Source organism: Budorcas taxicolor, chromosome 7 (genome assembly GCF_023091745.1).
Source record: "Budorcas taxicolor isolate Tak-1 chromosome 7, Takin1.1, whole genome shotgun sequence".
Taxonomy (NCBI): domain Eukaryota; kingdom Metazoa; phylum Chordata; class Mammalia; order Artiodactyla; family Bovidae; genus Budorcas; species Budorcas taxicolor.
The window spans coordinates 34233954-34378132 of record NC_068916.1 but is presented as its reverse complement, the minus strand read 5'-3'; the positions used below and the strand labels follow the sequence as shown (position 1 = coordinate 34378132).

Here is a 144179-nt window from a genome sequence, read left to right as displayed (position 1 = left end):
AGCCCAAAGGTAGAATGTTTGGGTGTAAATTGCAGAACTGGTGGCTAATAACTTGTAACGAATATTTTCAGGGTATGACAATGGAAGGCAATCGCCAAAGCTGACTGGACAAAAACGTCACTGGAAGTGAAGGCATTAAGTAGCTAGGCAGGGGGTGCTGGAGTCTCCAAGCACAATGAAAGGAGATGAAGTAAAGAGTCACACATCAAAACATAAGCCATGTGATGAACGAGAGGTTGTGAACAGGGAGGAGGAAGATTGAAACAGTGAGATGCGACAGTGTATAGTAAGTCCCAATTGGCTCAGCTGTCATCGGAGTAGGTGCTGGAGATAAGCCAGGTTTCTTCTAAAAAACATTTCATCAGGTCATTCTACAAAGAAAGATGAAAATTGGCAGTAGCTCACTATATACTAAAAATGGTTTTCATAGTTTAGACAATGCCTAGAATTATCCGTTGCTTCGTACTGGAAGAAGCCAGCCAAGTTCTTACTCTTTTTCTTTTTTTCAAATGAAGTATGCTGAAGCTGAAGCTCCAGTATTTTGGCCATCTGATGAGAATAGCTGACTTGCTGGGAAAGACTGAGGGCAGAAGGAGAAGAGGGCATCAGAGGATGACATGGCTGAATGGCATCACCTATGCAAAGGTCATGAAACTGGGCAAACTTTGGGAAATGGTGAGGGGCCGAGAGGCCTGGCATGTTGCAGTCCATGGGGTTGCAAACAGTTGGACACAACTAGGCGACTGAACAACAACAATACAACAGTAGTTAACTTACAATCTTGTGTTAGTTTCGGGTACATAGCAAAGTGATTCAGTTACTCATTATCTTTCCTGTTTCAGATTCTGTTCCATTATATGTTATTACAGTATATTGTATATTGTTCTATACAGTAAGTCCTTATTGTTTATTTTATGTAGAGCAGTGTGTATCTGTTAATCTCAAATCCTAATTTATGTGCCTCTCATCCCCTTTGGTAACCATAAGTTTGTCTTCTATGTCTGTGAGTCTATTTTTATTTTGTAAATAAGTTCACTTATCGAGTTCTTACTTCCTATTTGGGTTTTCTTAGCCTCACAATCAGCTTTACTTATCTTGCCTCTTCTCAGTCTTACCAACTTCTCCCTAAGACATTCTGCTCGCTACATAATACACATGATAGCCTGTGGTTTCGCTAAGGGAGATACACATGCTGTAATTCAGTTTGTGTCTGAAGTAGAGTTCACAAGTTCCACAAATATGTGTTTAATTCAGAGCGATGCAACTGCCTGTAACTGAGTAGGTTTTGAAGGTACACAACACATATGGGATTTTATGGAGCTCAAATTATTTTTAAAAGTTATTCATTTGTATAATAACAAAAGTAGCTTTTCAGGTAAAAGACAGGTAAAGCCAGATCATTGTCACGACGACCCTTGATCGTTGCCATGGTCTCAAACCATGCCCAGAATTAATCACTTAATCAGGTGGTATGATCTCAAGGGCTTTTTTCCCCACACATTTACACTCTTTTAAATGTACAGTGGGGACTGTGTAGTTTTGCACAGGGGATCATTTTACTCCCCTGCTTCTGAAGTGCTCCCCATTCTAACTAGAATAAAATCCATACTCCCCACTGCGGCCTCCAAGGCTCCACACAAACAGGTCTCTGCCTCTCTGGGTGACCTCCTCTAGTGCTGGGAGGTATGAGGGTGCTCTTCGCACAGGGTCTTCTTCGCGTGAGCCGTTCATGCTGCTTGGAGAGCTCTGTTCCAGTCCTTGCTTGACTGTTTCTTCTCAGTTTTCAAATCTCAGCTCTAAATTCAGCTCCTGGTAAGCCTTTCCTAGATGCTCTCTCTAAATCAGTGCCTCCCTCTTTTGAATTCTGTTACCTGTTTCATTCCGGAAGCAGAGCTCTACCTCTGGGCTTCCAATCCTCTCTTCACTACATGCTTGCTAAATTACTTCACCTTTTTGTGCTTTATGTTTCTCATCTAAAAAATGAGGATAATTATGTACCTACGTTTTAGGTTGTTATGACTTAATATTTGTAAAACACTAACAGTGCTTCGAACGTATTGAGCTCTGTTTGATAAATTGATAGCAGTTTTTCTTTAGCACTTGCAATGATAGGAAATTACTTACGTGTTGTTTATCCTCTTTCTTCTCTAGAACATAAGATCTACTAAGTGCAGGGAACCTGTCCGTTCTGTTCTTAGGCCAAGAACAGTGCCTGACTCATGCACCCTTAATAAGACTGAATGCATGAATGTTCAGATCTTACCTCCCACATAGGGTTCTGAGTGTATGAGAGATAAGTTTAAAATGGAAATCAGGGTCCTGCTTTTATTAAAAACTTTTAACTTTTATACGCTGACCACTGTAAAGTGTGATCACCATATCTTGCTCTGTTATACTAGAAATGGATGTAACTCCTCTAAACTCCACAGTAGGCTTAACCCAACTGCAATTCTCTCCTGTGTCTTACTTTTCCAAAGGGCGCAACAGAACAAAGACTGCCACCGTGTCCTGCCTGCTGTCCTTTGCACATGGTGGCGTGTCGCTCCAGGACCTTGCTTTACATGTGTAAGATACCCCATCATTGAACCATTGATGTCTTTGTTGCTGAAAAACAAACAAACAAACAAAAAAAAAAAAAACAAATAACAAAGAGTACAGCCTACAAAAAGTTAGTGTAGCAGCAGCCTTGCCCCCATGATGTTTAGGAAAACACTTGCAGCAGTCATCACAAGCAAAACTGACATTCCCAGATTCCAACAATTCCAGTCCAAACCTTTATTGCAATTGCCAGCCAACTTATTTAAGATTATCTGCAGGGTGGAAGAAAGAGAAGAGCTTCTTGTCGGAGCTTGTCAGGTTACCAGTCATACTGTCCTGGCTGGCCAGGGTCTGTGAACCTAAACTCTGTTGGGAGAAATCTTCTATAGAGAGGTTGAAAAGTGAAAGTTGTTCAATTGTGTCTGACTCTTTGCGACCCCACGGACTGTAGCCCACCAGGCTCCCCTCTCCAAGGGATTCTCCAGGCAAGAATACTGGAGTGGGTTGCCATGCCCTCCTCCAGGGGATCTTCCCAACCTGGTTAGTTGTGCTTTCATGTGCTTCTTTAGCAGAAACCCAAGTTTTCTCCCATTGTGCTGCAGAGACCATGCTTCACAGGTACAGGAAGGCCACATGGACATAAACTTTCCTACTCTGAAAGATGCATTGAAAAAAATATTTCTTTCCTGTAGGTATTCTCTCTTTTTTCCCTTGAAATTATTTTCTTGCTGCATTAGGTCCACATTGGATCATCTACCCAAAAGTAGGAAACAAGGTAAAAGAAAAAAAAAATTTGCAAAAAATCCATTCAGTTCAGTTGCTCAGTCATGTCCAACTCACTGCGACCCCGTGAATCGCAGCACTCCAGGCCTCCCTGTCCATCACCAACTCTCGGAGTTCACTCAAACTCATCTCTATCAAGTCGATGATGCCATCCAGCCATCTCATCCTCTGTCGTCCCCTTCTCCTCCTGCCCCCAATCCCTCCCAGCATCAGAGTCTTTTCCAATGAGTCAACTCTTCGCATGAGGTGGCCAAAGTACTGGACTTTCAGCTTTAGCATCATTCCTTCCAAAGAACACCCAGGGCTGATCTCCTTCAGAATGGATTGGTTGGATCTCCTTGCAATCCATTAGATTGCTACATACTAAGTTGAACTTGAGAAAAAGCCAGGTCTGAGGTGCTTTGTTCCTGGTGTTATTAATGGGTCTTTATTAAAAAAAAAACAACTATAATTGATTTACAATGTTGGATTAGTTTCAGGTGTACAACAAAGTGATTCAATTATACAGCTATATATATATATATATATATATATATATATATATATATATTTTTTTTTTTTTTTAAGATTCTTTTCCCTTATGGGTTATTACAGAATACTGAGTATAGTTCTCTGTGCTATATAGCAGTTTCTTGTTGGGTATCTATTTTATAAATAATAGTGTGTACAGGATAAATCAATGGGTCTTAAGTTCATGCACATTAAGGCTGACTTTATAGTTTAGGGTCCCCTAGAGAACTTGTGATTCCAGGGGGAAAAAAAGTCTATCTCCATCCAAGACTTGATCTTGACTTACACAGTCTGAGTTCCTGGAAAGCCTGTGTTGGTTCCCAAATGAATCTATTTTCATATTAAACTTGGCTACTGTGGTCTCTCAGTGTTAAATCACCCTGCACAGCTGCAGTCTCAAACCAGCTGCAACTCTGTGACAGCTGACCAAATCTCCAGGAGGGCTAGCCAGTGAGGTCAAGGGCTCTGCAGCCAGGAGCTGTGTCCCGAGTGGTCTAGGGAAGATCCCATTTTCCTTGCAGATATTAGATGCCATCACTCACCCCTCTGATACCACTGCCATTGAACCTTGCCCACTGCTGCTAGAAGTAATACCAGTGCTGTTTCTACCACTTCTCACCAGAATGGAGTCTGTAGAGTTTGCCATTCTCTCCATCCCAATTCAAAGCCTTGGGAGGAAGTATCTGATTGGCAGAACTTAGAATATGTGCTATGCCTGCTTGCAAGGGAGGATGGGAAGGTATCTCTTATATTCAGCCTCTGAGGTGGGAAATGAGTGGAGGCATTCTCCAACAACAGGAAGCAGGTTCAGAGATTCAGCAGCAAAAGAGAGAAAAATACTGTTTCCCTATCTCTTCATGATCTTCCAGCTCTCCACACACCATCAGGACTAAGTTACAAAGCTTAATGTCTCCCTTGTAAGACTGAAAGTGTTAGTTGCTCAGTCGTGTCCTATCTTTGCGACCCCATGGATTGTAGCCTGCCAGGTTCCTCTGTCCATGGGATTCTCCAGGCAAGAATACTGGGGTGGGTTACCATGCTCTTCTCTGGGGGGGAATAGAAACTGGGTCTTCTGCATTGCAGGCAGATTCTTTAGCATTTGAGCCACCAGGGAAGCCCCTTTAGAAGAGTAATCCCTTAGAAAAGAGACAAATTTAGGAGGAGTTTGGACTCCTCTTAAGAAAAGACTAAGTAGAATTCTCACTGGGAAAGGGAGAAAGATTAAGAGGGTAGATAATAGGGGGTGTGGTTGGTGTGGGGTTTTCAGGTACCCAACACCCTTCCCTGCCCAGGGCCTGAAGAGATCGGGGAGTGAAGAGGTTAGACACACCAGACAGATATTGACTCTGAGAAGACACTGCTGTGCAAGTGACTCTGAATAATCAAGAAGTGACTATGCCAGAAGGTTAATTGCCTTGTTGATTTATTCAGTAGTGAGCTTAAGGTCCTATTCCTGTTTCCCTTGGCTCCTGGCTAGCACAGAAGAGATTCATTTTTGTTTGCTTTAAACATTTATTTGAATATTTAAAACATTTGAAATAATTTTAGACTCACATAGAAGTTGCTAAAATAATTTCAAGAGGAAGAGATAATGCACAGCAGATTCTAGGAATACCTGAACACATGCCCTGATGTAAACAGGATTCAGAGGCTGCATAGACTGGAGCTGGGACTAAGTGCAGGTAGGCTGAGGATCACTGAGACTCCTTTGTTTTGTTGAAGGAACTTTTATCTGCCACATGCTTTCTCAGTAGCTTGGGGGAGCAGCAGAGGCCAGCAGGACTTTAAGCACCACTCCTGCCCCTGCCAAACCTTTCTTGTATGATGTGACCTTTAGTCTAGAAAAGGGAGGAGGGAGAAATCCTGAAAGATTGCATTGACCCCAGATAGACTGTTAACTTTAATTGGTAAATTTAAGTCCCTTCTTTTGCACGGGCTTCCCTCGTGGCTCAGCTGGTAAAGAATCTGCCTGCAGTGTGGGAGACCTGGGTTCGATCCCTGGGTTAGGAAGATCCCCTGGAGAAGGGAAAGGCTACCCACTCCAGTATTCTGGCCTGGAGAATTCCATGGACTGTGTCGTTCACAACCGCTCCCCCTCACCCCCATCCCAGCCAATGAATGAGGACTTGAGAACAAGAATTAGAATAGGGCACACCAATAAAGCAACCCTCTTTGGTACTGTATTATACACCTCACTCTGGGAGCGCGATAAGTGGAGTATTGGCTTCCCAGCAGTGGTTGAGAAAGCCTTCATTCTCAGTCTTGTTGCGGGCCTGAGGCTGAGCACATCTCCTGAAGATCATAGTGGGGTTGGTCTTGCCCTTACATTTCTGAAAGTAAGAATAATGCACACAGCCTTTCTTTCTTTCTTTTGTTCTTTTTGAGGTGGCTGCTTCTTGTTGTTGTTATTTTAAACAGAAGAACGGGGTTACTGGATTAAGCAAAAAAGACTGCAACACAAGACTGAAACAAATGCCCAGCGTGAAGATCTGGGCGCTTGCACCAGGTGGAGCCTGGTGAAGGAGGTGCTATTCAGCTCGCTAGGCTTCCTGGTGAGATTTCGTTTGAGGAAGTTTGGTGCTGCTCACTTGTGGTAGCTATAGCCTTAAGCATGGAGACCACAGTTCATTGAGTTGTCACACTGGCTTGCCCCTGACGGTAAGGGTGCATCCTGGTCCGAGTCTACACTCCAAATGGCCTAGACTTCTTGTGTGCAATAAGCAAAGAAGCTCGCCATTGGCCTGACGCTAGGATAGGGTGCCCCTGATACCCAACCCCCCTGAGAGGAGAGCTCCACTTTCAGGCAAACCAGCCCCGCTGCTTGGAGGCAGCACTGGGCAGGGTGATGTCCTGGCTTAAAGCCTAGGAGTGAGCTTTCTATAACAAGGGCTTTCTTATCTTTGAGTGCCAAGAAAGCTAGCCTTACTGCATTTTGGCGGGCAGCAGTATTAAAATAAAGGGTCAAAAGGCAGATGTGGACAAAGAGCAAGGGGCGGGTGTAGGAGCAAGCTTTCAGTGACAGGACTGCTCCTTGGAAATGTAGGCTTGAATTACAGAGCGGCTTTTCCTGTTCTGCTCAAGAGTTGAGACCAAACTCTCAGAGTTGTGAGCCATCAGTGTCCACTCTGCAGCTCCAGTCATAGCTGCACTTCCCTTTCTGTAGGCAGTTTGCCCAAAATTGGAGTCATGTTCCCACCGAGAGCTGATATTCTCCCGCTATTCCTTATTCTGATGAGTGGCCCACCATAATCCAGATTCTTCAGCTAGAAATATGGGGGTGATTTCTGTCGGATTCTCAATACATCCAAGTCCAATTCATCAAAGGCCTATTGACTCCGTTTCCAAAAGTAGATAACTAATAAGAACCTACTGTATAGCAGAGAGAACTCTACTCAATACTCCATAATGACTGGGAAAAGAAACTAAAAAAAAAAACGAGTGGATATATGTATAACTGATTCACTTGCTATACAGCAGAAACTAAAACAACTATTGTAAATCAACTATACTCCAATAAAAGTTAATTTTTAAAAATCTCCAAATTACCCACTCATCAACATTTCCTCTGCATTACTTCTGGTCTCCATGATTTTTCTCAATAGATTTCTATATGTTCCCCTTGTCCACCTACGAGCAATTCTCAATAATGAGACAGAGTGATTTTTCCACCATGTAAACATGTTTCTGGAGTAATCCTGCTTAAAATATTTTAAGCACAAAATTCAAACACCAAAATGTGTTCTGACTCTGCTCACTTTCATGCCCTTACCCCCTTCCCCAATCCAGCTAGTACTTCTGTTGCCTATATAGTACTCAAAGTGGTTCTCAATTCCATATAGTATCCTTGTTGTTTATCTATTCTATTGATTATATAATATTTTACATCTACTAACCCCAAACTCCTAATTCATCCCTCCCCCAGCCCCCACCCTCTTTGCAACAAGAAGTCTGTTCTCTATTTCTGTGAGTCTGTTTCTGTTTCATAGATAGCCTCATTTATGTCACATTTTAGATTTCACATATGTGATATCATATTTTTTATGGCTGAGTAGTATTCCATTGGATATATATACCACATGTGTCTGTAAGATTATTGTTGTTGTTGTTTAGACACTAAGTCATGTCTGACTCTTTTGTGACCCCATGGACTGTAGCCTGCCAGGCTCCTCTGTCCATGGCATTTTCGAGGCAAGAATACAGGAGTAGGTTGCCATTTCCTTCTCTAGGGGATCTTCCTGACCCAGGGAGTGAACCCACAGCTCCTGCTTGGCAAGTGGATTCTTTACCACAGAGCTACCTGAGGAGCCCAAGATTACCGTACTGTCAGATTAAAAATGTTTTTTTTTTAAATGTACTATTTGTGTGAAAAGTATTATAAATCTATTTATATCGGTGTGCCCAGTAAAGTGTTAGTTGGGTACCTAGGCTAACTTTGTTGGACTTATGAACAAATTGGACTTACAAACATGTAATTGGAATGGAAATCATTCAGCTGTAGGGGACTTAATGTAATTAGCAACATTAAGCATCTTTCCATGAGCCTGTTGGCTATCTGTGTGTCTGTTTGGAGAAATATTTATTGAGTCTTCCTATTTTTTTTTTTTAATATTGAACTGCTTGTATATATTGGAAATGAATTCTTTGTTGGTAGCATCCTTTGAAAATATTTTCTCCAAGTCAGTAGATTGTCTTTTCATTTTGTTTATGATTTCCTTTGTTGTAAAACAACTTTTAAGTTTAATTAGGTTTTATTTGTTTATTTTTGTTTTTGTTTCTAAATATTACTATAGGAGACAAATCCAAAAAAAGCATTACTGCAACTTATGTCAAAAATTGTTCTGCCTATGTTTTCCTCTAGGCGTTTATAGTATCCAATCTTTCATTTAGTTCTTTGATCCATTTTTATTTTATTCTTGCATATGGTGTTAGACAATGTTCTAATTTCATTTTTTTACATGTAGCTGTCCAGTTTTCCCAGAACCACTTACCAAAGAGACTATCTTTTCTCCATTGTGTATTATTGCCTTATTCATCATAAATTAATTGACCATAGTGCATGAGTTCATCTCAGAGCTTTCTATCCTGATCTATTAATCTATATGTCTGTTTATATGCCAGCATCATATTGTTTTGATTACTGTAGCTTTGTAGTATCATCTAAAGTTGAGGACCATGATTCCTCAAGCTCCATTCTTTCTCAGGATTGTTTTGGCTATTCTTTTGTGTCTTCATACAAGTTAAAAAAATTTTTTTTTTGTTCCAGTTCTGTGAAAATATGCCATTGATAGTTTGATAGGGATTGCACTGAATCTGTAGACTGCCTTGGGTAGTATTGTTGCAGGAAGGCGGACCCCTTCCAGGGCCCAAAACTGGGCTCTTGTCTAACATCAGAAATGAATTGTCCGAGGAGACACATGGGCTGACAAAGCAAGAGACTTTATTGGGAAAGGGCACCCGGGTGGAGAGCAGTAGGGTAAGGGAACCCAGGAGAACTGCTCTGCAGCGTGGCTCACAATGTCGGGTTTTATGGTGATGGGATTAGTTTCCAGGAGGTCTTTGACCAATCATTCTAATTCAGAGTCTTTCCTGGTGGTGCAAGCATCACTCAGCCAAGATGGATGCTAGCAAGAGGGATTCTGGGAAGTGGACCGACACTCAGTATCTCCTTTAGACCTTTCCCGAACTCTTCTGGTTGATGGTGGCTTATTAGTTCCGTATTCCTTATCAGGATCTCCTGTCATAAAACAACTCATACAAATGGTTACTATGGTACCTGCCCAGGGTGGGCGGTTTCAATCAGTGTGCTTCCCCTAACAGTATGGTCATTTTAACAATATTGAATCTTTCAAATAAAAAACCAGGGTATATCTTTCTATCTGTTTGTGTGATCTTCAGTTTCTTTTATCGGCATCTTACAGTTTTTTTTAATATAGGTCTTTTGTTTCCTTAGGTTTATTCCTATTTATTATTTCTTTTTGATGTGATGGTAAATGAGACTGTTTCCTTAATTTCTCTTTCTGATACGTTGTTGTTTGTTGAGGTCCTTTAATGGACCAGAACCTGGTGGTCCAGAGTCAACGATGAGAAAGTGAAAGAGGAGAGAGGCTAATATTTCCTGGGTTACGCAGCTGGCTTTTGCGTTCCAGGAAATCAGCCAGAAATAGAGAGACGGAGAGAGAGAGAAAGGAAGAAAGACACGGGGACCAAAGCTCTGATGGAGCAAAGGTGTTTTAATCAACATAGTGTGTGCATATATACTATCTTCAGTTCAGTTCAGTCGTTCAGTCATATCTGACTCTTTGCGACCCTATGAATCGCAGCACACCAGGCTTCCCTGTCCATCATCAATTCCTGGAGTTCACTCAGATTCATGTCCATTGAGTAAGTGATGCCATCCAGCCATCTCATCCTGTGTTGTCCCCTTCTCCTCCTGCCCCCAATCCCTCCCAGCATCAGAGTCTTTTCCAATGAGTCAACTCTTCACATGAGGTGACCAAAGTACTGGAGTTTCAGCTTCAGCCTCATTCCTTCCAAAGAAATCCCAGGGCTGATCTCCTTCAGAATGGACTAGTTGGATCTCCTTGAGTCCAAGGGACTCTCAAGAGTCTTCTCCAACACCACAGTTCAAAAGCATCAATTCTTCAGTGCTCAGCCTTCTTCACAGTCCAACTCTCACATCCATACATGACCACTGGAAAAACCATAGCCTTGACTAGATGGACCTTAGTCGGCAAAGTAATGTCTCTGCTTTCGAATATACTATCTAGGTTGGTCATAACTTTTCTTCCAAGGAGTAAGCATCTTTTAATTTCATGGCTGCAGTCACCATCTGCAGTGATTTTGGAGCCCAAAAAAAGAAAGTCTGACACTGTTTCCACTGTTTCCCCATCTCTTTCCCATGAAGTGATGGGACTGGATGCCATGATCTTAGTTTTCTGAATGTTGAGCTTTAAGCCAACTTTTTCACTCTCCTCTTTCACTTTCATCAAGAGGCTTTTTAATTCCTCTTCACTTTCTGCCATAAGGGTGGTGTCATCTGCATATCTGAGGTTATTGATATTTCTCCCGGCAATCTTGATTCCAGCTTGTGTTTCTTCTAGCCCAGTGTTTCTCATGATGTACTCTGCAAATAAGTTAAATAAGCAGGGTGACAATATTCAGCCTTGACGTACTCTTTTCCTATTTGGAAACAGTCTGTTGTTCCATGTCCAGTTCTAACTGCTGCTTCCTGGCCTGCATACAGATTTCTCAAGAGGCAGGTTAGGTGGTCTGGTATTCCCATCTCTTTCAGAATTTTCCACAGTTTATTGTGATCCATACTGTCAAAGGCTTTGGCATAGTCAATAAAGCAGAAATAGATGTTTTTCTGGAACTCTCTTGCTTTTTCCATGATCCAGCAGATGTTGGCAATTTGATCTCTAGTTCCTCTGCCTTTTCTAAAACCAGCTTGAACATCAGGAAGTTCACAGTTCACGTATTGCTGAAGCCTGGCTTGGAGAATTTTGAGCATTACTTTACTAGCATGGGCAACGGCACCCCACTCCAGTACTCTTGCCTGGAAAATCCCATGGATGGAGGAGCCTGGTAGGCTGCAATCCATGGGGTTACTAAGAGTCGGACATGACACAGCGATTTCTCTTTCACTTTTCACTTTCATGCATTGGAGAAGGAAATGGCAACCCACTCCAGTATTCTTGCCTGGAGAATCCCAGGGATGGGGGAGCCCGGTGGGCTGCCGTCTATGGGGTCGCACAGAGTCGGACACGACTGAAGTGACTTAGCAGCAGAGATGAATGCAATTGTGCGGTAGTTTGAGCATTCTTTGGCATTGCCTTTCTTTGGAATTGGAGTGAAAACTGACCTTTTCCAGTCCTGTGGCCACTGCTGAGTTTTCCAAATTTGCTGGCATATTGACTGCAGCACTTTCACAGCATCGTCTTTCAGGATTTGAAATAGCTCAACTGGAATTCCATCACCTCCACTAGCTTTGTTTGTAGCGATGCTTTCCAAGGCCCACTTGACTTCACATTCCAGGATGTCTGGCTCTAGATTAGTGATCACACCATCATGATTATCTGGGTCGTGAAGATCTTTTTTGTACAGTTCTTCTGTGTATTCTTGCCACCTCTTCTTAATATCTTCTGCTTCTGTTAGGTCCAGACCATTTCTGTCCTTTATCGAGCCCATCTTTGCATGAAATGTTCCCTTGGTATCATCTCTAATTTTCTTGAAGAGATCTCTAGTCTTTCCCATTCTGTTGTTTTCCTCTATTTCTTTGCATTGATTGCTGAAGAAGGCTTTCTTATCTCTTCTTACTATTCTCTGGAACTCTGCATTCAGATGCTTATATCTTTCCTTTTCTCCTTTGCTTTTTGCCTCTCTTCTTTTCACAGCTATTTGTAAGGCTTCCCCAGACAGCCATTTTGCTTTTTTGCATTTCTTTTCCATGGGGATGGTCTTGATCCCTGTCTCCTGTACAATGTCACGAACCTCATTCCATAGTTCATCAGGCACTCTATCTATCAGATCTAGGCCCTTAAATCTATTTCTCACTTCCACTGTATAATCTTAGAAGGTAGTTATTCTCAGCAAAAATAAAGATTAAAATTCCAGACTTACAAAACACAAGGCGATCCATATTAAAGAGAGAGAGTTGTAAACGATCACTTTTACTGTATGGTTCATAAGAAGGAAGAGGGTACTTATCACGGTACTGAAAATCTAATGAAGGAAATGCCTGGATTCCTCAGCCCCAGGAGAGGCTTGCCTCTCCTCTTAATTCCTGAATATTCAGGAATTAATAAGGAACAGAGGATTCCTGACAGATACAAAACAGCACACAGGAAGCCTCCTGTTAAATGCTTCCTGACAGTTGTTAGTTGTCAGTATATTAGTTTTGTATCCAGAAGCTTTATCAAGTTCATTGATGAGCTCTAGTAATTTTCTGGAAGAGTCTTTAGGATGTTCTATGTATAGAATCATTCCATCTGCAAACAGTGACAGTTTTACCTCTTCCAATTTTTAAAATTCCTTTTTCTTCTTTGATTGCTGTGGCTAAGATTCCCAAAACTATGTTGTATAAAAGTGGTAAGGATGGTCATTCTTGTCTTTTCCTGATCTTAGTGGAAATGCTTTCAGCTTTTCACTGTTGAATATGGTGTTAGCTATGGATTTGTCATATATGGCCTCTATTATGTTGAGGTAAAGTCACTTTTTCTCCCATTCTGAATTATTTTTTTAAATCATAAATAGATGTTGAATTTTATTAAAAGGTTTTTCTGCATCCATTGAGATGATCGTATGGTTTTTATTCTCCAGTTTGTTAACATGGTCTATCACATTGAATTTGTTACCAAGCCCGAGTTCACTTTGTTTTCCAAACTACAGGTTAATAAATTGGAGATGAGGTGTTGTGGCAAGAAATACAACTTTACTCAGAAAGCCAGAAGACTAAGAAGATGGCAGACTAATATCTCAAAATCATCTTATCGGGGTCTGGATGCCAGATGCTTATATAGAAGAAAGAGGGAGAGGAGGTAAGGAAGTAAAGTAAAAAGGTCATAAGTCTTGCAAATATCTCCTGGAATGGCCATCCTTGGGGAGGGGATATGTTAATTTCTTCTTTTCAGGTGGGCAGGGTCAGATTGTCTCTCTTTGAGTTGAACAAAGCCCAGAGGGGTAGGATTGCCTGTGGGAAACCCTTATCTATAGCTTCCTTTGTGGCTCAGCTCGTAAAGAATCCACCCGCAATGCAGGAGTCCTGGGTTTGATCCCTGGATTGGGAAGATCCCCTGGAGAAGGGAAAGGCTACCCACTCCAGTATTCTGGCCTGGAGAATTCCATGGACTGTATAGTCCATGGGGTCGGAAGGAGTCAGACACGACTGAGCAAGCTGAAGTGGGATAGCTATAGATAGTGATTATAATAACAAAAGCAGTGAAAAGTAAAAGTTAAAGAAATAGATACAACAAGGAGTTAGAATTTGCACTTCCCTGCTACAGTTTGAGGATATTAAAAAATCCTTGCATCCCTGGAATAAATCCCACTTGATCATGGTGCATGATCAACAGTATTATAGCCAATTAAATTATCACTTGATACTGAGGCTGAAATGAATATTTTTTCAAGTAAAAACTGTAAGACTTTATCAACAGTAAACCCTGTCAGTAGTGAACTGTGTCCCCTCAAAATTCTTTGGTTGAAATCCCATCCCCTAGTACCAAAGAATGTGGGTATATTTAGTGATAGTGAAACTGTTAACCTCAGATTGGGACTTGAACCCATGCGCCAGGACTCAAACCCAACCAAAATGCTGCATGGGACTCTAGCCCATATGACCTGGACTCCAACCTGGCTGAAATGCAGTTTGGGACTCTAATCCACATGGAACTCGAACCCAGTCAAAACCCTTCTTGGGACTTGAATCCATGATCTTTTAATTAGAATCTCTCACCTGATATCTGGATTTACAGAGGCTCAGGTTTTTGAGTCTCAGCACAGAAGTAATTCAGCAAGACACAAAGTAATAGGCAAGAAATGGATTTATTAATAAAGGATGCTTGTAAAAGATAATGAAGGAGGAAACAGACAGAACAGGCTCCATCTTGAAAGCAGGACTCCATCTTGGACCAGACTGTGGACTTTGAGTTATATGCCTACTACCTATGGAAATGACATACCAACTGGAAAACCAGATCCCCAGGATGGAAGAGCCCCAGGGCTCATACCTAGACCCTCAGACACCTAAAAGAATACCCTAATTATCTGTGTAACTGAATAGAAAAATAAATTCTATTATGCTTATTGGGGTATGACCATAGGCCTATTGATAATTGTCCACTGTTAACTACCTAGGCTTACGGCATGTGAATCAAGGGTTAACTTGGATTGTATCGTTCTTTTCCTTTATTCAGACTAGTTTCAGAAAATTTAGGGGGGTGGGTTTGAGCATGTATACTTAGGGTATATAAGGTTTTCACAAAAACTGGTCAGGGTCCTTGGCTAAGAGGAGACTCTGCCTTGGGCCTGCTGGTGTAATAAACTGCACTCCGCTATCTGCATTGTCCTTCTGAGTGAGTTTGTTTCCCGGAATACATGGCTACAACATTTGGTACATTGGCCAGGAAACTCCTCACTTTGAGGAGACAAGTCCCGTTTGGGACTACTCCAAGGCCTTGCAGCTCGAATCTTCTAGAAGGGGGAAGGCACCTCGCCCTTCTGGAAGCATTCTGCTTCTCAATGCCCAGACCTTTCACGTTAGCAGGTGGTGGACGGCAGCAGGGGAACTGAGCGCTCAGGTGAGGAGGAACCCACTCAGCAGGGTGGAAGAGGGGGCCTGATCACCACCCTGGGAGGGACTAGAAGGGGCATCGGACCCACAGGAGCCTGGAATAGGCAGATGGTGGCAATTGCTTCGTACACAGGTTGACGAGCGTGTTAGGGCTTAGGAAGGAAATTTGTGAATGTCATTTAGGAGGTAGTGTCCACGCCATCTTGGGGAAAATTATTATCAAGCAGTCACCAGGGGATTCTTAGGAGAAGAAACTTGGTCTTTGTGTGCTCGTATTCTGCAGGTGTCCCATCTGCTGTGAAATTCTTGGTCCCCTCGGAACTGGCAGGCTAGAAGGAGGGGATACACAAATGAGTACGACCTGGCTTTTCTGGATACGGCCTGGGACGTGGGATATTTAACCCATCTGTGTTTTCATCCGCACCTGATCAAGCCCACCAAGGCAGAACGGACTTTAAAAGTTAAGGGAGAAACAGTCTTGGATCACGTGGTGTTCTGGTTTGGCCGTGCTGACTGGCAGGTGAAGACATGCTGATCCCCCTTCTCCCTCTGGGATCTGGCAGGTAGGGCTCTTCCCACCCCAATTAGGAAGGAGGTGAAATGGCAATTTAAGTGTTTCATTGAGTGGAAATATCAGAAGTACATAGGGTACTGAGAACTTCGTAGGCAGAAAGAAAAGGAAAAGTAGAAGATCTGAGAAGGTAAGCGAGATGGGGGGAAGTGAATCTAAGGTAACTGTATTGGAGCGCATGATTAAAAATTTAAAGAAGGGATGGAGGAGACCATGGGTAAAGATGACGCTAACCGCCTCCACATACTCTGTGAGGCCGAATGGCCCCCTATGGGAGTAGGATGGCCACCAGAGAGCCCCATGAACTTAAAAATAGTGGAAGCAGCCTATACAGTAGTCACAGGAGAGCCAGGACACCCGGATCAATATCCATATATTGACTCATGGCCAGGGTTAGCTCAAGACCCTCCTACTTGGACAAGGTTCTGTATCCAGAAGGGAAAGGGAAAAATATTAATGGCACAAAGATTGACTGATGATAAAAAAGGAAATTCTGCAGGATTTGGATGGGGATGACCTGACCCCTCCCTCATACTGGATAATGACATGCCTGCCTCCAAGTGCTCCACGAGGACCGGAGGCCACCTTAATGCCCAATCCAGGGCCAGGTGAAGTCCTGCAGCAGCCACTGATCTTCCGGAAGCTCTCCCGGAGATCGTAGAGCCGCCGTTTCAGCAGGGTCCAGTCCCAGTGATGGAGACCTCTCGTCAACGCCCCCAGGATTCCACCTCAGCTAGATCTCCTAGATCGTATCCATTCTCCCGGTGAGTACTGATGGGAAGGGGAAGAAAACACGGGAATTAGATAGAGGCTGTGCTCCGCCAAGGAACAGCATAAAAGAACCCCACTACAGATGCCCCTCAGGGAGCTACAACAGCCTCCGGTTCAGGACGCATGTGGGCACTACCATCAGCCCCCTGTAGCTTATTATTACCAGCCATTTCCCTCTACAGATATATTAAACTGGCAGAGACACACTCCACCACACTCGGGGGAGCCACAAGCCCTGATTAGGCTAATGGAGACCACTTTTCAAACCCACCGCCCTACATGGGATGACATAACCCAACTACCAGTCTCCCTTTTCAGCACCGAGGAAAGATACAGGATCCTGAGGCCAGAAAATGGTTAAGAGAAATGGCACCTGGGGGTACTGCAAACCTGCAGCGGTGGGCAGAACTAGCCACCCTCGATGAGAGGCCCAATTAGGACTGTAACACAGAGGAAGGGAGGGGCCACCTGGAGAGATATCAGGAGGCAATTTTACAAGGTCCCAAGAGGGGGGCCCAAAAACCTATAAGTAGGCCAAAACCCTCTGCAGTGATTCAAAGGGAAAGCGAATCACCCTCTGAGTTCTACGAAAGACTGTGCGAGGCCTGTGGACTTTACACACCAATAGATACAGAGGCTGCTGGGTCTCAGATGGTGACAAAGGCCCCTTTGTGTCTCAAGCCTACCCCGAAAATGTCAGATGGGGGGACACCAAGTGACTCATGAATTTTTATACATCCTGAATGCCCAGTACCTTTGTTGGGAAGAGACTTGCTGTCTAAATTGGGGGCACAAGTGACCTTTCCCCACCACGAAAGACCCACTCTTTGAGTGGGCTCAACCACCTATTTACTCTTCCTCTCGGTAACCCCTCAGTATGAATAGAGGTTGCACAATCTCTCGGAAGGGAAACTGGATGGGCTAAACACTTGAGACAGAGTTAACTCAACAATTCCCTGAGATCTGGGCAGAAGAAACCCCTCCTCCCCCACCCCTCAAAGTTTGCAAAACAAGTCCCACTGGTAATAGAACTCAAACCTAGTACAATTACATCAGCACTCACCTTGGGCCTGCCAGGCCTTGCTAAGCTGTTTATTCTACATGACTGAAAAGGACAAGGTGGCTATGGGAGTATTGTCCCAGATTAAGGGGGCATGGGACAGACCCGTGGCTTATCTCCCAAAACAGCTGGACAATGTTGCTACTGGGTGGCCGGTATGCTTACAGGCAGTTGCTGCAGTTGCCTTACTGGTTCGGGAGGAAACCAAGCTGACTTTGGGCCAAGATTAGATCATGAAAGTCCCGCATGAGGTCAACACTCCTGCCAAGGGACCCCCATAAATGGCTGTCGACATCCCGGATTACTCAATATGAGGGACTGTTATGTGAGAACCCCCACATTAGTACTGAACCTTGTTAGGCCCTGAATCTGGCCCTGAATCTCTTTGTGAAGGTGGGCCCTCACATGATTGCAAGGAAATATGCCAGTAGACCTGACTTGAGAGACCAGCCAATCCCGGACCCAGATTTGGTCCTGTACACCAAAGGCACCAGCCTGGTGAAACAAGGACAACGACGGTTGGGATATGCAGTAGTCATGGAAGAAACCATCCTTGAGGCTAGCTCTCTGCCATCATACTGGTCCGCTCAATGGGCCGAACTATTTGCTCTAATCCGGGCCCTCCAGTGGTCAAAAGGTAAGAAGACAAACATTTACACAGACTCCAGGTATGCTTTTGCCACACTACATGTACACAGGGCTCTGTATAAGGAGAGAGGCCTTTTGACAGCTAGCGAAAAAGATATTAAAAGTAAGGAAGAAATTCTGACCCTATTAATTGCTGCCTGGGAACCAGAAAGGGTTGCAGTCATACATTGCCGAGGACATCGAAAAGAGGATACCTCCCGGGCTTGGCAAAACAGACTTGCAGATAAGACCACTAAACAAGCAGCTGAGGGCTTGAGGGTAACAAGTCAAGCCCCTATTAAAGCTCTTGTATTGGCGGAGCTGCCTGAGCTAATGCTGGACTCTCCAAAATACACTGAAGCCCAAAACCAACTAGGCAAAGAGGAAGGGGCCATCAAGACTGAAAAGGGATAGTGGGAATTGCCAAGTGGCAAATTATTGATACCAGAGGAGCCGGCACCCACTCTGGTAAGCCAAACACACTAAGCGATCCACCTAGGCCATGATAAACTGGAAGAGCTAATTTGAAAATATTTCTTGGTTCCCCACCTCTCTTCCCTACACAGGACAAAATCTCAGAATTGCACTGCCTGTTCACAGCCTCTCAGCACAGACAGAAACCTTCGGGGATTCAGCTAAAAGGCACACTGCCCACTGAACACCTGGAAGTGGATTTCACTGAAATGAAACCTCACCGACACTACCCTTACCTGCTGGTCATGGTAGGTACTTTCTCCGGATGGGTAGAAGCTTTTCCTACCCGGACTGAAAAAGCACCAAAAGTAGCCTGGTGCCTGTTTAGGGAGATAGTTCCCAGAACTGGATTTCCTACCAGCATTGGATCAGACAATGGCCCGGCTTTTGTAGCTGATTTAGTACAACAAGTAAGCAAAACATTAAACATCAAGTGGAAATTATATACAGCATATAGGCCCCAGAGTTCTGGGATGGTGCAAGGACCTAACTGGACACTTAAAGAGACATTCTCCAAGTGGATCATAGAGACCGACTGCTCCAGGGTGGACTTGTTTCCAACGGCTCTGTTCACACTCAGGATGACCCCATGGTCCCATGGCTATTCTCCATACAGAATTGTGTATGGGAGGCCCCCTCCCATAATAAAACAGGTGTCAACAAATTTGCCTCAGGTAAGGGGAGATGGAACAACTGGGTAAGGTAATAAATCAGGCAACTAAGTTTGTACAAGAAAGGGTGCCGTTCCCCCTAGGGGAACAGATTGATGAATTTGTGCCCGGGGATTTGTGTCAAGGACTGGCAACACGACTCCTTGGCCTCACATTGGAAGGGTCCATATACTGTTGTTCTAACCACCCCCACGGCAGTTAAAGTTGCAGGTGTCACTCCCTGGATCCACCACACGAGGGTGAAGAGAACATACCACGCAGACCCAGAAAACGCTGAGTGGGCTGCACAGAGGGACCCCACTGACCCTCCAGAGACTAAGATCATCCTTAAGAAGAAGGGAAAGAAGATCCTGGACGCGCCCCTTCAGGATGGAGCCGCATAATCAACTCCTGCTGCTTGGCCTCATCAACGTGATTTTGAATTTAACTTTCGTTTCAACTCAGGACAATGTTTCCGTCTCATGGGCACATTCCTACGTGGACTTCCACAACACCTGCAACTGCTGGCTACGTGGGGCTATGCCTCTGTCTGTGATGGGTGCACTTCCTTGGGTGTCACCGCTCCGCCAAGGAGATTTTAAACCTGCTCTTTTCTGGGACAACAAAAAGAGACTTTCCCTTCTGTTGTCAATCATAGCCTCTCCCTGCTCTCTCGGTGTAAGCCAGACCTACAGTCAACAGACTCGGGTCATGGGGTTACATTTGATGTAAACGCCAGTTTCATAGGAGTAACAGAAGCCTCTACCTCATAGTTAAAGAACAAAAAGGAAAAACGCTCCCTGACCAGCAAGGGAGGACAGGCTTCTAGGTATGTTGAATAATTCCACCAAGTCTGGGATGAATATTTTTGGATGACCCCAGAAAACAGTCAATTAATTATTCCTGCTGTCTATGGGGTCGCACAGAGTCGGACACGACTGAAGCGACTTAGCAGCAGCAGCTGCTGCTATATGCTGGGAACAAAAAGAACAAAGGGTAGGGTTTGGTGACCTCCATTAGACCGAAAAGAACTAAAATATATGGGGTACCTAGCCCCCGAACAATGTAAATGAACATTCGAGGTCACATACCACCCCAACCAGTCCATCCATTGGCAAGGCTCTGATTGGAAATATAACCCTGAAATTCCCTGGGTGGCATGCAATGAAACCCAATGGCTTTGTGGGCCTAACCTTTGGCCTTGGTTACCAATCGGCTGGGTAGGCTGCTGCACCCCGGGATTCACTTTTGCCCATGGCAGCATAAAGCCTAGCCTACAACAAGCCCTGGTAAATCTCCCTTATTTACATGCGAGGTGGACGAGGTCTGTGTTTCAGTGGTATGAGTATATTGCTGCCTTATTTGTACCTTCTATAGGGACAACAGATATTATGATTAAAGTAGAGGCCTTGACTAATTTCACAAAACAGGCCCTCCTAGATGGTGCTAAAGCCATCCAAGCCTTAAATGAAGAACAAATCCAAATGAGAAAAGCAGTAATTCAAAATAGAATGGCTTTGGACATGCTCACAGCTGCTCAAGGAGGGACATGTGCTATAATTAAAGTTGAATGTTGTGGCAATGTATCAGCTGCTTTAGATGACATGAAAAACCAGGTAAAAGCAATATCAAATGAATAGATTCCTTTCTGGACTTCAGTCCTATCCTGGGTGAAGGTGATTGGTGGAAAACTGTATTTACCATTGTTAGAATTGCATTGATAGTTCTGCTTTGTGGACCATGCATTTTACAATGTTTTATGTATGGATGTAAGAGTTGGACTGTGAAGAAAGCTGAGCACCGAAGAATTGATGCTTTTGAACTGTGGTGTTGGAGAAGACTCTTGAGAGTCCCTTGGACTGCAAGGAGATCCAACAAGTCCATTCTGAAGGAGATCAGCCCTGGGATTTCTTTGGAAGGAATGATGCTAAAGCTGAAACTCCAGTATTCTGGCCACCTCATGTGAAGAGTTGACTCATTGGAAAAGACTTTGATGCTGGGAGGGATTGGGGGCAGGAGGAGAAGGGGACGACAGAGGATGAGATGGCTGAATGGCATCACTGACTCGATGGACACGAGTCTGGGTGAACTCTGGGAGTTGGTGATGGACAGGGAGGCCTGGCGTGCTGCAATTCATGGGGTCGCAAAGAGTCGGACATGACTGAGCAATTGAACTGAACTGATGAACTTTGTAACCCAAAGGTTGGTGTCGTTCTCCCAAATTGGCGGTCGGCGAGCTAGGGTGCAATATATCCCTATGAGTGATGCTCATACTACGAGATAAGAGCATCAAGAAAGGGAAATGAAGGAGGAAACAGACAGAACAGGCTCCATCTTGAAAGCAGGACTTCATCTTGGGCCAGACTGTGGACTTTGAGCTATATGCCCAGTATCTATGGAAACGACATACCAACTGGAAAACCAGACCCCCAGGATGGAAGAGCCCCAGGGCTCATACCTAGACCCTCAGACGCCTAAAAGAATACCCTAATTATCTGTGTAACTGAATAGACCACAAGTCTGTTGATAATTGTCCACTGTTAGCTACCTAGACTTAAGGCATATGAATCACTCACGGGTTAACTTGGATTGTATCTTTCTTTCCCTTTGTTCAGACTAGTTTCAGAAAATTTGGGCAGGTGGGTTTGAGCACGTACACTTAGGGTATATAAGGTTTTCACAAAAACTGGTCTGGGGCCTTGGCTAAGAGGAGACTCTGCCTTGGGCCCGCTGGTGTAATAAACTGCACTCCACTATCTGCATTGTCCTTCTGAGTGAGTTTGTTTCCCAGAACCTGTGGCTACAACAATACAAGCAGCCTGGCCAGGAAGCTCTGCTTGAGGATTAAGTGGGCTACAATTTTATCGTCAAAGTAAAGTGAGGGAGGGGGAAAGAATCCTTTTTTTGAACAGATGTCAGGCTTATATCACAAGCCTTGCCTTCCTATCAGGCAGGAGAGTGTCTGAGCCCGTGAAGTTAAATTAGGATTGTCATAGTGCTTTGGGTTCCCTGGTGGCTCAGACAGTAAAGACTCTGCCTGTAATGCAGGAGACCAGGGTTCAGTCCCTGAATTGGGAAGATCCCCTGGAGAATTGAGTGAAGATCCCCTGGAGAAGGGAATGGCAACTCACTCCAGTATTTTTGCCTGGAGAATTTTCTGGATAGATGAGCCTGGCAGGCTATGGAACAACAAAGAGTTGGACAAGACTGAGCAAATAACACACAAATATTATAGTGCTTATTCAAATCAGTAGAAGCCTGTTGAAATTTGTCTTTCACCTAATGGCCTGGGGCATAGCTCATGCTTTTATTTACAAGTTTATAGTTAAGCAAGCCTGCTTCATTTCACAACATTTCAATCGATTTCTTGAGAGATCCTTAACTTACAGTGGTCTCCCCAAATTTCCTAAGTTTTCTTCTCTATCTGTAGTCCCTTACCGGGACTGTGTAACTATCCGGTACTGCCTGTGTAACTATCCTTTCTATTCCTATCAATAGAGCCTTGAAAATGAAGGTTAAGTTAAAATGAGGCTCTAAGAGTGGGCCTTAATCCAATGTCACTGGTGACTGTGTGAGAAGAAATTTGGACATACAAAGGGACACCAGAAGTATCTGCCGCAAGAAAAGACCACATGAAGACACCATGAAAAGACAGTTATCTGCAGCCACTAGGAAAGGCTTCAGAAGAAACCAAACCAATTGACAGTTCAGTCACTCAGTCGTGTCCGACTCCCTGCAACCCCATGGACTGCAGCATGCCAGGGCTTCCCTGTCCATCACCAACTCCTAGAGCTTGCTCAAACTCATGTCCATCAAGTCGATGATGCCATCCAACCATCTCATCCTTAACCAATTGACACCTTGACCTTAAACTTCCCACCTCCGCAACTGTGAGAAAGTAAGTTCTGTTTTTTCAGCCATTAGTCTGTGGTATTTGTTATGGCAGCTCCAGCAAGCTATGTAGCCTCTTGTAGCAAGTACTGGGGACTTCCCTGGTGGTCCAGCAGCTAAGACTCTGTGCTCTCAATGCAGGGGGCTGGGTTCAACCCCTGGTTGGGGAAATGGATCCCACATGCTGCAACTAACCATTAGTATGCCATAACTAAGAGTTTGTATTCCACAACTAAAGATCCTGAATGCTGCAATGAAGACCAAAGGTCCTATGCGCTACAATTAAGACCCAGTGCAGCCAAATTAAAAAAGAAAAGTACTGATACTTTAACTCCCAAATATTTTCAAGTCAGAGCAAATGTATGAAATATTTCTGCAGTATGCTGACTGACGTACAGTTGGCCCTTGAACAACACAGGGTTTAGGGGAACTGACCCTCTGTGTAGCTGAAAGTCCAAATATAATTTATAGCTGGTCCTTCATATCTGTGGTGCCACACCTCAGATCTTGTAATACTGTTGTATTTACTATTGATAAAAAATTCACCCATAAGTGTACTAGCACAGTTCAAACCCATGTTGTTCAAGGGTCAACTCTAGATAAGAATGGTCATGGGCCAGAGATCAGCTAAGGGTTTTGAGCTATTCTGTTCCCCATGGCAACTGTAAGGGTTGAAGATATCAATATGTCATGCACATCTGCAACTCATTCGTGACACTTCATCTGGGAAGCTCTTTTCCAAAGGATAAATTCTAGGAAGAAGTAAAATGATCTCATAAGGAATGTCTGACATTCACAGGAGAAGTTTCTTTCTATAATATATATGCTCTGAGCCCCAGGCAGAGTTTCAGAATGGCTATCTAAAAAAAGAAGTATTAAACAGAAGGACGCTACCTGATGACTTCTCACTGAGCCAAGCTCCAATTTCTCTTATCACAGTTACGTTCCAGCTATACTTTTTCTGCTTCTCCATTTGGATTCCAGTGTGAGGACAGATCTGTGAGTATAGCCACATTCTCTCCTTTGGGTTTCTCTCTGAAAATACAAAGATTTTTGTCTTATGTTTGCTCCTAGCTTTACAATTCTCTTTTTATATTTTTTTTATTGTCACTATGTTTCGGACAGAGATAATGTGTTGAGAGTGAACAAACAGAGACATCTTAATCAGAAACCCGACATAGCCATTATTTAAAAGGGTTCAAATTCCTCTTTCCCTAAGATATTGGCTTATGAGACAGTACATGAGGATTCATGTGTTCAATTCAGCTATGTTAAGGTGCATGAAAATACCCCAAATGAAATTTCATGCTTGATAATTGGACAATATTGAAGAATATTTAGTAACTATTTAGAAGGCATTGTTTACACCTTGGCAAATAAAGATTAAAGTTTAATTTTCCTAGTAAAACAATGTTTCCTAAAATGTTAGTTCTGAAGCTTACTTTATCTTAGTATAAACTAGTGCTCTCATTCGGGGGTTATCCTCACCCCACTCCAACTGAGGACATTTGGCAATCTAGAGACAATTTTTAGTTTTGTGACCTAGGGGGTGCTACTAGAGGCCAGAAGTCAGGGATGTTGCTAGACATTTTACAATCCATGGAATAACCCCACACAGCAAAAATTGTTGTTCAGTTGGTGAGCCGTGTCCGACTCTTTGTGACCCCATGGACTCCAGCATGCCAGCCTTCTCTGTCCTTCACTGTCTCCAAGAGTTTGCTCAAGCTCATGTCCATTGAGTGCATAATGCTATTTAATCATCTCATCCTCTGCTGCCCTCTTCTCCTTTTGCCTTCAACCTTCAATCTTTCCCAGCATTAGTGTCTTTTCCAATGACTTGGCTCTTTGCATCAGATGGGCAAAGTATTGGAGCTTCAGCTTCAGCATTAGTCCTTCCAATTAACAAAAAATTATCTGTCCCCAAATTTCAATAGTGTTAATTGTACTTGCTTCCCTAGAGGTCCAGGGATTAGATTCCCAGAAATCGTTTATCTATTGGTGAGTGTGCCTTTACTTCTAAGGGGCTATTTCTGAAAGCTATTACCAGAGAGGAGCTGCAATCTCGCCTACATCTAGGAAACACTTGCTGAGTGAATGACAAAACCATGGATTAGAGGATAAATCAAGTGAGCAGAGTCAGCCATTTTACCAAACAGATCTTGCTGCTGCTGCTGCTAAGTCGCTTCAGTCGTGTCCGACTCTGTGCGACCCCATAGACGGCAGCCCACCAGGCTCCCCCGACCCTGGGATTCTCCAGGCAAGAACACTGGAGTGGGTTGCCATTTCCTTCTCTACTGCATGAAAGTGAAAAGTGAAAGTGAAGTCGCTCAGTCGTATCTGACTCTTAGCGACCCCATGGACTGCAGCCTACCAGGCTCCTCCGTCCATGGGATTTTCCAGGCAAGAGTACTGGAGTGGTTTGATATCTTACGAGCTCCCATTACTTCCTGCGGCAGAACTGGTCCTTTTAGTCAAGTCTCCTGAGCAGGGCCGCGACTGGAGGAATGTTGGACTACATTTCCCAGAGTTCCAAGGGATCTCGCGCAGGCGCTCTTGGAAAACTACGGCGTCCCTCTCCTCAGAAGCTGGCAGGTCGTTACCAGCCTGCCCCCGCCACTCCCTCAGTCTTACCTGCCTCGCAGTCTAAACTCCACTCTGCACTACTTCTGCTAGTGTGTGTGTGTGCGCCGCTGCAGACTAGACTTATGGCCTCGACGTTGAGGTTCAACGGGAGGGTGGTACTGGTTACCGGCGCGGGGGGAGGTGAGTACGTGAAGGCTGGAGGGCGGGTGTCCAGCTCACTGTCCTTCTGGGAACCCCCCCCCCCCCCCCCCCCCGCCCCCGTCCCCACTTTTTTTCTTTTTTTTTCTTTTTACCCTCTGGTCTGGGTTACGCACGCAGCTGTAGCTGCGGTCCCAGCATCTGGGCTGCGGGCCGCGGTGACTAGGCGGCTTGGGGAGCGAGCGATTGGACTCGGGGAGTGGGGGCGAGGGGGGTGGTGTGGGAGTGGGAGGACGGACAATGACTATTCTCCGGTCGCCAAATCTCCTGAGGGTGGAGAGGTGGGGCTGGCCAGCCTTGAGTGGGGACCCAGAAACTCCTGGTGCAGCTCTCCTCACCTCCTCCCACCCCCTCCCCGCGCCCCCTGGTCCCTCAAGGCTTTGGATCTGGAGAGGACAGAGGCCGGGCTGGGCTGCGGGTTGCAAAACTAGGTGAAGTTCATTCCAGCGCTCATCTGTGCATATAAATGGCAACTCTTCCTGTCAATAGACTCTCTAGGCCTCTGTCAAGTATTTTAAACATGGCAGAAAAGCCATCTGGTGATTGGAGTCACTCCTCACCCCTTGCCCCGAGTAGTAGAGATGTCAGCCCCTTGCCTTTGAAAAGTCAGTTGTCTTTTCCTCTGACTTTTAAGCTTTTGAGAGGGCCTTCTTTTTAAAAAAGGCATCTGGTAAGAGTTCTCCTTTTGCTTATCAAGCCAAGCACAGTACTGTCAAGTCCACTGGAGTCTTGGCATGGAGTTGTAAACTCTAGCGACTGCTGGACTCAGGCAGGTGATAGAGGAGTAAAGTGAGTGTGGGGTGGGGCATTAGGAACTGGAGAGCCGAGGTCTTTCTGAAGTGGGCCCAGCCTCCCTGTATTTCAGAAGCAACGTGAAGATTTGTTATGTGAAATAACTCTTATTTTTAAAGGACAAAAATTAAAACAAACTACTCATACCTACATGGATGTTTTGCAGTGAGGTTTTACACTATTCCAAGTGTAAAGGTCCGTCCAGTCAAAGCTATGGTTTTTCCAGTAGTCATGTATGGATGTGAGAATTGGACTATAAAAAAAGCTGAGTGCTGAAGGATTGATGCTTTTGAACTGTGGTGTTGGAGAAGACTTGAGAGTCCCTTGGACTGCATGGTGATCCAGCCAGTGAATCCTAAAGGAAATCAGTCCTGAATGTTCTTTGGAGACTGATGCTGAAGCTGAAACTCTAATACTTTGGCCACCTTATGCAAACTGATTAATTGGAAAAGACCCTGATACTGGGAAAGATTGAAAGTGGGAGGAGAAGGGGATGACAGAGGATGAGATGGTTGGATGGCATCACCGACTCAATGGACATGAGTTTGAGTGAACTCCAGGAATTGGTGAGGGACAGGGAAGCCTGTCGTGCTGCAGTTCATGGGGTCTCAAAGAGTCTGACACAACTGAGTGACTGAATTGAAGTGAACTGAAGTGTAAGAGGCCCATACACTTTGATTATACCCACTGGTAGCGTCTTGGTACAAGACTTGGTATAAGGCTTGGTATAAAGCCCAACTTGACGTTATGGGGCTTTGATTACCCACTGGTAGTGTCTTATACCAAGAATGGACCTAATGCAGAATTAATTTAAATTATATATCAAAAGTCACAATGGAGTTCTGACAGTTGAAGTGAAGTCAGTCGCTCAGACATGTCCAACTCTTTGGGACCCCATGAACCAGGGCTTGCCAGGCTACTCTGTCCATGGGATGTCCCAGGCAAGAATACTGGAGTGGGTTTCCATTTCCTTCTCCAGGGTATCTTCCCCACTCAGGGATTAAAGCTAGGTCTCCTGCCTTGCAGGCAGACTCTTTACGCTGTGAGCCACCAGGGTTAAATCATACATATTTTCATATTTTCATTTATAAAATGGATTCTCATGCTTCCTTTTAGAAAATGTTTTTAATATTAATTAGTGGCCAAATATTTTATATCCATAGCTATTTTCATTCTGAAATGATCATATGTTTTTGGGGAAAACATTTTATTTACAGTTAGTTTTTGTTGAAAATAAGTAATACACTCATGTTTTAAGCCATTTTTTGACAGTGAGTGATTCACAGTATGAAAAAACAGTTGTATGCCAGTACCCAGTATACACACACAAATACACACACACACACACACACAATCTGTATTTGAAACATAGTATATGCAGTGCACTTTGAACTTTTCTATTCTATTTCATTAAGTAAATGCAGATTACAACTCACTAAATTGATTTCGTGAAGTATTAATGAGTTGTTCACATGGACCACAGCCTTGTCTAACTCAGTGAAACTGTGAGCCATACCATGTAGGGCCACCCAAGACGAACGGGTCATGGTGGAGAATTTTGATGAAACGTGGTCCACTGGAGAAGGAAATGGCAAACCACTTCAGTATTCTTGCCTTGAGAACCCTATGAACAGTATGAAAAGGCAAAAAGATACGACAGTGAAAGATGAATTCCCCAGGTTGGTAGGTGTCCAATATGCTACTGGAGAAGAGTGGAGAAATCACCGACTCGGTGGACATGAGTCTGAGCAAGCTCCGGGAGTTGGTGATGGACAGGGAAGCCTGGTGTGCTGAGTCCATGGGTCGCAAAGAGTCAGACACAACTGAGAGACCGAACTGAACTGAGTTGTTATTAGACAATGGTGGATTTAGCGCCTCTTGTTAATAAAATGATACATATTTTAAAGAACCTGGATTATGTTACAGTTATTAGCTATTAAATTTGAATACTGATCTGGAGCAAATACATGTGGGAAAGTTGAGAGTTACATTTGGGTGTCATTAGAAAAGGAAGATTGAGATCTGATTGCAGTCCCGTAACACAGACTGTTGCCCTTGAGGCCTTGGCGTTCTCCTTTAAGGATATGTATCTATAGAACGGTGTCACTGCTGAACATCCCAGGAGGGTGGCTGTGAATGCTTGCCAGGCCTGTGTCTGGGAATTTGTCTGACTCCAACTCACTCGTATTCTGAAATGAAAAGAATTACCTTGGCACTATTCAGGTGTTGTTGTTTAGCTTGGAATACTGAAGAGTTTATTGAGTGACTTGGAAGAAGTTTCAGAATTATCTGCTGCTGCTGCTGCTAAGTTGCTTCAGTCATGTCCAACTCTGTGTGACCCCATAGACGGCAGCCCACCAGGGTCCCCCGTCCCTGGGATTCTCCAGGCAAGAACACTGGAATGGGTTGCTATTTCCTTCTCCAATGCATGAAAGTGAAAAGTGCAAGTGAAGTCACTCAGTTGTGTCCGACTCTTAGCGACCCCATGGACTGTGGCCCACCAGGCTTCTCTGTCCATAGGATTTTCCAGGCAAGAGTACTGGAGTGGGATGCCATTGCCTTCTCTGTCAGAATTGTCTAGCCAGTAAACAATTTTGCCACGATGGGTGGTGTAATAGGAAGTTGTATTTGTTAGCAGATGGTAGTAGCGGTTGCTGGGGATGGAAATGTGAGAGTGGTGGAACTGGGCAGTGGGAGAGGGAGTCTGGCCATTGTGAATTTGAGATGGTTATAAAATAGCAAGCTGTAGGCCTGGAGATAGTAAGAAGTGTGTGAGTAGTTGGAAATTCTGAAGTCAGGAGGGACTTTGAAGTTGTTTGACTTCCTTTGGGTAAACCTAGAAAGTGAAATAGTCCAGGAAGCTAGTCTCAGAGACTGTTAACTTGAAGCAGAGGGCAGTCAAACCCATTGAGAAGAGCACTGAGCAAGCACTGTGCAAAAAGATCAACTGATTTTTGACAGTGCGGAAGAAGTTAAGGTCAGAAGAGAGATGGGGAAGAGAGGATGGTTGACAGTGAATTTAGGTGCAGGAGAAAGTTAAGACAGGCTTTGAAAGAGGATTAAGAGAAAAATAGAGGCTCTTGAATTTAATTTTTTTGTGCATTTTGACTCTACAGTTGTGCTGGCCATTGTGGGAAATGCAAAAGAATGACATAAATCTCATCCTTTAAGAACCTTCTAGTTTATTTGTGGAGACAGACTAACACATAAAGTATCTAAATGATGTTTATATAAGCATAGACACACAGACATGGGAGGACACAGTGAATCTGTGAATGGACTAGCAGTGGTGTTAGAAACAAGAGAGAGAATTTCACTTTTAACTTGATGTACAGATTTGTGTACAGTTTGCTTGGGCCATTATGATAAAAGTAGATTATTCACATACCTTTTCAGAGAACTGTATAGCTTGGTTTTGAGATAATACTCTGATTAACTGAGATCAATTGCTACTAGAGATGTGTCCCATTCCTTTCATCTGATGATTTTCTACTTTGTTACCATTTTTTGCATTCTGGTCATGAGTATTGATTTCGTTGAAAACCTCATGTTTAAATCTAGTGCTTCAACCTTGATCTGATAAAATATGAAGCGACTTGATTTACTGTATTGGCTGGGTTCTTGCTCATCCATTTAGAGTAGATTAAATTTTAAAGTAAATTATTTGCTGATCTTTTAGTTTTGGAAAAAAATTATAATTTGGGTTCTTTATAGAAGAGCTTGATAATTTAGCTGTCTCCTTTTGTTATCTATTTACTTATTTATGAATTAATTTAAATTCAGCTCAGTTCAGTTGCTCAGTTGTGTCTGACTCTTTGCAACCCCATGAACTGCAGCACACCAGGCCTCCCTGTCCATCACCAACTCCCGGAGTTTATCCAGACTCATGTTCACTGAGTCAGTGATGCCATCCACCCATCTCATGCTCTGTTGTCCCCTTCTCCTCCTGCTCTCAATCTTTCCCAGCATCAGGGTCTTTTCAAATGAGTCAGCTCTTTGCATCAGGTGGCCAAAATACTGGAGTTTCAGCTTCAATATCAGTCCTTCCAATGAACACCCAGGACTGATCTCCTTTAGGATGGACTGGTTGAATCTCCATGCAGTTCAAGGGACTCTCAAGAGTCTTCTCCAAACCACAGTTTAAAAGCATTGATTCTTTAGCGCTCAGCTTTCTTTATAGTCCAATTCTCACATCCATACATGACCACTGGAAAAACCATAGCCTTGACTAAGCGGGCTTTTGTTGACAAAGTAATGTCTCTGCTTTTTAATATGCTGTCTGGATTGGTCATAACTTTCCTTCCAAGGAGTAAGCGTCTTTTAATTTCATGGCTGCAGTCACCATCTGCAGTGATTATGGAGCCCCAAAAAATGAAGTCTGACACTGTTTCCCATCTATTTGCCTTGAAGTGATGGTACTGGATGCCATGATCTTTGTTTTCTGAATGTTGAGGTTTAAGCTAGCTTTTTCACTCTCCTCTTTCAATTTCATCAAGAGGCTCTTTAGTTCTTCACTTTCTGCCATAAGGGTGGTGTCATCTGCATATTTGAGGTTATTGATTATTTCTCACAGCAATCTTGATTCCAGCTTGTGCTTCTTCCAGCCCAGTGTTTCTCATGATGTACTCTGCAAATAAGTTAAATAAGCAGGGTGACAATATACAGCCTTGACGTACTCTTTTTCCTATTTGGAACCAGTCTGTTGCTCCATGTCCAGTTCTAACTGTTGCTTCCTGACTTGCATACAGATTTCTCAAGAGGCAGGTCAGGTGGTCTGGTATTCCCATCTTTTTCAGAATTTTCCACAGTTTATTGTGATCCACACAGTCAAAGGCTTTGACATGGTCAATAAAGCAGAAATAGATGTTTTTCTGGAACTCTCTTGTTTTTCCATGATCCAGTGGATGTTGGCCGTTTGATCTCTGGTTCCTCTGCCTTTTCTAAAACCAGCTTGAACATCTGGAAATTCATGGTTCACATATTGCTGAAGCCTGGCTTGGAAAATTTTGAGCATTACTTTACTAGTCTGTGAGATGAGTGCAGTTGTGCCATAGTTTGAGCATTCTTTGGCATTGCCTTTCTTTGGGATTGGAATGAACTGACCTTTTCCAGTCCTGTGGCCACTGTTGAATTTTCCAAATTTGCTGGCATATTGAGTGCAGTACTTTCACAGCATCATCTTTTAGGATTTGAAATAGCCCAACTGGAATTCCATCACTCTTCTAGCTTTGTAGTGATGCTTCCTAGGGCCCACTTGACTTCACATTCCAGGATTTCCGGCTCTAGATGAGTGATCACACCATCATGATTATCTGGGTCATGAAGATCTTTTTTGTACAGTTCTTCTGTGTATTCTTGCCACATCTTAATATCTTCTGCTTCCGTTAGGTCCATACCATTTCTGTCCTTTATTGAGCCCATCTTTGCATGAAATATTCCCTTGGTATCTCTCATTTTCTTGAAAAGACCTCTAGTCTTTCCCATTCTGTTGTTTTCCTCTATTTCTTAGCATTGATCACTGAAGAAGGCTTTCTTACCTCTTGTTGCTATTCTTTGGAACTCTGCATTCGGATGCTTATATCTTTCCTTTTCTCCTTTGCTTTTTGCCTCTCTTCTTTTCACAGCTATTTGTAAGCCCTCCCCAGACAGCCATTTTGCCCTTTTGGATTTCTTTTCCATGGGGATGGTCTTGATCCATGTTTCCTGTACAATGTCCTAAACCTTTGTCCATAGTTCATCAGGCATTCTGTCTATCAGATCTAGGCCCATAAATCTATTTCTCACTTCCACTGTATAATCATAAAGGATTTGATTTAGGTCATACCTGAATGGTCTAGTGGTTTTCCCCACTTTTCTTTAATTTAAGGCTGAATTTGGCAATGAGGAATTCGTGATCTTAACTGCAGTCAGTTCCTGGTCTTGTTTTTGTGGACTGTATGGAACTTCTCCATCTTTGGCTGCAAAGAATATAATCCATCTGATTTCAGTGTTGGCCATCTGGTGATGTCCACGTGTAGAGTCTTCTCTGGTGTTGTTGGAAGAGGGTGTTTGCTATGATAAGTGTGTTCTCTTGGCAGAACTCTATTAGCCTTTGCCCTGCTTCATTCTGCATTCCAAGGCCAAATTTGCCTGTTACTCCAGGTGTTTCTTGACTTCCTACTTTTGCATTCCAGTCCCCTATAATGAAAAGGACATCTTTTTTGGGTGTTAGTTCTAAAAGTTCTTGTAGGTCTTCATAGAACCATTCAACTTCAGCTTCTTCAGTGTTACTGGTTGGGGCATAGACTTGGATTGCCATGATATTGAATAGTTTGTCTTGGAAACAAACAGAGATCATTCTTCGTTTTTGAGATTGCATCCAAGTACTGCGTTTTGGACTCTTTTGTTGACCATGATGGCTACTGCATTTCTTCTAAGGGATTCCTGCCCACAGTAGTAGATATAATGGTCATCTGAGTTAAATTCACCCATTCCAGTCCATTTTAGTTCGCTGATTCCTAGAATGTCGACGTTCACTTTTGCCATCTCCTGTTTGACCACTTCCAATTTGCCTTGATTCATGGACCTGACATTCCAGGTTCCTATGCAATATTGCTCTTTACAGCATTGGACCTTGCTTCTATCACCAGTCACATCCACAACTGGATGTTGCTTTTGCTTTGGCTCCATCTCTTCATTCTTTCTGGAGTTATTTCTCCACTGATCTCCAGTAGCATATTGGGCACCTACCGACCTGGAGAGTTCATCTTTCACTGTCCTATCTTTTTGCCTTTTCATACTGTTCATGGGGTTCTCAAGGCAAGATAAACTACCAGTAAGTTTATCAGTTCAGTTTTTAAAAATGTGTACATGTTAAAATAATTTAAAAAATACATAAGTTAGCTTTCCACTCCTTGTTGCTAATCACACAATTCTGGTTCTCAGAGGTGAACCACTAATTCCCAGTTTCTTATAGTCTTCCAAAGATATTCTCTGCCTGGAAAGGTTACATAGGTATGTATCCATTTTTGGATGTATGAATTTATACCCTATAGCTTTGAATCTGAATTAAGTATTTTGTGTGTGTATGTGGTGATTATATAGTCAAGGATCAAAGCAGAATGTAGAAACTGTTAGATTTTCAAAACAGGAAAGGACTCAGTAGAAGCAGTTGGCTTTTGTAAAACTGGTCCATTAGTGGAGCCACTATCTCTGAGGCTGCCCTTGGAATTGCCACCACCCAAATAGTCACTGGTCTAGGAACCTAGAGAATGGAAGTTGCCATCCAGAGATTCGGGAGCTTGATCTAGAAGCTGCCAGTATATCCAGTTAATACCTAGAAAGCTTCAAGAAATTGGCTTCCTAACCAGCAGCACTGGCCAATTGTCACAGTACAGTGACTTCTGCCTAATTTCCTCCTTCCAAATTTCATTTCACGTGTGTTTTCGTGCACATGCATTTAATGGTGGAACACAGATCGCATCTAGCATCCTAGAAGCTAGGTAGAATGTAGGAAATGGTAGGTAAAATGAGTGTAAAGTATAGTTTTAAGTTTTCCCACTCCTAAAATTAGAAATAGGTACAGTAGAGGCTGATAGTACCAGTGAAGCCTACTCTTGTAATTAATTGCACATCAGTTACTTTTATAGGGATTGGATTGAGTAGACCAAAAAAATTATTCTAACATTTGCTCAACTTTATGATTTTTTTTTTCTTTTTCTTCAATAGGATTGGGCCGAGCCTATGCCCTGGCTTTTGCAGAAAGAGGTGCATCAGTTGTTGGTAAGTTGATAGATTTTTCTTTTCATTAATACTTAGGAACTAAAATACAGTCTTCACAAGACAGACACCTTTGTATTTACATCAAATAATTTGTCAAGGTCAAAGTTTATCACCAATTTTTTTTCTTCTGCCAGCAAAATCTTTTCCCATTGAGGCTGATTTTGTAACTTACTTTTTATTTATTTTTTTGTAACTTGCTTCTTAAAGTAAACTAGAATTTGCAACTCAGTAGAACTGAGAAAGATAAGCAGGCATTCATTATAAAATTCTTGAATTTGGTATATTGTGGGCTGTAATTTTTTCTTGCAGCAGACTGGTAGAAGATGAATCCCTATAAGTGTAAATATATTGGTAAGGAAAGAAATAGTGCATTTTCATAACTGGAAGTTTGAAATCAGGAAATCCAAAATATGTTTTTTTTTGTTTTGTTTTTTAATTTCTTTCATCAAAATTTTTCAAATGGGAGCTTTTATAACAGTTAAAAAAATTTTAATTGAAGGGGCATTTACATGAGTTTTACTGTGGAGATTCAGCTGGAGGATGGGGTATTTGAGAACACACTAAATGTGGGGGTTTTAGTAATCTCAGTGGTTTGCCTGGTGTGCTTGGCAGTTGGTGTGGACGTAGGAGTGGGTTTGTCTACAGCCATGTCTTTGTGGAGAGTAACTAAATGGGTCTTCGCTGCCAGGTAGGTATGTACGGCAGTTGTATGCCCCAGTATTTATTAATATCTTTCCTGGGCTTTGGCCTCCCAATCACAATTTTCCTACATCTTACTAGGGAATACAGAGAGAGAAATTTCTCCCAATTTGTTTATGGAGACATGTGTAACAGACTTAACAAGCAGCCAGGTTTTCTAAACCAAGAAGACCTAAGCGGGATATTGAATATACTTTTCTCCCTCAGGGTGTATGTGTAGTTTATATTTATGGAAGGTACGCAGAGATCTTGGCTGTTGTTTAAGGTCATAACCGCAGTGTGTTAATCCAGTCTGCTTCTTGTGGCAAGAAGAACACAATGTCAACACATTTTGACATTGTGATATTTTGTCAGGGGTGTATCGTTCAGACCTTTTTTTTTTTTTTGCCAGATTGTCCCAAGAATGTGTCATGTCAGGGCCTGTTTTTTCTTTACTTTCTTTAAAAAGATATTGCTATTAATTTATTAATATTTTTACTCATAACTTTTTATTTACATCTTTGCACTCAGTTCCATAAATGCTAGGGTCTCTTTTTATCTTTTGTATCTCCTAAAGGACCTAGAATATTGCCTTTTATAAAGAAAGGACTTTATTCATTGGTTCTTTTACCGTTGTAGCCGTTTTTTGGGGATGGGGTGGGGTGGGGAGTAGTTGGTGTGACTTTGAGATTGGTTGAGTAAATTTCTACTTTTTTGTTTGTGGCTGAGTTATAATCTTAGTTTATAAATTTGTTTTGTAAAACCTTTTGCAGCAATATGTGTGTGTGTATGGATCAGAATTCTTATATTTATTACTTTTGAATTTGTTGAACTCAGGTTGGACTTTTTCAGTTCTAAGGAAATGATAAACAGGGATGGTGTGTCTCTTGTCATTGACCCAGGGATGGTATTGCAGCAGGTGATTGTTAAAGTCCAAAAAGGTAGAAAGTTCGTGTTTTTGGAAAATTATTTACCAAACTTGGCTGGAGAACCAGATATAGTTTAGTTTATGTGAAAGTGCAGAACTTTTCTACCACTTGTTAGCCTGTGAGCTGGCTGTGGATTTTCTAGGCTACCAATGGTTTTCGTTCTTCTAACCACCACTACCCTGTGCTTTAACTTTTTAAAACATAGATGCCCTGCTTCCAGATTGTTTTATGTGCACTGCCATTTCTCCTGAGTTAATTTTGTCCTGCTCAGCACAGAATTCCTCTGTGTACCTTACCCGAGGAAGCAAAAAAAAAGGAAACAGGAGTAAGCACATTTAGGATTTATGACAGAGTAGCTTGTTTGTGGTAAGATTACTGATCAGTTAATCTTATGACTAGCTCAGAGGCCAGTAAGAAGTAAAACCGTAAGACATGGAGTAGCTTGTTTCTCACGTGAGAGAGCTTTTGCTTGGTTATGCTGAGTTAACAAACAAATCTCATTGATTTATCATAATAAAGGATAGTTTCACACTTACCTGATGGTTCACCTCTGGTCAGTTGTCTCTCTGCTCTGTGTGTCTTACTAATTTCAGGATCTCAGCTGAAGGAGTGACTCTCATCATGGCTGTTCCCCATGGTGGTGCTTAAAGCTTCTGTTTAGAAGTGGCATGGCACTTCTACTCACATTTCACTGGCCAAAGGAAATCACCTGGCCAAGCCCAAAGTTAAGGTTAAATTCTGAATATATTTGGAAGGTAGGTATGGCAGGATTTGGTTATTTGCTGATGTGGGTTGAAAAGGAGAGAGAATAGAGTGAGACAGAAAAGACTGGAGGAGGGCCAGATTCCCAGAGAGGGGACATTCCTGTAGACTTTCAGATGAGGCTAGTAAGTAGGCAGTGGGACATAGGACTCTATAGCTGGGGGGAACATTGAAGCTATATAAATCTATTTTCAGTTCCCAGGTGGTATTTAAAGCCAGGAGACTAGATCAGATGACCCAGGTGGTGAGTGCAGATAGATAGGAGATGGAGTCCCAGGAGGACTCAGTCGCTCACTTTCAATTTCTTCTTCCTTTTAAGAGACCCTCGGTGCCATCTGGTTGAGACAGATTCAGTCCCTTATATTAAGGGGACCTCATTTAAGATACTGCTTTCTAAACTGTTACCACATTTTGGAGGCCTTCAAATATTTAGATACATTTATGGCCATGGGAACTGAACTGATGTAGCTCAGTCAGTAAAGGATCTGCCTGCAGTGCAGGAGACCCGGGTTTGATCCCTGGGTTGGGAAAATCCCCTGGAGAAGGAAATGGCAACCCAGTCCAGTATCCTTGGCTGGAAATCTCATGGACAGAGAAGCCTGGTGGGCTGCAGTCCATGGGTCGCAGAGTCGGACACGCTGAGCCACTAATGCTTAATGCTAATGGCCATGGGAAATAGATGGGGAAACAGTGGAAACAGTGTCAGACTTTATTTTTTGGGGCTCCAAAATCACTGCAGATGGTGACTGCAGCCATGAAATTAAAAGATGCTTACTCCTTGGAAGAAAAGTTATGACCAACCTAGATAGCATATTTAAAAGCAGAGACGTTACTTTGCCAACAAAGGTCTGTCTAGTCAAGCCTATGGTTTTTCCAGTAGTCATGTATGAGAGTTGGACTGTGAAGAAAGCTGAGTGCTGAAGAATTGATGCTTTTGAACTGTGGTGTTGGAGAAGACTCTTGAGAGTCCCTTGGACTGCGAGGAGATCCAACCAGTCCATTCTGAAGGAGGTCAGCCCTGGGATTTCTTTGGAAGGAATGATGCTAAAGCTGAAACTCCAGTACTTTGGCCACCTCATGTGAAGAGTTGACTCATTGGAAAAGACTCTGATGCTGGGAGGGATTGGGGGCAGGAGAAGAAGGGGACGACCGAGGATGAGATGGCTGGATGGCATCACTGACTCGATGGACTTGAGTCTGAGTGAACTCCTGGAGTTGGTGATGGACAGGGAGTCCTGGCGTGCTGCGATTCATGGGGTTGCAAAGAATCGGACACGACTGAGCAACTGAACTGAACTGAACTGAGCTGATGGCCATTCTGGAAAAGACTCCTGATAAACTAGGGTGATGGTATTTTTCTGCCAAACGATGAAAATATAATGGCAACTCTGTGTTTTGCACTTTTTTTTGACTGTCCGGAAGCTTAAGGGTAAACCTGACACTGTCCTCAGCTAGGTAACCACCATTAGCCCATGCTTTGAGTAGGCTTCTCTTTCTCTGATGTGACATCTTCTTAATTTTTCCATTTTTTAATAGTCCTTGCATGTGTCTTTTATATTTAGGCACTTTAAATACTTTCTGGTAGCAATCAAGACATAAACAGAATACAGGAGGAAATCCCCATTGGGCCCACTATATCAATGAATTGATTCTTAATGCTGTTGTTTGCTATCAGAAACTTTTCAGAACGGGAGGAAAGGCATCAACATAGAAAACAGAAATGCCTGGAAGGACATCTGAAAAATGGTTAATAGCAGTTACCTCTGGAATAGGACACAGGTTAGAAGGGGCTTTTTGAATCTGTAGGGTTTGAATTTCTTAAAAGCGTTAAAATAAATAACCTCTCCAAAAAATAAGTACACTTGTAGTATAATATTGCCTTTGTCATCTTTTTATACACTTCTCAGATTACTCATTGTAAAGCATGTCATGTGCAAAATCAATGCATATAAAAATTATTTCGATTTTGTAGATTTGGAAGCACCATTTTACTTTGGAAATAAAAGTAGTTTATAGATACGTCACTAAGTCATAGATATGACTTAGCTGGTGTCAAATCCTTGGATTGAATAAATGTATGAACAGGAATATGTGTAAGTACGGTTATGGAGCACTCTTCAGATACAAAGCATTGTAACATTATTACTCCTGATAATTAAGTGGGAACTTAGAAATTGCTGTATAAGCAATTTCCCAGAGAGGAGGAACTACTTATAGTAAAGTGAAACAGTAAAGTGTGGTCAGACTTTAAGGGATCTTGAAAGTTGGGCAGTGAATGATAGGATTCTACTTCAGATTTTCAGTGGGGGAATGACTTAGTTTAAGGCTGTTGTAGGGCCATTACCCAGCAACTGGCTGCTAGCAGCCTGGAGGAGGGAAAAGGCCACTGGGGAGGCACTTACAGTAGTCTGGGCATGAAATGATAGAACAGGAAAGACATGGCAATAATTGGTTCCTCAGAAGAACTGGAAACTCCTCAGCACACAAACTATCTACCTTCCAAGCTCCAAGCACCAAGCCCAGTGCTGGCTATAGAGTGTGAATAGAGTGACTATTTGAAGAATCATAATGAAATGGATGTCAAGCCTTGATAGCTTTGTGGAGTATACTGTTCAGAAATGGGAGAAAAGAGAGAATACCTGGGAAATGACTTAGCCAGCAAAGTGCTGCTGAGAGGGTGGGACAGTTTGTGGAAGATGATGATAAGTTTGATTTGCATTTTTTTTTCCCCCCAACACACTAAAAGTGATATATGTTGCCTCAGCTGGTTTAGCAGTCCTGATATCAGGAGACCCAAAACATGTTTCTTGCTCTAGTCTTTGAGGCCAGTAGTCAGGGCTGAAGTACAGCATAAGAGAACGGGAAAACCAACTTCTGAGAGCCAAGCCCTGTACACAGATAGGATTGCTAAAGACAAATCCAGATTTCTCAATCTGGTTTATGTAACAATATGTTAAAAAAACAATGTATGTAATGCTATCAAATAATATTAATGCTCTGCTGTTTCAACATTTCAATAAAAGAATTTATAATTTGTAACATATATGATAAAAAATTAAAATCGTTTATAAATAAGTGACATGTACATGGGGCTTCCCCGGTGGCTCAGAATTTACCTGCTATGCAGAAGACACAGGAGACCAGGGTTTGATCCCTGGGTTAGGAAGATCCCCTGCAGGAAGGCATGACAACCCACTCCAGTATTCTTGCCTGGAGACTCCCATGGACAGAGGAGCCTGGTGGGCTACAGTCCATTGGGTTCCGTAGAGTCGGACGTAACTGAAGTGACGAGCATGCATGGATGCAACATGTACACATCTGTACGAGAAAAAGGCACCTCAAATGAATTGTTATTTAAGCAGATAAAACAGTAAACAGAAATATAAATGACAAGCCTATGAAAATAATGTGACTTTACTAGTGCTAAAATAATGGGCTACAGTTTATAATCATTTAACTGTTATATGGAAGAGAATGATAATGTCTAGTGTTGAGAGGATATGGGGAAACAGCCATTCTCATAAACCTGGTTCTGTTTTCAGGCTTTGTTAGCTGATAACTCAGTACTTTGTGTTTAGGTGTCCATTTTCCTATTTAAAGGGTACTTTTATAGGCTCCAAGTGTGTTTATAATTCTCTGGATCCTTATGTCCCTACTCTAGTGGTTAGTGTTTAGTAAGTAGGTGTTTAATAAAAACTCAGAGTGGATTTTTAATTTAAAAAAACTTACATAGTCTTTAATAGACTATCCAAGTCATTGATTTATTTAAAATGACGGAAATAGGCAAAAGATTTTACATCTTAAAAAAACAACAACAACAAAAAACTCTTCAGAGCTATAAGCTGGATTTTATATGGAGGATTTACAAATATATCACTTCTGGGGATATTTTGATGGTTTTAGCTGAAAAGACTCTAACTATCATAATCTTACCAATAGGTAGTAAAAATACTGTGTATTTTGAAGCTGTTTGAGTGAGGTGGCTGATTTATTGTTTCTTCTGTATTCTCTCCAAGCAAACATGACTTTTTTTTTAAAGTGGAAATAATTAGGATAAAAGAAACTTGTTCATAGCATTAGAGGAACAGAGTAGTATTGTGGTGGGTCCAGGTTCTTGTATGAATTTTGCTATTTCATACAGCCTTGGAGCCTGGAACAATTTACCTAACTTTTCCTAAACTCTTTCTTCTTCTGTAAAAATAGGAACAACTGTTCCTGCCAAACTCCTAGAAAACTGTATGGAGCTCAAATGTAGCAATGTACAAAGTTGTGTCTTTAACAGTAGGTGGCAGGGATATTTTAAATTTTTGTTATAATTGGAATATTCAGTCTGTTCAGTTCAGTCGCTCAGTCGTGTCCGACTCTTTGCGACCCCATGAATTGTAGCACGCCAGGCTGCAATCACCAACTCTCGGAGTTTACTCAAACTCATGTCTATTGAGTCAGTGGTGTCATCCACCATTTCATCCTCTGTCGTCCCCTTCTCCTCCAGATGTGTCTTTAACAGTAAGTGGTAGGGATATTTTAAAATATTGTTATAATTGGAATATTCAGTTCAGTTCAGTCACTCAGTCATGTCCGACTCTTTGCGACCCCATGAATCGCAGCACGCCAGTACTCCCTTTCTATCACCAACTCCAGGAGTTTACTCAAACTCATGTCCATCGAGTCAGTGATGCCATCCAGCCATCTCATCTCTGTCGTCCCCTTCTCCTCCTGCCCCCAATCCCTTCCAGCATCAGAGCCTTTTCAATGAATCAACTCTTCGCATGAGGTCGCCAAAGTATTGGAGTTTCAGCTTTAGCATCATTCCTTCCAGTGAACACCCAGGACTGATCTCCTTTAGGATGGACTGGTTGGATCTCCTCGTAGTCCAAGGGACTCTCAGGAGTCTTCTCCAACACCACAGTTCAAAAGCATCAATTCTTTGGTGCTCAGCTTTCTTCACAGTCCAACTCTCACATCCATACCTGACCACTGGAGAAACCATAGCCTTGACTAGACGGACCTTTGTTGGCAAGGTAATGTCTCTGCTTTTGAATATGGTATCTGGGTTGGTCATAACTTTTCTTCCAAGGAGTAAGCATCTTTTAATTTCATGGCTGCAGTCACCATCTGCAGTGATTTTGGAGCCCCCCAAAATAAAGTCTGACACTGTTTCCATTGTTTCCCCACCTATTTCCCATGAAGTGATGGGACCAGATGCCATGATCTTCGTTTTCTGATTGTTGAGCTTTAAGCCAACTTTTTCACTGGAATATTAGTCATATATATATAAGTGATGACAGGGTCACATAGTATAAGTACATTTCTCTTTGTTTACAAACAATCTTTTAATGTTACTGCTGGCTAAGCCCTTCAGTGTGTAATCAGTGCTTTTCTAGTTAAGGCTGTAATCCCTGTGAATTAGCTTTGGTAGGGTAACTGAGTAGGGTCAGTGTTAAGTTTGTCCTCTCTGAAGTGCATACTTGTCTTGAATAAATCTATTTTGATACTGTTTCACTGCATTGATCATTGATCTCAGTAATTATTTATTCAGGCTTTAATGTTTACCTTTGATTGCACTTGGAATAGTTTGCACTTGGGGATAGTGTTTCATTTCACAATTGAACATTTCTTTCTTTACTTCAATATTGTCTTCGTCAATTTGCTTTTGAACTTTTCCTTGCTTGGGTAAAAAGGATCTTAGAAGACTTTTAGTTATATATTTCAAAATCTTGATTTTTGTATTGTTTATTTCATGTTATTTAAGTAACTGTACTCAACTAATAAATAGTTAATAGGAATTTAGTCTTGAGAATCTTAACATTTAAAAAAAGTTCTCTGAGGGATAATGTAAGCCTTTCCCCCGTTATTTTTTGTCTTTGTAGCTTTTTTTATTTGCAATAAGACTGATAAGACTATATGGTTAGAAAAAATATACCTCAGTCCACATTTTGAAAAACTAATTTCCTTTAAGCACAAAAACACATTTGAATAGTTTTTCTCTGAGTCATCCCTTTTTACTGCACTACACCAGTTGCAACCCTCACCCAATTCCCTCCTTAGAGAGTTATACTTCAAAAGAAAAAAAGATCTTGTGCACTTTTTTCCAGGTATGATAATCATCAATTTGATCATATTAAGAGAGTTTAAATTTTAGCCTATATCTTTATGCCATTATTAATTAGTAATTTTAAAATTATTATATTCTTTATGGTTTATGCAATAACCCTACAGAAATGATCACTTTGCAATGCAAGTTAATTCTTTATCCCCAGTATTTGTCTTAAGATGTTTGGCATTGACCTATTGTGGCTTAGATGGTAGGGAATCTGCCTGTGGTGCAGGAGTCCCAGGTTCTATCCCTGGGTCAGGAAGATGCCCTGGAGAAGGGAATGGCAACCCACTCCAGTATTCTTGGCTGAAGAATTCCATGGACAGAGAAGCCTGGTGGGCTACAGTCCATGGAGTCGCAAAGAGTTGGACATGACTGAGTGACTGACACATTATTTATCTTTTCATTTGTTTTTGCATGTTATTTTGTAAATTCAACCTTGAATGATTGTGTAAATTACTTTTGTTATCATATTATTTAGTTATGTTGCCTTTATATACTTATGATACAATTAATGCATTAGTATAGTTAGCACATACTTAACTTCCAGTACATTATAAACTCTTTGAGGATAGGTACCATTCTTATACATCTGTAGATTTCCTTGCAAATAGTAAATGTTCAGTTAATGTTTGTGTCTCTATATACAGGGATATGTAAAAATGTAATGAAAGTCACTCAATTGTGTCCAACTCTTCGTGACTCCATGGACTGTAGCTGGCTAGGTTCCTCTGTCCATGGAATTTTCCAGGCAAGAATACTGGAGTGGGTAGCCATTCCCTTCTCCAGGGGATCTTTCCAACCCAGGGATCAAAACTATTCTCCTGCATTGTAGGCAGATTCTTTACCTTCTGAGCTACTAGGGAAACATATAAATTACATATATGGTATAAATTAGTGACTGAACACATGTTAGTTGTGTGTGTAGTTTTTGACCTTTTTCAATCAATAGTTTTATTTCTTTTTTGGTAGACCATGACACGTTATGTTATATAAAAATTCACCAGTGTGAATTTAATATGCTTGTTCTTTATCACCATTGCTGTAAATGGCTTTCTTGACTTGGAGAAGATATGTCACATTATGTATTTAACCTTTCTTTTCTTTTTTTCAGTCGTGATAAGAACTCTTAATATGAGATCTACCCTTTTAAGAAATTTTTAAGTGTACAATAGAGTATTATTAACTACAGGCATTATGTTGTACTGCAGATAAGATCTTTAGAACATTTTCCTTTTGCATTATTGAAATTTTATGCCCACTGATTAGCAACTCCCCATTTTCTCCTCCTGCTAATCTCTGCAACCACTATTCTACTCTCTGATTCTGTGAGTTTGAGCATTTTAGATACAATCACGCAGTATTTGGCCTTCTGTGACTGGGTTACCTTGTTATCTTCAGGGTTTATCCATGTTGTTACATATTGAAAAATTTCCTTCTTTTTTTTAGAGGCCAAATAACAGCACATTGTATGTATGTGCCACTTCTTCTTTATCCCTTTTGTCTGTCAATTAAATTTAGATTGCTTGCACATCTTGGCTATGTGAATAATGCTGCGTTGAACGCTGGAGTTCTGTTATCTCTTCAGTTCCTGATTTCAATTCTTTTGAATAAATACCCGGAAGTGGGATTGCTGGATCATATGGCAGTTCTATTTTTAGTTTTTTTTTTTTTTTTTAAAGGATGTCCATACTGTTTTCCTCTGTGTTTACTCTTAAAAGTGATCTTTTCTTCCTTTTCCTAAAAATGGGTTGAATCAGTCTTTTGCTTTCCAAAAGAGAAGCATTGAACAGTTAAAAATTTCATGGCGTGAACCTGTGTTTAAATATTTTACTGCCTCATATCTATATTTAAAAACAAAGAGACATGTTTTGAAAGTACATATATCATGGTGTCTTCAGTAGGATGGAAATACAGTAGGAGGGAATTAGGAAGATGACTGAAAACATATGCTAATAATATAATTTCATTCCACCTCATATTATTTAATGTCTAGAACTGAATTCTTATTTGTTTAATTTTGCATTGCAGTGAATGACCTAGGAGGGGACTTCACAGGAGTTGGCAAAGGCTTCTTAGCTGCTGATAAGGTTGTTGAAGAAATAAGAAGGAAAGGTGGAAAAGCAGTGGCTAACTATGGTACGGTATTTAAGAGAATTATACTGTTTCTTTTATTTTTCCTCAACTGATGCTATTTCTCATGTTAATAAATCACTGAGCAAATATCTCAGCATTCCAGTGTAATTATGAAATTAGATTTTATCTAAGTTCTGCCAAAGATGTTTAGCAACAGATTTTATATGTGAAATTTTTTTTGATGTAGATTATTTCATAAGTCTAAATTTTATTCAGTTGTTTACTTAGTGTTTTTAGTAGTGAGCATGTGTTATAACCAGTACATTATTGTAAATGTGGATATGAATATGCTCTTGTGACTGCAGTGGGTCTTAGTTGCAGCTTGTGGGATCTCATTTCCTGACTAGGGATTGAACCTGGGCTTTCTGCATTGGGAGCTCAGAGTCTTAGCCACTGGAAGTCCTTACTCTTGTTCTTAAAAGCTAAAACATCTCTTATATTTCTACAGAATTACATTAAATTCTTAAAGAAATTTCTTTTATATTTCTAAAAGTAATATAGTGTAAGAAGTGAAATGCCCCAATTCTGTACCCAGCTTTCATATTCCATTCTGCATAGGAAATCATTGCTATATGTAACTTTCTTATCTTTATAAAAACTTGAGTCAAAAGTAGGCACTAAGAATGAAGAAAAAATCATGAAAAACAGCAAATACAGCTTTTATGTTTGATACATTGATTCTAATAGTATTTGTTTTGTTTTCTTTTAAATTAATTAATTTATTTTAATTGCAGGCTAATTTCTTTAAAATATTGTAGTGGTTTTTGCCATACATTGACATGAATCAACCATGGGTGTACATGTGTTCCCCATCCTGAACCCCTCTCCCACCTCACTCCCCTTCCCATCCCTCAGGGTCATCCCATTGCACCAGCCCTGTGTACTCTGTCTCATGCATCGAACCTGAACTGGCGATCTGTTTCACATATGATAATATACATGTTTCAATGCTATTCTCTCAAATCCTCCCACCCTCACCTTTTCCCACAGAGTCCAAAAGACTTTATTATACATCTGTGTCTCTTTTGCTGTCTCGCATATAGGGTCATTGTTACCATCTTTCTAAATTCCATATATATGTGTTAGTATACTGTATTGGTATTTTTCTTTCTGACTGACTTCACTTTGTATAATAGGCTCCAGTTCCATCCACCTCACTAGAACTGATTCAAATGCATTCTTTTTTATAGTTGAGTAATACCCCATTGTGTATATGTACAATATACATTGTATATACATTTCTTATCCATTCGTCTGCTGATGGACATCTAGGTTGCTTCCATGTCCTCGCTATTGTAAACAGTGCTGCGATGAACATTGGGGTACGCATGTCTCTTTCAGTTCTGGTCTCCTTGGTGTGAATGCCCATCAGTGGGACTGCTGGGTCATATGGCAGTTCTATTTCCAGTTTTGTAAAGAATTTCCACACTGTTCTCCATAGTGGCTGTACTAGTTTGCATTCCCACCAACAGTGTAAGAGGGTTCCCTTTTCTCCACACTCTCTCCAGCATTTATTGTCTGTAGACTTTTTGACAGTAGGCATTTTGACTGGTGTGAGATGGTACCTCATTGTGGTTTTGATTTGCATTTCTCTGATAATGAGTGATGTTGAGCTCATGTGTTTGTTAGCCATCTATATGTCTTCTTTGGAGAAATACCTGTTTAGTTCTTTGGCCCATTTTTTGATTGGGTTGTTTGTTTTTCTGGTATTGAGCTGCATGAGCTGCTTGTATATTTTTTAGATTAATTCTTTGTCCATTGGTTCGTTTGCTATTATTTTCTCCCATTCTGAAGCCTGTCTTTTCACCTTGCTTATAGTTTCCTGCATTGTGCAAAAGCTTTTAAGTTTAATTAGGTCCCATTTGTTTATTTTTGCTTTTATTTCCAGTATTCTGGGAGGTGGGTTATAGAGGACCCTGCTGTGATTTATGTCAGAGAGTGTTTCGCCTATGTTTTCATCTAGGAGTTTTATAGTTTCTGGTCTTACATTTGAATCTTTAATCCATTTTGAGTTTATTTTTGTGTATGGTGTTAGAAAGTGTTCTAGTTTCATTCTTTTACAAGTGGTTGACTAGTTTTCCCAGCACCACTTGTTAAAGAGATTGTGTTTTCTCCATTGTATATTCTTGCCTCCTTTGACAAAGATAAAGTGTCCATAGGTGTGTGGATTTATCTCTGGGCTTTCTATTTTGTTCCATTGATCTATATTTCTATCTTTGTGCCAGTACCATACTGTCTTGATGACTGTAGCTTTGTAGTAGTCTGAAGTCAGGCAGGTTGATTCCTCCAGTTCCATTCTTCTTTCTCAAGATTGCTTTGGCTATTCAAGGATTTTTGTATTTCCATACAGATTGTGAAATTATTTGTTCTAGTTCTCTGAAAAATACCATTGGTAGTTTGATAGGGATTGCACTGAATCTATAGATTGCTTTGGGTAGAATACTCATTTTCACTATATTGATTCTTCAGATCCATGAACATGGTATATTTCTCCATCTATTAGTTTCCTCTTTGATTTCTTTCACCAGTGTTTTATAGTTTTCTATATATAGGTCTTTTGTTTCTTTAGGTAGATATATTCCTAAGTATTTTATTCTTTTCGTTGCAATGGTGAATGAAATTGTTTCCTTAATTTTTCTTTCTGTTTTCTCATTGTTAGTGTATAGGAATGCAAGGGATTTCTGTGTATTAATTTTATATCCTGCCACTTTACTATATTCACTGATTAGCTCTAGTAATTTTCTGGTGGAGTCTTTAAAGTTTTCTATGTAGAGGATCATGTCATCTGCAAACAGTGATAGTTTTACTTCTTTTCCAATCTGGCTTCCTTTTATTTCTTTTTCTTCTTGGATTGCTGTGGCTAAAACTTCCAAAACTGTGTTGAATAGTAGTGGTGAGAGTGGGCACCCTTGTCTTGTTCCTGACTTTAGGGGAAATGCTTTCAATTTTTCACCATTGAGGATAATGTTTGCTCTGGGTTTATCATATATGGCTCTTATTATGTTGAGGCATGTTTCTTCTAATCCTTTTTTTTTTTTTTAATTTATTTTTTTATTTTTTAAGTTTTTTATTTTTTTAATTTTAAAATCTTTAATTCTTACATGTGTTCCCAAACATGAACCCCCCTCCCACCTCCCTCCCCATAACATCTCTGTGGGTCATCCCCATGCACCAGCCCCAAGCATGCTGTATCCTGCATCAGACAGACTAGCGATTCAATTCTTAGATGATAGTATACATAATAGAATGCCATTCTCCCATATCATCCCACCCTCTCCCTCTCCCTCTGAGTCCAAAAGTCCGTTATACACAGCTGCGTCTTTTTTCCTGTCTTGCATACAGGGTCGTCATTGCCATCTTTCTAAATTCCATATATATGTGTTAGTATACTGTATTGGTGTTTTTCTTTCTGGCTTACTTCACTCTGTATAATCGGCTCCAGTTTCATCCATCTTATCAGAACTGAATCAAATGAATTCTTTTTAACGGCTGAGTAATACTCCATTCTGTATATGTACCACAGCTTTCTTATCCATTCATCTGCTGATGGACATCTAGGTTGTTTCCATGTCCTGGCTATTATAAACAGTGCTGCGATGAACATTGGGGGTACATGTGTCTCTTTCAGTTCTGGTTTCCTCGGTGTGTATGCCCAGCAGTGGGATTGCTGGGTCATAAGGGAGTTCTATTTGCAATTTTTTAAGGAATCTCCACACTGTTCTCCATAGTGGCTGTACTAGTTTGCATTCCCACCAACAGTGTAGGAGGGTTCCCTTTTCTCCACACCCTCTCCAGCATTTATTGCTTGCAGATTTTTGGATCGCAGCCATTCTGACTGGTGTGAAGTGGTACCTCATTGTGGTTTTGATTTGCATTTCTCTGATAATGAGTGATGTTGAGCATCTTTTCATGTTTGTTAGCCATCCGTATGTCTTCTTTGGAGAAATGTCTATTTAGTTCTTTGGCCCATTTTTTGATTGGGTCATTTATTTTTCTGGAATTGAGCTGCATAAGTTGCTTGTATATTTTTGAGATTAGTTGTTTGTCAGTTGCTTCATTTGCTATTATTTTCTCCCATTCCGAAGGCTGTCTTTTCACCTTGCTTATAGTTTCCTTTGTTGTGCAGAAGCTTTTAATTTTAATTAGATCCCATTTGTTTATTTTTGCTTTTATTTCCAGAATTCTGGGAGGTGGCTCATAGAGGATCCTGCTGTGATTTATGTCGGATAGTGTTTTGCCTATGTTCTCCTCTAGGAGTTTTATAGTTTCTGGTCTTACATTTAGATCTTTAATCCATTTTGAGTTTATTTTTGTGTGCGGTGTTAGAAAGTGATCTAGTTTCATTCTTTTACAAGTGGTTGACCAGTTTTCCCAGCACCACTTGTTAAAGAGATTGTCTTTACTCCATTGTATATTCTTGCCTCCTTTGTCAAAGATAAGGTGTCCATATGTGTGTGGATTTATCTCTGGGCTTTCTATTTTGTTCCATTGATCTATATGTCTGTCTTTGTGCCAGTACCATACTGTTTTGATGACTGTGGCTTTGTAGTAGAGCCTGAAGTCAAGCAAGTTGATTCCTCCAGTTCCATTCTTCTTTCTCAAGATTGCTTTGGCAATTCGTGGTTTTTTGTATTTCCATACAAATCTTGAAATTATTTGTTCTAGTTCTCTGAAAAATACCATTGGTAGTTTGATAGGGATTGCACTGAATCTATAGATTGCTTTGGGTAGAATACTCATTTTCACTATATTGATTCTTCAGATCCATGAACATGGTATATTTCTCCATCTATTAGTTTCCTCTTTGATTTCTTTCACCAGTGTTTTATAGTTTTCTATATATAGGTCTTTTGTTTCTTTAGGTAGATATATTCCTAAGTATTTTATTCTTTTCGTTGCAATGGTGAATGGAATTGTTTCCTTAATTTCTTTTTCTACTTTCTCATTATTGGTGTATAGGAATGCAAGGGATTTCTGTGTGTTGATTTTATATCCTGCAACTTTACTATGTTCATTGATGAGCTCTAGTAATTTTCTGGTGGAGTCTTTAGGGTTTTCCATGTAGAGGATCATGTCATCTGCAAACAGTGAGAGTTTTACTTCTTCTTTTCCAATTTGGATTCCTTTTATTTCTTTTTCTGCTCTGATTGCTGTGGCCAAAACTTCCAGAACTATGTTGAATAGTAGTGGTGAAAGTGGACACCCTTGTCTTGTTCCTGACTTTAGGGGAAATGCTTTCAATTTTTCACCATTGAGGATAATGTTTGCTGTGGGTTTGTCATATATAGCTTTTATTATGTTGAGGTATGTTCCTTCTATTCCTGCTTTCTGGAGAGTTTTTATCATAAATGGATGTTGAATTTTGTCAAAGGCCTTCTCTGCATCTATTGAGAGAATCATATGGTTTTTATTTTTCAATTTGTTAATGTGGTGAATTACATTGATTGATTTGTGGATATTGAAGAATCCTTGCATCCCTGGGATAAAGCCCACTTGGTCATGGTGTATGATCTTTTTAATGTGTTGTTGGATTCTGATTGCTAGAATTTTGTTGAGGATTTTTGCATCTATGTTCATCAGTGATATTGGCCTGTAGTTTTCTTTTTTTGTGACATCTTTGTCAGGTTTTGGTATTAGGGTGATGGTGGCCTCATAGAATGAGTTTGGAAGTTTACCTTCCTCTGCAATTTTCTGGAAGAGTTTGAGGAGGATAGGTGTTAGCTCTTCTCGAAATTTTTGGTAGAATTCAGCTGTGAAGCCGTCTGGACCTGGGCTTTTGTTTGCTGGAAGATTTCTGATTACAGTTTCAATTTCCGTGCTTGTGATGGGTCTGTTAAGATTTTCTATTTCTTCCTGGTTCAGTTTTCGAAAATTGTACTTTTCTAAGAATTTGTCCATTTCTTCCACGTTGTCCATTTTATTGGCATACAACTGCTGATAGTAGTCTCTTATGATCCTTTGTATTTCTGTGTTGTCTGTTGTGATCTCTCCATTTTCATTTCTAATTTTATTGATTTGATTTTTCTCTCTGCTTCTTGATGAGTCTGGCTAGTGGTTTGTCAATTTTATTTATCCTTTCAAAGAACCAGCTTTTGGCTTTGTTGATTTTTGCTATGGTCTCTTTTGTTTCTTTTGCATTTATTTCTGCCCTAATTTTTAAGATTTCTTTCCTTCTACTAACTCTGGGGTTCTCCAATTCTTCCTTTTCTAGTTGCTTTAGTTGTAGAGTTAGGTTATTTATTTGACTTTTTTCTTGTTTCTTGAGGTATGCCTGTATTGCTATGAACTTTCCTCTTAGCACTGCTTTTATAGTGCCCCACAGGTTTTGGGTTGTTGTGTTTTCATTTTCATTAGTTTCTATGCATATTTTGATTTCTTTTTTGGTTTCTTCTGTGATTTGTTGGTTATTCAGAAGTGTGTTGTTCAACCTCCATATGTTGGAATTTTTAGTAGTTTTTCTCCTGTAATTGAGATCTAATCTTAATGCATTATGGTCAGAAAAGATGCTTGGAATGATTTCGATTTTTTTGAATTTATCAAGTTTAGATTTATGGCCCAGGATGTGATCTATCCTGGAGAAGGTTCCATGAGCACTTGAAAAAAAGGTGAAATTCATTGTTTTGGGGTGAAATGTCCTATAGATATCAATTAGGTCTAATTGATCTAATGTATCATTTAAAGTTTGCGTTTCTTTGTTAATTTTCTGTTTAGTTGATCTGTCCATAGGTGTGAGTGGGGTATTAAAGTCTCCCACTATTATTGTGTTATTGTTGATTTCCCCTTTCATACTTGTTAGCATTTGTCTTACATATTGTGGTGCTCCTATGTTGGGTGCATATATATTTATAATTGTTATATCTTCTTCTTGGATTGATCCTTTGATCATTATGTAGTGGCCTTCTTTGTCTCTTTTCACAGCCTTTGTTTTAAAGTCTATTTTATCGGAAATGAGTATTGCCACTCCTGCTTTCTTTTGGTCTCTATTTGCGTGGTATATCTTTTTCCAGCCCTTCACTTTCAGTCTGTATGTGTCCCTTGTTTTGAGGTGGGTCTCTTGTAAGCAGCATATAGAGGGGTCTTGTTTTTGTATCCATTCGGCCAGTCTTTGCCCTTTGGTTGGGGCGTTCAACCCATTTACGTTTAAGGTAATTATTGATAAGTATGATCCCGTTATCATTTACTTTATTGTTTTGGGTTCTGGTTTATACACCCTTTTCGTGTTTCCTGTCTAGAGAATATCCTTTAGAATTTGTTGGAGAGCTGGTTTGGTGGTGCTGAATTCTCTCAGCTTTTGCTTGTCTGTAAAGCTTTTGAGTTCTCCTTCATATTTGAATGAGATCCTTGCTGGGTACGGTAATCTGGGCTGTAGGTTATTTTCTTTCATCACTTTAAGTATGTCTTGCCATTCCCTCCTGGCCTGAAGGGTTTCTATTGAAAGATCAGCTGTTATCCTTATGGGAATCCCCTTGTGTGTTATTTGTTGTTTTTCCCTTGCTGCTTTTAATATTTGTTCTTTGTGTTTGATATTTGTTAATTTGATTAATATGTGTCTTGGGGCGTTTCGCCTTGGGTTTATCCTATTTGGAACTCTCTGTGTTTCTTGGACTTGGGTGATTATTTCCTTCCCCATTTTAGGGAAGTTTTCAACTATTATCTCCTCAAGGATTTTCTCATGATCTTTCTTTCTGTCTTCTTCTTCTGGGACTCCCATAATTCGAATGTTGGAGCGTTTCATATTGTCCTGGAGGTCTCTGAGATTGTCCTCATTTCTTTTAATTCGTTTTTCTTGTTTCCTTTCTGATTCATTTTTTTCTACCATTCTATCTTCTATTTCACTAATCCTATCTTCTGCCTCTGTTATTCTACTATTTGTTGCCTCCAGAGTGTTTCTGATCTCATTTATTGCGTTATTCATTATATTTTGACTCTTTTTTATTTCTTCTAGGTCCTTGTTAAACCTTTCTTGCATCTTCTCAATCCTTGTCTCTAAACTATTTATCTGTGATTCTATTTTGATTTCAAGATTTTGGATCATTTTCACTATCAATATTCGGAATTCCTTCTCAGGTAGATTCCCTACTTCTTCCTCTTTTGTTTGGTTTGGTGGGCAACTCTCCTGTTCCTTTACCTGCCGAGTATTCCTCTGTCTCTTCATCTTGGTTATATTGCTGCGTTTGGGGTGGCCTTTTTATATTCTGGTAGTTTGTGGAGTTCTCTTTATTATGGAGCTTCCTCACTGTGGGTGGGGTTCTATCAGTGGCTTGTCAAGGTTTCCTGGTTAGGGAGGCTTGTGTTGGAGTTCTGGTGGTTGGAGCTGGGTTTCTTCTCTCTGGAGTGCAGTGGAGTGACCAGTAATGGGTTATGAGACATCAAGGGTTTTGGAATAATTTTGAGCTGCCTGTATATTGAAGCTCAGGGGAGTGTTCCTGTCTTGCTGGAGAATTTGAGTGGTATGTCTTGTTTTGGAACTTGTTGGCCCTTGGGTGGAGCTTGGTTTCAGTGTAGGTATGGAGGCATTTGATGAGCTCCTATTGCTTAATGTTCCCTGAATTCAAGAGTTCTCTAATGTTTTCAGGCTTTGGATTTAAGCCTCCTGCTTCTGGTTTTCAGTTTTATTTTTACAGTAGCCTCTAGACTTCTCCGTCTATACAGCACCGATGATAAAACATCTAGGTTAAAGATGAAAAGTTTCTCCACATTGAGGGACACTCAGAGAGGTTCACTGAGTTACAAGGAGAAGAGAAGATGGAGGGGGTAGTTAGAGGTAACTGGAATGAGATGCGGTGAGATCAAAAGAGGAGAGAGCAAGCTAGCCAGTAGTCACTTCCTTATGTGTGCTCCATAGTCTGGACCGCTCAGAGGTATTTACGGAGTTATACGGGGAAGAGGAGAGGGAGGAAGTAGACAGAGGTGACCAGGAGGATAAGAGAGAGGAATGAGAAGGAGAGAGACAAATCCTGCCAGTAACCAGTTCCTTAGGTGTTCTCCACTGTCTGGAACACACAGAGATTCACAGAGTTGGATAGAGAAGAGATGGGGGAGAAAAGAGACAGAGGCCACCTGGTGGAGAAAAAGGAGAGTCCAAAGGAGGAGAGAGTGGTCAAGCCAGTAATCTCGCTCTCAGGTAAACTTGGGTAGTGAAGTTTGGGTTTTTAAATGTACAAAATTGACAACAGAAACCTAAGAACAAAGATTAAAAATCTAGAGTAGAGGTTGGATTTAAAAAAAATACAATATTAAAGAAAAGAAGCAGAAGGAAAAAGGAAGAAAGAAAAAAAAACAAGAATTATTAAAAAAACAAACAAACAAAACAAAACAAAACAAAAACAAAAAACCACCAACAACCATCGAAAGGCTATATATGGTGTTTGCCTTAAAAAAAAAAAAAAGTCTTTTTTTTTTTTTAAATAGTAATAGTAGGTTATAGAAATAAAATTTAGAGGAGAAATAGAAGACTTAACAATTTAAAAAAAAGTTAGAAAAAAAAAGAAGGAAAAAAAAGAAGAAAAAAGAAAAAAAAAAAAGGAATGATTTTAAAATTATTAAAAATATATCTGGCCCTTCTCTGATGTTTTGGGCCATGTGGGATCACTTCCAAGGTGGTTCCCTCTGTTTAACTTCTTCTGTTTGCTGGTTTTTTAGGCTCACTAGTTCAGTCGCGCTGTGGGGAGGGGGGATGCTGCAAACAAATAGCACTGTCTCAGCCCCGCCTGACCTGTCCCTTCTCCTGGCGCACAAACCGCTCCGGCTCTACGATGCTCAGCCGGGAACCGTCTGGGGCCGGCCCTAGGCTGCGTGCACTTCCCCGGTCCAAGCCACTCAGGTTCGGCGCTCAGGCCACCCTCAGAGGCACAGATTCGGCTGGGACTGCGTTTTGTGCCCTTCCCAGGTCCGAGTAGCTCAGGAGTTTGGCGAGCGCGATCGCCGCGGCGTGTCACCTTTTCTGCCGCTGCTGCTCAGCTTTCTGGGTGGACCTCTGGCGTCCCCCATGAGGCAGATTGTGAGTGTCCAGCACCCCCAGAAGTCTTAGCAAAGAGGCCTGCTTGCAGTTAGGTAAGTAAAGTCTCTCCGGGTCTGCAATTGCCCCTTTCCAGTCTTACGGCTCTGGCTGCCGGTCCCCGGCGGGGGATGGTCTGCAGCCGGCTTTTTCCGTTCCGTCCTTTGTTCTGTGCTCGGTCCTGGCGGTGTCTTATGTTCGAGCTTTTCGTGCGGTAGCTATCCCACAGTCTGGTTTGCTAGCGCAAGTTAGATCGTTCTGGTTGTGCATGGGGCGTTCCTGCCCGATTCTTACAAAGCACTGCAGCCCGCGCCTCCCGCGCGTCCCTCCCCTGCCCCCACTTCCCAATGGCGGATGCAGGCGTCTGCGCTGCTTTTCCGCTGGGGGAGTTACTGTTGGGCTTGTAATCTCTTGGTTTTAATTATTTCTTTATTTTTCCTTCCTGTTATGTTGCCCTCTGTGTTTCCAAGACTCGCCACAGACTCGGCAGGGAGAGTGTTTCCTGGTGTTTGGAAACCTCTCTTCTTAAAATTCCCTTCCCGGGACGGGCTTCCCTTCCCGGGACGGGCTTCCCTTCCCGGGACGGAGCTCCCTCCCCACCTCCTTTGTCTCCTTTTTCGTCTTTTATATTTTTTCCTACCTGTTTTTGAAGACAATGGTCTGCTTTTCTGGTTGCCTGATGACCTCTGCCAGCCTACAGAAGTTGTTTTGTGGAGTTTGCTCAGCGTTGAAATGTTCTTTTGAGGAATTTGTGAGGGAGAAAGTGGTCTTCCCGTCCTGTTCCTCCGCCATCTTTATCCCGTCCTCTTCTAATCCTGCTTTATCATAAATGGATGTTGAATTTTGTCAAAAGCTTTCTCTGCATCTATTGAGATAATCATATGGTTTTTATCTTTCAGTTTTTTAATGTGGTGTATCATATTGATTGATTTGCAGATATTAGAGAATCCTTGCATCCCTAGGATGAAGCCCACTTGGTCATGGTGTATGATCTTTTTAATATGTTGTTGGATTCCATTTGCTAGAATTTTGTTAAGGATTTTTGCATCTATATTCATCAGTGATATTGGCCTGTAGTTTTCTTTGTTTGTGGCATCTTTGTCTGGTTTTGGTATTAGGGTGATGGTAGCCTCATAGAATGAGTTTGGAAGTTTACCTTCCTCTGCAGTTTTCTGGAAGACTTTGAGTAGGATAGTTGTTAGCTCTTCTCTAAATTTTTGTTAGAAATCAGCTGTGAAGCTGTCTGGTCCTGGGCTTTTGTTTGCTGGAAGATTTCTGATTACAGTTTTGATTTCCATGCTTGTGATGTATCTGTTAAGATTTTCTATTTCTTCCTGGTTCAGTTTTAGAAAGTTATAGTTTTCTAAGAATTTGTCCATTTCTTCCAAGTTGTCCATTTTATTGGCATATAATTGCTGATAGTAGTCTCTTATGATCCTTTGTATTTCTGTGTTGTCTGTTGTAATTTCTCCATTTTCATTTCTAATTTTGTTGATTTTAATTCTTCTTCCTTTTTTTGTTGATGAGTCTGGCTAATGGTTTGTCTATTTTATTTATCTTCTCAAAGAACCAACTGTTAGCTTTGTTGATTTTTGCTATGGTTACGTTTCTTTTTCATTTATTTCTTCCCTAAGTTTTATGATTTCTTTCCTTCTACTAGCTGTGGGGTTCTTCATTTTTTCCTTTTCTAGTTGCTTTAGGTGTAGAGTTAGGTTATTTATTTGATTTTTCTCTTGTTTCTTGAGATAAGCTTCTATTGTTATGAACCTTCCCTTTAGCACTGCTTTTACTGAGTCCCATAGCTTTTGGGTTGTTGTGTTTTCATTTTCATTCATTTCTATGCATATTTTGATTTCTTCTGTGATTTGTTGGTTATTCAGAATTGTGTTGTTTAGCCTCCATATGTTGGTATTTTTAATAGTTTTTTTTCTTGTAGTTGACAGCTAATCTTAATGCATTGTAATCAGAAAAGATGCTTGGAATGATTTCAGTTTTTTTGAATTTACCAGTGCTCAATTTATGGCCCAGGATGTGATCTATCCTGGAGAATGTTCTATGTGAACTTGAGAAAAAGGTGAAATTCATTGTTTTGGGGTGAAATGTCCTATAGATGTCAATTAGGTCTAACTGGTTCATTGTATCATTTAAAGTTTGTGTTTCCTTGCCAATTTTCTGTTTAGTTGATCTATCCATAGGTGTGAGTGGGGTATTAAAGTCTCCCACTATTATTGTGTTACTGTTAATTTCCCCTTTCATACTTGTTAGCATTTGCCTTACATATTGCGGTGCTCCTATGTTGGGTGCATATATATTTATAATTGTTTTATCTTCTTTTTGGATTGGTCCTTTGATCATTATGTAGTGTCCTTCTTTGTCTCTCTTCACAGCTTTTATTTAAAGTCTATTTTATCTGATATGAGTATTGCTACTCCTGCTTTCTTTTGGTCTCCATTTGCGTGAAATATCTTTTTTCAGCCCTTCCCTTTCAGTCTGTATGTGTCCCTTGTTTTGAGGTGGGTCTCTTGTAGGCAGCATATATAGGAGTCTTGTTTTGGTATCCATTCAGCCAGTGAATGGTTGGGGCATTCAACCCATTTACATTTAAGGTAATTATTGATAAGTATGATCATGTTGCCATTTACTTTGTTGTTTTGGGTTTGAGTTTATACACTTTTTCTGTGTTTCCTGTCTAGAGAAGATCCTTTAGCATTTGTTGGAGAGTTGGTTTGGTGTTGCTGAATTCTCCGAGCTTTCGCTTGTCTGTAATGCTTTTGATTTCTCCTTCATATTTAAATGATATCCTTGCTGGGTACAATAATCTGGGTTGTAGGTTTTTCTCTTTCATCACTTTAAGTATGTCCTGCCATTCCCTTCTTGCCTGAATAGTTTCTATGGAAAGATCAGCTGTTATTCTTATGGGAATCCCCTTGTGTGTGTGTTATTTGTTGTTTTTCCCTTGCTGCTTTTAATATTTGTTCTTTGTGTTTGATCTTTGTTAATTTGATTAACAAATTGTCTTGTTTTTTTTTTGCCTTGGGTTTATCCTGTTTGAGACTCTCAAAGTTTCTTGGACTTGGATGGCTATTTCATTCCCCATTTTTGGGAAGTTTTCAACTATTATCTCCTCAAGTATTTTCTCATGGCTTTTCTTTTTGTCTTCTTCTGGGACTCCTGTGATTCAGATGTTGGGGCATTTGACATTGTCCTAGAGGTCTCTGAGGTTGTCCTCGTTTCTTTTAATGCTTTTCTCTTTTTTCCTCTCTGCTTCATTTATTTCCACCATTCTATCTTCCACCTCACTTATCCTATCCTCTGCCTCAGTTATTCTACTGTTGGTTCCCTCTAGAGTGTTTTTGATCTGTTATTGCATTATACATTATTGATTGACTCTTTTTTTATTTCTCCTAGGTCCTTGTTAAACATTTTTTGCATCTTCTCGATCCTTGTCTCCAGACTATTTATCTGTAACTCCATTTTGTTTTCCAGATTTTGGATCATTTTTACTATCATTATTCTGAATTCTTTTTCAGGTAGACTCCCTGTCTCCTCCTCTTTTGTTTGGTTTGGTGGACATTTATCATGTTCCTTTACCTGCTGAGTGTTTCTGTGCCTTTTCATCTTGTTTAGATTGCTGTGTTTGGGGTGGCCTTTCTGTATGCTGGAAGTTTGTGGTTCCTCTTTATTGTGAAGGTTCCTCCCTGTGGGTGGGGTTGGACGAGTAGGTTGTCTAGGTTTCCTGGTTAGGGAAGCTTCTTTTGGTGTTCTGGTGGGTGGAGCTGGATCTCCTCTCTGGAGTGCAATGAAGTGTCCAGTAGTGAGTTTTGAGGTGTCTGTGGGTTTGGTGTGACTTTGGGCAGCCTGTATATTAAAGCTCAGGGCTATGTTCCTGTTTTGCTGGAGAATTAGCGTTGTGTCTTGATCTGGAACTTGGTTCTTTGGTGGGGCTTGGTTTCAGTGCAGATGTGGAGGCTTTTGGATGAGCTCTTATTGATTAATGTTCCCTGGAGTCAGGAGTTTTCTGGTGTTCTCAGGTTTTGGACTTATGCCTCCTGCCTCTGGTTTTCAGTCTTATTCTTACAGTAGTCTCAAGACTTCTCCATCCATACAGTTCCGATGATAAAACATCTAAGTTAATGGAGAAAAGATTCTCCACAGAGAGGGACACCCAGAGAGGTTCTCAGAGTTACATGGAGAAGAGAAGAGGGAGGAGGGTGATAGAGGTGACCAGGAGAAGAGGGGGAATCAAAAAGGGAGAGAGCAGTCTAGGCAGTAATCAAATCCCTGTGTGCTCTCCACAGCTTGGAACACCCAGAAAGGTTCATGGAGTTCCATAGAGAAGAGAAGAGGGAGGAAGGATATAGAGGTGACCAGGAGAAGAGGAGGGGGAGTCAAAAGGAGAGAGACAGATCTAGCCAGTAATCAGTTCCCTAAGTGTTCTCCACAGCCCAGAATACCCAAAGAGATTCACAGAGTTGGGTAGAGAAGAGAAGCGGGGTGAGGAGACAGAGGTGACCTGCGGGAGAAAAAGGAGAGTCAAAGGGGGAGAGGGCAGTCAAGCCAGTAATCACACTCCTAAGTGAAAATGCAGAGAAAGCAATGGCAACCCACTCCAGTACTCTTGCCTGGAAAACCCCATGGATGGAGGAGCCTGGTAGGCTGCAGTCCATGGGGTCGCTAAGAGTCAGACATGACTAAGCGACTTCAGTTTCACTTTTCACTTTCATGCATTGGAGAAGGAAATGGCACCCCACTCCAGTGTTCTTGCCTGGAGAATTCTAGGGACGGAGGAGCCTGGTGGGCTGCCATCTATGGGGTCGCACAGAGTCGGACATGATTGAAGCGACTTAGCAGCAGCAGCAGCAGCAGCATTTTCATAAGACAAAGTTCTATTAGACAGTGCTGTCTTTGATATTATTTGTCAAATGCTTGTTATTTACCCAGCTCCTTTTATTTTTTTGGTAGGTTAAAGAATTGTCTTAGGGACTAAATTTCTTTTGTAACGTAGATCATCTGTATTGTAGTTTGTTACGTGCCTACAATATAAATGTATTTTTCCTGGAAATGAATTCTATTGAATGAATTGTATCTGTCATGTACTCTGATCCACAGAATTTAGAAGCCATTTGTGAAGATTATTACTGAAGTTTTGTCCTAATTTCCCTTTCCTTCAGATTCAGTGGAAGAAGGAGAGAAGATTGTGAAGACAGCACTGGATGCTTTTGGAAGAATAGGTGATGTTTCTTTACATTTATGGTACTCACAGAGCAGCTTCTACCTTTCTAATGAATTATTTTTATTTTACGTTTGTTTGCTAAAAACTCTTTCTTGGTAATCAAATTTTTAGATTTGTTTTAAAATTTAATTTTTTAACATACCCTAATCTTATTCCACAAAGGGCTTGAGGTGACAGTTTGTATGCATGTATGTGTTGAATTGGTTTTGTTTTTTGTATTTTAAGGGCCTTTAGAAAAACTTAAAAGCATTCTCTAAGTTTCTTTTTATAGTGATTTTATCATATCCCCGATATATAAAAATACATATACAATATAGAGTAATTTACATGATTATATAATTATTTAATAACTATTAAAGATATTATAATAATTTAATCGTACCTCCAATATTGGGGGTATGATTATATGTGTATATCGGAAAGAAAGAAAGAGAGAACAAAAGAGAAGTCGCTCAGTTGTGTCCAACTCTTTGTGACCCCATGGACTGTAGCCTACCAGGCTCCTCCATCCATGGGATTTTCCAGGCATGTATATCAGCTGCTAAGTCATTTCAGTCGTGTCCGACTCTGTGCGACTCCATAGACGGCAGCCCACCAGGCTCCTCTGTCCCTGGGATTCTCCAGGCGAGAACGATGGAGTGGGTTGCCATTTCCTTCTCCAATGCATGAAAGTGAAAAGTGAAAGTGAAGTCGCTTAGTTGTGTCTGACTCTTAGCGACCCCATGGATTGCAGCCCACCAGGCTCCTCCATCCATGGGGTTTTCCAGGCAAGAGTACTGGAGTGGGTTACCATTTCCTTCTCCATGTATATCAGAGGTATGATTAAATTATTATAATGCTTATTTAATAGTTACTAAGCAATTATAGGGGCTTCCCTGGTGGCTCAGATGGTAAAGCATCTGCCTGCAATATGGGAGACCTGGAATCGATCCCTAGGTTGGGAAGATCCCCTGGAGAAGGAAATGGCAACCCACTCCAGTACTCGTGCCTGGAGTGATTCTGTATCTTGCAAATTAAGATGAATTATATAAAAGTTCATTTTTAAGAAGTATTTCAATGTATTGTTTAATCTTTCTAATTTAATCCCATACATTGTAAAAGGTTATTGAATTACTGGAGGAACCACCCAACATGTTTCTAGTCTGAAAAATGTTGATTTTTATAGTTTGAATGTGTTCACCTTCCCTTTTTTTTTGGTCTACCATGTATATTTTTTCTAGCTATGTTTGGTTGAGTTTGTGCGAGACACATTCACGTATTGTCTGACACAGGGATAGAAGCCCTAAAGGTTTGAAGTCATAAAATGAAGATAGCCACAAGATGGTGGTTGAACCTTAAAAAACAATCCCTTTCTTTTTATAGTGAGGATGCAGTTGTGTATCCATGTAGGCTGTCAGTTTCTAATTCTAATGGTTTCACTTTTGACTTCATTGGCAAGGAAAATTTTTTTTAACTTTTAACTTTCCCTGTGAATTTTGAAGTTGCTTGAGGGATGGCTTATGATTACTGCTGAGTTCTATGAACTTAAGTTACGTGACTGCTAATTCTGTAAATAAGTTCATAGAATTTTGGCAGAAAGTAGAGATGGAAAAATCTAAAAAATGTTTAGATATGTAGGTTTGAAAGGAAAGCACTAATGTAATGTGATTCTTATGCTTTTGTGAATCAGATTTTTTTTTGCTATAGGTATAAAATTTTGTTTTGCTAACACTTGTTGCTTATTATATCTACTTACCCATGGGGAGAAAAACACTTTTGAAAGAAATGTGAGTTTTAAGCAAATGCAAATTAATATGCTTGCTTTTATATATGTGACTTGGACATTTTTATATTGTAGATATTGTGATCAACAATGCTGGGTGAGTATTTCTTTTTTCATTTCCAATAAAGTAATGTATTTGCAAAGTTTTTTTTTTTTTAGTGTTTACTTTCTAATCTCAACAAACGTAATATCAATTTTTAGGATTCTGAGGGACCGTTCATTTAGTAGAATAAGTGATGAAGACTGGGGTAAGATGTTTTAATATTCTCTATGGAACATACTTATCCATTTAGCTGTTTCATACTTGATGCGCTTACACACTTAAGGAAAATCTTGCTTCTTCCTATTCTTCCTTCTACTAATGTAAGTGATTATTTCAGCTTTATGATGAAAAATGATGAACATTTGGGAGTAACCTATTTTTAAACATTCAAAAAATTTTAAAAAATTAAAATCTGTTGGCAAAAGTTATCTAAAAGGTTTTTGTGCTTTTCATCTTTTTTTTTGATCTCTGAGAGATTGTCAGCATTTTCTTGCAGTATTGTTGTTTTTAACAGCTTTTTTGTTTTTGTCTGGCTGTATAATTGTTATTTCAAGCAAGAGAAGGCTGTGGAAGAGTGAGGCACTAAAAATGATGGAAATCTGAGAATTGGGTGGGAAAAGTCTAGATATAATTTTGAAACTTCTAATAAGTAGGAAAATTTTTCACTAGGAATGTCATGTTGGAAAAATTGAGTTTAGATAGTGAACAGTCACTGTTATGAAAATGTTTTTCCATATTTTCTCTTTTTTGTCCTTACGTTCATTAGCTACCAGGACTAAAACAGTCTGAGACAGTGGCAGACGTAGTAACTGAGGTGAATTATGTCTTTGTTTATAGAGCGTGTTTCTGGGAAAGATTGCCAGAAGTCCTTTTGGAAGAAGCAAGCTATCTCTGTGATGTAGAATTAAGCAAAGACGGGCTTTTAGTTTTCCTTTCCCTTTTAATAACTGAGTAAAAGAGAAGCTGAGAAAGATAAGTTTTGTTGGCAAAGGAGACTTACCTTGGTGCTTTGCTTTGAGCTCTGATGGGGCTGCAGTGGTTTCATCAGGATAAAATTAAATCTAGAGTTGTCTAACTGAGTCATCCTCCAAGTTTTTTGTTCATTAGATTGCCATTTCTAAAAGCAGGCATCTCTTTCTCTCTTTTTCCCTTTTTGCCTCCCCCTATTTCCTCCATCTCTTCCACTCCTCCCCCTAACTCTTAACTCATTTAGTAAACCCTGGTAAAAATAGGGATTAAGGGATATTATGAATATTTTATAAACATTTCTTGATGATAAAGTAGATGATTTTTGATTATGCTTTAATTGATGTTTGTGTTGAGTCCTAATTTACGTATGTAGATTTCTTGGGTATTTGTATTAATTAATTTTTATATAAAATAGGCATATATTAAAGATGACATTGTATTTAGATGTGTGTACAGGCATCATATTTAGATGGCATTGTATTTGTGATAAAGTTGCAATAATCTAATCATAATTTATAAGCAAAATAGATATGAATTATTGATTAGATATATAATTGAGACTAAAGCAAAAATGATTACTCAGAGTACAATGTGATAGTAGTTGATTTTGAATGCTAGGTATAAAAAAGAATATCTTTGTATAAGTAAATCATTGCTAATGTTGATTCTGAAATAGGTCTATCTAATTTTTGACAACATTCATGATAAAAATTTCTCATTTTAGACATCATCCAGAGAGTTCATTTGCGGGGCTCATTCTTGGTGACGCGGGCAGCATGGGATCACATGAAGAAACAGAACTTTGGAAGGTAGAGTTGTATGTGGGTGTCAAGGGAGATTGGAGATGTTGTATGGGTTCTTGTGTATAGAGGAAAAGAATTGTTTTGATATTGAAAAATGTACCTCCAGATATGCACAGGCTTTTTAAGTATAGTTTTGGCACATGCTTCCCCATTAAATTGGCATCAGTCACGGATGAGCTGAGCTGGACAACTTTTGTATTTCTTTTTACCTCCTACTTTTCATTATTAATGATTCTCCTGCCATTTTCTGATGTTTTAGCAGTACAAACATGGAGGATTCAGCTGTGATTTATTTATTAACCAATATCATTTTGTGTGTCCAGTGACCAACTGGGGAGAGATGAGTAGTTGTTTTCTACCAACTGGTACTGCTCAGACATGAGTTAGCCTTTATTGACCAGGAATGGTAGGACTCTTACAGTTGCATCTGTGTGACTCAGATGTGACAGACCTAGTAAGTGGCTCCATGCTCTCTAATGTAAAGGCTATTCTTATTTTTTTTAAGGCTATTCTTATTAACTTAGAGTTCACATACATCTACTAGAAGTAAATTGCTTGTGATGTATTTTCTTATTGGAAACTTATGGTGTATCCTGATATTAGCAGTTTCTGAAAGTAGATGATATGATTTACTTTGCTTGTTCTACTAAGTAGTATAAGTAAGATTAGGTCAGATTTTCAGATGATATTGTTTTAATATGAGGCATTTAATATTATCCAAACAGGGAAAGGAGCAAAGTGATGAGGACTAAAGAATTAGGATTTCATGATCTAATATTTCTTACTAAGATTTTGACTTGTCAATTGGCAGTTTATTTTTTGTTTGTAAATAATTATTGTTGTTTTCAGTAGATAATGAATATATATTCTTACACTTGAATTCATTTGTTCCTGACCAGGGATCTCTTTTTTTTTTTCTTTTTCAGAGATTCTTTTAAAACAATAAAATCTTATAGTTGAATTTTGAGAGATTACTTTTGTTATTAATTTAGGTATATTAATCATGACTCTAAGAACCCAATGCCAGTATACAGAGTTTCTTTTGACAGGTATAATAGTAATGAAAAAGAAAAAAAAGTGCTTAGACTTGCAACATTATTAAAACATAGAAAAGATGATGTTGAGAGATTGATTTTTCTTTTTAGAATTATCATGACTTCATCAGCTTCAGGAATATATGGCAACTTTGGCCAAGCAAATTATTGTGCTGCGAAACTGGGTCTTCTGGGCCTTTCAAACTGTCTTGCAGTGGAAGGCAAGAAAAACAACATTCATTGTAACACTATTGCCCCTACTGCTGGATCACGGATGACCCAAACCGTTTTGCCTGAAGGTAAGTTTAAATTTTTCAGTGCTGTTCTCCATATATCTGTGTGGAGTGAACTTTGCCAAAGTATTTAATTTTTTGAGTAACTAAAAAATTTCCTTACTAAAACTAAAATTTCCTTTTTAAAAAAGCATGATGTGTAATTTACATTCATTATATAAAATTTAGGAAAGCACAAACAGGAAAAATAAAAAAATGACCCATAATTTTAACACACTGAGGTAAGCTTTCTCTTTGTCTAGGTAGACATACATATTTTTTTAACAGAATGAAGTAAGAGCATTCTTACTGTTTGGTAATAATTATTTTTAAAAATTTATGTGAAAATTAACATTGTTTTTTAAAATGATTTATAGAAGAATTGATCAGATAGTAAAGAGAGTGCTCATGTACTCCTCCTCCCACACAGTTACCCATATTTTTATCATCCTATGTCAGTGCGCTACATTTGTTAAAACTGGTGAACCAGTACTGATCCCTTCTTACTGGGTTGGCCAAAAAGTTTGTTTCGGTTTTTCCATACCATCTGATGGAGAAACCAGAGTGAACTTCTTGGCCAACCCAATATTACCTACAGTTTACTTTAGGGCTCATTCTTTAGGTTGTCCAATCACATAGGTTTTCACAAATGTGTAATGTTCTGTACTCACCATCACAGATCATACAGAATGGTTTCACTTTCTGGAAAATCCCCTGTGTTCTGTCTCTTCATGCCTCTCCTCTTTCTCCCAAATGTCTGAGAGGATTGAAGCTAGTTTCTTTTTATTCTGAATAATATTACATGGTATGGAGGTGCCCCAGTTTGTTTATTCATTCACCTACCAAGGAATATTTTGATTATTTCCAATTTTTGACAGTTATGAATAAAGCTTCTGTGAACATTTGTGTGCAGGTTTTTGTGTGGGTGAAGTTTTCATCTCATTTTGTTAAATATTAGGAGGATAATTGCTGGATTGTATGGTAAGACTAGCTTAGTAAGAAATTTCCAACTGTCTTCCAAAATGACTGTATCATGCTTCATTGCCACTGGCTGTCTGTGAGAGTTCTTGTTGCTCCACATCTTGGCCAGCATTTATTATTGTTAGTCTTTTGCATTTTAGTTCTTTTAATAGGTATGTATGGTATTTCACTGTTTTAATTTTCAGTTCCTTAATGACACATGATGTATATTTTTTCCTGTGCTTCTTTGCCATTTATTTGTCTTTTATGGTGATGTATCTGTTCATATCTTTTGATCATTTTTAAATTGGACTCTTTGTTTTCTTATTGTTGAGTGGTAAGAGTTCCCTGCAGATTTTAGAAACAAGTTCTTAATCAGATAAGTGTTTTGCAAAATATTTTTTCCCCATGTATAACAAGTTTTTAAAATTCTCTTAATCTCTTTCACTTTTGAAGCATAATTTCACTGCTACAGAATTCTGGGTTTGTAATTTTTTTCTTTCAGCCCTTGAAATATTTCACTCCACTCTTCTATTGCTAACATGGTTTTTGAAGGAGAGTTTGACATAATTCTTTGCTTGTTTCTTTATGCATAAGGTATGTTTTTTTCCCTCTGTATTCCTCTAACATTTTCTCCTTGTTTTTATGCAGTTTGAATATAGTATGCATAATAATAGATGTAGATTCTTGCTATATGCTACTTGATATCCTCTGAGCTTCCTGGATCTATGGTTGGTATTTGTCATTAACTTTGGAAAATTCTCAGCCATCAGTACTTCAACTATTTCTTCTTCCTTTTTATTTATTTTTTTCTTTTTTCCTTCCATTTCTGGTATCCCATTATTTGCCTATTTATCTTTTATAGTTACACAGTACCACAGTTCTTTTTTTCCTTCTTTTTTCTCTTTGTATTTCATTTCAGTTTGGGAAGTTCCTGGTAACATATATTCAGGCTTACTGATTCTTTTTTTCATTTCAGAATGTTACATTGTTTTTTAGCAGTTCCTTTTGATTTTTTTTTCCAAAGCATTTCCTTCTGTCTGCTTATAGTAGTCATCTGTTCTTATAAATTGTCCACTTTTTCCCCTTAGAGCCCTCAGCATGTTAATTACAGTTATTTTAAATTCTGGATTTGATAATTCCAAAATCTCTGCTATATTTGAGGCTATATCTCTGGTTTGAGGTTCTGTTTTGTTTTTTGGCTGCACTGTGTGGCATGTGGGATCTTGGTTCCCTAATCAGGGACTGAACTCATGCCTTCTGTAGTGAAAGTGCAGAATCTTAACCACTGAACTGCCAGGGAAGTCTGTTGAGGCTGGTTCTCATGCTTGCTTTGTCTCTTCAGCCTGTACTTTTCTTGTCTTTTAGCAGGCTTTGAAATTGTTGAAAATGGAACATGATGTGTTGAGGGAGTAGATAGAAAGTGTGGTATATTGAACTTTATTGTGAGGTTTTATGTTTGTCTGGCCAGGAGTTAGATTGTGTTTATTGGTTGCTGTAGCTGTTGGTGTCAGAAACTACATTTTCCTCTTTGTCCTTGTTTTTGTGTACCCTGTTGTCTTTGGGTTTCCTTAGATACCCTTTATTAAAGAGTGTGTATGTTTGCAGCTCTCTCAGTTGTAGTCTGCTGTTGTTATACTGGAGCCCTGTTGAAGTGACTGTAAGTTAATGGGAGGGGGTATGTTCTCTAATCTTATAATTACATCTCCATTTTTTAAGAAGATCAAAGCCCCTTTACACTGACTTTTAGAAGAGTTTCTTAGCCTTCCCCCTCACCTCCTTTATTTGAGACAGGAGACTAGAGGGGCTTCAGTAGTGTAATTGAAGCTCTGATAGTTTCCCTTAAGGATAGGCCTTTGTTAAGGAGAACAGAATGCTCTGGGCATATTTCAAAATGATTTTATTTTATTGACTTATTTTGTTACCCTCTCCCATTTTCTCTGTGATATTTCAAAGCAAATCTCAGGCATTACTTCTCACCTAATATATACTTGGAAATGTGTCTCTCTATCAGATACGGACATTATAACCACAATGCCAGTATCACACTAAAATAATAATTCATTAACATTGTCTAATACTAAGTTTATATTAAAGCTTCTTAGTTACCTAAAAAGTATCTTTTTAGAGTTAGTTCATTCTACAAGGGTCTAAACAAAACCACAGGCATTTTGTTACTGTGCATGTGTGTGTGTGTGTGTGTGTGTGTGTGTGCGCACGTGCGCTCAATCACTCAGTCATGTCTGACCCTTTGCGACCCCATGGACTGTAGCCCACCAGGCTCCTCTGTCCATGGAATTTTCTAGGCAAGAGTTCTGGAGTGGGTTGCCATTTCCTACTCCAGGGAATCTTTCTGACCCAGGGATAGAGCCCACATCTCTTGTGTCTCTAGCATTGGCAGGTAGATCTTTCTAGAGTTGGTTTATTCCCCAAGGATCTAAACAGAGCTCATAGGCATTTTGTTACTGTTTCTCTTCAGTTTCATTAACATGTAATAGTTCATTCTCCTTTTAAAAAAAGTGCCAATTATTTGCTGAAGGAACTACCAGTTCACCTGTTCTATAGACTGTTCCTCATTCTTGATTTGAATTGCCCTTGCTCTTCTCTCGAAAATCAGCTGATCACATATGTGTAAGTCTATTTCTGAATTCTCTGTTCTGCTGTATTGATCTATGGGCCTGTCCTTTTACTAATACCATGATGTTTTGATTACTATAGAGTAAGTCTTGAAATCAGGTAGTGGGAGTCTGCCAACTTTATTTTTTGAAAACATGAAACATAAATTTTTAAATTAAAAAATTTAAATGTATGATTGAGAGCCAATGCTGATTTCAGTCAGTTCAGTTCAGTCACTCAGTCGTGTCCAACTCTTTGCGACTCCATGAACTGCAGCACACCAGATATCCCTGTCCATCATCAACTCCTGGAGTTTACTCAGACTCATGTCCATTGAGTCAGTGATGCCATCCACCTTCAGTCTTTCCCACCTTCAATCTTCCCACTTCCCGCCTTCAATCTTCAATAAATGCTGATTTATTTGGTTATATAATAAATAGAATACTTGACTGGTGTAAAACTGTGTATAGTATCTGATACTTCTGGCTTTAACATATGATTTAAAAAGAAAGTATCTATAATACTTTAAAAGTAGCTTTGTGAAATAGTACAAAACAATTGATGAGTGAAATTATTTTAAAATTAGCTGCTTCATGGAATGAAAGTGAAAGTGGCTCAGTCATGTCTGACTCTTTGAGACCTCATGGGCTATACAGTCCATGGAATTCTCCAGGCCAGAATACTGGAGTGGGTAGCCTTTCCCTTCTCCAGGGCATCTTCCCAACCCAGGGTTCGAACTAAGGTCTCCTGCATTGCAGGCGGATACTTTACCAGCTGAGCCATAAGGGAAGCCCAAGAATACTGGAGTGGGTAGCCTATCCCTTCATCAAATACAAATGCTTATTCACAGTACCATTTTACCTTCTGCATTTGAGCTACCATTCGTTTTAGAACTCGCTGGCTTTTTCTAAGAGCTGTGCCTAACCAGTTTGCTTTAGTGTTGAATAGTTATTTGTACCTGAGATCTAATTTTTTTCCTTTTCCTTGTCAACATGGCCATTTAAAAAAGCCTTATTTAAAAACTCTCTATATTCTCATATCTTACTGAAGGAATTCTTGTTACAGAACTAGATTATATGATGAAGAGATACAATTCACTCTTTTCTCCCTTTTAGGCATATATATATATACACACACACACACACACACAACAGCTACATACATATATATGCACAACAGCTTAGGTTACTGGTAAGAAATAAAGCATCAAAATGTAATCACAGTCATGAACTTGCTGCTCAACCCAAGAACTGAAACATTACTTGCATCTAACTTTATACCTTCTATTCCTCTGCTTCATGCCAAGAGATAACCACTGTTGAGATTTTTATGCTTATCATTTCTTTGCTAGATTTCTACCTTAGTCACTTTTTGCCATCAACTGTAGACTTTCTTGGGAAAGCAGCAAGTCTTCAAGAAAATGTTGAAAACTATAGCTTTTAAATTCGCTTTCCTTAGAGAATGTAATTTCCATTAGTTTGGACATGTCTGTACCTCTAGAGAGGAGAAGGCAATGGCAACCCACTCCAGTACTCTTGCCTGGAAAATCCCATGGATGGAGGAGCCTGGTGGACTGCAGTCCATGGGGTCGCAAAGAGTCGGACACGACTGAGCAACTTCACTTTCACTTTTCACTTTCATGCATTGGAGAAGGAAATGGCAACCCACTCCAGTGTTCTTGCCTGGAGAATCTCAGGGACAAGGGAGCCTGGTGGGCTGCCATCTATGGGGTCGCACAGAGTCGGACACGACTGAAGTGACTTAGCAGTACCTCTAGAGAAGTTAAGTCAGTGTTTAATGTAGTGTCTTTATGTCCACCAAACTCTACTGAAAGATATTGGGAGAATAAGATCTACTTTAGACAAGTAGCTTAATCTTTCTAGACCTGTTTTCTCTTCTGTAAAAGAAGAGAATTATTGTAGGTCAGTTTATTTTTTCATTTATTTATTTATATATTTTTTTTGAGATTTTATTTTTTTAAATTTATTATTTTTTTTTACTTTACAATATTGTATTGGTTTTGCCATACATCAGCATGAATCTGCCACAGGTATACATGTGTTCCCCATCCTGAACCCCCCTCCATATCCCTTCCCATACCATCCCTCTGGGTCACCCCAGTGCACCAGCCCCAAGCATCCTGTATCCTGCACCGAACCTAGACTGGTGATTTGTTTCTTATATGATATTATACATGTTTCAATGCCATTCTCCCAAATCATCCCACCCTCTCCCTCTCCCACAGAATCCAAAAGACTGTTCTATACTTCTGTGTCTCTTTTGCTGTCTCACATACAGGGTTATCGTTACCATCTTTCTAAATTTCATATATATGTGTTAATATACTGTATTGGTGTTTTTCTTTCTGGCTTACTTCACTCTGTATAGTCGGCTCCAGTTTCATCCACCTCATTAGAACTGATTCAAATGTATTCTTTTTAATGGCTGAATAATACTCCATTGTGTATATGTACCACAGCTTTCTTTTTTTTTTTTTTTTTTGTACCACAGCTTTCTTATCCATTAGTCTGATGATGGACATCTAGGTTGCTTCCATGTCCTGGCTATTATAAACAGTGCTGCGATGAACATTGGGGTACAAGTCTCTTTCAGTTCTGGTTTCCTTGGTGTGTATGCCCAGCAGTGGGATTGCTGCGTCATAAGGCAGTTCTATTTCCAGTTTTTTAAGGAATCTCCACACTGTTCACCATAGTGGCTGTACTAGTTTGCATTACCACCAACAGTGTAAGAGGGTCCCTTTTTCTCCACACCCTCTCCAGCATTTATTGCTCGTAGACTTTTGGATCACAGCCATTCTGACTGGCATGAAATGGTATCTCATTGTGGTTTTGATTTGCATTTCTCTGATAATGAGTGATGTTGAGCATATTTTCATGTGTTTGTTAGCCATCTGTATGTCTTCTTTGGAGAAATGTCTATTTAGTTCTTTGACCCAATTTTGATTGGGTCATTTATTTTTCTGGAATTGAGCTGCAGAAATTTCTTGTATATTTTTGAGATTAGTTGTTTGTCAGTTGCTTCATTTGCTATTATTTTCTCCTATTCCGAAGGTTGTCTTTTCACCGTTTCCTTTGTTGTGCAGAAGCTTTTAATTTTAATTAGGTCCCATTTGTTTATTTTTGCTTTATTTCCATTATTCTGGGAGGTGGGTCATAGAGGATCCTGCTGTGATTTATGTTGGAGAGTGTTTTGCCTATGTTCTCCTCTAGGAGTTTTATAGTTTCTGGTCTTACATTTAGATCTTTAATCCATTTTGAGTTTATTTTTGTGTATGGTGTTAGAAAGTGTTCTAGTTTCATTCTTTTACAAGTGGTTGACCAGTTTTCTCAGCACCACTTGTTAAAGAGATTGTCTTTAATCCATTATATATTCTTGCCTCCTTTGTTGAAGATAAGGGAAGTTTTGGCCACGGCAGTCAGAGTAGAAAAAGAAATAAAAGGAATTCAGATTGGAAAACAAGAAGAAAAACTCTCGCTGTTTGCAGATGACATGATCCTCTACATAGAAAACCCTAAAGACTCCACCAGAAAATTACTAGAGCTAATCAATGAATATAGTAAAGTTGCAGGATATAAAATCAACACACAGAAATCCCTTGCATTCCTATACACTAATAATGAGAAAATAGAAAAAGAAATTAAGGAAACAATTCCATTCACCATTGCAATGAAAAGAATAAAGTACTTCGGAATATAGCTACCTAAAGAAACTAAAGACTTATATATAGAAAACTATAAAACATTGGTGAAAGAAATCAAAGAGGACACTAATAGATGGAGAAATATACCATGTTCATGGATCTGAAGAATCAATATAGTGAAAATGAGTATACTACCCAAAGCAATCTATAGATTCAAGCAATCCCTATCAAGCTACCAGCGGTATTTTTCACAGAGCTAGAACAAATAATTTCACAATTTGTATGGAAATACAAAAAGCCTTGAATAGCCAAAGCAATCTTGAGAAAGAAGAATGGTACTGGAGGAATCAACCTGCCTGACTTCAGGCTCTACTACAGAGCCACAGTCATCAAGACAGTATGATACTGGCACAAAGATAGAAATATAGATCAGTGGAACAAAATAGAAAGCCCAGAGATAAATCCACACACATGTAGGTCATTTTAAAAATATGCTAGATTCTAACTTTTTCTTATTTTAAATTTTGATATTATTACTTTTTTATAGTTTAGAGAAAGCCAAAAATTTATTTTGCCTCAGTGTTTTTCTTCTGTTCTTCTGAAATATTCACTTACAGGCTATCAAAGGAATTATTTGTTAAAGAACCAGATGTTCTGAGTAATGTGTGGAAACATCTGTAATTTCATTTTCCCCTTTGAAATATATTTGATCAATGGAAAGTCATATATGTAGCTTACATGTTTGTTACATGAAATGAGATATAATCTTAGGATGAATACCCATGAACTTCCCAAGTTGTATTAGTTATTTACTGCTTTGTAGTACATTACTTCAAATTTTGTGGATTAAAACAAGTATATAGTATCTCACAGTTTCTGGGGTCAGGAATACCATAAAGTAAAAGGTTTTTAGAGCTGCTCTTTCCTTTACAGGGACTGTAAATGTCATCTTTGTCCCTTCAAAATGTAAAACTGTATTTTGTCATTTCACAATTAAAATTTACATTTATTTGATTCTTTAAAGTTTATAAGCTGTGTTAACAAATTACCTCTCTTTTGAACCTTGGAACAACTTGGTAGAATGGGCAGGTAAAGCATTTTGACTACCATCTTACAGATGCAGACACATGCCCTTGAGAGTTAAGTGATGTTCTCAGTGCCCTAAGTTGCCTATGTGGCAGGGCCGGCAGTAAAATACAGGTGTTCATGCTCTTTGTGTAGCACCTTTCTGCCTGTTAAGTTGCTCACAGCAGCTATGCAACAGGAAGATATTTCCTACCCTTTGTAACTCATCAGTAATGGCTGCATGGTCTATTTTACATCATTATCTTACTGTCATTACACTTGTCAGGGCTCTTTTATAGTTTTCTAGCTCCTGGGAGAGCAAAATAGTTTTGTGACTAGCTGATATCTAAGTTCCTTATGCTGTGTATGCCCTTGCTCACCAGTCTTCACTGAGACAGCTTTAACTTGTCTACTAAACAGAACGTTACTGACCTTGGAAGGGTATGTCTGATGCTTTCTGTGTTAAAAACCTGAAAGTCTCCATTGGGATGAAAAGATTCTTCTAAAAGCCTTGGATGTTAATACTAATTCGTTTTGTATATTTGATTTTTTTTCTTACTTAAAAAGTCTCTGAATCTATAATTTATAAGTAAGGAATTTTTAGAAAGTAAAGTAATTGATGGAATATGTATATATTCTTGTTTGTAAGGATTTTTTTGCTATATATTTCAGATCTTCTGGAAGCCCTAAAGCCGGATTACGTGGCACCCCTGGTCCTTTGGCTTTGCCATGAGAGTTGTGAAGAAAATGGTGGCTTGTTTGAGGTATTCTGCACCTTTCTACTTTTTCCCAAAGCAATATTTGTATAATAAAATATAAAAAAAAGTTTCAAAAATTCATATTTTTCAATTGTTTATGCCTGTAAAAGTCTATATCAGTTGATATCACTTAGGTGTTTTTTAAATATTATATCTATGTTATAATTAAGGAACAAATATGACTGATATCCTTTTTTGAGAAAGTAACAGCAACTTGTAAATTCTGTTTTTCCCTAGTTATTTTTTTCTGATGTTATTGTCAGATGAAAGATTGTGATTGGTATGATGCATTTAGTCATACAGAAAATCTTATTTTTTTGATATTGAGATATTGAATAATTTTGATATTGAGATATTGAGTAATAAAGTGAAAGGGTAGAACTGATGGTTTAAAGTCCGCCAGGTTGTATTTTGATTTCTTGCTCTGGTAATTGCTGAGTCTCTGGAGTAATGTACAGATTAATCTCCCTGAGTTCAGTTTTCTTGGGGTTTTGCTATGAGAACTGGAAATCATATTTTTAAACTCTTAGTTTATATAGCAGTCACCCTTTAATTTTAACTATTATATCAATATAGCAAGAATTCAGTCTGGGTATGATAGATCAGTAAACATAAATTATTTAGTTGTATTGCCTTTAAAAAGAAACTTTTTTATTTTTCCCTGTTGCAAAGCTTTATAAATGTTATAAAAATAAAAATCACACATAATCACACCATCCAGTGAGATACACACACACACACACACACACACACACACACACACACACTTTGTCTGTGCCTGCAGCGTATAGGATCTTACACACACACACACACACACACTTTGTCTGTGCCTGCAGCGTATAGGATCTTACACACACACACACACACACACACACACACACACACACTTTGTCTGTGCCTGCAGCATATAGGATCTTACACACACACACACACACACACACACACACACACACACTTTGTCTGTGCCTGCAGCGTATAGGATCTTAGTTCCCTGACCAGCCACAGGCCTGCCATAAAAGTCCCTGTATTTCTGAGTCCTCATTTGAGTTTGATCTTTTTTTCTTTTCTAGCATGAGCTGTTATGTTTTAGATCATCCTCCTTTGTTCGATTCTCTGTGGTAATATAATAATAAACCTATTGTATGTGGAAATACATGACTCCAAAACTATTTCTTGGTAGCAAAATAACCTGGCTCAGTTTGAAATTAATGATATATTAGTCTGATTTATTTGAATAAAAAGCTGTTTAGTAAGTGAAAAGCAGTCTATACAGGTCTAAGCAAAGGTAGATACCTCCACTATCTTAATCACAGTCACAATTGATTTGTGAATTGTGAAAATTAAAGGTGGAAAGAACTTTATGACCTAGGTTTATAGAAGATAAGATTTAATAATATGAAGCCATGTGGAGCTCTAAATTTGGCCTGCGTGTCTTATCATCTTATTAAGGGAGTTTTAAAAATCTATTTGTCTTTTATGTTTATATTTGTTATTAATTCTGTGAACAAAAATAACATATGCCTTTTTTTTTAGAAAACTTCAAATATGCAGGGGAATATATAGAAGAAAATAAAATCATCCACATTACCACTATCCAGAGATTATTCCTATTCATATTTTTATGTATATTCTCTCCCAGTCTTTTATCAGATGTGTATTTTACATGGGTAGTCTCTTTTTTTTTAGATATGCATTTTACACACACACTCATCCATACACAGGTAATTAGGATAATGCTGAGTGAAGTTTTTTGTGTTATTGCTTTATTTTACTACATCGTGGACGTTTTTAGCAAGGGACACTGGGTATGCAAAATTGAGTACAAAATACGTAAGAGAGGTGTGTAATATCCTGACTTAAACCTTGAATGTAAGTTGCCACTTTGTTTGCAAAGTTTTGATACATATCTAGAATGGCAGAGATGTTTTGGGTTAATTGGAGGTATTAGCACCTGAGACGAGTTTGCAGCTTGTGTCTTCACTCCCCAAATATGTTAAAAGATGATGTTTTTCTTGCCTCTTATCAGTGCCATGCCACCGACAGCATCAAGGCTGATTGGCCTATTAATATGTATAAAGGAAAGGGTGATTAAAAGCCACACTTGAACCTAGAGCCACTGAGAAGTGTGTTGTTTGCTGATTATATCTTCTCTTATATGCATTGGAACACTGTAGTTGTGATGTTTGAAGATAGCGCAAAAAGGTTTTCTTCCATCAGACATTTTCTTCTGAGGATTTCCTTGAATGACTTTTGGAAAAAAAAATCATCTTTCTGCATGGTGATTAATGTATTTGGTCATTTGCCTTATCTATATATAAAGGTGTTTCATTAAAATGACTATGTAGTTCATAAGTCAAATGCTGCTTTTGTTTTTTGTTAACTTTTTATTTCTTTATTTTTATTCATTAAGTCTTTGTAGAGGGACATGTATTTCAAGTGATGCGCTGGGCACATTTGGTATTTATATTGTTTAACCTTCATGGTTACCTCATGGAGAGTGTATTATTATCCTGATTTTACATAAGTGGAATCTTGGGTAGAGGGAAGTCAAATAGTTTGACCAGGATCACACAGCTAGTCAATAGAACTGGTATCACACCTTGCAGAGTCATGCTTACTACCTATGTTTCTACTGTAGCTGCTGCTTAAGTTTTCTACTTTGATAGCATAAATAGTGCAGAGTCATGTGGGCCAGTGGGCTTTAGTAGATCTGTAGGTTCAGTAGATTTAGCTTTTTTAGTAGATTTAAAATGTTTTTTCATCCATTGTCATCTAGCATTCTGATACTGTTAAATAGCTGTCTGGTTTTTTTTAATTTTGAAAATTCTATTAGTAGTTCTACATTAGATGGTATAACTTTGTCCCCCTCTTTTTGGTAGGTTGGAGCAGGATGGATTGGAAAATGTAAGTGTCTTTTGATTTTTGGTTTGCTGTACATTATTTCCATATTTTTAAACCTGTATATCCAGTTAGAGCTGTCAAATGTCTAACCATAGGATCTAGTGCACGCATAATCAAACTCAAACATTGTGATAGCAAACACATCTTCTAAATAAAGGAAGTTGTCCTGCACGCCTGTACCATTTTCAGGGATCTTTTCAATTTTTTTTCCTGTTGGCAGTTCTTATTCAGTATGTCTTCTTCAGAGCTGACTGTTTCTTCAGACAGCACAGTTTCTGTATTGATGTTTGTCTTTCCATGTCTCTGACACACCCCACATGATTGTTCAGCAGAGGAGTGAGTGGGAGGGAGAGCATTTTTTGAAAAGATGGGAGAAGCTGTGTCCTAGATGGCTCAGCTGGCAGGTTCTCTACTTCTCTCATTGACTCTTTCCTTCCTTGGAGCTATTCTTCTTCAGCCCAGTAGTAAATTCATCTGGCTTCAATCCTCTTCCCCCAGTTCTTAAATGCTGTGAGCTCCAGACTGGATAATTACTTTATGGCATTTTAAAAAAAAAGTTGTGAACATCCCAGTATCCCAATTCAAGTTTTCAGTTGGATGTTGGTATCAAAATTAATTGAATTATTTAATAGTCTGCCATTAGTGGATGACATTGTTACAATAGAGTATTATTAATGCTCTATCCAGTTATGAAGTAACTTATATTATTCAAACATTTTTAAGTATCTTGTGATACCTTAAAGAAAGAAAGGTTAGGTATTGCAATAAAAGCCATATGTGGAACTTTATCAGTAGGAAATCTCTAGAGGCTTCTGTCATTCCCCAAGACAAATCTTCAATTTAGTCATCATCAAAATCTGACCATTATGTTTAAATAAGGTTACTAGTGATTATTTATTTCTGAGGCCTTTTAAAAAAGAAACAGTGTTAAAAATCTTGGAACTTAGGCAGCAATGATGGTTTCTGTGAATCTGGGCCATCAAGTTGACTTCCCCTGGATAGAGAGGAAGAGCAAAAGGAGGAAAAGAGAATTATTTGGGGCTGTCTGATACATTAATTTGATTATATGGAGTCTCTGACCTGTTATCATTTGAGTTTGCTATCCAGCAATGCTCTATTCTGTTCTGTTACCTTGAAGTGTAGTATCTAAGTGATCTGTGGTGATGAAGTCAGTCTTTTTGTGTGATTATATATAATTTAACTTTTCTGATTCAGTAATTCATCCTACCTTTAGTAGTATCTGGCATAGTCAGAAGAAAAAGAGGTTTTTTGCTTCAGCTGTAAATATTAAAAAAAAGAAATTTAATGCTGTCTTAGTGGGTTTGTTATTTTAAGAATAAAATGCCATTTAAGGCTTGTAGTAAAAGTCTTTAGAAGTTAGAATCTTCTTTCCAAATTCCATCTTTCTTGAAGTTAAAAAAAAAAATTCATTGGACTCATGAATTCTGCTTTCTGTCTATGTGTTCAGCATCTCAGTTTTGTTTCTATAACCAGTACGATGGGAGCGAAGCCTTGGAGCCCTTGTGAGACAGAGGACTCAGCCAATGACTCCTGAGGCAGTGAAGGCTAACTGGACGAAGATCTGTGATTTCAATAATGCCACCAAGCCTCGGAGTATCCAAGGTAAAGAAGTGAGTTCAGTCCTGCCTGGGGAATCAGAGGCAATAAAGCATTCTCTTCCCTTATGGAACTATCTTCTTAACTGTGCTAACTTAGGTGCTCGAATCATCCATAGTACATTTTCTGCTCCAGTAACTAGAACGCTCCAGTTTCAGATGTGTATGTTACTCCCACTGTCAGTTTATCAATTTTCTTTTCTTTTTTTGTCCTGTTACATTTTTTTCAAGCCTCTTTTTATTTTTATTTATTTTAAAAATATGAGCATCCAGTGGTCTTTTTATTTATATGTTTATTTATTTATTAATTTTTAATTTTTACTTTATTTTACTTTACAATACTGTATTGGTTTTGCCACACATTGACATGAATCCACCACAGGTGTACATGCGTTCCCAAACATGAACCCCCCTCCCACCTCCTTCTCCATAACATCTCTCTGGGTCATCCCCGTGCACCAGCCCCAAGCATGCTGTATCCTGCATCGGACATAGACTGGCGATTCGATTCTTACATGATAGTGTTATGCTCCGAGCCCGTATCTCCGAACCGACCAAGAGAGCAAGGCCACCACAGTATTGCAAACGCAAGAAGGGAGTTTGTTTATTCCTAGCACGCTAGGGCCCAAGTCTCATCCCACACAAGGGAATCTGACAAGAGCCGTGAACAAAGAAGTATGGCGGCTTATATACAGGCAGTTCTTTGTCTCAGTTACAGGAGTAGCTGGCATTACATGATTGGCCAGGCAGGATGAGCGCATATCCTGTCTCTTTCTGGTAAACATGACTCAGGTCCTAGAGACCGTCATTTGGTCCCTAACATTCCCCCCGTCCTTAGATCATATAGAGGAATCTTCCTCTCGGTCCTGAGACACAGTTTGATATTGTTGTCGAAGCACAAACAGCTGTACGGTATTTATGCGTTCCTTTACAAAGGCTACAAGTCTATTGATAATGCATGGGCCAAAGGTAAGCATTAGTAAAAGTACTAGCAGGGGTCCTAGCAAGGTGGAGATTAAGGTAGTCAGCCAAGGGGATTGTTGAAACCAAGATTCAAACCATCCCTGTTGAGCCTCACGTTCTCGTTTACGTTGGGCTAGTCCTTCTCTCACTTTGGCCATAGATTCTCTAACTATTCCTGTATGATCCGCATAGAAACAGCACTCTTCTCCTAGGGCAGCACAGAGTCCCCCTTGTTGCAGAAAGAGAAGATCTAATCCCCTCCTGTTTTGCAGAACTACTTCAGATAGAGAAGTTAGAGATGATTCTAAATGACTAATAGATTGCTCTATACGGGTAATGTCTTCATCTGTGGCCGCTCTCAGGGAGTTAAATCCTTGGCCTTGCAGGGACAGAGCTGTTATTCCGGTCCCAGCCCTGGCTATTCCAAGACCGAACATAGTTGCTATGGTTATGACGGTAAGAGGTTCCCTCTTAACTTTATAAGTTCTTTTTGGAGGATTTAGAGTTATTTCTGGGCCCAATAATCATATATTGCTTTCTCTGGTCGGTACAGAATCTTTGGCATGACAGCCACCATAACACAGAATTCTTCTCTGGGGTCAAAGATTGAGCTATGCAGGCATGGAGTTAGCCCCGTGTGTGAACAGACCCACCATCCCCCCATTTGAGGTATTAACCATTTAGCTACAGGCAAATCATCAGGCTCAACGACATGCACACAAAGTGGAGACTTTGCTGGTAACACTGTGCCCATGCATAAGCCCTTTCCCCATACCTCTTTCGTCGTCAGACCCACCTTTTGGTCCCCCCAATGACACTGAGGAGGATCGGTGCTGTTGGCCAAGTCATAAGAGGCATTGAGGCCTACTGCTTCGTAATAAGGGGGAATTAAGTTGTAACATAACCAACAAGATTTAGTTGCCTCAAGATGGGTCTGATTCAGGGTGGCATAAGCTGCCCTAATCAGCTTCCATAGGGGATCTATTTCAGCGAGCGCTTCTGCTTCGGGACTCACTGCCAAAGATGTTGGCATGGAAGTCATTAGGCGGGGGGTTACAGCCAGCTCTTCTACTTTGTTGGGCCCGATACTGTGTACAAGAATTGGCTCTAAGACCTGGCTCACTACTATAATCCCTTTCCCATCAACCCCAAACCCTCCTGATTCCCTCGTCTGTAGTCCCCAAGATAGGCCAGAGATCCAGGTCCCCTCTTTTTTGCTTTTTTCTGGATTGAACCTTATTCTGACTTGTGCATAATTGCAACTTTCACAGCTAAAAGTTGGATCTCCAAGGACCCTAGGGAGGGGCTTGGCGAATGAAAAATTAAGTAAATCTCGATTTCTTACTTCCCAGCGCCGATGTCCATCATTAGAAGTAACACAATCCGAAGTTTTACAATAAGAGTCTTGTGCCCCGCCACAGGTCTTCCATTCATGCCTGGGTGCGCCTGGGCATGCCCAGAACCCTTGTTCTCGGAGATAACCCCTAGCCCAAGGCACATTTACCATCGGCTTGAGGTCAAAGTACAAGTCTGGCCACCATGTGTTTGGTGGATGTATTGCGGTAGTGGAGTTTAGCACCTCTCGTGTTAGTCCATTTTGCAGCTTCCAGGTGATTTTGACGGGTTGATGCGGGTTCACGCTGGCAACTCCGGAGCAGAGTAACTGGGTCATCCACAAGAGGGCCCAGCCAAGTTGTCCTGGTCCTGTTGGCGCCTTCGAAGCTTTAGCCTCAAGGGGTTGGACGGGTGCAGAGATGCTTCCCATTCTTTCTTAGCGTCTTCTTGCTCTGCTGAAGCAGCTGGGCGTACGTGGTTGCAATGCACCCAAGGCCCGATACCGTCAACCTTTAGGGCAGTTGGGGTGGTAAGAAGAACAACATAAGGACCCTTCCATTTGGGTTGTAGTGCCTTGGTTTGGTGCCTTTTGACCCACACCCAGTCTCCTGGGCCAATGTCATGTGAGGGAATAGTTCCCTTATTTTGACCCACATGTATTTCCCGGAGCAGTTTCCAGACACGAGAGTGCACCTTGCTTAAGGCCATCAAGGCCTCTTGGAGTTGCCCCAGCGTGGGAGACGGTAGTTTCTTCCCTTCAAATATTGGACATACAGGGGGAGGTCTCCCATACAGAATCTCAAATGGGGTCAGATTAAGTTGATAAGGAGTATTATGCGCACGGAAGAGGGCGAAGGGAAGGAGGGTCACCCAGTCCCCGCCAGTCTCTATAGCCAATTTAGTTAAAGTTTCTTTTAGAGTCCGATTCATTCTTTCTACTTGCCCTGAGCTCTGTGGACTGTATTCACAATGTAACTTCCATTTAGTCCCCAGGGCTAGGGCAAGGCTCTGAACTATTTGACTCACAAAGGCAGGTCCATTATCAGAGCCGATGGTCACTGGCAGGCCAAACCTGGGAACTATTTCTAGGGGTATACTGTCTAAAAGCTTCCATTATCCTTTCAAGGAAGGCTGCTGGGCTCTCATTTGGTTCCTGCCTCACTGAATTTATTTTGGCCAGATTAGTTGGCTTTCTGGCGGCCGCTCTAAGGCCGGCCATAAGAGTCTGACGGTATACCCGGAGACGCTCCCTACTTTCAACGCGTTCGAAGTCCCAGTTGGGTCGCACCAAGGGGAACCCCTCCTCAATGAGGTTAGGCTGTATTGTGGGCCTCCCATCCACCCCTGGCACATTCTTTCGAGCTTCTGACAGGATCCGCTCGCGCTCTTCTGTAGTGAAAAGCACCTGTAACAGTTGCTGACAATCATCCCAAGTGGGATTATGAGTAAAAAGGATAGACTCTAACAGATCAATAAGACCCTGCGGTTTTTCAGAGAAGGAGGGAGTCTGAGTTTTCCAATTGTACAAATCACTAGTGGAAAAGGGCCAATACTGATAATGTCCGCTCTCCACCCTCTCTGGCTGGTCCCGCCCGGACCGGAAACACGTGAACAGTGGAGGAGGGGACTTCCGGGTCTTCTTCCGCTACATTGGCCATTTCTCTTGTTTTTCCCCGAGTTCCCTGGGCGGGGCCCCCTTCTCTGGGATGAGCTGAAGGCTCAGTTCTCCTCCTGGCTTCTCCCGATGAAACCTGTGAAAGCAAGGGCGGATGTGGATCCGCATACAGGGGTGGGAACAATTCGGTCTCCAGATCTATCAGATTAGGATACAGAGAAGATTCCTGGAATACCGGCTTTGGTCGATTTTCGTCCTTTTTTTCTTCTTTTTCTTCGGAAGCCTTCATTACTAACACCTGTGGGCTTGGTGAGGTTGGAGTTGGGGAAGAGGGACGGGGAGGTTTAGGAGGGGTGAGAACAAAGGGTTTAAGCCATTCTGGCGGGTTCCTCACTAGATCCTGCCAGACCAGAATGTAGGGAGTCTGATCTGGGTGCCCGGCAGGACTAGGAGTAAGCACCCTCTCTTTAACTGCCTGGATAATTTGGGGATTGAAGGTTCCCGCTTGTGGCCATCCGACGTCAAAGGTGGGCCACTCGACAGAACAGAAAGTCACTAGTTTGCTCTTCTTTACCAGTAACGAAAGATTCTGAGCTCTAGACTTGAAATCAGAGAAGTGGTTAATCATAAGAGATAAAGGAGTAGAAGTTGTTTGTCCCATGATCACAGAAAAGTACACTGGGAGCCAACAGAGCACACAAAGAGCAGCGCAGACACCACAAATAGACAAACAGATAACAAACACAAGGTGGCCACCGACAATGCACTCAATCTTACCTGCAGGATGTTCACAGAGCCAGCTGCCTCCCCAGCACGAAGCTAGGCCCCGGCCTTACGCTGACTTAATCCAGTATCAGAGCCAGCTGCCTCCCCAGCACGAAGCTAGGCCCCGGCCTTATGCTGACTTAATCCAGTATCAGAGCCAGCTGCCTCCCCAGCACGAAGCTAGGCCCCGGCCTTACACTGACTTAATCCAGTATCAGAGCCAGCTGCCTCCCCAGCACGAAACTAGGCCCCGGCCTTACGCTGACTTGCCTCTGCACTTTACAGCCAGATGCCTCTCCAGTAAGATACTAGGCCTCGGACTTAATCTGGGCTTCTGCAACATTAGCACTGGTGCTCAGAGCTCTTATCTCCTAACGAGGTTACTGCCTTCTACCAGGAGAGTTGTCCTCCCTGGCGGGACGGAGATCCCGGACGAGTCCCCAGATGTTATGCTCCGAGCCCGTATCTCCGAACCGACCGAGAGAGCAAGGCCACCACAGTATTGCAAACGCAAGAAGGGAGTTTGTTTATTCCTAGCGCGCTAGGGCCCAAGTCTCATCCCACACAAGGGAATCTGACAAGAGCCGCGAACAAAGAAGTATGGCGGCTTATATACAGGCAGTTCTTTGTCTCAGTTACAGGAGTAGCTGGCGTTACATGATTGGCCAGGCAGGATGAGCGCATATCCTGTCTCTTTCTGGTAAACATGACTCAGGTCCTAGAGACCGTCGTTTGGTCCATAACAATAGTATACATGTTTCAATGCCATTCTCCCAAATCATCCCACCCTCTTCCTCTCCCTGCTGACCCTGTATGCAAGACAGCAAAAAAGACACAGATGTGTATAGTGGACTTTTATTTATTTATAATTGCGCTGGATCTTCATTGCTTTTGCATGGGCTTTCTCTAGCTGCAGAGAGCAGGGACTGGCTACTCTTTGTTGCAGTGCCGGGGCTTCTCATTGCAGTGGCTTCTTTTGTTTCAGAACACAGGTTCTAGAGCAGGTGGGGTTCAGTAGTTGCAGCACACAGGCTCAGTAGTTGTGGCTTGTGGACCCTAGAGCACAAGGGCTTCAGTAGTAGTGGCATGCGAGCTTAGTTGCCCCTTTGTATGTGGGATCTTCCTGGATCAAGTATCAAATCTGTGTCACCTACATTAGCTGGCAAATTCTTATCAGCTGTGCCACTAGGGAAGTCTAGTTTTTCCAGTTTTCTTATGATCCTAGTTTTTCAGTACATGTGTGATTGAGGGATGGTAGAAAGTATTTACCCATTTGTGCTCAATGCATCTGTTCCCCATCTGATGGTTGATTTCAGTCTTGCCATATCTAATCACATGCTCCTTATCTGACTTGATTTTTTTTTTTAATTTCCTCAAAAGTTTAAGTCTAGTTTGTTTAGGCTTAGGGCTTTTCTATCTAGTGAATAGATTTTGCTTTGTTTTAGCACTTTGTCCTTGTTACTGTTTCTCTGCCTTTCTAAGATGTTCCTTACTCCTTTTATCGCCTCTGCTAATCTCAGTGCTTCTTCAGAAAAACTGAAGCCCTAGATGTTCAACAAAATCTTCCCAGATATTCTGGCTTTCATGGATCTCTCTCTCAGTTGAGCTGTTCCGCTTGAGCATCTAATCACAACTGCTTTCCACTGTTTTTTTTTTTTTTTTCATAAGTATGTGGTTTCTTAACTGGAGAGTTCCTTTGGAGGCAGAGACTATATCTTGTGTGTCCTTCTTTTGTATTTGGTGCTAGGGTAGTAGTGCTGAACTCATAGAAAGCATTTAGTAAATGCTTGTTATCTTGAGTTACTGAATCATCTATGGTATGCCACAGGAAATGACCAATAAAAATTATATTGTTTTTGCTAGTATAACTCATGTATGTATATAGTATATGAAGTTTAAAGGGCCTATCTAGGAAAGATCATGAATTGGAATTCTTTACAGGAAAATTATTTTTCCCCCAACATTATATTTAATATTCAACAGAAGAATATATCTGAAAAATGACTAGCCTGTTATTTTTCTTTTTATCCTAATGATGCTTCCCTGTCTGCTGGTACACTTGCTGAAATTTTCGTTACGCTTTTCTCAATCAGAGTATGATTGTTATGTCATTAGCAGTATCATTTTCTGTATTCTTTTTTTTAGTATTTGAGGTAAATTTAGTCTATGAATAGCAATCACCTATCAATGAAAATGAGGAAAAGGAAAAAAGGAAGAAATATCTTAAAAACTTTTCTCTGATGTCAGAATTCCACTTTATTGCCTTAAAAATATTAGACTAATTCTTTGTCAGTTGCTTTGTTTGCTATTATTTTCTCCCACTCTGAAGGCTGTCTTTTCACCTTGCTTATAGTTTTCTTCATTGTCAAATGTTTTTTAAGTTTAATTAGGTCCCATTTGTTTATTTCTGCGTTTATTTCCATTACTCTGGAAGGTGGGTCATAGAGGATCTTGCTGTGACTTATGTCAGAGAGTGTTTTGCCTATGTTTTCCTCTATGAGTTTTATAGTTAATCTCAAAAATATACAAACAACTCCTGCAGCTCAATACCAGAAAAATAAACAACCCAATCAAAAATGGGCCAAAGAACTAAACAGACATTTCTCCAAAGAAGACATACAGATGGCTAACAAACACATGAAAAAATGCTCAACATCACTCATTCTCAGAGAAATGCAAATCAAAACCACAATGAGGTACCATCTCACGCCAGTCAGAATGGCTGCTATCCAAAAGTCTACAAGCAATAAATTCTGGAGAGGGTGTGGAGAAAAGGGAACCCTCTTACAGTATTGGTGGGAATGCAAACTAGTACAGCCACTATGGAGAACAGTGTGGAGATTCCTTAAAAAACTGGAAATAGAACTGCCTTATGACGCAGCAATCCCACTGCTGGGCATTCACACTGAGGAGACCAGAATTGAAAGAGACACATGTACCCCAATGTTCATCGCAGCACTGTTTATAATAGCCAGGGCATGGAAGCAACCTAGATGTCCATCAGCAGATGAATGGATAAGAAAGTTGTGGTACATATACACAATGGAGTATTATTCAGCTATTAAAAAGAACACATTTGAATCAGTTCTAATGAGGTAGATGAAACTGGATCTTATTATACAGAGTGAAGTAAGCCAGAAAGAAAAACACCAATACAGTATATTAACACATATATATGGAGTTTAGGAAGATGGTAATGACAACTCTATATGTGAGACAACAAAAGAGACAAAGATATAAAGAACAGACTTTTGGACTCGGTGGGAGAAGGCGAGGGTAGGATGATTTGACAGAATAGCATTGAAACAGTATATTACCATGTGTGAAATAGATGACCAGTCTAAGTTTGATGCATGAAACAGGGCACTCAAAGCCAGTGCACTGGGACAACCCAGAGGGATGGGATGGGGAGGGAGGTGAGAGGGGGGTTCGGGAGGGGGGACACATGTACACCTGTGGCTGATTCATGTCAATGTATGGCAGAAACCACTACGGTATTGTAAAGTAATTAGCCTCCAATTAAAATAGATAAATTAATTTTAAAAAGTATTAGACTAATATAAAGAAAAAGCTAACTAATGAATTATATACTTATAAATGAAAAGATACCCCTAGAATTTGAAGTACAGTGGAAAAAACCTTACGTTGTTTGTAAAATCGAGACTTTCCAAGCACCCATATCAGTGTTCTCATTTTACAGATGATGGAACTAAATTTCAGAAAAGTTGAATAAGTGGGCCTCACTTTCTCAGTGTTTGAGCCAAGAGTTAATTCAGGTGGTCTGTTTGTGAGTTCAGTACTCTCAGTCTGTACCAAGGTTGTTGTTTAGTCATGGAGTTGTGTCCGGCTCCAGGAGAGGCTCCTCTGTCCATGGGATTTCCCAGGCAAGAATACTGAAGTGTGTTGCCATTTCCTTCTCCAGGGGAATCTTCCTGACTCAGGGACTATACCTGCGTCTCCTGCCTTGGCAGGCGGGTTCTTTACTACTGTGCCACCAGGGAAGCCATGACGCTTCCTGGCCTCCTATCTAGGCAGCAACCTAAATGGGGTGGTAAGAGAAGCATTAGTAGGCAAGAAACTTCTCCACTAGCTTCACCAGGAATGGCAGAAACCCTTGGTCATCTCTGCAGTCTAGGTACCATTCTTGTCTGAGTTTAGGAGGAGGCCCATGTTTCTAAGGTTTGTTGGGAAGGTCCCAGAGCGTTTGGAATCTTAATGCACGTGTCTCTTTAGATCTCGGCCTAGCAGCTTCTGATCTCTCTCTGGAGTCACTGGTCATAATGGGTGGTTTTCTGTGGAAGAATTTTCAGTAATATTTTCTGAGATTACCTGTATAGAGACCTGGGGGGTAATCTTGACATTGTTGCATCCTGGAGGAGGGGTGATGGTGGGGAAAGAAGGGAAATTAGTTTTCCCTCCACCAGCTTGGAATTGTATGCCTGCGGACAAGGGTCCCACTTTACAGAATTGTAAAATTGCTCAAGAGACTTTGCAAAACTCTGAGCCTCCTTAGAATCATAACCTGAAGAGAGTATGGAAACACCCAGTTATCTTGTCTGCTCAGTCTTTCACATTTTTTTCCTGTAATAGCCTGACATCATATAGTCAGTTCATGAACACAAGTGAAGTTTCTGTAGTAGGTTTGCTGGATATTGCAGGCGTGATTGTCTAAAGCATTGTAGTTTTTCTTAGTCACATCTGTAACAAAAGCTTTTTTTTGTTTTTTGTAGAAAACATTTATTTGGATTTCACCAGGGGAACATTAGCTCTTTATGACTCTTGAAAGGTGATGCTTTTGTGATCTTTATTGTAATAGGTTTACCAAAGCACTCTGTCTTATTTAAATTCCAGTATCCTAAAGAGAAAATTCAGTTTGTGCATCTTTAGTTATCCTACAGTTGAGGGACTTGAATTTCATGACTGAAAATTCTTTTCAGTACAAATGAAATATAGTTCTATATAAGAAAAATCTGGATGTTTGTTATGTATGTCACTTTGTTTTTTTTTGGTATACCACTATTTAAATGGCGGTGTGCAATAATTGGCTAGATGTTTCACATATGCAAATATTTTTCCCATACCTTAGTGGGAGTGGTATTTTTAAATTTATTTTTAGTTGGAGGACAATTGCTTTATAATGTTGTACTGGTTTCTGCTATACAACAACATGAATCAGCTCTAAGTATACATATATCCCCTCCCTCTTGAGCCTCTCTTCCACCTTCCCTCTCCCCTGGACCCCATCCCTCCCTGTCCTCACAGAGAAGCAAGCTGAGTTCCTTGTGCTATATAGAAGCTTCCCACTAACTATCTGTTTTACACATGGCTAGTTGGGCTTCTGTCTATGGGGTCGCACAGAGTCAGACATGACTGACGCGACTTAGCAGCAGCAGCAGCAGCAGCAGTGTATATATCGGAGAAGGCAGTGGCAACCCACTCCAGTACTCTTGCCCGGAAAATCCCATGGGCGGAGGAGCCTGGTAGGCTGCCGTCCGTGGGGTTGCAAAGAGTCAGACGCAACTGAGCGACTTCACTTTCACTTTTCACTTTAATGGGTTGGAGAAGGAAATGGCAACCCACTCCATTGTTCTTGCCTGGAGAATCCCGGGGACGGCAGATTCTGATGGGCTGCCTTCTCTGGGGTCGCACAGAGTCTGACACGACTGAAGCGGCTTAGCAGCAGCGGTGTATATATGTCGATGCTACTGTCTCATTTCGTCACCTGCCCTTCCCCTGCTGTGTCCACAAGTCCATTTTCTATGTCTACATCTCTATTCTGTCCTGCAAATTGGTTCATCAGTACTGTTTTCCTAGATTCCATATATATGCATTAATATATGATATTTGGGCTTCCCAGGTGGCACTAGCGGTAAAGAACCTGTCTGCCAGTGCAGGAGATGTAAGAGACGTGGGTTTGATCCCTGAGTTGGGAAGATCCCCTGGAGGAGGCCATGGCAAACCTCTTCAGTACTCTTGCTTGGAGAATCCCATGAATTGAAAAGCCTGGTGGGCTACAGTTCATAGGGTCGCAAAGAGTCAGACATAATTGAAGCAATGTAGCACATCACATATGATATTTACTTTTCTCTTTCTGACTGACTTCACTCTGTATAACAGGCTCTAGGTTCATCGACCTTGGAGTGATTTTTTAAAATTAATTTTTATTGGAGTATAGTTGATTTACAGTGTTGTGTTAGTTTCTGTTGTACAGCAAAGTGAATTGGTTATACATGTATCCACTCTTTTTTGGATTCGTTTCCCATTTAGTCATTATGGAGTACTGAGTAGAATTCCCTGTGCTATATAGTAGGTACTTATTAGATACTTGTTTTATGTGTAGTCGTGTATATACATCAATTATAATTTCCCAGTTTATCCCTTCCCCTCTCCTCTTCTCCCTTGGTAACCACTGGTTTGTTTTATACACCTGTGACTCTGTTTAATAAGTAAGTTCATTTGTATCATTTTTTTTTTTAGATTCTACATATAAGTGATATCACAGGTATTTGTCTTTCTCTTTCTGACTTACTTCACTCAGTATGACAATCTCTGGGTCCACCCATGTCTTTATTTAACATTATTTCAGTTCTTTTTATGGCTGAGTAATATTCCATTATATATATATATATATATGACATTGTTACCCATTCATCCATTGATGGATAAAAAGCATTATTATTATTATTTATTATCCTTTTTGTTTTTTTAGAGTCCATTGGCAGTATAGTTGAAGCTCTAAATAAAATAAATTCAGGTGGAGAAGTTTCAGCAAATCCTACCAGTCATGCAATATCAGCAGCCGCATCTGAATTTGTAAGTGGAGGAGAAAACCTAAAACTGTGCCTTCTCTAAAGATTTCTTCTTTTCTTTCCTTTTTTTCTTTCTCTTTTCTTTCATGCAAAAAGTGGTTTTCCAAGCTATTAATTTATTGTTAAATAGGAAATATAAGTGACCATAAAACTTTAAAAAACATGTACTAAATATGTATGAAATTTGAATGGAATTAAGGTTAAAATATTAAATGTAACTTTTACTTACTCTTCTTCAGTGTGTCTTTTGTATTTTGGAGCATTTTGATAATCATACTTTCATCACTTTCTAACTTTTTAGAAAAGGATATTTAGTTTAGTGGTTCTTTAGAGTCATGTCATTTAAGAGAAAGCATTGACAGATTGTATTTTGGAAATATGTCAACATGGCTGCAAGTAAAAAGTCTCCACTGTGTCAGAAAGTCTAATAGAAGTCTGGTTATAGCTCTTGGGAAGTTTACTGATTAACTATCTCTGGTGCATCTCCTTTTTTTTTTTTTAATCGTAGTGCATAAGTAAGAAATAAATAATTTGACACATTCAGTTGTGGTAGTCTGTGACTCACGGCAGACATAGTGATAAAATAAACAATCTAATTTTAACTCTGAGAATATGATCAGTTTATAAATATGACTTTACTCTGTTGGCCCACTTTTTGGTTAAAGGCCAGATAGTAAATATTTTAGGCTAGATGGACCATACACAGTTTCTGACACATAATCTTGTTTTTCTTTTCTTAGACCACTCTTAAAAGATGTAAAAAATCATTCTTAAGTCTTGGCTGTTGTTTGTTGACTCCTGCTTAGAATGAACGTGATCAAAAATTGGACATCATTCTTTTATAACCTAATATGCTTCACAAATTAGCTAGGCAGGTCATCACTAAGTAGAAAAATACAATATCCAGTTAGATAAAGAACAGTCCTGGGTAACAACTTAAGGTAAAAATCTAATTTTAAATCCACCCGTTATGAAGGAGTCTAATTTATAATAAGCACTAAGCAGTGTTTTGCTCTACTGTTTATACTGACTTTTATATAATAGAGTTTACAGAGCTATTCACTATTCCCATTTAAAATAAAATTATTTTTTATAATTTTGAGTAGCTAACAATCACTGAATTAATAGGGTTTTTCATTGTCAGAGACAGGAAGGTTGAATGAGATATCCTATCTGTTAGCAAGAAGCAGGCAATAAAAAAGTCAGTCAGTCAGTTCAGTTCAGTTGCTTAGTCGTGTCCAACTCTTTGCGACCCCATGAATCGCAGCATGCCTCCCTGTCCATCACCAATATCCGGAGTTCACTCAGATTCACATCCATCGAGTCGGTGATGCCATCCAGCCATCTCATCCTCTGTCATCCCCTTCTCCTCCTGCCCTCAGTCCCTCCCAGCATCAGAGTCTTTTCCAATGAGTCAACTCTTCACATGAGGTGGCCAAAGTACTGGAGTTTCAGCTTTAGCATCATTCCTTCCAAAGAAATCCCAGGGTTGATCTCCTTTAGAATGGACTGGTTGGATTTCCTTGCAGTCCAAGGGACCCTCAAGAGTCTTCTCTAACACCACAGTTCAAAAGTATCAATTCTTCGGTGCTCAGCTTTCTTCACAGTCCAACTCTCACATCCATACATGACCACTGGAAAAACCATAGCTTTGACTAGATGGACCTTTGTTGGCAAAATAATGTCTCTGCTTTTCAACATGCTGTCTAGGTTGATCATAACTTTTCTTCTAAGGAGTAAGCATCTCTTAATTTCATGGCTGCAGTCACCATCTGCAGTGATTTAGGAGCCCCCCAAAACTAAGTCTGACACTGTTTCCACTGTTTCCCCATCTATTTGCCATGAAGTGATGGGATCAGATGCCATGATCTTCATTTTCTGAATGTTGAGCTTTAAGCCAACTTTTTCACTCTCCACTTTCACTTTTATCAAGAGGCTTTTTAGTTCCTCTTCACTTTCTGCCATAAGGGTGGTGTCATCTGCATATCTGAGGTTGTTATTTCTCCTGGCAATCTTGATTCCAGCTTGTGCTTCTTCCAGCCCAGTGTTTCTCATGATGTACTCTGCACAGAAATTAAATAAGCAGGGTGACAATATACAGCCTTGATGTACTCCTTTGCCTATTTGGAACCAGTCTGTTGTTCCATGTCCAGTTCTAACTGTTGCTTCTTGACCTGCATACAGATTTCTCAAGAAGCAGGTCAGGTGGTCTGATATTCCCATCTCTCTCAGAATTTTCCACAGTTAATAGTGATCCACACAGTCAATGGCTTTGGCATAGTCAATAAAGCAGAAATAGATGTTTTTCTGGAAATCTCTTGCTTTTTCCGTGATCCAGCTGATGTTGGCAATTTGATCTCTGTTCTTCTACCTTTTTTAAAACCAGCTTGAACATCTAGAAGTTCACGGTTCATGTATTGCTGAAGCCTGGCTTGGAGAATTTTGAGCATTACTTTAGTAGCATGTGAAATGAGTGTAATTGTGCAGTAGTTTGAGCATTCTTTGGCATTGCCTTTCTTTGGGATTGGAATGAAAACTGACCTTTTCCAGTCCTGTGGCCACTGCTGAGTTTTCCAAATTTGCTGGCATATTGAGTGCAGCACTTTACAGCATCATCTTTCAGGATTTGAAATAGCTCCACTGGAATTCCATCACCTCTACTAGCTTTGTTCGTAGTGATGCTTTCTAAGGCCCACTTGACTTCACATTCCAGGATGTCTGGCTCTAGGTGAGTGATCACACCATCGTGATTATCTGGGTCATGAAGATCTTTTTTGTACAGTTCTTCTGTGTATTCTTGCCACCTCTTCTTAATATCTTCTGCTTCTGTTAGGTCTATACCATTTCTGTCCTTTATCAAGCCCATCTTTGCATGAAATGTTCCCTTGGTATCTCTCATTTTCTTGAAGAGATCTCTGGTCTTTCCCATTCTGTTCTTTTCCTCTATTTTTTTGCATTGATCACTGAGGAAGGCTTTCTTATCTCTCCTTTTGTATTCTTTGGAACTCTGCATTCAGATGCTTATATCTTTCCTTTTTTCCTTTGCTTTTCACTTCTCTTCTTTTCACAGCTATTTGTAAGGCCTCCTCAGACAGCCATTTTGCCTTTTTGCATTTCTTTTCCATGGGGATGGTCTTGATCCCTGTCTCCTGTACAATGTCATGAACCTCAGTCCATAATTCATCAGGCACTCTATCTGTCAGATCTAGTCCCTTAAATCTATTTCTCACTTCCATTGTGTAATCATAAGGGATTTGATTTAGGTCATACCTGAATGGTCTAGTGGTTTTCCCTACTTTCTTCAATTTCAGTCTGAATTTGGCAATAAGGAGTTCATGATCTGAGCCACAGTCAGCTCCTGGTCTTGTTTTTGCTGACTGTATAGAGCTTCTCCATCTTTGGCTGCAAAGAATATAATCAATCTGATTTCGGTGTTGACCATCTGGTGATGTCCATGTGTAGAGTCTTCTCTGGTGTTGTTGGAAAAGGGTGTTTGCTATGACCAATGCATTTTCTTGGCAAAACTCTAATCGCCTTGGCCCTGCTTCATTCTGTATTCCAAGGCCAAATTTGCCTGTTACTCCAGGTGTTTCTTGACTTTCTACTTTTGCATTCCAGACCCCTGTAATGAAAAGGATATAATTTTGGGGTGTTAGTTCTAAAAGGTCTTGTAGGTCTTCATATAACCGTTCAACTTCAGCTTCTTCAGCGTTACTGCTTGAGGCATAGACTTGGATTACTGTGATATTGAATGGTTTGCCTTGGAAATGAACAGAGATCATTCTGTCGTTTTTGAGATTGCATCCAAATACTGCATTTCGGACTCTTTTGTTGACCCTGATGGCTACTGCATTTCTTCTAAAGGATTCCTGCCTGAGGTAGTAGATATACTGGTCATCTGAGTTAAATTCACCCATTCCAGTCCATTTTGGTTTGCTGATTCCTAGAATGTCGACGTTCACTCTCGCCATCTCCTGTGTGACCGATTCCAGTTTGCCTTGATTCATGGACCTGACATTCCAGGTTCCTATGCAACATTGCTCTTTACAGCATTGGACCTTGCTTCTATCACCAGCTACATCCACAACTGGGTATTGTTTTTGCTTTGGTTCCGTCTCTTCATTCTTTCTGGAGTTATTTCTCCACTGATCTCCAGTAGCATATTGGGCACCTACTGATCTGGGAGTTCCTCTTTCAGTATCCTATCATTTTGCCTTTTCATACTGTTCATTGGGTTCTCAAGGCAAGAATACTGAAGTGGCTTGCCATTCCCTTCTCCAGTGGACGACATTCTGTCAGACCTCTCCACCATGACCCGCCCATATTTGGTGGCCCCATGAGCATGGGTTAGTTTCATTGAGTTAGACAAGGCTGTGGTCCTAGTGTGATTAGATTGGCTAGTTTCCTGTGAGTATGGTTTCAGTGTGTCTGCCCTCTTGCAACACCTACTGGCTTATTTGGGTTTCTTTACCTTGGACGTGGGTTATAAAAAAGTACTTATTTGTAAATGAAGTCTTTTTCCACGTGTTTTTAATTGTTTTTATTAAAAAATGAAATGTAATGAAACATATTCCATCACATTAACTAATATACCATTCTATTTACAAAACTATGTAACAGTTAATAGTTTTGAAAAGTTAAAATTTGATAAGAATATCAATGAAAAAATGATTTTCTACAATTGATCCACAGGCTGGAGCTATTGGTCATAAACTTCCTCCATTTTATTCTTCTTATGCGGAGCTGGACACTATTATGTATGCCCTTGGAGTGGGAGCATCAATCAAGGAGCCAAAAGATATGAAATTTATTTATGAAGGGAGTTCTGATTTCTCCTGTTTGCCAACCTTTGGAGTTATTCTTGCTCAGAAATCTATAATGAATGGAGGATTAGCAGAGATTCCTGGGCTTTCAATCAACTTAGCAAAGGTATGCATAATAAGAAATCTTTATTTTGTTTTTCTGTTTCTTGTAATATGATTGATAAATGTCACATTTATCAATGTGTGTGTGTGTGTGTGTGTGATGCATTAATGCAATAGTATGTAGTGGTTGATTCAAGAATAAAGATTTAACATGTCTTTTGATTTTTCTTTTTAAGAACAGAAGGGTAGGCAGTTGAAAAGGCAAGCAAAAAGAAGAAAACAACAATTATGTACAGTCCTGCAACCTTGGCATAATGTTATTAATTCTCTCTCTGTCATTAGTTGCTATTTGACCAAGAGTAAATAGCTTCTCTAGGCTTCAGTTTCCTTATATATAAGTTCTGTATGATAATTATTACCTGATCATAGTGATGAAGGAGCAAGAGGAAAGAGTATATGAAACAGAGAGAATAGGTGAAAAAGGCCCAAGGCAGGCACATACTTGGCTTATTTTTGGAACAGCAAGGAGGTCAGTACAGCTGTAAATGAGCAAGGGGGCAGTGATAGGAGAAGAGGGCCTTGTAGTCACTTGAGAATTTCAGCTCATACTCTGATTAATATGAGAGGCCATTTGTAGTGCTTTGAACAGAGGAGTGATATGATCTGGCTATGTTCACTCACAGGCTCATTTTTGCTCCTCTGTAGAGAATAGATTATATGGGGGCCAAGTATGGAAGCAGAGAAACCAGTTTGGAGTTTATTATAGTAATTCTAGCACAAGGCTTGATGTGCATGGAAAGAAAGAGGAGTCAAGGATGAAGGTTTTTGGTCTGGTTAACTGGGATGATGTATATGCATATATATTTATGTATGCTGCTGCTGCTGCTGCTAAGTCACTTTAGTCGTGTTCGACTCTTAGTGACCCCATGGACTACAGCCCACCAGGCTCCTCTGTTCATGAGATTTTCCAGGCAAGAGTACCGGAGTGGGTTGCCATTGCCTTCTCCTATCTATGTATGATTTATAATTAATTATATACAATATATTTAATATGTATGGTAGTTACATATGACATATTACTATGTATAATAAAATAGATGTGTACAGTTACTTAAAGGTGGGGATGATCAGGAGTTGGTTTTAGTGGAGATCAAAAGTGGGCAGTTGAATATATGAGTTTAGAGGTTGGGGGATGGTCCTCCTGGGATTCTTAGCATTTAAGTAAGATTTAAAGACATGAAACTAGGTGAAATCACTAGTGTATGAATATAGGTAGCGAAAATCCTGAGTTTGGGGATCCTGTGATGAATTCAGGTTGACAAGATGAGGAGGAGTTAACAAGAGAGACTGGGAAGGAATGAGATGGAAGGAATGAATGAAAAGGAAGGAATGGGAGGAATGAGACTGGAAAGAAAGAGACTGAGTGAGGTATGAGAAATGTCAGGAGAATGTGGTATTTGAGAAGCAGATACCTTCCTTCTTGCTCCTTTCAAGAAGGAAGGAGCAAACAATTGTGAGAAGGTTTTTGAGGTAGCATATATTTTATTTCTTGAAGTAAGGTTCAGGTCATAAACCCAGTTGATAACTGTTGAATCGTAGACCCTTAAACTGATTTCTGTGAGTCTGATTGATTGGAGAACCCATTTAACTAGAGAATCATTAGTTCATTGCTTCTCTGAGTTCATGAGAATCTACACTTATTTTATTAATTGATGAAGTTGGGAGGGAGGCACGAAATATATGCCAAGCAGTTTGTTGTTTCAGTCACTCTCCCATGGCATTTGTTGCATACAGTTCTCCTGTTTGGATAATGTCCTTGTGAACAATTAAAGCCGATATTTCAGAATTCTTCCTTGGAGTTGAAAGGAATTGACATCACGAATGGTATTCAAAATCTGTGACTGGAAATGATAGCCATCTTGGGATTTGAATCCCAGTCTTCCCAGCCTTGAGCTTCCAGACATGATATTGAGGCTATCCTTCATTTGTCCTCTCATCGCTATCCTCTTCCCCATTCTGTTTCCTTTCTGGGTTCTGAGGAAGACTGGGAATTAAACTGTCCCATAGCAGTGGAGTGTGGTCATTTGAATATGTGGTCAGGTTTTTTTTTTCTTTTTTTGTTCACTTGTTTTCCTGTATTATATTCTTATATTCTTGTTTTGATAAATTGAGGTTAATGTGGCTGTGAAATTACACAGGGTCTTTAGTATTTACTCTTAGTAGGTAATTTGTAAGACATAACACTAAGGAAATGTTGACATTGATAGTGCTTTTACGGTAACCATGGCTTTAATATTTATCTTTGTGTTTTGGTCAAGTCTTTTGTATTTGCCAGGTATTACCTGAAATTACTAGTACTGACCAGTTTGTTTATTTTTATTCAGTAGATATGTAGTGGATAACCAGTATGTTCCAAACACAGTGATGAGCCCTGGGAATATACTGAGTTTAGTGTCTCCATGGCAAATAATACACGATTATCACTCAGCAAGGATTAAGAATGTCAAGAAAGAAGACAGTATATCTTCTCTGTTCCAGAGAGCCAGTAGTCTTTAAATTGGAGGACTGATGATTTCTGAATAATATAGTTAAGGAATAAGAGCCAAACTGAGATAGATAGTTTGAGGGAAGTAGTCATGTGAACAAGTAGGCAGTAAAATGCCTTAGGATTAGCAGTATTCATAGAAGAGCCTATGGAGTAAGGAAGTCTACTGACAAAATTTTGCTTACCTTAATGTAGATTCTTCATGGGGAACAGTACTTGGAGTTATATAAACCAATTCCCAGAACAGGTGAGTTCTTGATCATACCATAATTTTATGTTCTGACTAACCTTCCAAACTGTGTCAATGTGTTAAACTGGCAGAGAAGTGACTAAATAAATTCTATTGTAAGTTATTTGTGCACATGTCAACCATTAGTGTATATTGATGTTGTTTTTTGTTTAGTCACTAAAATCATGTCTAATTCTTTGCAACCACAAGGACTTTAGCCTGCCAGGCTCCTGGGTCCATGGGATTTCCCAGGCAAGCATACTGGAGTGGGTTGCCATTTCCTTCTCCAGGGGACCTTCCTGACCCAGGGATTGAACCTGCGTCTCCTGCATTGGCAGGTGGATTCTCTCCCGCTGAGCCACCAGGAATCCCCATATCAATGTTAACTAGTACTTATTTTGGTTACTTAAATATCATCCTATTTGAATAGTTTTATTTAATAAATTACTTCAAAAAACTACTTAAAATCTGATCAGCAACTGAAAGGAGAATTTTCTTTTTATATCTTAAACTTAGTGTTTGTGTATAATCAGTCATGGATGTGTATAATCAGTCCCATGGATTCTTTGTTCTTTTCTCAGGTATTTGTGTTGGTACTGATTTTCGTAAAGTAAAGAATGTTAAAAGATACAGGATGTTTTGTAATTAACTTTTTCATATTTTCTTTTAGAGTAAGTAAAATCAAGTCTGTCTTAATAATCAATTTATTTTTCTCAGTTATATCTTACTAGTTCAGTAGAGCTTCTCATTTTTTCACCTTAATTTGATGTATTTGTTTTGTGTTGCTACTCTGATGTCAGAATATTTATATGCTGACTGTATAAGGTGGTGAAACACAAGAAGTCTATCATTTCATATTATGTAATGTAGAGGTTAGCAAATAACTAGAATTGTACTTTAATTTTTTTCTAAATCTTTTCATTTTATTTTGGAGAAGGAAATGGCAACCCACTCCAGTATTCTTGCCTGTAGAATCCCATGGGCAGAAGAGCCTGGTGGACTATAGTCCACGGGTTCACACAGAGTCGAACGTGACTTAGCTACTAAACAACTTCATTTTATTAAAAATTATAAGATTCTAATTGCTTAAGGCTGAATAGTTCTATTTCAGTGTTAGTGTTACTTGTTTCTGGTTGTTCTTGTAGTCTTCCCTGTTTTTGTTTTTTTTTTCCTTTTAAGTTTCTTCCTTTGTGGTTTTGTGCTTTTCTTTTGCTTGTGTTCCTTTTTCTTTTGTTTTCGGGTATCTGTTGTAGGTTTTTGATTTGCAGTTACCATGGAATTCATATACATTGATCTCTAGCTATATTTGTTTTAAACCAATCCTTTAAGTTCAGACACATTCTAAAAGAGCTACGGTTTTTACTCCCTTCCCCCACACTTTGTGTTTTTGATGTCATAGTTTACATCTTCATGTTTATCTCTTTACTTATTGTTGTAGTCATACTTAATTTTACAGGTTTTTGTTTCTTAGACTTTGTACTAGCTTATTTAAGTATTTGAGCCTCTGTCTTTCCTATATATTTGCCTTTACTAGTGGGATTTTTTCCTTTTCTATACTTAATTCTTGTTATATCCTTTCCTTTTCTATTTAGAGAAGACCCTTTAACATTTATTTTAGTGTTGGTTTAGTATTGATGAACTCTTGATTTTTGCTTATCCAAAAAGTTTTTTATATCTCCTTCAATTCTGAAATAATCATGCTGAGAAGAGTAGCCTAGGTTGTAGGTTTCCCTTTTGGCACTGTAAATATATCATGCCACTCCTTTCTGGCCTGCAAAGTTTCTGCAGAAAAATCAGCTGATAGCCTTATGGGGATTCTTTTGTATATGACCCTCTCTTTTTCTTTTTGCTACCTTTAGAATTCTCTCTTTAGCTTTTTCCATTTTAATTATGGTATGTCTTAGTGTGGGTCTGTTTGGATTTATCTTCTTTAGGGTCTTCTGTGCTTCCTGTACCTAGACATCTATTTCCTTCTTCAGGCTTGAGAAGTTTTCAGCCAAATTTCATCAAATAAACTTTTACTTTATTCTTCTTCTGGGACCCCTATAATTAATGTTGGTATGCATGATATTACCCAAAGATCCCATAAAATGTTCTCTGCTTTTTACTTTTCACTGTTTTGATTGAGTGAGTTCCAATATTCTATCTTCTAGATCACATACGTGTTTTTCTGTATCACCTCAGTTCAGTTCCCCTCAGTCGCAGTCATGTCTGACTCTTTGTGACCCCAGGGACTGCAGCACGCCAGGCCTCCCTGTCCATCACCAATGCCCAGAGCTTGCCCAGACTCATGTCCATCAAGTTGGTGATGCCATCCAGCCATCTCATCCTCTGTCCCTTTCTCCTCCTGCTCTCAATCTTTCCCAGCATCAGGGTCTCTTCCAATGAGTCAGTTCTTCACATCAGGTGGCCAAAGTATTGGAGTTTCAGCTTCAGCATCAGTCCTTCCAATGAATATTCAGGACTAATTTCCTTTAAGATGGACTGGTTGGATCTCCTTGCAGTCCAACGGTCTTTCAAGAGTCTTCTCCAACACCACAGCTCAAAAGCATCAATTCTTTGGCGCTCAGCTTTCTTTATAGTCCAACTCTCACATCCATACATGACTACTGGAAGAATCATAGCTTTGACTAGGTGGACCTTTTGTTGGCAAAGTGATGTCTCTGCTTTTTAGTATGCTGTCTAGGTTTGTCATAGCTTTTCTTCCAAGGAGTAAGCATCTTTTAATTTCATGGCTGTACTTACCATTTGTAGTGATTTTGGAGACCAGAAAAATAAAGTCTGTCACTGTTTCCATTGTTTCCCCATTTATTTGCCATGAAGTGATGTGACCAGATGCCATGATGTTAGTTTTCTACATGTTGAATTTTAAGCCAACTTTTTCACTCTCTTCTTTCACTTTCATCAAGAGGCTCTTTAGTTCTTCACTTTCTGCCATAAGGGTGGTATGCTGTTAGTTCCTTTTAGTGCATTTTTGTTTTCAGTTAGTCTATTCTTCAGCTCTGATTGGTTCTTTTAAAAAATTTCTAGTTCCTTGTTAAAACTCTCATTGTATTTGTCTATTCTCTTTCCTAATTCAGTTAGCATTCTTATTACAAATGCTTTGAATTCTTTGTCTAGTAAATTATTTATTTCTGTTTTGTTTGTTGTTTTTTTTAGGAATTTTCTCTTGCTCTTTCAATTGAAACAGACTCCTCTGTATTTTCATTTTGCTTATCTATTTCTTTATCTATTGAAATTAGGTGAAACAATTACTTACAATTTTTCTTTTGTGGGTGTGCCCCTATACAGTCTGCAGGTGCCCAGTGACTTTGATGGGAGAGGTGGATTTGATGTGAGCACAATTTAGGTCTTTCCTCAGGGTGTGCTGACAGTTATCACCTTTGTAGGGGGTGGGGCTAGAGATGGAAGAGTAGAGTCAGATGTTAGGTGGGGCTTCGCCTTAACTTAGTTGCTGTCCCCCCACTCCCCCGTTAGTGGCAGGGGCAGATCTCTAATTGCTGGAGCAGAAGCCCTGAGGGTTGGGTCTGAGCTGGTTCAGTTCTCTTTAAGTGTGTGCTCTTCCCACTTCAAGCACTGACACCCTTGCCCCAGAGAGGTTCAGTAGAGGAGCAGGAGCGGCTGGTATGGGTATTTCAGTGAGTGCTGGAGCATAAGCTTTGTTGGCCTGGCCACCATTAGAGATCTGGGCCCCCTGTGCATTCACCAGTAGTGGCTGCCCCCTCCCTGTTCAGGGTTTGGATGTCCTTGGCATCTTATAGCTGAGCCTTTTCCTTGATCATGGCAGCCTAGACTGTGGAGCTGTGATGTGATGTGAGTGGTGCTGGTTCCCTTGGCTCAGGCTGGGAACCAGAGCAGTTGTAGAAAACCAGTCAGCCACCCAGGTGGTTTCAGTATGCCCTCTCTGCCCTGCCTTGAGAATAAGTAAGTGTTCACTCACTCCTGGAGTCCAGGCTTCCCATAACTCTCTTGTCCCAGTGGCCTTCCAGCCAGCCATGAGGGCTTGTCTTCCCTTTGTTGGACACCCAATATATGGCTTAAATTTCTCAGTCCCCCAGGAAGGTCTTTCCCTATACCATCTCCCTTTTCCTTTGAGTCCTCTCCCACAGTCCTTACCTGATTGCTTTTCTTCACTTCCTACCTGATTACCTGTGGGTCTTTCTTATAGTCTTGGTTATATAGGAGTCTTTCTGTTAGTCTCCACTTAATTTTCAGTGAAGGTGTATTTTTGATGCGTTTATGTGGGAGGTGAATTCTGTGTCCTCCTACTCTACCGTCTCAGTTCGAGTCTTCAGTTTGGTATTACACCCTGTTTTTACACGGTTCCTTTTATCTGAGGCAGTGTGCAGTGTGTGGTTATGTGAGGAAGTTTGGCGTTTATTTTAAAGACAATAGATAACCACTGAAGGACTGTAAGGAGAGATATGATCAAATGTGGATTTTAGAAAGCATCAACTCTGTCTCCTGTTTGTAATGCTTGGATTGCTAAGGGAATGAGATAGAGGGAAGGAGGTTTTGTAAGAGACCTTTGTAATAATCTAGGTTGGAGAATGTGGTTGATTGAAAAGGATTGTAGGCATCAACAGGGATATAAGTGGAGAAACTGTAGGGATATGAAAGGAGTAGGCTTGGTATTGTTTAAATGTGGAATTGATTATCTCGGGATATCATCTGCAGTTTGACAGTTATTTATCAGTTGCTTCCTAACATCTAGGCTTTCTGTTAGGGTTATGAATAAATGGAAAATGAAACAAATCTAGACTGTGCCCGTTTGGAGCCTATAACCTAGTTGTTGGGGAGGGCAGCCTATAATAATAATAAAAAAAGCACACAAATAAATGTATAATTACAACTATATGTGATAAACAGTACAGATGAAACATACTTGATACCATTAGAACTTAAAATAGAAGGATTTGGCATAATCAGGTTGACTCTGGGAAAAAAATAGCTTCAGACATAATATGGAGCATGTGTTAAAGTTGGTTAGAGTGAATGTGCAGGTAACTAGTTAGAAGTCTGTTGTGGTAGTTGAAATAAAATGATGGTAGCTTAGGCGAAGGTGGTGGAGAGATAGAAGTGGAAGAATCAGAAGCAACTTAGGAGGTGAAAGCGACAGGAACCTAGTTAACCTCAGCATTATTTTATTTTATTTTTTTAAATCATCTTTCATAGCCAGGCAGGTACCAAGATCTTTGATTCTCTCCCTTCAGTGCATTTAGGATCCTCTTTCTGTCTACCTCATTTCAATCACCATTACCTCTCATTTTCCAAGTGTTCTCTCTGCCTCCATTCTTGCTCCCCTCAGATCTGTTCATCTCACTGTAGCCAGAATATTATTTCTGAAATGTAAGTATATTTGTCACTTTCCTATTAAAAAGCCCAGATGGCTATTCGTAGACTTCAGGATGAAGTAAAAAACTTTTTATATCTTCTGACTTCTCTCGATGTCTGCCTACTCAAGTCTTGTCACGTATTTAGACACTAATCTATGAGGCAGGCGTCATGCTGAAGTTTCTGCCATGGCAGTTGGGTGGATAGTACCATTCTTTCATATAGGGAACAAAAGAGAGAAACAGGTTGGAAAAAAAGATTATGGTTTCACTCTCAAACAAGGATAATACATCAAGAGGTCACCAATTAAATGATGGAAAGAAGAGTCCATGAAAGAACAAAGTGGTTAGGAGGAAACGTCTCATTGAAGCCAATAGAGGTTCAATAAAGAATGGAGTAAATGGTGTTGACTGTTTGCTTAACAAATGTTCATTGAATGATTGAAAATTGTTACTTTTTACCACCTAATTTGTCAGAATTACTAATATTTCAAATTGCTCACTCAGGCATTATGATTGCTTTTAATGTTTATGACTCAGCATCATATTGAAAATTGTTGTAAACCATGCACTTTTTTAGTTTTGCTGAACTTCCAGTGGAAGTTATGTTTAAATTTTCTCGTCTTCATATAATATATTATTTATGGCTTTTAAAACAGTCTCATTTATTTATTATACATTTATTATTTTTATTTTCCATTTTAGGAAAATTTAGATGTGAAACAGTTGTTGCTGATATCCTGGATAAAGGATCCGGTTTAGTAATTCTTATGGATGGTAACTAATTTCCAGTTCTTATAATAATATTGTTAAATTGATAGCCTTTGTATGCAGTATACTTTACCATAGAAGTTGACAAATAAGTTTCTATTTATCTTCCAATTTGTGAGAAAGCAAAATTAGCATTCTAAAAATTTATAAACTCTTTTAGAAAATAAGAGGTTAGGAGAGCGGGACATTTCAGGGGATTTGTGACAACATAACCAAAGCAGAGATGAGAAATGTGGCTGGTCTAGTGAACACAGTGGGGAATTATGCTTTTGGAGTATGTTTTAGCAGGAATGAATACAAAGACAACCCTCAATTGATAATTAGGCTGTGTTGTAAATATTCTTTCGTATGTTAGCTCTTTGGAACTGGGAACCTATTTGACCCCTGAATCATTCTTATAATTGGTAGTTAGGTTTTTAACCTTGCACATTCAGACGTATTGAATGTGGTTCAAACACCATAGCCACATTTTATTTGCGGTGGAAAAAAAGATTATAGTAGTTTAATAAATATTGAAATACTAGTAATTAAACATAAGCCAAAGACACCTTGCTTAAAATTTATCTTTTAAAGTTTAAGAACAAAAACAAGAAAGATTATCAAAAATTTTGGAAATGGCAGTGGAAAGTTTAATATTAATCTGGTATTTGGAATATAGGTTTTATCATTTTGTTCTAATACATACCTAAGAGGTTATACTGAATATGTTGTGAAGAGGAACAGCTATCTTTCATTTCTTACTTATTCACTAACGTGCTCACTCGTGTCATTTGTTCATTGATTCATTAATTAATGCATATTTATTAGGTGCTTTTTCTGTCCCTGGTACTATTCTAATTGCTGGGAGTAGATATGAGCAGAAGAGTCATGATCCTGCCTTCCAGAAGCTTATACCTTCATTCTTGCTACTTCCTCTTTTATATTTCAGGCTCTATTGAGGGCTTCAGCAGAATGTTTGAAAATTTTAGAGTGTGGTTATCTGCATTTTATTTTTTAATCTTACTGAATTTTAGTGGATTTACAATGTTGTGTTAATTTCTCTTGTACAGCAAAGTGATTCAGTTATACATATATACATTCTTTTTTGTATTTTCCATTATGGTTTATCACAGGGTATTGAATATGGTTCCCTGTGCTATACAGTATGACCTTGTTTATCCATCCTGTATATAGGATGCATCTGCTAATCCAAACTCCCAATCCATCCCTTCACCACCTCCTCTCTCCCTAGGCAACCACAAAGTCTGTTCTCTGTATCTCTGAATCTGTTTCTGTTTTGTAGATACATTCATTTGTTTTGTATTTCACATTCCACATATAAGTGATATCATATGACATTTGTCTATCTCTCTCTGACTTAATTTCGCTTGGTATGATAATCTCTAGGTGCATCTGTGTTGCTCAAATGGCATTATTTCATTCTTTGTTATGGCTATGTAGCATTCCATTTTGTGTGTACACACACATTTTGTATGTGTGTGTGTGTGTGTGTGTGTGTGTATCTCACATCTTCTAAATCCGTTTATCTGTTGGTGGACATTTAGGTTGTTTCCATATCTTGGCTGTTGTAAATAGTGCTGCTATGAACATTAGGGGTGCATGTATGTTTTTGAATTATAGTTTTGTCTGGATATATGCTCGGGAGTGGGATTGCTGGATAATATGGCAATTCTATTTTTAGTTTTTTGCGGAACCTCTATACTGTTTTCCATAGTGGCTGTACCAGTTTACATTCCCACCAGCAGTGTAGGAGGGTTCCCCTTTCTCTGCTCTCAGTCTAGCATTTGTTATTTGTAGACTTTTTAGTGATGGCCATTTTGACCAGTGTAAGGTACTTCCTCATAGTTTTGATTTGCATTTCTTTAATAATTAGTAGTGATAAAAAATCTTTTCAGGTGTGTTAGTCTGCTTTTTATAGTGGAATTGTCTGAAAAGTTAGAGAAGGAGAGAACTGAAGTATGAAGGGCAGTTGGGGAGTTTTAGAAGAAGGTAGAGGAACTGCTGTTTCATAGATAAGAAAGGATTTGTCAAGATCTTCCTTTCTTTGCCTTCTAGAGACTGGTAGTGTGTACGGTTAAAATGAGTGTTCTGTAACCCAAACTTGGGTGTCTTTAAGTTGCGAAACCTTTTAGTAATTGAATTTCGTTTCTGAAACATTTACAGGGATTGCTGATCATGTATTGGTTAACTGGTTATACCTTTTGATAATAACTTCTTTTCTTTCTTCTTTCATTTACTTTTCAGTCTACACTTACTCTGGGGAGGAACTTATATGTTATAATCAGTTCTCCATCTTTGTTGTTGGTTCTGGAGGCTTCAATGGAAAACGGACATCAGACAAAGCCAAGGTAGGCTACAACTTCATAAATGACATACGTGTTGTCATTAAGGATGCTTATCTGTATTTTGAACTTACTATATGTATAATTTCATAGAGTAGGGCTTTAGTAATCTATACTTCCTTGAATCAGAATATGTTCTTGGATTTGAAGTGCTGACATGAGATAATTACTGGAATATCTTTACTTGTGCAAACTTTGCCTGTACCCAAAGCTCTTTAGAAAAACCTAACATGTACAAGAGATCCTGGTATAAATGAAAATCTTCACTCATTAAATGTCTAGAATATTTCTTATGAATAAAACAATTCAAATTATTGTTGAGTTCTCAAAATCTGCCGCAAACCATATTTTTCCCAAAAATATTTTGTAATTTGGATTTAACTCCAGTTTAACCTGGCCTTCACCTCTACCCTCAGCTCTCAGAATAGGGCCACACTATCTTCCTAGGTAGAGCAGGCCACTCATTTTTCTTACTCCCCATGCCTGCCTTCCCTAACTTATGAAGCAGAAGCTCTATTACAGGTAAAAGTGGTCGAGAGTTATGGGGTTCTCTTCCTCCACCGAGCCCCCACTTGTAACTGTGGAGAGTTGTTCTACGATGGCATGTTAAGAATACTAGGGCTCTGATAACTCTTGCCCCAGTCTGCTCATGGGATGAGGGTTCCCTGCTGCTAGAGGCAAGCTGAGAAGCTTGCTATTCCTACTCCTACTCAGTCCCCTTCTTGTAAAGTGAGGATGTCACTTGGAGAGAAGTGGGCCACTGTCCTTGCCCTACTCCTGCTCAGTCCCCTTCTTGTAAAGTGAGGATGTCACTTGGAGAGAAGTGGGCCACTGTCCTTGCCCTACTCCTGCTCAGTCCCCTTCTTGTAAAGTGAGGATGTCACTTGGAGAGAAGTGGGCCACTGTCCTTGCCCTCATCTCTGTTGCAGTGGCACAGATGTTTTGCCTAGGGGCCAAGGCAGGCTCTAAAAATAGAGCTCTGAAGCTCTTCCCAAGGAAACTGACTCATTTTGGAACCAAATAATTGGAACCAAAAGTAAGGATGGTTTCAAAAACAAAGTTACTTTAGTGATAATCAAGAGGAGTCTGGTAGCTCCATGGAAGCAGTAAGTAAACTAGTCCAACTAGAAGTTTGCTAGAGAACCATGCCAGGAGATAGCTAAGAAGAGTTGTCATGGCATCATTTTTGTTGTTCATTTGTTAAGTCATGTCTGACTCTTGGCAGTTCCATGAACTGCAGGATGCCAGGCTCCTCTGTCCTACACTATCTCTTGGAGCTCAAATTCACGTTCACCGAGTTGGTCAAACCTCAAAGACTGATCTCAAAGACCTCCCCTGGAAAGAAGTATTCTTTTCCATTGGGAAGAGTCCCTATGTTTGTTGCCTAGAGAATGGACCTGGTTATATAATTCCTTTCATTATACAGAGTCATTTCAGGGAAATCACAGTGTAGACGAAGCTCACAGTTACAGAATTTTAAAGGTCATTATGTGCTGAATGTATTAAAAAAAATCTGCTTTTTATCCAGCTTACAGATTTCATTACAATCAGCCCTCCAATATCCACAGGTTCCACATCCGCAGGTTTTACATCTGCAGATTAAACCAACTGTGGATCAAAAATATCCAGAAAAAAAATTTCTAGAAAATTCTCAGACTATTTACACAGTATTTACATTATAGTAGGTATTACAAGTAATCTTGAGATGATTTAAAGTGTATGGGAGGATGTGCATAGGTTATATGCAAATACTGCCCCATTTTGTATAAGGGACTTGAGCATCTGCAAATTTTGGTGTCCTGGAAACCGAGAAACAATTGTACATTGAAACATGGTTGTTTGTCAAATATCAATTTCGGTAAAGAGACTAACAATTATTTTGTTAACTGTTTAACATGTCATTTTTTTTAAAAATTAATTTCAGGCAGCTGTAGCCATACCTGATAGACCTCCTGATGCTGTACTTACAGATACCACCTCACTTAATCAGGTAACATGGTGTTTTTGAAAAATGGGAAAGCCACCTGGCTCCTGGCACTTAACTTGTAACTCTTGATACCCTGTAAATCCTATGAATTCAAAAGTAGTCCTAAGAACTCAAAAGAATTCTACATAATAGAAATAATGGCATATTTCTGTAGTTGAAATTCATTCTTTGTGAATTTTTACTTAGTGGTTGTTTTTCTCCATTAGATATCAAAAGAAAATAAAAAGTGGTTTTCACAAGTCAGTTGAGAAAGCATCATGTTTTGTTGGTGTGGATTGCTTGCCTTAAAGATTGCCTAGCTTTGCGAAGAATTTCGTTAAAACTTTAGAGAACAGGATAAAATAAAGGGCAGATTTCAGTTATCCTCTCTTCTGTTGGAAAAGAAAGCTGAGCTGCACTGTGTAGAGACAGATTATTTTATGCCAACTTTAGTGGACAGATACAATAAAGCATCTTAGAAGGATTAGGTGATTTAATCTGTTCTGTTTGGCATGAATAGTATGTTTTCTGATGAAGGAGATAAAATACCCTGTCAGTTAACAGATACTGTAAGCATGCAAAGATTTATTTAATAAACAAAAGGTGACCTTGAAGATGAAAACAGCAACTTTGTTTTTGAGAGTTATGAAGGTTCTTCTTTAAGATGGCCAGAATACTAATCATGCAGATATAGAACAGAATACATAAAGCTCTGAAGTAATGCAGGTAATGACAGCAGATTATTTGTAAAATTCACTTATTTTTGGATACTAATTTTGACATGTTGATATGAGAACTTCTGTAGGATTTATGTTTGCTAACAAATAGAAATATAATTTCATGAGCTAGAAAGAATTAAGTTTGAAATGTAGTAATTGTGTTTTTTTTAAATACTATATAATTGGGTGATAGAATACTTTTTATCTCAGATTAGTTTTTGCCTTTAAATATTCTTCCCATCCCTATTTCTTATCAATTTCTTAAGAAAACACTCATATTTATATTTAATTAAAGCTTCATAGTGAAATTAATTTTTATTGTGGCACTGAAGAACAGAAAAGATTTTGTGGTTTCATGGTTCACAAAGCCCAGCAATGCTCCATTATTATTCTTGGGTTTCTGAAATAATAAATGTATCTCCTGTAGATAAGAAAAGCTGAATAGTTTCCATGACTTGAGTTTCTTTATACAGTAAGCAGAAAGATTTTCTTTTTCTGGTTTTTCAGATGAATAGAACTTTTCATTAGCTTTTAGCCAACTGTAGTATTTTGCTGTGTGACAAAGAGCAGTTTATAAGTTAACACATATTTTTTTGTATGAATAATGGGCACCCATCATTTCACAGAGGTTCCTGGCCATTTGTATCACATGGTCATTTGAGAATGTGATTAAAAACTATATACAATTTGTTTAAAAACATTTTGCATAAAATTTTACATAAAGTTCAGGGGATTTATGAGCTGTTTTAAATTAGATCTGTACTGTAGGAGACACAAATCAAGAAGTGTCTATTGACAAGGAACTGAAAGTACACTTAGAAATAATGTGTATATGTCTTAATAACTAGGGCATCTATTCTAAGCAATGAATGATTAAAGACAAGGCTTTGAATTGTAGAGTAAATGCTGTAGACATTCAGAGAAGTGTTACTTATTAGAGAATGATACTCAGAAGAGTTTGGTAGGAAAATGAGACTTCTGAACTAAATTGGTGTATAGATATTCTCTTACCAGAGATGTAAAACTTGCCTGAATGGGGATAAGAACTTAATAATGATAGCAGATAAGAGCTTGATGTATGTACAAGGAGTAAGAATTAGAGAATTCGCATTGGAGAGTGGCGGGAGGTGATTATGGATGAACAGGCCTTTAAGGAGAAGTGGGGATGGAATGGATTATGCCACTATAGCATAAACTGTTTGCCAGGTACTTAAATTAAGTGAGTCATTTTTTAGTCAGTAAGAAAACTGGCAATCATAGTTTTAGCTCTACCAGTGTCACTTCTGGAATATTTTGTTTTTCATTTCTTTAGGAGAATTTCTTGATCTGCAAATTCATATGCTATTACAAGTATGGTTCATGGTTTGTCATAGTTAATAAAGAGAAAATTCATCCCCAATAACCTAGACAGACCAAAGAATAGGAAGGTAACAGATGTCAGACTTTGTATTTGGAAAGAAAGAAAACAAATATCTTCAGTTTCCCCAGTTACATATCTTATACTACTTATTCTAACAATTAGAATTTTAGCTATCATCTTTGTTAAATAAAGTTAATCTTTGGAATATTGGTTATGCTATCCATTAAAATTGTAATTCTTTATTAAATTACCAAAGGAGAAGGTGTCAGACACTGAATAGATTATTGGTTTTGGCATCAGACAGACTGAAGTTCAAATCCAGCTCTGGATTTGGGGTTTGAAGTTCGTCATTTTTTCTATTTATATGTAACATGATGATGCATATTTGCCTAGTGTTTTATTTTTTTTAAATTTAACCCTCTACAACTTATATAGAATCTTGTAAATCACATCTATTTGATAATTGTTGATTTGATTTAATTATTTTCAATGCCATGTAAAGGGAAAAAACACTGGTTCACTGAAAAAGTGAATAATTTAGAAAACTATCATATGGAGTGATGGGAAAGAGAAAGAGTTTTTTAAAATTATATAAAACATATTAAAAAGTAAATGATATTTTCCTGTGAATTGTAGGAAATATTATTTTCTGTAGATAAAATTTATTAAAAAAGAATAATCAATAATTAAAAATAAAAAACACTAGGAAAATCAGGTATGCTGACATGGCTAGCCTTTGCACAACATTTTAATAGTCTTGGAAAGCTTAACATAGCAATTGATAAAGTTCTTGAGGCAGACTCAAAGTTAATACACAGATACATTAAAATACTTACTCTAAGCTTTTTTTGAATTGTCTTTCCTTCAGTACTGAAAAGTACTTTTTTTCGTTTGACCAGTGCACAATTTAAATGCTAACAAGTATAGTGAATTTTTGATCCTGCTGTTACCTTTGTGTGTGTCTGCTCAGTTGCTTCAGTCATCTATGACTCTTTGCTACTCTGTGGACTGTAGCCCTCCAGGTTCCTCCATCTATGGGATTATCCAGGCAAGAATACTGGAATGGGTTGCCATGCCCTCCTGCAGGAGAATCCTCCTGATCCAGGGATGGAACCCTCATCTTCTGTATTGCCAGTGGGTTCTTTTCTGCTGAGCCACCTGGAAAGCCCTGTTATCTCTTTTTGCTAACCCTGCCTTGTCTAAGTACCGAAGTGATGTGAAGATCTGGACTAAGCAGAAATGTAATCTTAATGGCAGGCTACTAGTCTGCTTTTTTTTTTTTTTTTGCAGGATGAGCTGATCTCAGGATTTAGTGCACCCAGTCGATTGAAAGTTTATTAGAAGTGTTTGATGTTTATGTGTCTAGTATTGGGTTATAGGCTTCAATTTAAAACACCCCACAAGAAAGTTGGCATAAATTTTGCTTGTTTAGAAGAGGCTATACTCAGACGGTAAAGCATCTGTCTACAATGCGGGAGACCTGGGTTCGATCCCTGGGTTGGGAAGATCCGCTGGAGAAGGAAATGGCAACCCACTCCAGGACTATTGCCTGGAAAATCCCATGGACAGAGGAGCCTGATAGGCTACAGTCCATGGGGTTGCAAAGAGTGGGACACAACTGAGCAACTTCACTTCACTTCACTATAAACATTTACACCTTGTCTTCATTGTGTTTTAATGAGAGTAGATTGATGGACTCCTTTTTGTGAATTTCTCCTTAGGCAGTGGTAACCAGTGTTATTCCCAGATGTAGTTCTTGGTTCCCATTGCTATTTTTGCACAGTCCTCATCCCTTCTTCAGTGGCAGGTGTTACAAAAAGCATTTGATTTACACTTAACCTTTTTTTGTTAGAAATAGTTATTTTTTAATCAAAGCTAGAGTTAGGTATATTATGATGCATTTCTCATGCAATAACCAGTCATATTTTCTGTTTTTATTTTAATGTATTATAAGAAAGCACTGATATGCTAGTTACTTTTATAATTCTCTCTCTACAGGCTGCTTTGTACCGCCTCAGTGGAGATTGGAATCCCTTACACATTGATCCTAACTTTGCCAGCTTAGCAGGTGAGTTGCTAATAATATATGCCAATGAAAATATTAGCTCAGTTATCTAAATAATAAAGACATTGCTACTTCTGACTGGCAGTTTAACTGGTGACATTTAAAAAATAGCCCTTTCCTAATATGTTTATGCAAAGGATATGGAAAGGTAGGAAGTAGTATTCAGAAAATGGTGTCCTTGAAATTCAGATTATGGTGGAAGGTAGCTCCTGCTAGGGCAAGGTCTGAGATAGGACCATGGGGATGAATATCTGAGTTATGAAGGACGAGGTCATTGGAGGACAGAGCATGAAGGGCAAGGTCATTGGAGGGGAGAGCAGAAAACTGAAAGGTTGAGGAAGGATCGAATGCATACATGGATATTGAAATCACCATGGAAGATTTCATGGTTACAGCCAAATCTAACAAAATAATTCTCTGTGTCCCCAGATCTCTGACACTCCTTTCTTGGTTGTTTTTTTTTCTTTCTTTGTTTATTTCATAATTTTTCCCCCAGGAAGTATTATTTATAAAATACTTTTCATGTTTCTTAAAATACATGGTATGAATCAGGTGAATGCAGTTTAAAAATTATTTTTGAAGTTCTGAATTAACCGTTGTTGGTTTTTAAACATGAAATGTGTCTTTATCTAACTAAATTATCTCTCCTATTTTTAGGTTTCAATAAGCCTATATTACATGGATTATGTACCTTTGGATTTTCTGCCAGGCATGTTTTACAGCAGTTTGCAGATAATGACGTGTCGAGATTCAAGGCAATTAAGGTATATGTAAATTATTAATTTAAATATTTGTTCCTTTTTAGTGTTAGAGAAGAGAAGGAGTCTTCAGTTCAGTTCAGTTCAGTCGCTCAGTCATGTCCAACTCTTTGCGACCCCATGAACCGCAGCATACCAGGCCTCCCTGTCCATCACCATCTCCCGGAGTCCACTCAAACCCATGTCCATTGTGTCGGTGATGCCATCCAACCATCTCATCCTCTGTCATCCCCTTCTCCTCCTGCCCTCAATCCCTCCCAGCATCAGGGTCTTTTCAAATGAGTCAGCTCTTTGCATCAGGGGGCCAAAATATTAAAGTTTCAGCTTCAACATCAGTCCTTCCAATGAACACTCAGGACTGATCTCCTTTAGGATGGACTGGTTGGATCTCCTTGCAGTCCAAGGGACTTTCAAGAGTCTTCTCCAAACACCACAGTTGAAAAGCATCAATTCTTCAGCACTCAGCTTTCTTCACAGTCCAACTCTCACATCCATACATGACCACTGGAAAAACCATAGCCTTGACTAGGTGGACCTTTGTTGACAAAGTAATGACAAAGCTTTTTAATATGCTTAGTCTATATTAAATTTATAAATATATATAAATGTATATTATATGTAACTAAGAAGGAGTCTTAGTGACTTCATTTAAAGTAGGTACTTCCATTACGATTATACAGAGGTTTTCACTGGTTCTATTTTTCTACTGTTATTGACAAGCATGTAACACTGACTTTATCCTACATATAGTTGGCGTTTCAAATAAATGGCTTGGATAGAAAAAATAAATAAATAAAGTAGGTACTGTACTGAAATTGTTATTTTTATTATTTCATTGACTTGGTATTTAGCAAGTTTTCTTTTCATGGCTATAAATACCTCTAATACACATGTAACATGAAGAATATTTTTAGCAGATTGAATTATATTGAATTAATTAATTAATTTAGCAGATTGAATTATTATTGAATTATATTTTTAGCAGATTGATTATTATATAAATTATCAAGTAGTTAGGAGCATACATATATCAATGTATATGCCTTAACAAAAATTTGTGGTTTATCTTTAAAAAATTATTATTATTTTGTTTTAATATTTTATTTTTTAATATAAATTTATTTATTTTAATTGGAGGTTAATTACTTTATAATATTGGTTTTGCTATACATCAACATGAATCCACCACAGGTATACACGCATTCCCCATCCTGAACCCCCCTCCCTCCTCCCTCCCTGTACCATCCCTCTGGGTTGTCTCAGTGCACCAGCCCCAAGCATCTAGTATGCTGCATCAAACCTGGACTGGCAGTTCATTTCATATATGATATTATACATGTTTCAGTGCCCTTCTCCCAAATCATCCCACCCTTGCCCTCTCCCACAGAGTCCAAAAGACTGTTCTATACATCTGTGTAGGAGAAGGCAGTGGCACCCCACTCCAGTACTCTTGCCTGGAAAATCCCATGGATGGAGGAGCCTAGTAGCCTGCAGTCCATGGGGTCGCTAGGAGTCGGACACGACTGAGTGACTTCCCTTTCACTTTTCACTTTCATGCATTGGAGAAGGAAATGGCAACCCACTCCAGTGTTCTTGCCTGGAGAATCCCAGGGACAGGGGAGCCTGGTGGGCTTCTGTCTATGGGGTCGCACAGAGTCGGACACGACTGAAGTGACTTAGCAGCAGCATACATCTGTGTCTCTTTTGCTGTCTTGCATACAGGGTTATCATTACCATCTTTCTAAATTCCATATATATACGTCAATATAGTGTATTGGTATTTTTCTTTCTGGCTAACTTCACTCTGTATAATACGCTCCAGTTTCATCCACCTCATTAGAACTGATTCAAATGTATTGTTTTAATATTTTATTATTTACCTTAATGCAATTAAAAATGTTAACTGGCTGCATTTCAACGTTAATAAACATAAACCTATATCAGTATGTTAGCTTCAAGTTTTCATCCATTATAAATTACAAAGAAAACTGTCTCTGCACAGTATCTTTGCATAAATCAAGACATACACTTAAAAAAAAAATCATTAAGACAGTGTCAAATAACTCCATAAAGCTTTATCAGTTTGTGTTCCATGCAGCAGTGGAAATTTATTTTATGATGTTTTGTCTTTGGTAACACTGATTATTCTCATTATTAAAATCATTTTATAGTGATTATTATAAAGTTTTTATTATTGTCCAATAATATGTACACAGAACAAATAAAATCATGTAGAAAATTATGAAATAGAAAGTAGAATTATTCTTTCCTATATGCCAACCCCAGATCTTATTCCCCAGACTTAATTAGTACCACTTCTAATTGCTTCCTTTTAGTCATACTAATGGTTGCCTGTATAACTTTGCTTAATATAGTTATTCTTCTGTGTCTTGATTTGTCAAGAGTGAACTATTTATTGATTCTATACTTAGAAAGACAATTAACTTATACTAACTATAACCTTTTTTTACTAATTTTATCATATTACTGTTTTTGTGAATTTTAGTATTGTCAAACCTATTTCTTCCTTTTATGCTCTCCAACCTCCACCTGAAACTACCTCCCTCCCCAAATGGAAAAACTTTATATTAAAACATTTTTAACCCTTAAACACATTTTCTTTTAAAGGTTCGTTTTGCAAAACCAGTATACCCGGGACAGACTCTGCAGACTGAGATGTGGAAGGAAGGAAATAGAATCCATTTCCAAACCAAGGTATGAGTGAGGTGGTTAGAGGTACGTTGTTTCTTTGCCTGCTTCACCGTATCCTGTAATTATGTTCTATCCTAGCATTCTTTTGGTTAATAACTATGGATATCAAGTAAAACTTAGGAATTAAAAAAAATCAGTGGTAATTTTCAATTGAAAATAAGATGACCCTGTACCTTGTTTTTTATTTTCTGTTTTATTCTCAACTAAATTGGTGCCTGTTAACATAACATTTCTGAAAATCCAACCAACCATATCTTTTTGGCTCAACTTATCATTTAGGTTGTCAGAATATAATCTTCAGAACATTTTAGGCATGATTCATAGACAGATATAAAATGAAAACGTGATGAAACTTTAATTCCTTAATGGGAGTGTTAGCAAGATGATAAATCTGGTTCAAAGGAGAAGTAGTAAAAACAGGGTTTATGTAGTCCAGTGGGGAAGGCATTCTAAAATAATTTTATTGAGTTAAGAGATAAAACAAGTTAATTGTTCTATAGAACAATAAAACCATATCCTTTATGGTTATATTTTCTACTAGACAGAAATCATATGCATCTTGATCATACAAAAACCCACAAATTAACATCTTATGTCACAGAATCTGAGCTTAATCAATAGTAAGTAACGACAAATTAAAGTATATCTCCCTATAGAGTTAAGTGCTTTTGGGGGTGAGGCTGTTAGCAGTGCTCCAGTAAAATACTGAAAGGACATACAGTCCTCCTTTTATAAGTTTTTTACAGATAATTTTTGTTAACACAGTTGACCAGGCTGATACCTTTTGGCCTGATCATTTGTACTACATAAATGTCATGTGTTGAGCAGTTTAAGTAACACCACCAACAGTATAGTTATACTTATACTATAGTTATAAGTTATAGTTACTGAGTACCTATGAGCAGCCTATCCCATTATCTCTACTATGCATAACAACTCGACCTTTAATTTGGGAAAATATAGGGTCAGCTCTTATAAATAATTTGCTCATGGTCACATGGAAAGTGGTAGAGCTGGGATATACACCCCGGTCTGCCTGGCTCAGCACTCATTTTCCTAGGTCCTCACTTTTTTTTTTTTAACTGTACCGTGATTTCTTTCATATATAAATATCTTTCCAGAACTGTTCTTTGTATGGCTGCCTTACTCTTTATTACTTCCTGCTGCTCTCAGTATCATTTTCCTGATTCATTTATGCACACTGTTTATTTCACTTTTCAAATTTCCTTTGTCTTTTCAGCATCAGTTGAAGCTCTGCCTTGTCCTCAGAGGCATTCCCTTACCACTCCCCTTTCCCCCATTCATACAAACACACATCCTGGCTTTCCTCTGAAATCCTCTTGGAGTAAATGTTTGTACCACATATTTCGGAACCCTCTTATTTTCTAACTATTTCATGTAAGTTTATTTTTTGAATAAAATTATGAACTCTAAAAGAATTAAGGACCATGAAAACAATTATAGGCTCTATTTTCTCATAATGAACAATATAGAAATAATTCATATAGATAAAAACTTAAAGAGTTGAGTAATAGTTTAATGTCTAAATATAATACATTCTTGTCTTTTTAATAAATTCTAAGCACATCTTCTTATCTAAACAGTATATTTGCTATTTTTTTCCCCAGTGATTAGAGGTTTTCTTTTTCTATTAGCTATTTGTGGAAATCCTTTCCCTTCCTTAGTTACAAGAGAGTAATTTTCTAAAGTGTATTTTGTTCATAAATTGTTTCCTTTCATGCTTTCCACTGTATATAATTTGAAATAAAATGAAGAAATTGTTTGAAAGATCTATTTTTCTGAAGTATAATGGAAAATAGGGGAGAATGATCTTCCTGATTATTAAAAATCAGTTTTAATAAGTGCTACCTTAAGTTTTTAGACATTATCCTTTACATTTTAGCAATACCATAATTTTATAAAAGAATACTATTGGAATAATTTTAGGTGCCATATTAGGAATTAGAATTTGAGTGTTTTTAATGAATATTCTGAAAAAAGGCTATTCAGGTGTTTACTTTGTGTTGTGTATAGTTCCTATTTGAAATAGAAGGTCTGTTTCTACCCAGTTTTGTTGTGTATTAACCAAACAAATACACTTTGAGTACCCTGCCTCCTGTGAATTTTGTGCCATGCCTTTTACTATTTATAAGAATTAAGTAATTCTCATCCTGGCTCCCCACTAGACATAACTTATATTGCAAAATAAATCCTCCAAATACCAATGCTCAGACTCTACCTCAGACCATTTAAATTGGAATCTTTGGAGATGGGACCTGGTCATAAGTATTTTTGAGAAAGGCTTCAGTAGATTCTATGGTTAGGGTTAATTACAATTTTAGTAAGTCAGTAAGCTTTCATGTTTATTCCTTTTGACATTTAATTTATGAACTATTTAATTTGGATGATTTTCTCTTTCATATGAAGAAAAATGTGAATTTCTTTTAAAAGACTTCATAGTGTTTCACAATAAAATTTCATTTTCATTGGCCTCATCAGAGTGAGCTGTTTTCCGCCCCTCCCCCCCCATACCCTTTATAAGGTCCAAGGAACTGGAGACATCGTCATTTCAAATGCATATGTGGACCTTGTGCCAGCGTCTGCTATTTCAGCTAAGACACCATCTGAGGTAGGTTATAACCACTGATATTCAAGTCATGGCCTTCTCCGGTAGCTCAGCTGGTAAAGAATCCGCCTGCAATGCAGGAGGCCCTGGTTTGATTCCAGGGTCAGGAAGATCCCCTGGAGAAGGGATAGGTTACCCACTCCAGTATTCTTGGACTTCCCTGGTGGCTCAGACAGAAAGAATCCGCCTCCAGTGCAGGACACTTGGGTTTGATCCCTTGGCTTGGGAAGATCCGTTGGAGGAGGGCATGGCAACCCACTCCAGTATTCTTGCCTGGAGAATCCCCATGGACAGAGGAGCCTGGCGGGCTACAGTCCATGGGGTCACAAAGAGCCTGACAGAACTGAGCGACTAAGCACAGCACAGCATCCAAGTTATAGCCTGATTTATGAATTTCAGTTGAGATCACTTTAAGAGTGTTCAGTCTACTTTAGAAAATTTAGAGCTATGAAAGATTCTTAATTCTTGAACTGCTGCTGCTGCTGCTGCTAAGTCACTTCAGTCATGTCCGACTCTGTGCGACCCCATAGACGGCAGCCCACCAGGCTCCCCCGTCCCTGGGATTCTCCAGGCAAGAACAATTCTTGAACTAGAGACCATTAATTCAGAACTGCTTGGAAGAAAAGGAATATTTTGAAAATTACGAATTTCTAAAAAAGTTTTTTTGTGGTGATACTAGAGTATCTTTTAAGAGAATATAATTGATTTTCTAGTTTTAGAGTAAATAAATCACTTGTTTAATAAGAAATCTTAAGTAAATAGTATTTTGGAGAAAGGTTAAAAAGTTAAATATCTTGTACCTTTTTTTCAATTTAAAAATTTGTATAAAGTATTCAGTGCATATATAAAAGCAGTAGCATATATTATTTATTAAAACATTTGTATTACTGTCTATTAACATGCTGAAATTAATAAAAATATTTATATTCTGTCTGCAGAATATTAACTTTGTAATGTTGAAGTTTTCAAATCCATGATATTTGTGTTTCATTAGCCATATTATCACATAACTGAATGAAAATTAAAATCTCTTTAAAAAGAATCTAAGATCAAAAACGTACGAAATTTTAGAGCTAGAAAGAAATTCAAGTTTCATGTAATTTAGTCTCATTTTACAAATGAAGAAATGAGATCACAGAAGTTGATTAATTTGTCCAGTATCTTCCTGCTGAAGTCTATTAGGATATAAGTTGTTAAGTTAGTTCCTAGTCTACTTGTAAAATATTACTTCTGAATTCTGATAAAAGTAAAATTCTTTCACTAAGGGGATCAAGGTTCTGGATGACATAAATAAATAGAAAGGTGTGAAAGAAGAGTAGGGTAACAAAAACCAGTTTGCCTTATTTATGTGCAGGTTTTTAAAAAAATTACCTTACTGCCCATTGATTTTGTGATAGTTTTTCCCCTTGAGTCATTTTTTACATATCTTTTAAAATGAAATGATTATCTTTTCTGTTTTTGCTAGGGTGCGGGGCTTCAGAGTACCCTTGTGTTTGAAGAAATAGGTCGCCGCCTTCAGGGTATTGGGCAAGAGGTGGTAAAGAAAGTTGGTGCTGTGTTTGAGTGGCATATCACTAAAGGTGAAAATACTGCAGCCAAGTGGAGTAAGTCCTGTCCCTATAATATTCTAAGATAACTCTTAGTCAATAGGAATAAAGTATCCTTGTTATAACTAAAGCCTGTCTCTTTGAAGGTAGGTACCTTCTTCAGTAAGGTGTTTTTTTTTTTTTTTTTTAATGGGAAATAACGAGTTTCATGGGCTGCTCTTGTGGCTCAGCTGGTAAAGATTCCACCTGCAATGCAGGAAACCTGGGTTTGATCCCTGGGTTGGGAAGATCCCCTAGAAAAGGGAAAGGCTACCCACTCCAGTATTCTGTCCTGGAGAATTCATGGACTATACAGAGTCAGACATGAATGAGCAACTTACATGTTCAATGGGTTTCATGGCCCTCAGACATGTATGTTTTTTAGAGATGAAAAAAATTAATTAAAATGAAAATAATCTGTTTTGAAGATTTCATTGTAACACCCAAAATTAGTACTTTAAACGGTTGCCTTAGCTGTATGCTTCTTTAATCTTCAAATTTCTCTTAAACATAAAGAAAGTACATCAAGTTAAATGAAATATTTTAAAATTTTGAGTAATTATCATTATATTTTAACAGCTTTAAAATCATTTTTCTTCCTCCCTCCCCCAAATTAACATTTTGGATTACCGCCCTTAATTATCAGTATAAAATCATAATTGTTTTCTCAGTATATAAAACTGGCAATCAAAGGTACTATCAGAGTGCCATTAGCAACCTGGCAAGGTATCCAATATAAGCCAAGTTGCTGCAGAGAGAAAGCAGTCATGCTTCCATTCACTTACATGGAGCTCGGAAAGAACCTTACTACCATTTTATGAAGAAAGAAAAGTTAGGTGTTAAAGAGAGAAAGGGAGAAGAAATATTTTTTGCCATATCTTTTGTATCTGTTGTGTAACTACATTCTTAATCATGGCACAGACTTTTCTGTTCTGTGGCCTATTAAGAGACTGCAGGGTCCAATTTTAATTTAATTCTTAAAGTAAAGTTGGGGAAGGTAAGGTGAAATTACTAAAGATGAGTAAAAATATTTTTCTAGATTAGAAAATTTTCTCTTTTATTATGTCCACATAATAAAAGCACTAACACTTTTGTGGACTCGCTTTGCTAGTCAGCCAGATCTGTCAGCACGTTTTTAAGTATCCAGTGTCTATGTCGTGACAGAAAAATGTGTAGCTTTTTCAGGTTTCACTGTGTTTCTCTATAGGTGAAAGGACAGTGAAGTGAGTATACATCCATTCTCTTTCTCATCGTCAATCATACAGACTGAGAAGCCATTGCTTCTAACAATGAGGGTATCTTAGTTCAGGATGCTGTAACAAATATACTATCGACTGGGTAGGTTAAAGAGCAGAAACTTACTTTCTTATAGTGAGGAGGCTGGAAGGTCCAATGTGAGGGTTCCAGCAGGGTTGGGTTCTGGAGAGACCCCTCTTCCTGGGTTGCAGATGGCTTCCTTCCTACTGTTTCCCCACAAGGCAGAGAGAAAGATCATCTCTCTCATGTCTCTTCTTAGAGAGAGACACTAATCCCATTATGGAGGCTCTACTCTTATGACCTCATCTAAACCTAATCGCCTCCATAAAGCTGTTTCTAAATACCATCATTGTTTGGAGATTAGGGTTTCAACATATGAATTTTGGAGGGATACTAACATTCATTCCATAGCTGACAGCCATTCATATTTTGAATCATGAAACATGCTGTTAATAAACTTTCACCATCGTTTCTTTACCTTTATTTTATAGACTATTCTAGCCTTACTTTGATCTGTAGAGCATTCTTTCTTTATATTCTAACTATATGTTTATTTTATAGAATATTCTAATCTCTAGAGATGCTGGAGAAATATGGTATCCCAGTGAACATTCACTGAAAATTTTTGGATTTTCATGTGTTTTGTCTTGAAGTCCCAAGTGATAGGATCCTTTTATTTGTAGTCAAGCATCTATCTACCAATGTGGTATAGGGAGCATTCAGAATAGTTTTTAGCTCAAGGATTTTCCCCTTCCTTCATAATCGTGAACTATTAACAGTGAGATCTCATGTAGTTAAGATGGGCTAAGGAGCCCCTGGAATGCTGAGGGGCTCCATGAAGTGGCCTGTGACTGGCTTATTTATACTCTAGGACCATATAAACTTTTAGGCCCATCTCAAGCCTGGTTGTAATCCTTCTCATAGTACACTACTATGAGTATAGCAGTATACTATGGTGGTACCTGAAAGCAAGGATTGTAGGCTGTACTTCTGCAAGTCCCACAGCTGATGGTATGAACTATCTTCATTCATAATTTGTACACTACATATCATGCAGATTATGTGTCTATACAGACTTTTTTTTAAAGAAAAAAATCTTTAAGTTTAGGATTTTACTTGCACAGTAGAAACTACTATTTTGTAGATTTTTATTGTTTTTATTCTAAGATTACTGTTTTAGAGTGCCTGTTTAAGTACCATGTAAATCAGACTGTTTTATTCCTTATTACAACCAAAGATCACTGTAAATGTTTGTTAATACCAAAAAATTAAAGATGTATCTCTAAATCAACTGAAACTTTTTGAGACCATCTTCTATTATGTATTCCTAGAAAAATTTTGAAGTTTTGCTTAAGTGATTTTGGTTTCATACAGGTTTCTTTTTAATATGACAATTCCTATTCCTTTTAGGGACAGTATTTTCATTATGTAAATTTTGGTATATATAAGTATAAAGTGGGAAATACAGATGTATAATCCCACTACTCACAGTTAACATTTTTGGTGTTTGTCCTTCTGGAAGACATTTGTGTTTATAGGAAGTTAATTCAGAAGGGGATAAAGGAAGCCAAACATGTAATATGAATTTCAGTTCAGTACAGTCGCTCAGTCGTGTCTGACTCTTTGTGACCACATGATTCGCAGCACACCAGGCCTCCCTGTCCATCACCAACTCCCGGAGTTCACTCAGATTCACGTCCATTGAGTCAGTGATGCCATCCAGCCATCTCATCCTCTGTCGTCCCCTTCCCCTCCTGCCCCCTATCCCTCCCAGCATCAGAGTCTTTTCCAATGAGTCAACTCTTCTCATGAGGTGGCCAAAGTAGTGGAGTTTCAGCTTCAGCATCATTCCCTCCAAAGAAATCCCAGAGCTAATCTCCTTCAGAATGGATTGGTTGGATCTCCTTGCAGTCCAAGGGACTCTCAAAAGTCTTCTCCAACACCACAGTTCAAAAGCATCAATTCTTCAGCGCTCAGCTTTCTTCACAGTCCAACTCTCACATCCATACATGACCACTGGAGAAACCATAGCCTTGACTAGATAGACCTTTGTTGGCAAAGTAATGTCTCTGCTTTTGAATATGCTATCTAGGTTGGTCATAACTTTCCTTCCAAAGAGTAAGCGTCTTTTAATTTCATGGCTGCATCACAATCTTCAGTGATTTTGGAGCCCCCAAAAATAAAGTCTGACACTGTTTCTACTGTTTTCCCCTCTATTTCCCATGAAGTGATGGGACCAGATGCCATGATCTTCGTTTTCTGAATGTTGAGCTTTAAGCCAGCTTTTTCACTCTCCTCTTTCACTTTCATCAAGAGGCTTTTTAGCTCCTCTTCACTTTCTGCCATAAGGGTAGTGTCATCTGCATATTTGAGGTTATTGATGTTTCTCCTGTCAATCTTGATTCCAGCTTATGCTTCTTCCAGCCCAGCGTTTCTCATGATGTACTCTGCATAGAAGTTAAATAAGCAGGGTGACAATATACAGCCTTGACGTACTCCTTTTCCTATTTGGAACCAGTCTGTTGCTCCATGTCCAGCCCTAACTGTTGCTTCCTGGCCTGCGTATAGGTTTCTCAAGAGGCAGGTCAGGTGGTCTGGTATTCCCATCTCTTTCAGAATTTTCCACAGTTGATTGTGATCCACACAGTCAAAGGCTTTGACATGGTCAATAAAGCAGAAATAGATGTTTTTCTGGAACTCTCTTGCTTTTTCCATGATCCAGCAGATGTTGGCAATTTGATCTCTGGTTCCTCTGCCTTTTCTAAAACCAGCTTGAACATCTGGAAGTTCATGGTTCATGTATTTCTGAAGCCTGGCTTGCAGAATTTTGAACATTACCTTACTAGCATGTGAGATGAGTGCAATTGTGTGGTGGTTTGAGGATTCTTTGGCATTGCCTTTCTTTGGAATTGGAATGAAAACTGACCTTTTCCAGTCCTGAAGTCACTGCTGAATTTTCCAAATTTGCTGATGTATTGAGTGCAGCACTTTCACAGCATCATCTTTCAGGATTTGAAACAGCTCAAGTGGAATTCCATCACCTCCACTAGCTTTGTTCGTAGTGATGCTTTCTAAGGCCCACTTGACTTCACATTCCAGGATGTCTGGCTCTAGGTGAGTGATCACACCATTGTGATTATCTTGGTCGTGAAGATCTTTTTTGTACAGTTCTTCTGTGTATTCTTGCCACCTCTTCTTAATATCTTCTGCTTCTGTTAGGTCCATACCATTTCAGTCCTTTATTGTGCCCATCTTTGCATGAAATGTTCCCTTGGTATCTCTCATTTTCTTGAAGAGATCTCTAGTCCTTCCCATTCTGTTGTTTCCCTCTATTTCTTTGCATTGATCGCTGAGGAAGGCTTTCTTACCTCTTGTTGCTATTCTTTGGAACTCTGCATTCAGATGCTTATATCTTTCCTTTTCTCCTTTGCTTTTCACTTCTCTTCTTTTCACAGCTATTTGTAAGGCCTCCTCAGACAGCCATTTTGCTTTTTTGCATTTCTTTTCCACGGGATGGTCTTGATCCCTGTCTCTTGTACAGTGTCATGAACCTCCGTCCATAGTTCATCAGGCACTCTATCTATCAGATCTAGTCCGTTAAATCTATTTCTCACTTCCATTGTATAATCATAAAGGATTTGATTTAGGTCATACCTGAATGGTCTAGTGGTTTTCCCTACTTTCTTCAATTTCAGTCTGAATTTGGCAATAAAAAGTTCACGATTTGAGCCATAGTCAGCTCCCGGTCTTGTTTTTGTTGACTGTATAGAGCTTCTCCATCTTTGGCTGCAAAGAATATAATCAATCTGGTTTTGGTGTTGACCATCTGGTGATGTCCATATGTAGAGTCTTCTCTGGTGTTGTTGGAAGAGGGTGTTTGCTATGGCCAATGCATTTTCTTGGCAAAACTCTATTAGTCTTTGTCCTACTTCATTCCGTATCCCAAGGCCAAATTTGCCTGTTACTCCAGGTGTTTCTTGAGTTCCTACCTTTGCATTCTAGTCCTCTATAATGAAAAGGACATCTTTTTTGGGTGTTCGTTCTAAAAAGTCTTGTAGGTCTTCATAAAAGCGTTCAACTTCAGCTTCTTCAGTGTTACTGGTTGGGTCATAGACTTGGATTACCATGATATTGAATGGTTTGCCTTGGAGATGAACAGAGATCATTCTTCGTTTTTGAGATTGCATCCAAGTACTGCGTTTTGGACTCTTTTGTTGACCATGATGGCTACTGCATTTCTTCTAAGGGATTCCTGCCTGAGGTAGTAGATATACTGGTCATCTGAGTTAAATTCACCCATTCCAGTCCATTTTGGTTTGCTGATTCCTAGAATGTCGATGTTCATTCTTGCCCTCTCCTGTTTGACCACTTCCAGTTTGCCTCGATTCATGGACCTGACATTCCAGGTTCCTATGCAATATTGCTCTTTACAGCATCGCACCTTGCTTCTATCACCAGTCACATCCACAACTGGGTGTTGTTTTTGCTTTGGCTCCATCCCTTCATCCTTTCTGGAGTTATTTCTCCACTGATCTCCAGTAGCATATTGGGCACCTACTGACCTGGGGAGTTCCTCTTTCAGTATCCTATCATTTTTCCTTTTCGTACTGTTCATTGGGTTCTCAAGGCAAGAATACTGAAGTGGTCTTCAGACACCAAATTTCAGTGTCTATTTTTTTTTCTAAAAATCTTTATCAATTAACAGCGATATGTAGGTATCAGCACTGGCCTTTCTTTCTTTGTTCTGTCCTTCCTTCTGTCTATCTATGACGGAATTCTACCTTTTCCCTATAGGTGAAACTATATTACAAGTTGAGTTATAAATATAAAGCACAGAATTTTTGTAGATACTGGTCATGGAAAGGAATGAGACAAGAGTGAGAAAAGTTGCTGGAATTGTGTGTCTCACAGTTGGCAGAATAGAACTCTGTAGAGATTTATAAAATATACAAGTGATTCATTCTGACAAATATGATAATTTTTTTAAATATAGTTCAATAACCAATTAATATTTTCACCTTATCTTAGTGTCACTTGCCTTGTAGACTGTATTAGAAAACGTGCTTACATTTAGTAATTGCCTTTTATTAACCTAGGCAAAGGGTTTTTTCTTATATTCCACCTCAAAATTGGAATATTTGAATCCTATTAATACTTACTTATAATTGATGCCTGTGGCTTTTGTTTATTTGTTATTTTGTTTATCTTCTTCCGGTCCTAATTTATCAAAACTAACAATCAAATTGGATCTTGGAGCTTTCTCTGAAAGTGTTCATTATTCTCTTTAGTTATCTGTCTTTGATTTGATTCTAAACTGTGTGTATCTCTTTTCAGTTCTAATTGTTTTCTTGCAGTCTGTGTCACTGAGCTAAATCAGAGCTGGCAGCAGTAGAAAGTACCTAAGATTTTCGGCTTATGATGTTTTTTATGGGACTTCCCTGGTAGCTCAGAAGATGATTCCATGTTGGCATCTCTTTTTTGCATCTTGGTGCTTAATGACATAAAATAGGTGACTAAATACCTTGACTTAGGGAATACCTATTTTTTTTTTTGCGAGCTGTTTTTAAACTGTTTTTCTAAACATTTCAGTTGTCCCAGCCTTGTTCATATTATGGCAAACGCAAACCTGTTTAGAGAGAACAGGCTCAGCTACTTTGTTCACCTGTGGAACTGGGGTTACACAGAGTGACTACCCTTAAGCAAGTCTAGAAGCCAAGAGGTTTGCGCTCAGTGGCCTGAAAGATGCATCCCAACCAAGAGATCCTCGACTGTGCCCATCTTCCCAGCTCCTTCCTGTATCTCGCTGTCTAGACAACACGAACAGTGAATCGCTGGGCAGAGGTGTGTCTGTGTCGGGATTTTTAACAACCAAGTTAGTGTGCATCTACAGAGAATGAGGACAGTTCTGGTACAAGGCTTGGTTTTGGCTGTGGAGTAGGAGGCATCTTCATTGTGTCTTTCAAGTTTAGGCTCCTCTGAGGCCTGTCGTGCTTGGTCATGTAGGAGCTGGGGGGCTGCCTGAGCGAGGACCAGTGTGGTCTCTGCCTTGCTGGGCTGAGGTGGTCTGACAGAGGCTAGTCTTCTTGCTAAGAACTTTCCCCTTTTTAGCCCTCTTTTTGTTTATCAGCACTAGTTATTAGCTTTCCACAGAAAAAAGTTTTATTGCTTTATGAGAATCTGGCTGTGAAGCAGCAAGTAAAACCGAGTGAGTGAGAGGGCAGGTAGATAGCACTTCATTAGAAGGGCCTTCATTAGCTAAGAAATTTACTCCACACTGAAGTATTAAGATTGTATGAGTCTGGTTTTATTCCTGAGCAAGACTAGTGCATACAGTGGGCCTTAGACTCACTTGTGAAAAATTAAAACAGTATCTGTTGAATGTCAGAGGTTTGCTTTTCTTTAGTCTTTCCTTTCTACCCTCTGACCCCCTCCTATTAGTCTCTCCCTGCTCCTTCCTTGCCTGCCTTCCTTCTTCTCTTATTCTACTTTTGTTTTTAACTACACAAATAACGCGGAAAAACATGTTTGTAATATGTATGTGCCAGTAAGAACAGAGCCTTTGTTCTTCACGCCTTATTCCTAGTATCTTGCATATTGTCTGAGAACCATAGAAGAAACTAAACAATGAAGTGAGTGAATGAAACAAAGCAAAAAGTTCCGCTTCTTACCCTTTCTCCTCCCCAAGGTAACCGTTAGTAGTCATGTTATTTTTTTTTGTTTGTTTAGTTTAGTTTAGTTGGCAAAATTATCTTCTGTGGACAGTGGGAGTGATTTAATTCTGTCTTTGCAGCAGAACTTGGCTAACAAGTCTATATAATTTTTTTTACCTGTGTGTATCTTTTCTTGATCCTAAGTTGGGAGTTCCCTACACACTCTTAGGGAGAGTGATGTGATCATAGCTTCTTTGCAATAGGAGAGAAAGCACATTCAAGAGGCTAAAGCTGGATGAGTGGAATTGGCCTTTCTGGATGAGTGGTCTTGGTCACATGTATGACAATGAAAACTTTGTAAAATGTAACTTTAACGTAAAGCTCTGTGCTATACAGAGAGCAATGAAGGAGGTAAATTTTTAATATCTTTTCCAGTTACCCAGCCTATTTCTGGGACACTTAATCCTGCTGTCCAAAACAGTTAAGGGAAAAGATTTTAATTTTAACCTTTATTCACAACAGTTAGGGCAATAAGCATTTTATAAATACATGACTAATTGAAATACTTTAAAATTTTTAATTTTACTATCATTTAATTCATATGGAAGAACCTTTGATGAGTTCAAGTTATTGGAAAGCGATGAGTGTGCATTCCCTTCCCCAACCCCAACCAATATGCAATTGTTTTAAAATTCCATTTTCTTCTTTTATTGACTATAGAGTCTTTATTTGAATCTAAAGACCTTAATCATATAACTTCCAACCTCTTAACTTCATTATATTATTTTACATTGATTCACTTTTCAAATCTCTCTATTGTGTAAACTTCTTCAATGAAGGAAAACTATTATTGATTTGATTCTTTTGAAAATCATATTCTTTATAAAAAGGACATCTCAAAAAATAAATGATTTAAAAAATTTTTTCTAAGTGATATGTAATATATAATGTAGAATAAACACCACAGTAACTCTGAAACTGTTAAAAATGTTTGCATTTATCTGGTTCATTTTATTCTCAAGTTGTAAAGATAAAATGACTGATATTGATTTCTTCCTATTTTTCCCAGCTATTGACCTGAAAACTGGTTCTGGAAAAGTGTATCAAGGCCCTGCAAAAGGCTCTGCTGATGTAACCATCACACTTTCAGATGAAGATTTCATGGAAGTAGTCTTGGGCAAGCTTGATCCTCAGAAGGTAAAGTTCTTACAATGTTTATTTATTAGTCATTATTTTTTCCTATTTGACAGTTGCAGTTTTTGGCTGACTCCAAAATTCTAATTTATAAGACAGATTTTTTACAGCTCTGAAGAAAGAGTTGATAGCAGTATTCAGGTTGACAGATCATATATTTTTCTAATGGAGTTTTTCAGTCAATAACTTGTTAAAAATAAAGTTTTGAGTGAAATTCTTCTTCAGCAGATAAACAATATAAAACTCATATCTAGACCTTTTAATTTATTGTCATTAGTTCAGAGGTGAAAAACCATATGATATTTCATAAAATTAGACATTCTTCCCTGATATATAAGATTAAGAACTTGTCTTAATCATCATGGTAAACTGAAAATAGAAAGATGGAACATAATAGCCAGTATCTTCCTGAGGGTAAAACATTTAGAGACATTTCGGTAGAAAATCATGATTAAAACAAGAGTACCTTCACTGACCATTATGAGTTAATATTGTTCTAAAACCTCTGGGTAATCCACAGACACACAAAATTAAAGTAACTGATGTAGCAACTAGAAGGGAGGAGGAAATTTTGTGATTTTTGGATCATGATTATGTAGCTAGAAATCCCAAGAAGATCATATTATTCTTATATCAGAGGAGTTCAAACAAATGGTTGATTGCACAGTAATTATTTAAAAAGAGCTTTCACATAGCAGCAACACCAACTAGAAGATATAATTTAAAAAATTTGTTTATAATAACTGCTCAAAGTTCCAAGTACCAATGAGTACCAAAACAATAAAAGCACAGTGCTTATTTGCAGAAAACAATACAACTTTACAAGTTACAGGACAATTTGAATAAAGGATAAAATGTTCAGTTTCCTTGGATAGAAAGACTAGTTTAAAAAGAATTATAACGTTGTATTGTGGTTAAAAATACATTCTTTTGGGATCAGATAAGCCTGAGTTTCAATCTTAGCTCTTACATCTACTCTCTAAACCTTAATTTTCTCATTGTAAAATGAATAATGATAATCCCAAATAACTAAATGGATGATAACTAAATCCACTAATATTCATGAAGAGCTTACTATAATGCCAGGTATTGGGTGAGCTCTCAGTTAACTCTTTCCCAGGAATTTATTTAGTACCTCCTTTTATTTGGGTGCTTGATGTGGCTAAACAAGACAGTGCCCCTTCTGGGCAGAGCTTAGTTCTAGAGGAAAATGGAAAAGAAATATAATTTCAAATACAGAGAAAAATAAGTCAGAGTTATGGGTTACAGTAGTGGTTGGCAAACTTTTTCTGTAAAGGGTCCCATTGTAAATATTCTAAGCTTTGCAGGTCAGATGGTCTCTGTTGCACCTACTTGGTTCTGCCATTTACAGAGTTAAAGTAGCATGGATTTTATATATATATATATATATATATATATATATATATATATATATATATATAACCAATGGATGTAGCTGAGTTCCAATCAAATTTGTTTATGACCGAAAACAGGCAACAGACTGGTTTTGGCCTTTGGGCTGTAGTTTGCCAACTCTTGGATTAGAATGTGACAGGATGGAGGCACTATTTTAGATAGGGTTGTTCAAAAAGACTTGATAGAGACCTGAACAAAGTAAAGATGAGGGAATGAACAATAAGGCTAAAGAAACAACCAGTGCAAAGGCTGGAGGCACCAGTGGCTCTGCTTATTGGATATAATAAGTGTGAGGAGGCCAACAAAATGAGCAGTGGGGAGAGAGACACGAGGGGAAGAGGAAAAAGTAGGCATGGGTTAATCATACTGGACCTTGTAGATGTTGGTGAGGAGTTTAGATCTTATACGTGATAGGAAGCTGTTGAGCTCTAGATTGTGAAACATGTATACTATCATGTAAGAATCGAATCGCCAGTCTATGTCCGATGCAGGATACAGGATGCTGGGAGCTGGTGCACGGGGATGACCCAGAGAGATGTTATGGGGAGGGAGGTGGGAGGGGAACGCATGTACACCCGTGGTGGATTCATGTCAATCTATGGCAAAACCAATACAGTATTGTAAAGTAAAATAAAGTAAAAATAAAATTAAAAAATAAATAAAATAAATGTTTCAATGACAAAAAAAAAATAAAGGTCATTATGGCTAGTCAGTGAATAATTAAGTGTTCTTTTGTAAGATATATTTGAGATGCCTTTAAAGGATTAAATGTAGGATTTAGGGAAACCTTTATGTGACATTTATATAATCATTAGGAATATCAGGTCTTTGGGGGTGAATAATAATGGGAAGTTGCATAGTAAATGATAGTGCTTTGTGTCATTCTGTGTACCATTCTGTCAATACCAGACAGAATGGAATTAAATGTGAAATAATTAAAGCAGAGGCAAAACTTGACAAAAACATAGCTGTTTATTATTCTGAAAGATCTAGTCTTCATAGAAGTTCTAATCAACACTAGAGGTTTTCTAAACTCATTTGGCTCAGTCATGCTCTGCCGCACCTTGGTGCCATCAGCCCTGTTCTTCAGCTGTCGAACAGCTTATGTCCTAGTGTGCAGTGTCTCTGCACCAACTCTTGTCAGCTTTGGTGGCTTCCTTCAGCGTCCATAAAAATGGCTTCCCTAACCAGATGACTCTTCGTTTATTGATACTATGTCAAATTCTCTTTCAGTCCATTCTGTATCAGCTTTTGTCTTTACTGGAAGCATAAAATGTACAAATTCCAATATCTATTTCAAAACATCACCATTCTCCAATACCATCCCTTGCTTGTTTTTGTTTTGTGAGTCTTACTACTGCTGTTGAACTTCAGACGCCTCCAGTTTGTTGACACCCCCACTTTGTGTCCGTCAACGCCGTTCTGTCTTTTCGTCTCTTCTTGTTCAGCTTAGATTTTGTGGTCCATCATAATATCTCCCTTGAAAATGTCCTCATCTCCCTGTATATCTCTCATCTTACTTGGGTGGAAAATTCCACCCTATTTTAACTCTACTCTCTGCCATCTTTCTGTCTGTACCAGAATAGAGGAAGGAGTTAGGAGGAAAACCGTACAACTAGACAAGTTGGATTCCCTTTAAAATTTTGATTTTTGTTGTTTATTTGCTAAGCCATGTCCAGCTCTTTTGCGACTCCATGGACTGTAACCCACCAGGTTCCTTTGTCCATGAGATTGTCCAGGTAAGAATACTGGAGTGGGTTGCCATTTCCTTCTCCAAGGGAATCTTTATGACCCAGGAATTGGACCTGCGTCTCCTGCATTGGCCAGCGGGTTCTTTATCACTAAGCCACCAGGGAAGCCCCAAATTTTGATTACAAATCTCAAATAGTCTTTAAGCACTGTCTAGCAATCTTACCGTGATTTTCCACTCAGCTTCCATTCCTATTGTCTGAGATGTGTTTTTCATATTTGTCTTCAGCTGCTGACCTTTCTTCATGCTTCTTTGGGAAAAAAAAGAAAGACCTCAGATGAAAATATTTACTTTCCTATCACCAGATCTATTCTATTGGCATTTACATGTGTGTGTATTAGTTGCTCATCGTATCTGACTCTTTGTGATCCCATGAACTATAGCCTGCCAGGCTCTTCTGTCCATGGAATTCTCCAGGCAAGAATACTGGAGTGGGTAGCCATCCCTTCAACAGGGGATCTTCCCGACCCAGGGATCAAACCTGGGTCTCCCACATTGCAGGTGGATTCTTTAGCATCTGAGCTATCAGAGAACCCCATCAGCATCTGCATTGATCTTCTTTTTTTCCTGTATATTACATTGAAGGAAGTCTCCCTCTTTCTGTCAAAGATGTCTTCATTTCTCATCCAAGTATCTACTTAAAGTCATTGTTGCTCTCCTTCCGCTTTTTTCTACATCATTCTCTTTCATTTCATGATGTAAGTGTCCTACAGCACAGAGGCAAGCTAACACAGATCTTAAAGCAATCCCCATCCAGCATGCCATTTCAAATCTTTTTCCTTTTCACAAAAGAATTGTCTAAACCAGTGCTGTCCTGGTTTTAATATTAGACATGTTAGACATACAATGTGAGCTACATACGTAATTGAAACCATGGGATTCTCCAGGCAAGAATACTGGAGTAGGTAGCCATTCCCTTCTTCAGGAAATCTTCCCGACTCAGGGATTGAACCTGGGTCTCCTGTGTTGCAGGCAGATTCCTTACCATCTGAGCTAAGATGTGAAGCCCCATATAATAATGTGAGCCACATATGTAATCAAAAATTACATAGTGGCTACGTTTAAAAAAAAGTTAAAAATAAACTCAAAAGGACTTGAAGACTTAAACATAAGACATGACACCATCAGTTCAGTCAGTTCAGTCACTTAGTCGTGTCTGACTCTTTGTGACCCCATGAATCACAGCACGCGAGGCCTCCCTGTCCATCACCATCTCCCGGAGTTCACTCAGACTCATGTCCATCGAGTCCGTGATGCCATCCAGCCATCTCATCCTCTGTCGTCCCCTTCTCCTCCTGCCCCCTATCCCTCCCAGCATTAGAGTCTTTTCCAATGAGTCAACTCTTCTCATGAGGTGGCCAAAGTTGTTGAGTTTCAGCTTCAGCATCAGTCCTTCCAAAGAAATCCCAGGACTGATCTCCTTTAGAATAGACTGGTTGGATTTCCTTGCAGTCCAAGGGACTCTCAAGAGTCTTCTCCAACACCACAGTTGAAAAGCATCAATTCTTCAGTGCTCAGCTTTCTTCACAGTCCAACTCTCACATCCATTCATGACCATTGGAAAAACCATAGCCTTGACTAGACGGACCTTAGTCAGCAAAGTAATGTCTCTGCTTTTGAATATGCTGTCTAGGTTGGTCATAACTTTCCTTCCAAGGAGTAAGCGTCTTTTAATTTCATGGCTGCAATCACCTTCTGCAGTGATTTTGGAGCCCCCCAAAATAAAGTCAGACACTGTTTCCACTGTTTCCCCATCTATTTCCCATGAAGTGATGGGACCAGATGCCATGATCTTCGTTTTCTGAATGTTGAGCTTTAAGCCAACTTTTTCACTCTCCTCTTTCACTCTTATCAAGAGGCTTTTTAGTTCCTCTTCACTTTCTGCCATAAGGGTGGTGTCATCTGCATATCTGAGATTATTGATATTTCTCCTGGCAATCTTGATTCCAGCTTGTGCTTCTTCCAGCTCAGCTTTTCTCATGATGTACTCTGCATATAAATTAAATAAACAAGGTGACAATATAAAGCCTTGACGTACTACACCATAAAACTCCTAAGTCCAGTGAATATTTCTCTGTCTAGGTCTTTCTCAGCCTTTTCGTAGCATTTAACTCAGGTAACCACCAACTTTTTGAAATAATTTCATCCATTGCCTTTTATGACACCTTATTTTCCCATTTTGCTTTTTCCACCTTTGGCTATTCTTAATCTCCTGTGGTGTCTTCTTCTTTTACCCCTAGCCATTGGGTTTTGGTATTTCTGAGAGCTCATTTCAGGACTCTTCTCTAAATAATACTCCTAAATGAGTCCATCTATCCTAAATGAGTCCATCTATCCTGTGGTATTTAGGGCCATCTATATGTTGTCATCTTGCAGATTTAATTGTCTCACTCAGTCATCTTCTCTGAGTTCCACTCTCTACTTGCATCTCTGATGGGACACTTTATTATGCCCCATTTAGAACTTGGGATTTAATTTTCTCCCCCAAGTCTGTTTTCAGGAAATGGCACAATTATCTGTCTACTGAAATTAGTATGCTCAATAATACAAGAATTGTCTTGGCTTTTTTTTTACCTTTGTATCCTTTCTATCCTTAATCCTGTTTGTTATTTCTCCAAAATGTATCTTTAGTATTCATTTTCTTCTCTTCATCACTAGGGATATCATCATGACCCAAGTTTCCATCATCTCTCACCTGGCTTTCTGACTGGTCTTACTACACTTAGTCTTGCCTTTCCACCAATCTGTTCACACGGAAGCCAGAATAATCTCTTAAGAATAAAATCAGATTATCGGTTATTCCACCTGATAAAAACCTCCAGGATTTTCTTTTGCACTTAGATAAAATCTAAACTACCTGTTATCATATTGTTTGTGACGCTTCCCTTGCTCATCTCCCAGCCTCATCCTACACTGCTTGCCGTATCAATTATACTAAATCAGTTTACATTGCCTTTCTCTTAGTTCCTTCCCATCAATTTTTATTCCTTCAATGTCTATATATTTGCCTTTTCGGGAATTTCAATCCCTATCTTTTTGTAGGACTGGCTTTGTTTTATCCAGAGTAGTTCCCTCCTGTTACAGTTTTTCATAACCTCCTTAATAGCATTTATAAGTCTTTAATTACTTGTTCACATTTTGTTTTTTTGACTTCCCTATTGTAATGTTAGCACTGTGAGAACAGGGAGAGATGTCTCTTTTCTAGCATAAAATATTGTCGAGGGTACTTTAGATTCTCAGTTAATACTTGAATAGATTAAAGCAAGGGTAGAAATAAGGAACACAAGCTCAATAATAGTAGTTTAGGCTGTGTAGAAATGTAAAACTTCTGCTTGTCAGACTCCCTCTATAAGACATTCCATAAACCTCGGGAAAAAAATGATGGTACATAGTATATTGGTGTCAATAACCTATAAAATCTATGAGCAACACCAAGACCTCAGTGTAAAAAAATGAGCAAAAGACATGAACCAATAATTAATGAGAGAGAGAAATACATACACGAGAACAATGACTAATTTTTCCCAGTATCTAAAACATGCAAATCAAAGCATGTCATTTTTGCCTCGGATTTTCAAAGATTGGAAAAATAGAATTATTAAGGTTGGGATAAGAGAATTTACACATAGCTAGAAGGAATATTAATTTGATGCCATCTTTCTGGAAAGCACTGTGAGAGTTTCCCTGACTTCTTTTATGGCAACTTACAGTTCAGTAAAAAAGTTTTATGGCATTTCTAGGCTAAAAGAAATACCTAATGGTTCAGTTTATTAAATAGATCTAAGAAGAGTAGTTTTTTGTGTTGTCTTTGACCAATGTCACTGTATTTCCTTCAAAAAATTTAAATACTCCAAAGTGTGTTTGAGTTCACTGCAGTGCCCTAGTGCACTGAGGAACAAAGTTTGAAAACCATGATAATGGCAGTATGGTCAAGAAAATCTAAATGCCATGGTTCAGTAATTCTTCTTCTAGGAACCTGTTCTAAGAGTCCACTAGGAACAGAGATTTACGTACAAAATTCTTCTACTCGATAGCAACCACCAAATATTGGTGTACTTACTTCAAGGAAATAGGTGTTCTTATTGGTTGGTAAGTCCCTCTCAGATTGTAGCACCTGGCAAGCAGGTCTCAGTAGTGACTCTCTGCAGGAGTTGCAGACCATCATTTCTGTAGCTTCACAGTGAAAGCAGTCTTAGTTTTAAAATTCCAGTCTCCAGTTTGGAAGCTTAGCACTTGATCCTGATTGAATGAAATTATCCTGTATTAATTTTGGGATAAAAAGTTTAAGTAGTTTTTGCTTTTCCTCCAGGTGGTGAGGATTTGGTACACAGATTAAGTTGCTGCTATTTAATGATCAGGAGACACTGTTAAGCAGAGAGCACCCAAATTCAAGTCCTGGCCTATTTGTTGCTGGCACTATGGTCTTGAGCATGTTTTTAAGCTTTCTGAACATCTCTTTTGCTGGTATGCCCAGTTCAGGTTGATGGCTGTGCTTCTCAAGTGACATTTTATTTGTGGGGCTGCTTTGTAATGTTAAGTATGCATGGATATTACTATTTTTTTCAATGTAGCTAAAAATCTAGAGACTTCTTTTCACTTCATATTCCATATCTTATTTTCTCATTAAGCTATATGTGTTTTATCATTTTTATTTTACTGTTAGCGAACAGTAGAAATTGAACAGAAACTGAACAGAGTAGAACAGGAGAAATTGCACAGATTTCTTTTGTCAGGTCAGAAAAGAACTGGAGCTCTTAGTGTTTTAACATGACGGCCTACTTGTAATGATGAGTTTAGTACCTACTTCCATGTCAGGCGCTAAGCAAAGAACTTTACACACTGTTTCATTCAACTCATACAACAAAGCTGCTATTTAGGTGCTGTTGTCATACTCTTTATAGATAAGGAGGCCAGAGCTCAGAGAGGTTAAGTCGTTTGTCCAAGCTCACCTTCCATTTAGTGGCAGAGCCTAGATTTTAACCCAGGCATTCTAATGCCACAGCCCAGGATCTATGTACCACTTTGTTAGACTATCTTATTTTGCCACTATATGGCCTTCTGTTTCATGAATATATAGTAAACATTTTAAATCTATTTTTAAAAGTTCTGAATTGAATGTTTTTATTGTTAGTAATACAGTAAAGCCTTTTATTCATATGGTCTCAAATTCACATTTAAGAACATAGATTAAAGCCAGTAGCATAGGTTGAAGCAGAACCACCAGATCTTTCCATTCTATGGTTTTCTAAAATATACAAGGCATTGTTATTTTTTCTTAGATATCTAAAAATTGGGTGCTATCTATAATCATTAAACTATCATTGCTAGATAAAAGTTGCCTTTGTTGTCTGGAGTTATTAACTCAATTGTATTCAGTCTTAACAATGATCTTTTTGAAAAAGATAGAAACTGTGATGTAACAAAGGTTGGTACTCTGTTTTCCCTTTCCCCTTTCCAGGCATTCTTTAGTGGCAGACTGAAGGCCAGAGGGAATATCTTGCTGAGCCAGAAGCTCCAGATGATTCTTAAAGACTATGCCAAGCTCTGAAGGATGTACTATGTTCTTAATTACAACAGAAAAATTAAATACTCTCTTTGCCTAAATATGCAGAAATAATCCAGCAAAAATGATCAAAATTAAGGTACAGGGAGAATTGCTTAACATTTTCAGAATCCAGATAACTTTCAGATTTTTATTTTCTACTAATTTTTCATGTTATTATTTTTACAAGGAATTGTAAGTTGGCACATGATTATCCTTCTGTCCTTAGACCAATGTCTTCATAATAAAAAATTTTCACCCAAATCTAGTCTCTTTAGAATTGGGATAGCATTTATAAGTTGTAAGGAAAATTAAATGAGTAGAGGCTACTTTGATGTCTTTTACACTGTATTATTTTCTCTTTGATTTATTGATACCCCAATTTTAACATGAATTTTCGTATTGTACTCATTTGCATACGTTGCTATAATAGAATTCCATTTTAAGGCAAGATAAAGGTCTTTGTGTGTTTCCAGATTTTCTTTAAAAATTTAGCAGTCGTTGATTTATAGTATCAACTACTTACAAAACAGTAAGACGGTAGGCTCTGAGAGGATATCAGAGGGCAGACAGACTGAAACCCCAATCACGGAAAACTAGCCAATCTTATCACATGGCCCACAGCCTTGTCTAACTAAATGAATCTAAGCCATGCTATGAGGGCCACCCAAGATGGACACGCCATGGTGGAGAGTCCTGAAAAAATGTGGTCCACTGGAGAAGGGAATTGCAAACCACTTCAGTATTCATGCCTTGGGAACTTCATGAACAGTATGAAAAGGCAAAAAGATAGGACACTGAAAGATGAATTCCCCAGGTCTGTAGGTACCCAATATGCTACTGGAGATCAGTGGAGAAATAACTCCAGAAAGAATGAAGGGATAGAGCCAAAGCAAAAACAGCACCCAGTTGCGGATGTGACTGGTGTTAGAAGCAAGGTCTGATATTATAAAGAGCAATATTGCATAGGAACCTGGAATGTTAGGTCCATGAATCAAGGCAAACTGGAAGTGGTCAAACAGGAGATGGCAGGAGTGAACGTAGATATTCTAGGAATGAGTGAACTAAATTGGACTGGAATGGGTGAATTTAACTCAGATGACCATTATATCTACCACTGTGGGCAGGAATCCCTTAGAAGAAATGGAGTAGCCATCATAGTCAACAAGAGTCTGAAATGCAGTACTTGGATGCAATCTCAAAAACGAAGAATGATCTCTGTTTGTTTCCAAGGCAAACCATTCAATATCTCGGTAAACCAAGTCTATGCCCTAACCAGTAATGCTGAAGAAGCTGAAGTCGAATGTTTCTGTGAATACCTAAAGACCTTTTAGAACTAACACTAAAAAAAGATGTCCCTTTCAGTATAGGGGACTGGAATGCAAAAGTAGGTCGTCAAGAAACACCTGGAGTAACAGGCAAATTTGGCCTTGGAATACAGAATGGAGCAGGGCAAAGGCTAATAGAGTTTTGCCAAGAGAACACACTGGTCTTAGCAAACACCCTGTTCCAACAACACCAGAGAAGACTCTACACATGGACATCACCAGATGGCCAACACTGAAATCAGATTGATTATATTCTTTGCAGCCAAAGATGGAGAAGCTCTATACAGTCAGCAAAAACAAGACTGGGAGCTGACTGTGGCTCAGATCATGAACTCCTTATTGCCAAATTCAGACTTAAATTGAAGAAAGTGGGGAAAACCACTAGACCATTCAGGTATGACCTAAATCAAATCCCTTACAATTGGTTATACAGTGGAAGTGAGAAATAGATTTAAGGGACTAGGTCTGATAGAGAGAGTGCCTGATGAACTATGGACGGAGGTTCATGACATTGTACAGGAGACATGGATCAAGACCATCCCCAAGAAAAATGTTGTGAGCGAAATGACACAAAGACAAGACACACACACAAGAAACAGACAAAGACACAACTCCGGCCGGAGGAAAAGAACTGCGCAAACAAGCTGCGGTTTATTTTTATAAAAAGCCCCCTTGGCAGAATTCCAGACTGCATGACTAAGCCTTCTCAGTACAGCACATGTGCATAAATGTTATCGTACAGCAAAAGGGAGTGAAATTCCTGTTTACTGCAGAGTCTGTCCAGAGCCCTTTCTTCCTCATTATCACATGAAGGGAATGTTCCCTCGTTTGCAAGGGACCATTAAACTCAAGGCTGTGTCCAGACTCCTTGGCAGAACATCTTGTTTGCAAGCATGTTCCGCCCGAGCAGAGAGTCCCGTTTGCAGGCACATCTCCACTTCCCTATTGTGGCCAGATTAACTTCCTTCATCTCCCCCTTTTTTATTTGCCTTAATAAATTGTAGCATGGTCTGGATCTTCTCTGCTTTGTGCTTTAGTTGTTTCCCTTTCCGCCATCGCTGGAAGACTAGAAAAGCAATACAACATAAAAGTAATATAAACACAGTGTTCCCAAATGTGGTCCCAATTAGTGTGGATGCATGCCCTAATGGATTTAAGTTATTCATTCCCTCTTGAAGACTTTTCAACAAATCAGACCCCGTAATATCAGGTAAAGTCCTGCTAAAAGTAGACAAAATTTGTCATTCCAGGTCCATAATCTCCGTAGTGAGATTTTGATGCCCAGTCAAAGATTGTTTTACTCTTTCCCATCCCTCACTCATGTTAAATGGTACAGGTGTTGTACAAAACTGAGAAGAATTTCAATCACATTTCAATACATTTTGTGTAGATAAAACAGTTAATTGATCCCCAAGGCAGGAAACGGTGTATTGAAGATTGAGCATGTCGGTAGCAAGTTGTGCATCCAAATCTCGCTGTTGTTGCCATAACAAATGAGAGTCTTTATGCCAGTCCCGAACAAAATCAGCTATTTGAATTCCTTGGTGTAATGCAAGGCCTGCCACTCCTGCTGTTGCAGTTATTGATGCAACTGCTAGAATTGAAGCAATGACCACACCAAGCATACGTCGAGATTGATGTAGCAAAGTCTGTACAGCAGTTACTAGATGAGAAGCAGCAAAAGAATCTGACCATGGCCGAGTCAGATTTATAGGTAACCATACTTCTGTCCGAGTTTTAACAATTACTAATGAAAAATTGGAGTTATTAGCTTGTCTTTCAAATTCTTCCCACCAAGACTGATTTACACATTGAGTTAGATTACAATAATCACATGATACAGACCCCACAGTATCATTCCAATTCCCATATAACAATGTAAAAGGATATTTTACACATGCCATTGCAGAATAAGATTTATTAACATGTAAATTAACATGAAATGGACCCGAGGAGTCGCCACTATCCAAAGTATAGTTTCCTGACCATATAGTGAGAGTACCAGAAACTGCCCATAGTTTCCAAATATCCCCTTGAATGTGCGGATATCCCTGCAATTGTAATTGAGGAGGGACAAGTGTAAATTGCTGCCATTTAACTGTTTCATTACCATCGCCCATCAAAGTGCTATTTGCACGATGTCACCTAAGAGATTTATTTGACCATTTTTCTAAGAATTGCCCATGATCTGGACTCCAGTCTATAATGATAGACCCAGAATAATTCATGACTTTAAAGGGTCGATGACCTCGGCAATGTTCCCATTCCAAAGATTCTAAAGAAGGGGCAAAAAAGTTAACAGGACATAGTGACATATGTATTCCGTTATGAATGTCTGTCGGTTCTGTCGAGGTATTAAATCCCCTGGTGGAAACAAGCACAGTAAAAGTAGCAAAATGATAATTATTATACTTTACCCCCCATGTATTACAGGAATGATGAGAATGTTCCTCGGTGGACAGACAAAAGGGACGTCCTCCTATACACAAAGGAATACCTTCCACTGCAATGGTCAAATTACTAATATTATATTGTTGTTTATGATGAGATAGTTGTTCTATTCCCCCGCAAGCTGGTGGGGGAAAGAAGGCAGTCTCATTAGTGCATACCTGCACTTCTGGTTCCCCCCAGGAAACTGCTCTTACTAATGGGGGATTAGGTACATATGCCCAATATGTATGATTACTTGCTGATACACCAATTACCTGACATGTTACCACCGACATCATGGCAAGCAAAAGGTTGGTAGGATTCAGAGGTTGTCCCGCCTTCATTAACGTCTTCTCTGCTTCCTGGGTCAACTTTTTCATTTGACCCCACGTAGGAGGTGTTGCTTCCCTTGTAAAAAAAGTAAAGCTTTTTTGCATAGTAAGCTCTTCAAATTTTTGAACAAAGGGATCAGCCATTGTTGATTTTGATCAGTCTCGCTGGGGTCCAAAACCTGTAATTATTAACAGAAATGAAAGCATACCCTCATCCCAGATATATTAATGATGCTGGGATCCAACCTTTCTCTTTATACCAAATAGGCATATTCAAGATCTTCTTATCCTCTTCTTCCCCTTGAAAATGCAACTCTGCTGCTGATAGATTTCCCTTGCTCCAAATATTCAAAAAATTTAGGGTAAGTAAGGTTTTATTCAGAATGTCTTTTGGTTTCATAAATCTCTCCTGTTCCCCCTTTTTTATTTTTTCAAGATATTCATGCAAGGTACGATTAGCCCTTTCAATGATAGCTTGCCCTTGACTATTGTAAGGAATACCAAAAGTATGAGTTATATGGTATTGGGATAAAAAGTGAGCTAATTTTGCAGATTGGTAGGCAGGTGCATTATCAGTTTTCAATTCAATTGGTAGTCCTATAACTGCAAAACAAGATAACAAATGAGCAATAACAGCGTCAGCCTTTTCAGAATGTAATGCAGTGGCCCATTGAAAATGTGTGCAAGTATCTATAGTATGATGCACACATTTTTGTTGTCCAAAAGAAGAAATGTAAATTACATCCATTTGCCATATCTGATTTGCTTGTTGTCCTCTCATGTTGACACCTGGTGGGGTAAATGGTAAAGCAAAGGGTGCACATATGGAACAAGAATGAACAATATTTTGAGCTTGTCGTCGAGTGATAGCATGAGATTTTTGTAACCCTTTGGAATTGGTATGCTGTAAGAGATGTTTTGCTGCTTCTATAGGATAAAGTAAGGCATCAATTGTAGCATTTCCGAATGAGAAGGGTCCAGGAAGGGCAGAATGTGCACGGATGTGAGTAAAGAAAATTAACTCTGAATGCTGCAAGAGCAATTGTTGTACTTGGTAAACGATTTATCAATAGCTGTTTTAAGAGTCAGCAGAAGGGAGACATGGGGAAGCTGTAGGCAAGAGAGAACAGCATATCAAGAATCTGAAACAATGTTAATAGGAAGTCGGGGAAAATCTTGCAAGACTAAATAGATAGCCCACAACTCAGCGGGCTGTACAGAAGAAAATGAGTGGGGGAGAACCTTAGAACTTTCTGGGGTCCAATATCCAGCAGTATTTTTATTTGCATCAGTAAAAATAGTGGGTCCCTTAACGGGAACATCTGAAATTGGGGATTGAGATATCATAGAGTTAGTTCGAAGAAAATCAATCAATTTAGATGATGGATAGTGATTACAAAACGAACCAGGAAATGAGGCAAGAGAAATCTGCCAGTTCTCGTTAAATTGTAAACATCGAGATATTTGAGCAGTTGTTAACTGAGTAACAATCTGGTGTGGTTCACATCCTGACAATTGTAGAATACGATGGCGACCTTTCTGTATAAGGAATGCTAATTTATCCATATATGTAGTCAATTTTTTGGAAAAGCTGTTAGGTAAGAAAACCCATTTTATTAATCCTTTTTTTTTTTTGAGCGATTACACCAGATGGAGAATAAGGGGTATGAAATATTACAAACGAAATAGGTTGAGACACATGTAAGTAAGTCAGAAAGCCTTCATTTAGTCGTTGCTCAACAAATTGAAGTTCCTGTAAAGCCAATGGGGTAAATGTCCGGGGGCTATCCAGAGCTGTATCTCCCTCTAAAGTAGAAAACAAATGTCGTAATTGATAAGTAGGAATCCCAAGTACCAGGCGTAGCCAATTGATATCTCTCAATAACTTTTGAAAATCATTTAAGGTTTTGATGTGTCTCTTTGAATTTGCAACTTTTGGGGCCTTATTTTATGTTGTTCCAATACCGTCCATAAATACGAAATAGGAAAGTCTTTTTGAATTTTTTCCAGAGCTATTTGCAAATTGTATTGTCTTAAAGCCTCCTGTACTTTTAGAAAGAATTCATTACGTTTAGCAATACTAGGAGCTGCTAATAGGAGATCATCCATATAGTGATATAAAATA

The 144179-nt window shown here is 39.2% G+C and overlaps 1 protein-coding gene across 1 annotated transcript; it reads left to right on the top strand.

The window, feature by feature from the left end:
- The first annotated feature begins 25755 nt into the window (after nt 1-25755).
- HSD17B4 (hydroxysteroid 17-beta dehydrogenase 4) lies at nt 25756-138284 on the top strand. Its single transcript, XM_052642823.1, has 24 exons — nt 25756-25928; nt 34446-34499; nt 44997-45104; nt 60270-60329; nt 62169-62190; nt 62295-62341; nt 63830-63914; nt 65054-65241; nt 74189-74280; nt 77154-77178; nt 78670-78798; nt 90179-90282; nt 94971-95207; nt 97884-97935; nt 103956-104027; nt 106266-106369; nt 108288-108353; nt 112407-112476; nt 113131-113237; nt 115860-115946; nt 118486-118572; nt 120035-120173; nt 129132-129259; nt 137881-138284. Exons 1-24 carry the CDS (start codon nt 25871-25873, stop codon nt 137968-137970), a joined length of 2211 nt encoding a protein of 736 aa, XP_052498783.1. The 5' UTR covers nt 25756-25870; the 3' UTR covers nt 137971-138284.
- Nucleotides 138285-144179: the final 5895 nt, after the last annotated feature.

What these genes read in the sequence shown, in the direction of transcription:
- HSD17B4 (XM_052642823.1), top strand. Translation starts at nt 25,871, where the DNA reads ATGGCCTCGACGTTGAGGTTCAACGGGAGGGTGGTACTGGTTACCGGC. An exon ending in GGATGCTTTTGGAAGAATAG is followed by an intron (nt 60,330 to 62,168) that starts GTGATGTTTCTT and finishes TTTATATTGTAG; the next exon opens with ATATTGTGATCAACAATGCT. An exon ending in CAAGCCTCGGAGTATCCAAG is followed by an intron (nt 78,799 to 90,178) that starts GTAAAGAAGTGA and finishes TTGTTTTTTTAG; the next exon opens with AGTCCATTGGCAGTATAGTT.